This window comes from Salminus brasiliensis, chromosome 4 (genome assembly GCF_030463535.1).
Source record: "Salminus brasiliensis chromosome 4, fSalBra1.hap2, whole genome shotgun sequence".
Taxonomy (NCBI): domain Eukaryota; kingdom Metazoa; phylum Chordata; class Actinopteri; order Characiformes; family Bryconidae; genus Salminus; species Salminus brasiliensis.
In genome coordinates, this window is record NC_132881.1 from 2,764,233 (window position 1) to 2,908,411 (window position 144,179).

The 144,179-nt window shown below is 44.1% G+C and overlaps 6 protein-coding genes and 1 long non-coding RNA gene across 12 annotated transcripts; all 7 read right to left on the reverse strand.

The window, feature by feature from the left end:
- Window positions 1–2,490: 2,490 nt before the first annotated feature.
- wdr89 (WD repeat domain 89) lies at window positions 2,491–8,108 on the reverse strand. Its single transcript, XM_072676759.1, has 3 exons — window positions 7,994–8,108; window positions 3,354–4,058; window positions 2,491–3,176 (listed from the first exon to the last, which is right to left on the reverse strand). Exons 2-3 carry the CDS (start codon window positions 4,033–4,035, stop codon window positions 2,680–2,682), a joined length of 1,179 nt encoding a protein of 392 aa, XP_072532860.1. The 5' UTR covers window positions 4,036–4,058; window positions 7,994–8,108; the 3' UTR covers window positions 2,491–2,679.
- Window positions 8,109–8,757: 649 nt separating this feature from the next.
- On the reverse strand, window positions 8,758–31,053 carry sgpp1b (sphingosine-1-phosphate phosphatase 1b). The gene is made up of 3 exons (XM_072677334.1): window positions 30,069–31,053; window positions 20,394–20,483; window positions 8,758–13,770 (listed from the first exon to the last, which is right to left on the reverse strand). Exons 1-3 carry the CDS (start codon window positions 30,732–30,734, stop codon window positions 13,219–13,221), a joined length of 1,308 nt encoding a protein of 435 aa, XP_072533435.1. The 5' UTR covers window positions 30,735–31,053; the 3' UTR covers window positions 8,758–13,218.
- Window positions 31,054–31,963: 910 nt separating this feature from the next.
- On the reverse strand, window positions 31,964–38,587 carry LOC140554394 (uncharacterized). The gene is made up of 5 exons (XR_011979608.1): window positions 38,566–38,587; window positions 38,123–38,455; window positions 35,899–35,994; window positions 34,126–34,241; window positions 31,964–33,853 (listed from the first exon to the last, which is right to left on the reverse strand). It is a non-coding gene; the product is annotated as an uncharacterized lncRNA (long non-coding RNA).
- A 1,368-nt stretch (window positions 38,588–39,955) lies between these two features.
- Window positions 39,956–72,586, reverse strand: syt16 (synaptotagmin XVI). Of its 6 annotated transcripts, none has more exons than XM_072677341.1 (7): window positions 72,353–72,586; window positions 58,884–59,081; window positions 52,211–52,423; window positions 49,148–49,470; window positions 47,173–47,631; window positions 46,345–46,528; window positions 39,956–46,262 (listed from the first exon to the last, which is right to left on the reverse strand). In XM_072677341.1, the coding sequence occupies exons 1-7, from the start codon at window positions 72,363–72,365 to the stop codon at window positions 45,949–45,951; spliced, it is 1,704 nt and encodes a 567-aa protein (XP_072533442.1). In that variant the 5' UTR covers window positions 72,366–72,586; the 3' UTR covers window positions 39,956–45,948. The 6 variants fall into 6 exon arrangements, with proteins under 6 accessions (XP_072533442.1, XP_072533440.1, XP_072533441.1 ...); XM_072677339.1 differs by having other exon boundaries at window positions 58,884–59,126; XM_072677340.1 differs by having other exon boundaries at window positions 58,905–59,138.
- Window positions 72,587–73,527: 941 nt separating this feature from the next.
- Window positions 73,528–79,164, reverse strand: snapc1b (small nuclear RNA activating complex, polypeptide 1b). Its single transcript, XM_072676760.1, has 10 exons — window positions 78,896–79,164; window positions 78,230–78,389; window positions 77,954–78,094; window positions 77,409–77,516; window positions 77,139–77,291; window positions 75,918–75,983; window positions 75,780–75,842; window positions 74,585–74,723; window positions 74,427–74,501; window positions 73,528–74,342 (listed from the first exon to the last, which is right to left on the reverse strand). The coding sequence occupies exons 1-10, from the start codon at window positions 79,024–79,026 to the stop codon at window positions 74,287–74,289; spliced, it is 1,092 nt and encodes a 363-aa protein (XP_072532861.1). The 5' UTR covers window positions 79,027–79,164; the 3' UTR covers window positions 73,528–74,286.
- Window positions 79,165–101,432: 22,268 nt separating this feature from the next.
- On the reverse strand, window positions 101,433–102,956 carry LOC140554396 (interferon alpha-inducible protein 27, mitochondrial-like). The gene is made up of 4 exons (XM_072677342.1): window positions 102,867–102,956; window positions 102,699–102,734; window positions 101,916–102,077; window positions 101,433–101,739 (listed from the first exon to the last, which is right to left on the reverse strand). Exons 1-4 carry the CDS (start codon window positions 102,871–102,873, stop codon window positions 101,624–101,626), a joined length of 321 nt encoding a protein of 106 aa, XP_072533443.1. The 5' UTR covers window positions 102,874–102,956; the 3' UTR covers window positions 101,433–101,623.
- Window positions 102,957–106,922: 3,966 nt separating this feature from the next.
- marcksl1a (MARCKS-like 1a) lies at window positions 106,923–110,714 on the reverse strand. The gene is made up of 2 exons (XM_072677344.1): window positions 110,436–110,714; window positions 106,923–108,560 (listed from the first exon to the last, which is right to left on the reverse strand). Exons 1-2 carry the CDS (start codon window positions 110,493–110,495, stop codon window positions 107,967–107,969), a joined length of 654 nt encoding a protein of 217 aa, XP_072533445.1. The 5' UTR covers window positions 110,496–110,714; the 3' UTR covers window positions 106,923–107,966.
- Between the last annotated feature and the right edge of the window lie 33,465 nt (window positions 110,715–144,179).

A 144,179-nucleotide genomic window follows, 5' to 3' on the forward strand; every position in this document is an offset into this window, starting at 1 on the left:
GATTGGCTGAGAGCGGCTGGCGTCCCGCGAAGGGATTGGCTAGGAGCTCATACTTAAACGCAGACCGCCAATCACGGGGAAATGTCGGAATATGGGTTGAAATAAAAAATAACGCGTGGAATGAAGTTCGACCTGTACAAGCCAAGCCCATCGCCGGACTGCTGGAAGTGCTTTAATGCCTGGAAAAGTGTGAAAAGGGCGAAGCAGCTGTTCGCAGATCTGTTTGTGCTGTTAGAGGACCAAAGTCACACCTGGGCAATCCTCTGGCCTTGTGGCTTTGAGATTGTTTTGGTTTTATTTACAAACTTATGCTTCATTATATTATTATTTTTATTATTATTATATATACCAGTATTATATAACCTTATATAATAAATGCATCTGTTTCCCTGCATAATTCAGTGGCTGAGACGTAACCAGTCATTCCTAGAGGTTTACTGAAGAGCAACTGGTGGTGAATGGGACCAGGGGGTCACCATGGTGACACCAACACAAATATAGCCATTTTAATTACCATACAAACCCACAAACTGGTGAAGTCACGTCTTCTGAGTTTCATATGGGATGTTAAAGATGGAAAATATTTTTAAAATAATAATTAAAAAATAATTCTAATAAATGAAACCTTTCCTAAATGACCTCAATGTACCCCTCCACCATTAACTGACCTTAAGATTTTAAGTTTAACTTATAGACTCAGCTTTATTTACATTAAAATACAATACAAATATAGACATTTTATTTACTGTCTAAATCCAACAGGGACCCTGCATGTCTTCCAAGTTTCATATGGGATGTTGATGACAATAAAAATAAATAAATAATAAATAAAAACAACAAAGGGGGAAAAATAAATAGGACTATTTTTCCTCACTGATCTCAACATATCCCTCCACGTAACCACGTATTATCACTGTGAAGACTCAAATCAATTGATCAACACTAAACATTAGTCCTAATGTTTTGGCTCATATGAATATGCAAAACAATTTCCAGTATATGCAACTACTGCGCAGAGCCGGCAGAGGGTCTATTACAGTGGTCCTGCAAAAAAAAAAAAACATACTGTGGTCCTGATCAGGGCCCAGTTTCCCAAAAGCATCTTAATGCCGAGGTCTTCTTGGCGGTTGGGACGCTGTGGGAAGACTCAACCCTGATCCTTTTGGGCTAAGCTACAGATCACTGTGCCAAGCAGTAGTTTGTGTCTGTGATGCTGATTCATGTATTTGGAGGCAGCGTAATGGCATGCTGGTTACAATGGCCACAGTGTTAGCACTGGAATGGGGGTCTGGAAATGAGTCCAGACAGTGCAGTCATGCCTTCGGACACGATGGAGGCCCAGACCTGCTGCAGACCTGATAAAGTGTATTTTGTCATTGGGGAGGTTCATTAGCTAAAGCGGTTCATCAGCTGAAGCGGGACGAATAAGCTGCACACTGTACTGCTGCTTCATGAATCATCTGTTCCCCATCATGAACAGAGATGTCCCGATGTTCCCAGTGGAAGCAGCTGGGAGCTGATTGGTCAGGGAGGAGTTAGATTGGATTATAAGATATTAAACAGTCATTTTAAGAAAAGTCTCTACCAAACTAAATCAGTCAGTCCAGAATGTTTCATTATAGAAACGATATAGAAGCGCCTGCACAAGAATGAGGGGCTTGAAATACCTGCAGGGTGTGCAATGGTACTCGGGCTTTGAGAATAGCTGACACAGGACAGTGAGGGTCTCATTGGATGTGTAGAAAATGGGTCGCAAAGCAAATGTTAATGATTGGCTAAAAGAAGTGATTGCATTTGGGCATGTTTGCCACTGCTGGTAGACCCGTATGACCGTACGCTTCCATACACCCGCAGATTCAGCTGCTTCCTTCACACTCTGGTCTTTAACACGACCAACTGCAATCCCTCCTTTTAGCCAATCATTAACATCTGCTTTGTGACCCATTTTCTATACATCCATCGAGACCCTCACTGTACCACCTGTACCACCTCTTCTCAAAGTATAAGAGTCCCGTCCTACGCCCATGCAGCGCCATCTGCGGGAGCCTGAAGTTACTACCATCTTAAACCTATAATGTGTTTTAGATTTTAGTGTGAAAAAACAGAATAACTACTCATATGCTGCTACGACAGGCGAATCACAGCTCCCCTTTCACTCCCGAGAACCTGCAGGAAGGTCAGTCAAAATTTGGTCATTTGGCAAAATGTGAACAAATGAAGTCTTGAACAGGTGCAGGTAAGAAAGGCAAATCACACCCCATACAGGGGACCTGCAGGAAGGCCTAGCTGAGTCAAAAGGGGGGTTTGTGCACTGTTCTACTGTATATTCGTAAAGGAGGAGTCAAAAGAAGGAAAGCTTACCTGCGACCTCGTCGCAAAACTCGACTTCAGCCTGTTGACCACAGCTGGAGACAGATACTGTGGACACTGAGCATGTCGGTGATTAGATCATTTGATAGTAGAAATAGAATAAAGTAGCGATGATGCGAATTCTGTTAGAGAATTTTATTTTTTAGGTTGATACTCGTTCAGAAACTCCGACAAGTATTCCACGGCTGTAAAATTTCAATCGGGCCAGACGTGAGGTGCCCCATAACTTACACAGTAAAACGTTAAATGACAGTTTTTCAATTAAAACGCACCAGGGTTCTAGATAAGAGCCTCGGCACGTACCGTGCTTCACGCACTCTGTTTCTTGTCTCTTTTGGTGGTGTGCTTCCTGTGGGCTTTCGTTTTGAGCTGCATGGACGAGATGCTTTTAAGCGTGCCTTTCTTTCCCACGCTAATTTCCTCCCCTCCTGCTTTCCACTGCAAAAGTTCGCCGTCCTCCCCGCCGGTCAGCAGAGCTCCCCCCACAGGATCCCACTGAAAACACCTCAACGTCGCCGAATGCCCTCCTCGCAGCGACGTCATCGTCTTCAGGCCACTCTCGCTGCACTCCAGGAGGTGGAGCTCTCCGCTGTGAGACCCGCCCGCCACAAGCAGATGGCCCGCCTCTTCTAGCCAAGCTCCCCCCACAAAGTAGTCCAGCGTCGAGCCTTCGGGGAGTGACGCAAGGGCCCGTGCGTCGTCAGAACTCAGGAGGGTCAGCGGGTCATCGCTGTCCAGCCGGGATAAGTCCCACAGCCGGAGGCCTTCATCGTGACTCAAGCACAGAAGCTGGTCCAGATTTTTACCTGTCAGTCAAGAAAAGGAAAGCAACAGAGTTTAGAAAACCTACCGGATGCAGTTCTGGAGTGACGTACATACAGAACCATCTACAGTTCTACAGTAGAACCTTTTGGAGAACCCTGAAGACTGAATGCTGTTAAGCACTTACTGTAGCAGCTAGAGAATGAATCCGAACTGCCTACCTGACCAGCAGAGGGCGCTAGCAGACGATTCGCAGTTACAGGTTGTGATGAGGGCGTCGTCCTCCTCCCCCAGACTCAAATCGAACACGTTCACCAGGCCATCCGTCGCCCCCGTCGCCAGCCTGTCCGCCTGGGACGGGTGGAAGCACACGGCCGTGACGTCATCGCTGTGTGTTTCGGAGTACACCCCCAGCAACCGGTTTTGCTTGCCTTCAGCCTCGCTCCCTCCGTCGCCCACCACCCGCGAGTCCCAGAACACCAGGAAGCTGTCCTCGCCCACCTGCTCCGTCCCGGCACAAAGCACCCTGCCGTTACAGCTCACGTCGAAGGAGCAGTAGGAGTGCTCCGGATCACTCCGGAACGTCTGAACCGCAGAGGAACCAGGGCGTCGGACGTCCCAGCATCGGAGTGTCCCATCGGCAGACCCAGCGTACAGAAGATCGGGGGAGGACGCGGAGAACCGGACCCCGAAGACGGCCCCCGTGTGGCCCTGGTACTCGCCCCACAGGCGGAGCGTCTCCCTGCTGTGCAGTCGGACAGTGTGGTTCGAGTGGCTTGCGGCTAACAGGTCGGTCCGCCCGGACGTGGGCGGCAACGCCAGGTCCAGGATGTACGACGGCTCGTCTGGCTGCAGGCGCCTGGCGATCGAGAGGCCTTTGAAGGTGTCTTCAAGGGAATCCATCGGACCGGACAACTACCTGCACCCTAGTGACGACATCATCCTACAGTCAGATTATAGCGCACTGATTAAACCCATATACTCACTACATGTCCAAAAGTATATGGACACCAGCTCTTTCAGCGTTTCTTCTGACATCAAGGGAATTAATAGGAAGTTTACCCCCCTTTGCTGCAGCAGTAACATCAAACCTCTACTCCTCTGAGAAAGCTTTACTCTACATGTTAGAACATTGCTGTGAGGAGGATTTGATTGCATTCAGCTTCATGAAGGCAAAGCAGAGAAGCCTTAAACTCATGTGCAACCGCTCCAGAGCATCCGGTCCCACTGATCAGTGCCTTTCTATGGACATTATACAAGCTATGACGGGGCAATTAAACCCGGTGTCAGCAACAGATGAGCTAAAGTAGCTGAATGCACTAATTAGAAGGGGTGTCTGGAAACTTTTGGACATATAGAGTAAATTGCATATTGGTTTTAGTGTAGTTATTGAATAATTAGGGTTAGAATGATTAACTGAATGATACACCGCTGATTCAAGGCTGATGATGCTCCTTAACATCTTTAAGATTTACCTCAAATATATTTTTAAAAGAATTTTCTTTAAAAGTTCAGAAAATTGGGTTTTCATTTAAGTTCTCACACAAAAGATTATTTTCAGAGATTTTAGACTATTATAATAAAACGTGTTGAATTTTCTCAGATCATGGTTTACACTGTTTTGCTGAAGTCGAGACTGTAATCCTACCCACTTTTCATGCTCTCAACGGAAGATAATTTCACATATTTCCACTCCTTCTTCTTCTTATTATTATTATTACAAACTGACTCTTAAAGGAAGGAAAACAGGGTTTTTTATGGTTAAAACGATGCTTTACTTTGCTTAAAACTTACCAATTTATTGAAGGAATTATATGCAAATATAACAAGCTAATAAGCTAATCATTCATTTTAGTGTGGATTCATCTGCTAATTATTTTCCTTAATTAATTGACTGACTGTTTGCTTTAAAAACTTTGAAAATAGAAAGAATGTGGAGGGATTCAGTTCCAGTATTAAGCAAATGTTATTTACAGTGTAATAACCACCAATTTACATAACGAGACGTAGCGTGGTATACCTTACGACTCTAATACCATCTGACGGATTTTATATCGCAGGCGGGTTTTAGCGCTTTAATAAGCGTGCAGGTGCAGGCGGTGGAAACGGAAATGAAAGGAAGTGTTTTGAAAGTGTCCATAAACATTTTCCCCCTCACACAAAAAAATAGCATCTATAAATACCGACTCTAAACCCTCCGCTTTTTTCATGCTCTCAAAACAAACAAACGCTGCTATTATCAGAGAGAATCGCTGGTTCGAATTCCGGGTCGAGCTGCTTGCCATCAGCAGCCAGACTCAGAGGGAGCACAGTCTATGATGGGTGTATGCACCTTGTAAAGCATAATTACTGTTCATTTGCTTAATTTAATACGAAATACAAAAATAATAAATAAATAAAGTGTGCAAAAGTAACAGCACAGTTACGTTATGTTTTTTTAAAGATTACATTTGTTTAAATTAGTAAATATTTGGAAAATGTGTCATTTGACCAGGGAAGCCCACGTCATAGCGTAAGACTTTAAAGACTTAAAACTTTGCTTCTCTATTTTCGGTATTTTTCACTTTTGTTCTTTAATAAAATTTGAACAATGTGCAAAAGTTCATATAAAAATAAAAAAGACCAAAAACAACAAAAATATTTATTAATTCTGTGTTCCGCGAAAAAAAAAGAATCTGTTTTATTAAGTTTTTTAAAAACAATTTTTAAACCTAACCTAAGAATAAAATGATTATTTAATCAAAGATATTTAGAGAAAGACAGAGGAAATCTCATCATTTTAAAGATAATTCGACATGAAGCCACTGAGCGCAAAACGCTTCCATAATTCGTGCAAACCAAGTTTATTATTGATGTGTTTTAATTAAGAAACCATTTAATTGTAGGTCATGATGTGGGAAATGTCTAAACTGTAAAATAATAATAATAATAATAATAATAATAATAATAATAAGCTGTTGGTTGTTGGTGTTGCTGAAAGTTTACAGACTGGATTTTACCTCAGAAACAGCTCCTAAACCGAGGAGCTCTGAACAGGTTAAACTACAACCTACAGGCTGGACTTCACTCAGGAAACTAATCATTTAACCAAGCCTGGGTCAGAAAGTCTCCCTGTGTCTGAAAGTGGTTATTTAAACCCAGTTAAACTCAGTTAAACCCAGTTAAACCCAGATAAACTCAGTTAAACTCGGTTAAACCCAGTTAAACTTGGTTAAACCCAGATAAACTCGGTTAAACCCAGATAAACTCGGTTAAACCCAGATAAACCCAGATAAACTCAGTTAAACTCGGTTAAACCCAGATAAACTTGGTTAAACCCAGATAAACTCGGTAAAACCCAGATAAACCCGGTAAAACCCAGTTAAACTCAGTTAAACCCAGATAAACCCGAATAAACTCAGTTAAACTTAGTTAAACTAAGATAAACCCGGATAAACCCGGTTAAACTCAGTTAAACCCAGTTAAACTCAGTTAAACCCAGTTAAACTCGGTTGAACCCAGATAAACTCGGTTAAACCCAGATAAACTCGGTTAAACCCAGATAAACTCAGTTAAACTCGGTTAAACCCAGATAAACTCGGTTAAACTCGGTTAAACACAGATAAACTCGGTTAAACTCGGTTAAACTTGGTTAAACCGAGATAAACTCAGTTTAACTCAGTTAAACTAAGATAAACCCGGTTAAACCCAGATAAACCCAGATAAACTCAGTTAAACTAAGATAAACCCGGATAAACTCAGTTAAACCCAGTTAAACTCGGTAAAATCCGGTTAAACTCAGTTAAACCCAGATAAACTCAGATAAACCCAGTTAAACTTAGTTAAACCCAGTTAAACACAAATAAACCCAGTTAAACTCAGTTAAACTAAGATAAACCCGGTTAAACCCAGTTAAACCTAGATAAACACAAATAAACCCAGTTAAACTTAGTTAAACCCAGTTAAACCCGGTTAAACTAAGATAAACCCGGTTAAACCCAGTTAAACACAAATAAACCCAGTTAAACTTAGTTAAACCCAGTTAAACCCGGTTAAACTAAGATAAACCCGGTTAAACCCAGTTAAACTCAGTTAAACACAAATAAACCCAGTTAAACTCAGTTAAACACAAATAAACCCAGTTAAACTTAGTTAAACCCAGTTAAACCCGGTTAAACTAAGATAAACCCGGTTAAACCCAGTTAAACACAAATAAACCCAGTTAAACTTAGTTAAACCCAGTTAAACCCGGTTAAACTAAGATAAACCCGGTTAAACCCAGTTAAACTCAGTTAAACACAAATAAACCCAGTTAAACCCAGTTAAACACAAATAAACCCAGTTAAACTTAGTTAAACCCAGTTAAACCCGGTTAAACTAAGATAAACCCGGTTAAACCCAGTTAAACTCAGTTAAACACAAATAAACCCAGTTAAACTTAGTTAAACTCAGTTAAACTTAGATGAACTCGGGTAAACTCGGTTAAATCCGGGTAAACCCAGATAAATTCAGTTAAACCCGGTTAAACCCAGTTAAACCCGGTTAAACTCGGTTAAACTCAGTTAAACTAAGATAAACCCGGTTAAACCCAGTTAAACCCGGTTAAACTCGGTTAAACTCAGTTAAACTAAGATAAACCCGGTTAAACTTAGATGAACCCGGGTAAACCTGGTTAAACCCGGGTAAACCTGGTTAAACCCGGGTAAACCTGGTTAAACCCGGGTAAACAGTAAAGGTCCTGATCGGCCTCGGCGTGGAAACGCCTCGCTCAGGAGGCGGCTAGGCTAGCGGAGCTGCCTGCGTTGGATAGCTTAGCTTAGCTAGCTAACGTCCCGTAAAGAGTTTTAACGACGGAAAATAAAGCAAAATAAAGCAAACTCACATTTAGAAAACCTGCCTGGCTGAAATATGACGGGAGGAAACTGGTGGAAATGGACGTTTCTTCACCGCTCAGCTGTTTGCTCACATCTGTCTAACTTAGCCTGCTAGCTTAGCACGCTTCTGCAGCGGGTGCCACACCATAAGCCGCCCGACGGGAAACGTGTAACTTGTTCGCTGCCAAAGTTTTTTTCCGCCGCTAACAGATTAAAAACACAGACGTGGATACATATATTTATATTTATTAGATTAATAAATATATAGTTTGAGGCAACTAAGCACATTATTTCCAACTATTCCTCTCAGCAGTGAGAGAGTTTTACTGCAGAAGCTCCAGATCTGATCAGAACAGATAAAGCAGCTGAACATGAATCCAGTAAAAAGGAGAAACAAGAGCTTCTCATTCTGAAGAGAGAAAGTAGTGAGATCTTGTCGGTGAGCTAGTCTGAAGAACAGAGCTCGGTTCCTCCAGGGTTCTCCTGGACGCCCCCCAGTCCAGCCAGCACAGCGTGGAGGATGTGTTCAATCAACTCCATCAGCATCAGCATCAGCATCAGCATCAGCAGCAGCATCAGCATCAGCATCAGCAGCTCACCTGATTCACCATCATTAAGCCCTGATTTGGGGGAGGACTCTCTTACTGCCAAATTTGAGCTCAAATTGTCCAGTAATTGTCCAGGAGCCTAAGAGGTTTAACTTTTGCAGAGTACTGTATGCACAGCACATCTGATCTTGCAGAAATATGATGCAGAAAAATGTGAAACAAGGTTTGCTGGAAGCATTTTTATTATTTTTTTTGCAACTTCAAAAATAGACAAACGCACAGAGTTTCTGCATCTGAGGAAATTATGCAAACATCACAATCTAGAAAAACACAAAACGCTCATCAGATTAACAGTTTAAAGCATTTGGACTAAAGGCCTTGTTTCCACCACCAGTAAACCAAGGCGGTGCTGTTCTGCACGATGGCCAGCAGGAGGCGCCTTCGCCTATATCTGCAATTCAGGACATGCATAAAGGTACCAAACCTTGGTACTGAAAATATCACCGGAGTAAAAGCAGGAATACTCCACAGTGGCAACTCTACTCGAGTGGGCCGGTGCTGCTGCAGACACTCTGCAGGGCCTGGTTCCCTGAAAGCATCTTAGGATGAAGGTGGTTCCGAAATGAAGGGGCGAGCGAGTGAGTGAGCATCACACTGAGCACACACTCCCTCTCTCTCTGCCAGTTAGGACCACCTTATCACCAAGCCCTCAGGCAGCTGGGCCGTTTAGTAAAACACAATCCAACGACTCTCAGTACTCTTACTTTCCTTACTTAAAGGTCCCATGATCCCAGAAACACACTGAGTTTGTGATGTCACAAAAACCAGCATATTTATTTACTGGCCTGTTCAGCCTGTTCAGCCCCTCAGATTCACTCGGACCCCCAAAAAAGGGATTCAGTCTGGGCTGTTTTTTTTGTTTTTGTTTGTTTTTGAATGAGCCAGAGCAATAATACATGGCAGCCAATCAGAACAGACCTCATTTACATACATCAGTGTTAAAGGGGTAGCCGTTTAATGAATTCTGAAGGGGGGTACTTTAAAATTGAGGGATTTTTGCAGATGTCTACTGTTTTTTATTTTTTTTTAAAGGTCTCCGTACTGTGTCCACTCCAGAAAACGCCCCCCTACTGTCTCCAACACCGGAGCAATTAGTAGAAGATCTAGCTGTTAGAAGATCTGGTACTGAAAGAAGCAGATTCTCACACATCAACAGCGCTACAACAGCAGAACCTTGTTCCCCTCTCACACACAACCCTGTTCTAGACACATTTGGTACAGCAGCCCAGCCCAGCCCAGCCCAGCCCAGCCCAGCCCACGAGGGGGCTTTAGCAGACGGGTGCGGGGTCCGTCAGCAAGTGCTGGACTGGATCTTACGAACTTTTCTGCATAGAGAAAAAACACACAGGGCTCTGAGCTACTGTTCTCGCCTACGGTTCAGACAGCACACACACACACACAGACACACACAAGGCAAACATCAAATACAAATGTGATCAAATCAATGGTTCTCTTCCTCTCCAGAATCAGCCAGAACATTAAAACCCCTGACAGCGTGGGCTCTACGTATCAGGCAGCAAGTCGGTTCTTAAAGGTGATGGACGTTTTGAAGCCGGACAAATAGCCGAGCGTAAGAATCTGAGACACTTCGCCAGGAACCAAACTGTGCTGTTCTAGACAGCTGGGTCAGAACATCTGAACTTGTGGGAAGTTCACGGTCTGCAGTGGGCAGAACCTACCAAAAAAGTGCAACATGAGAGGCTCAGAGAGGCTCACAGATGCTCATGAAGGCCCCACTTGACAACGTGCAGGACTGCTGCAGGGATCTGCTTAAGGGAATGTCTTTGGACACTGTGGAGTCCCTGCCTCGACGGGTCGGGTCAGGTCTCATTTGGTGGCATAAGGGGAACCTAGATATTATTAATTATCTATCTGGTGAATTTTCAGAGAAAGAGAAGCCGTGTGTGTATAATAGAGTATTAGCAGATATTCTTTTGCATCTGTGTGAATGTATGACTAGTGCAAAGCAGAGTTACGTTATTGCTTATTTCTCATCACTGACGAGTAAGAGCGCAGAACAGAGCGAATAAGAGAGCACGCATGAAGTCACTCTGCTGTGGAAGAGCAGATCTAGAGCCGGACTCTGATAATCTCCATCACAACCAGAGACTGCAGGAAAGGCACGGAGGAATTCTACACTGAGCAGTATTTCACACCAGAGAGTCTCCAGAACACTAGATCAAGCAGAGCGGTTCTGACCACGGCCTTAAATCAGCCACAAAGGAACAGAAAGGAGTCTCTAAGGGCGTATACTCCTAAAAGAAAGGCCTCTTGGCTTGGATGAACGGTTCTAAGACAGACTGATACACAACCGAGGTTCAGGGCGTTCCGTATTTGGGTTCTAGGTGGATCTGCTCTCTCTCCTGAGTTCAATAATTCTGCATAGTCAAAAGGTGAGTGGTCAGACTGGTACACTGTGGTGTAATGAGAGAACGTCTGAATAAACGTGGAATGATCAAAAAGTTGTTTTAGTCGAGTTCCGACAATAAAATACAAACAAACCAAATATATAAAGCTACTTCTTATGGGCTTAGAGAGTAAATAATCAATTTAACTGCCTACGAATCACACGCAGGCATATAATCACTGTACGTCTCCAATAGTGTGCAAAGAAAATTAGCAACGAGGCTGTAGATTAGCCAAACTTATCCAAAAAAAGACCACAGAGAAAGTCAGGCCTCCTGAATTTATGCCTGACCCAGTTACCGCCTGGCCCATTGTAGAGAAGACAATAGCGGCCGTGCTTTATCTCACCTAACCATATCCTCCTTATCTCTGAATCTGACGGCGAAGCTTTGTGCTGCCAATAACTGGGACGTACAGCTTGCAACGCTTCACGCCTGCTGAAAGCCCACCTTACAGCCAGGGAAGAGTTGCTCTATTTCAGTGCTGACGGATCTGTTTTCATCATCCCCCCAACAAAACATCCTGTTTACAGAAGGTGAAGGCTCAGGAAAGCTCAGGAGCCTTCCTTTATAGCTTTCACACACTGGGCCAGAGGACTGAGGAAGACTAAAGAAAGGATAGGCCTCCCTCTGCTCAAGCCTGATCAGCTACATCAATAACAAGGGCACAGAACGGCACCTGTCAGAGCAGTGCATTCGGGAAACAGTGCATTAAAAAAAACAACAACAACAACAACAAAACAGTACCTCAATCATGTTTAGACCTCAGCCTAAAACAAAAAGACTACAATTAAGACTACTATCCTAACACTGAATTAACAGCTATGTAAACCGATTTAACGAGCTTAGAACAGACGTGAGCTCTTTGCTGAAAAGCCCTAAAGCACTATACCGTCCTATAAAAGCTTAGATTACAACGTCAAAGCATATCAAAATCATAACAGACATCCTGTCGAAACCATAGTGGTTAGAAATGATTGTCTAAAGGAGACATCGACGAGCTATAGTTGGCATCAACAAAGCCTCTCTCACCCTACGGATCCTACTGAAGATGGTAAGCAGCCCCTAACATTCTTCCGTCCTGGTCAGTAGTCTATCTGTTCACTCAACACTACCACCTCACGCAAATAGTGCTGCAGTGATGCAGTAATATGGTGTTCAAACAGCAGCTCACCTTGGTCATTTCAAGGGGATATAAAAGATTCAGACTGATCCTGGTGCAACAGGTGTTTTTAAGAGATTCGGCATTAATGAAATGAAATGCTGGTGCTTAAATAAAACAACCAGCTGACCAACGTAAATGAAGACAGATAGAGATAAAAAAAAAAGCCTAATTGGCTAGTCTGCTCAGTCTGCTAGAACCATCTTCGGCATTGGTTTCCAGACTTTAGACAGCTTTAAAGCACTTGTTTTAGGTCACAGACAAGCATGAGCCCGACTGTGAAATAAGTAATAGATGACCATCAACGCCAGAAATAACCCAACAAATAATCCAGGTCGTCTTCTTTCCATAGCTGAAGGCTGCTGAGGTTTTACTGTTAATTTGGTCGGATTTAGCATCAGTCAGTCAATCAAGTCAGTCAATTAATCAATCATAGCCCTTCCATTAACTGCACAAATAGTTCAGTCAAAGAAATCAATACACATCTACAGTAAATCAGTCAAGGTTCAAACATCCGCTGTTTACAGAAACACACACAGTCCTCGTTAACGTCACAATCCCAAGTAATGGGATAACTTTTTTGGGAAAGTCTTGAAGCATCCAAGGTGCTACTCAAACCTAAAAAGTTCTATAAGGTGCGGCCACAGAGTACGACCGCAGACCTGTAGAAAATATGTGCCAGTTCACAACGCGAATTCGAAAAAGCAAGATGGTGCCTTCAGAGTCCAGCCGTTCAGTACAAACAAACCCTTCCATTACCTACTAACTGTGCTGAGAAATTAGAAAAGCAAAAGCTACAGAACTTGAAAACAATCAGAACAATCACAGGGCAGAATGAAATAAAAGAACAATAACAGAGAGCCATAAATGTAAAATATAGACTTTTAAAGGTCTTATTATGAATAACGTGCTAATCTGCTAAATGCTGAGCGAATGTTATACAGTAGGTAACGTTAGGGGGGAATCATTTCTTTTTGCAGTGCTGAAAGGCTGGCATCGGCTCCACCCATCCATCCATCCATCTGCAGCCTTGAGCGATACCTCTGCCTGGAGCCAGATCAGGACAAGCCGATGAAAACAAAGAGGGAAGGCACGAGGAAGAACGCGCTGAATCCCACTGTCCAGTAAACGATGTACCGGTATGGTAGCTCCACCTGCATATTCTGTCTGGCTTTACGGACATCTCCGCCTGGAATCCCGACAAACCAGCACACGAGTGGGATCGTTAGAGCCTTCATCACGGCTCTTGTTACAAAAAGCACCAGCACTCCCAGGACGAATCGGAGCAGGCACAGTCCCACCAGGCCGAAGCTGAGGGTCGGTGGCGGCAACGGAAGCATGGAGGCTGGAGGATCTGCAATCACGGCCAGTTGGTAGTTGGCATGAGTCGCCACCGCTATTCCAGCCCCGGTGCCCAGGATCTGAGCGGTGTCGCCCCGAGAGGTGCTCCACGTGTCCAGAGTGAAGGAGAAGAGTCCCATGGCTGCGTGGAGGGAGACGATGAGGATGGGAGAGTAGCGGAAGGAGAGGTTGAACGTGTCGATGACTTCGAGGGCAGGGCTGAAGACGAGCAGGATCAGAAGGCTGTAGAGGCAACCAACGATGACGTCCTGTAGAAATAAAACAAAGCGGTAATATTAGGAGAGCGAATAGTGGGCTTTAAGATCAGAACACACTCATGCAATGATCTCCAGGAAACCTGAAGGCTGGGCTGGTGTGTTTTTGCTGGGGAGTCACTAGAACAGCTCAACTCCAGCCTAAAAACTGCTCTGGCGTTAAAAGAAACCTCGCCTACGATGTTCTACCTTCTTTAATGCTGGCCTTGTAAGTCCTAAAGACCGCTCTAACACTAATAACTACTACAGAACATGTAACCATATTCTAATGCTGTCCCCCTATTCACCCTGACCCAATCACACTGTGCAACAACAATGTTCTCCACCAATGTTTGCTAATTTTTATTATTACAGTCCATACTATTATAAGCTGCCAAAATCGGTGTGCCATGGCCCTGGTGCAGTAAACAGCGGTCAGTATTTCTGCTTGATTGATACTGAATTTGAGCTCCACTGCATAAAAAAAAAAACACCACCACCCTAAACACACGCTCACAAAACTAAGAAATGAGTACCAGATATTGATTTGTTGACCTGATTCTCCCAGAGCGATGGACAAGCACATACAACTGCCTCAACGTTCACCTTTGCTCTCATTCTCATGTAGGAGCTGGACTTTGATATGAAAGACATTTTCCAGCAACTGATTTCTGGGAACCACAACTTTTACACTCCCCCCTAGACCCTTTGCACTGTCCTAGGATGTTCCTTGACTTACGCAGCGCTTCACTGTCCACTCAGAAAATACCCAACGTCCAAAAGATCCCTCTAAGCTTAGATCATACCAAATACAGACGTCAGTGTGGAGACCAAAATACTCAACACCACATTACTAGCTTGGGGAGGATGATGGTGAATGCAGAATTTCAGCAATACCAGCTTAATACATTACTTAATTACATTCCTTTACACTAACGTTTCATTCGTGAACAGTTTATTTCCCCTTTTCCGTACTGTGCTAGACGTTTGACCGAACACGCAATCACAGGATAAGGTAATATGATGCCAACATTGCATCAACACAACAAGTCAGCTGGTGAAATGTCCTCCCTCCTAGATCTTCCTCCATCAGCTGTGAGTGGTATTATTATTATTATTCAACAGTGAAAGCGTTTGGGAGAGCAGCTCAGCTCAGTTACAGCAGAGCTCCAGACCTGCTGCTGTTAGAGCTGCAAAGGGGGACCGGCTCCATATTAATGACTATGGGTTTAAAATGGCAGGTCATAAAAGCTCAGGTTGGTGTACTGTGCAGATGTCCAAATACTTTTGTCCAAATAGTTTATGTGAAATGTTCAAATATTTAAATGCCGCAGGTTTGACTGGCATGGTTCAGTTTACCACAGGATGTCCATAAGAGATTCACACCCCAAAAAAATATCAAATAAAGGCCCTGTAAAGTCACTGTAATCTTTACAAAGTATGCATTTACTGATACGGTGGGTTCAGACAGGACTTAAACCCTTAAATTCTCTGTTAATAATTACATAACAGTCCTACCCATGCAAAACTAATCTTGTACAAGTAGACATCTTACTTTAAGACCCACAGCAATCCTCTGTAAGCACTTTTTTTTTTTTTGCTGAACTGCTGGATTACCTCAACGCCTCCTCACATGGTTCAAAGTCTCCACCACTGCTGAGAAAAATCAGCTGCCTCGGCATCCCGCATTACTCCACTGTTATCAGCACCCTGATAAACGCAAGTCTACACAGTTCTGCAAAGTGGGTCGAGAACCGCGTGCACTGCAAACACAGTGTTCTCAATGACCTGCCTCATCATCAGAGATGTGCAGTAAGGCAGTAGAACTTCTTCACTACTGTACTTAAGTACTAAAATACTGTATCTGTATCTACTGGAGGAGTATCCCAGTAGATCTCCTCCTTCCACTTTTACTTCACTGCATATGCTTGGATGAGTTTAATCCTTTTACTCTGTTACGTTGTTGATGTGCTGCATCGTTACTCAATACAATTCTAAAAACGCCAGAGCGCTAGATGGCGCCGTCACCGGGTTCGATGAAGCCGCCTCAACATTGAGCAGAACAGGCGATCGAGCCGTGAGCTCCGCTGCTGCAGTGAGGCTGCAGAGCTAGAGCTCTGTTAGTTTCTCTCCAGATGGAAGAAGAAGAACCACCAGAAGAACCACCTCCATCATCTTCACCTCCTGCAAATACTCGTATGTGTCCGAATGGCTCTTGAATGAGCTCTTTCAGGTGTAGTTGAGTTTACAGAGAGTGAAGCTCAGGGTTTGAGCTGCTCTCCTCACTGGTTTTACAGATGAAGCTCTTGTATGTGGTCAGATCTGAGTTTAGAGAGTGATCTGAAGACTCATGAAGTTCTTCTACAGTCCTGTCCTTCTACTACAGCCAGAGGAACTGAGACTGTCCTTAAGTCTGAGCATCTGAACTAATATAAACACTGATGCCCAAACCTTTGACTGCTTCTGTAAGAACTACAGAATACAGTACTGTACTTTTACTTTCAGTACTTAAGTAGTACTTTTTAGAATAAACTACTTGCAGTACTTAAGTACAGATAATACTGAATACTTTAGTACTTCTACTTAAGTCTAGAGCTTAAAGACACTTCTACTACTAAAGTCACTTTTCTGAGAGAGCTCCTGTACTTTTACTCAAGTCTGGGTCTCTAGTACTGTATACACGTCTGCTCCTTATTACCCGTGATTAGATTGAGAACGGCAGTTTTAGGCTTGAGTTGATTGAAGAAGTTTTACTGATTGAAATAATATTTATATAAATGTTCAGATTTGAACCTTTATGCTCTGTGTGCTACTTGCTAACAGAGCTTGGATACATCATTTGTCGTCATCTTACTTGTATGCAAAAAAAACAACATCTGCAGTCGACAGATAATTGGTGTGTAAAATAATCTACAATCTACCGTTTGATAGTCTTATTAAAATGTGGTCTGTTGCTACACACCTCGTAAGACAGTGTGATTAGAAGTAGAGCCCTCTCTGTCATTTGATTCTCTGCTGGAATATCACTCCAGCATGGTGTTTTTCCTTCCCCCAAAAAGGGAGTGTCTCACTGCATTGTGTGGATGTCACATGTCCGGGGAAAGAACAGGCTAGCCAGCCAGCCAGCTGTTCAAACATGTAAGCAAATTCAAAGCTCTGCTTAGTGTCTGTTCAAACAGGAGTTCAGCTAAGAACTTGGTTGCACTCCCTTTTAATGACGGCGTGGAAAATGTTCACGGAACGACACCCCGGTTCAAAATAATTAAAAAAGCACAAAGTACATCACAGGTAATAATGACCTACAGAGAGCAGGGTTAATAATTCATAAATGAGGCTAGAATTACTTATCAAAACACGCTAAACCACCTTTGAACATTTTAGACACTCTCACTGACCACTGACCATGTTTATTTGAGTTTATCCTAATGTTATATAGAGTTAATTACAGGTAGACACTCTCACTGACCACTGACTATGTTTATTAGGGTTTATTCTAATGTTATATAGAGTTAATTACAGGTAGACACTCTCACTGACCACTGCCTTTATGTTTATTTGGGTTTATTCTAATGTTATATAGAGTTAATTACAGGTAGACGCTCTCACTGACCACTGACTTTTTCCTAAATCCAACCGCTGGGTTGTTTTTTCCTACATTAATGTTGGTTTGGGTTTATTTCCTGAGATGGTTAGTTTTGGTGTAGCCCAGCTACTGGATTACTGACTACATTATGATGTTATGAGTTTTACAGATATACACTATTACTAACCACTGACTTTATGTATTTGGGTTTCTTTAGATTTCTCTAGATTTATTTATTATTTTTACTTTCAGAAATACAAATATTGCAGAGGGAAATAGGTCTGAATAGTCTTATAGATCTTTTTTGTTCCTCAGACGTTTGGACAGCACTGTACATTTCCAAAAACATTACAGGACATCTGATATAAAAAATAAAGTCTAACGAAAAATTGCTGGTTGAAACATTATGCATCAAAAATAAATACTACAACTAATAATAATTATTTCAGAAATGGTCTTACACTGTCTATTTTCTGAACACGATATCAGAGACATTGTCATTGTCAAAACCAAACAACTTCTTTTTTTATGCCACAGCGTAAAAAAGAAATGATATTTTAAGAAAAGATTACTAGGTTTTGAAACAGTACCGGGATAACACTGTTGTACACGAACATGGATTCAGGAAAATGAAATTCAGTGAAATTACATGGTTAAGCAGCCTGAAACAAAAATAAGCCAAGTGTGGGGAAACTGCTTTTCTCCTTCCCTTTGTGCTTTTCTGTGAATGACTCGTCTACAATCATACATACGTCTGTGTAAATCCAACCAAAACAAAAACTGCCTTGTTTCAAAAGACCAAACTACTAAACATCCCTAAATGCCCTAAATCAAGCTGCGCGATGCACAGGTGACAGCTCGCCAAAAGATAGCTAAAATAGGACCCACAATGTTAAACGAAAATGTAATTCATTTGTAGAGAAAACAATACATTAAAAAAAAGGATCTGAGAGCGTTGTCCAAAATAACCATTTGTTTGGGTAACGATTATGGTCCAGCCTGACCATCAATGCTTGGTCAGTGTGTGGTTTGTTGACCCAGCGCTGGATGGTGGAAATGACCTAAACTGGGTTACTTTGAACACAAAGTAGGACATTTAGGACATTATAATAACGGAAGATCTCATCCTCTGCTATTACAGTAAATCTGTAAAATTACCTCACTGCCACAAAAACATACGCAGTCACTCTGGAAAATCTGCACATCTGGTGAAACAAATATGAGGAAAACTTGTTTCGAAATCTTGAATGACTGATCTAAAGCTGCAGAGAGCAGGAACTAATGGGCGGTAACCAGAAACCGAGGAGCTCGTGTGAACGGACTTCGACAGACACTCAATCAATTTTAACCCTGACACACAATATGGCCGTAACCATGGAAACGGTCTCCACTCAGCACCCCAACACGGCAACCAGACACATGAGGTCAGCCTAGGGATGACATTACCACTTCGAGCGAATCAGAGAAAGACGAGCGACACACTTCTCCCGCACACACACGCGCCGACCAAATCCATTAGATCACCAGGTTCAGTGGAAATGACCTCCTGAAGGGAAAACCTCCACACACAGACAGCCCCATCTGTGCTACGCCTCAAAGGGGAGGACAGGACAGGTCAATAGGAAACTGAGGTCGGATCATAGTACACTTACATCTTTTTTGTAGCCTTAATAAAAAGTATAATTGCTTCCATACACGCAGATGAACCCACAGCTTCTAAATATCGGCGCATTTTATCAATATTTATTCATATACACCGATCAGGTCCAGCTGAGATTCTCACTGCATACTAAAATGTGTGTCCTGATGAGTATAAATTTGTATCCCGATACAAATACCACTATGCGAGTCTCAGACATTATTGACACATTTAATTAACTGCAATCAGACGCATAACATCAACATATATCTACAAAAAAAAAATACTTGACTTTAAAATATATATATATAAATATAAATATAAAAGGCCTTTGGTGGTTGTATGGTTTCTCTGTGAAGGCATCCTTTCATCAACACCACATGAGTGGCCTGTGGGTGAGTGTTTAGGGGTGCAATCGACCACCCCACATGCTCGTTTCCCTTCCCATAGTGATACAGGCAGTTACAGTGGGGCAGAGGCGCTGCAAGCAGTGTCGCTGCCTCAGGACATGAGCCACAGCACCCTGACCTCGCCTTTGAAACCGTAATAGAGGCCTACAGGGATGACGCGTGTTCCCAACATTCAGACCACACACAGACACTTCACAACTGACTGCAATTATCCACTCCAGAAAAGAAACGCTAGAGCAGGTTTTCCCATGATGCAGTTCTCTCTGCAGTACATACAAACGCACAAGATCTGAAGAAATGAGAAATTACAGACAGTCTTAATATTAAATCTATTGAAGCCCTTCAAGCTTCAAGTACGGCTCGGCTCGACCCGCCATCCCTCAAAATCCACGGAAGACAGGCGTCGAGGCTCTTTTCTGTCCTGCACCAAAGTGGTGGAACGAGCTTCTCCTGGGTGTCCGGATGGCAGAGTCGCTCGCAGTCTTCAAACGCAGACTGAAGACCCACCTCTTCAGAGAGTACTTGTGCGAATAGCAGAGCGGTCACCTTACAGACTTCTGTGTCTAGTAGTGTCTTAACTTGGAGGTATCTTTGAATTTTAGTCTATTTAAACTAGCTGAGGTTTTTAACCTGTAAGTAAATAGCAAAGCACTTTTGTAAGTCGCTCTGGAGAAGAGCGTCTGCTAAATGCCTTAAATGTAAATGTAAAGTTAATATTTTAATATCAAACCACTAATAGCACTTTACACTTACTATTACAGCATAATAAACAAGAAGCTGAACCGGTCACCAATATTTGCTGTAATTCCAATCTTATGGCCCTATTTTAGCGATCTTTTGGAAATCCGCATAGCTTGATTTAGGGCGTGTTAGTTTGTCTTTGTCATGGTAACGACGGGAAAAGTTTGCTTTCCACTGCTCAATGATGTGATGTAGCATTATTTTTCAAATCGCCCGGCCCTAGTTAAAATGTCGAGAGTGTGTGTGTATGTAATTCAGGGCTTACCAAGACAGAATGCATGCCCATGTAGATGCGACTCGCACACACCAGTATGCACCAGCTGAAAGCCAGAGCGACTCCAAGCAGGAACGGATACTGCGGAGAAAGAAACAAAAGATAGATCAACTGAGACCTTGTTTAGAGCTCATTATGCTGAATGGGTTCTACTTTGGTGAACTGATGTAACTTTAGCAGGTGGGTACAACCTTACTGTACGTTAACATACACTAGACCCAAGTGGGCTGCTACCATATTGAGCACAACAGACGTAACCCCACCGCAGAATACAGAATACAGAATGGAAATCTAATGTCAATGCTAATTATTAGTCTGTTATTAATTATGTAATTACATTTCAGTAAAATACAACCCATAACAATTCAAGACTTCTAAAGGCTGTTGTACATGCGCTCACTCTCTGATCTGAAGAGCAATCAGAATAGAAAACACAGGCAAATAGGAGTGTGCATACATGTTCACACATATACACACGTTCCCAGCTAATTGTTGTTTCTCACGCTTGTTACTTCTCAAATGACACCACATCCCTCTAGGCTAGTTCATTCAAGGAAACTCTACATACACAAGACATGAAAAAAGAACCAGGGTTCATGAACATGTGGAGCCCACTGGCAGGGAGCCTTAATTGTGTTGACAAAACAGCCAGTTCCAGTTTTAGGTGGTGTGTGTTGGGTCTTGTGAATGATGACTAACCAAATGGTGATGCTTCAAAGGTGCTGATCGCCTACTGTGACACTGTGAATGTGGAATATCTGAAACGTAATATTAAGAATGAATATGTTTCTCAGTAAGCAAGTCGCTTCAATGAATATTTCAGAATATTTATCTGAACTAACTAATCAAACTAATCCGCTGGCACATCGTTCACTGATGAGAAAACATCTGTCATGTTCCTCTAGGGATGTCACGATCCGATCAAGTGACTCTGGATCAGGGACAGATCCAGGCATTTGTTAGTGGATCGGGTATCTGCTTTTAAGGTACCCATCTGGGAGCTGAATGGTCAGGTAGGTCAGTCAGACTCGACTGTAAGATATTAAACACTATAGAGTTTAAAATGGTCATTTAAAGTTGGTCCATACAAAGCAAATCAGATTAGAATTTAGCCTCATTTTAGAAACTGGTACTAATATAGTGACTTAACTTCTGTTTACTGTTGTAGATTAGCGCATCTTTCCTATGTTTGAGGGCTGTATTATTTAAAGAAACACAAAGACTGGATCGGTATCGGCCGACAGTCAGCATTAAGGGACTCAAATCGGCTTAAGGTAAAGACCTTGATTGGGACATCCATATATTCCTCATTTGCATCCAAGGTTTTAACTATAAGCTGTAATTTTATCTTAAGAGGCTCCTCCTACTTACCCAGCACTACTGATACTCATTTATCTGAGCTATTTTTCAGACATCGCCCCAAAAAACAAAACAAAACAACAAACAACTGCTGACACTACTGCGGCCCAGACCTCGATGTTCTCACAGCTAGTTACTGTCATGTTTATACCAAACGCCTGATCACCACAACGACCACAAGCAGCTTTTACTTCCTTTAAATGTGCACCGATTGTTTTGCCCATCCAGCAACAAAGCTGAGCGCCAGTAGCTAGTCTGAATGACTTTCGGCTTTAAACGAGGATGGACTGCATGCCAAGTACACACATACGTCTGAAAACAGTGTGTTTGTGTTTTTAGCAGATGCCGGTATCAACATCGAGTTACGATGGCAGAATAGTGCTGTGTGGAGTCGTGCAAACTGTTTGTATTGGGAATTCATGCTAGCATGTTCATATTTCAATGTGTCCATATAGTAAATATCAGTAAATACAGTAAATCCTAGAAACTATACATAAATCAACATCATTTTCTTTACACACTGCAGTATTATTGCACATAATTAACATTCTATTCATTCCCCATTGTTTTACTACTGACATGCAGCAGAAGAGGCGGCCATCGCTGGGGTGAAGGTCACATGACTGCAATAATAATATTGTTACAATATGACTGCACTGAAGAAACACAGAGAACAAAATAACAGACCTGACAAAGCCAGAATGGCTGGATCCTGACCTGGGTGACCGGAAAGACTAATGTTTTCACTAAAAAACATACAAAAAAAAAAAGAAGAGGAAGAGGAAATAGGAAACGTGCACTTATGTGTCGAAATAGTTCGAATTTATCATCAAATTGAACAGGAAGGGAAGAATAACTGAACATGTTTACAAGTATCAAATCCTAACATTCAAAACACCAGGCCTGACTACTTTGTGGATACTTCAGTGAGCCAAACACCACAGTAGACCTACAGCACACAGAAACAACTGCTTGACTGCATTTATTGATTGCCCTGTGTTATAGCTGTAGTCACGCATCAGCAAATGAAATTAAACACTGTTGGATTTTACGGTTAAGTCCAAAATCCAAGGAATATGCGAATATGCTTCAACAATAGAAGCACTGAAACTCCATCGGTATGATGCTTCTCCATAAACAGACTGTACTCGTAACCCAATACATCCCAGCTACTGAACCGATAATGGCCTACTCCAAAAGCACACAGCGTACTGTAACTCTACCTTCTTCTTTACCAGAGAGTACAAAATGCAATTTTACAGCACGTAGTTGCACAAAGCTGCTTTGCAACCATGGATGACGTAGCCGAGCAGGTTCCCACTTTGCATAAAAAATAGCTCCGCAAAAAATACTGTTAACTGCACCACCCAAATACGAAGCTACTGGTTTCACTCAGTAGATTCACATAATCACTTGGTTGTGTTCGAGTCTGAATCAGTACGGATCTTGTTTTATGTAATTCTCCTTGCATATTAAAAATGGGACAGTTGTAGGGCAGCCATTGCCTAATGGATAGCGAAGCAGCATTGAGTCCAGAAGGTCACCAGTTCAATCGGGACTGATAGTAATTGGGGGTTGGGGGTGGGGTGGAGCAACAGCGATGTCTTCTTCTTCAGTGACATTCAAAGCTGAAATGTACTTGTGTGCAATGTACCTGAACTTTTGGGTGCGAGGGGTTTACGTTACTCCCATCCCGTCTTTACTGCTGAATTACGTCTGGTTAGAAAGCAAACTATCGCTGAAATGCTCTGTTCTACCGAGGTGGAGGAGGCTAATGCACAGACATGAACAGTCAGGTAGGTCAGTCAGACTGGTTGAAGGTCACCAGTTCGATCGGGACTGACAGTGAGTGGGGGTTGAGGGGAGGGACGCAACAGCAATTTCTTATTTCCTTCGTCTTCTTCAACAACATTCATAGCCAAGACGTTCATAGGCACCCGACCCCAACTGCTCTTTGGACGCGAGGTGGCTGTCCACCACTTTGGATGTGTGCTCACACGAACGAATGGGTTCATTTCTGTTGTACTGCTCTGCAACGGCCATCATAAAGAACGATCCTAATCTTGCTAGGTTTTCTCTAGTGCCATTAAGTACTTCTGTTCCAGTACAACTGGTTATTGCCATTTACAGTAGGGGGGGGGAAAGGGGTCAAGTTACACAGTCCAAATTTTCAATCTATAGTGGCTGAGGTCAGCTTTCTTGTACAGTAGGTAGGCTGTCCTGTGTGTATCTCCTGCATCTGCTGCATATCTAATAAAATAAAGTGGTAAAATAAGCTCCTGGAAGAAAGCTGAGTGCGCTGCTCTTCACTGCATGATTCAGCAAGACTTCACTGCTTCACATGAACGGACTTTGAGGAAAATCTGTTCTTGGCGGCACCTCAAGCCATGGGCAGGAGCCCTGAACACCAAAGCTTTTCCTTCTGGAGGGAAAGGGGAAAAAAACAACAACATGTGGTTCCAAAGCGCCTAACTATCCTGACCACTCCTTATGCCCTTAGACCACATGACAGAGGCACGGGGCCACATGCTAAACTCTCCTGCAGAAAACAAGTACGTCTCGAGAGGCAAACCTCCCCTTTATTCCTGCACAGGCTCTTACGCTCACCACGGCTAACCTCATATGGTAAAACATCTGCCGCAGATTACAGGGGAGTGTGTATGTGCAGGCTTCATCTTGAGAAATCGCAGCGGTGGTGTGTGTCTGTTTGACTGTTATGTGAATGTGCAGTCAGAAAAAAAAAAATTTCAGTTGCCAATTATCAATGCAAGTGAACAGCCACCTATGTGCATTGTGTAAAATGGTCGATGGTCCTTTGGTTAGCAGCAAGGAAAAAGCCTGGTTGTGGTTTCTGCAAAGCAGAGGAGCAAGCAACAGCAAAGCTTCAACCCAACTAGATATTCAGTCGTTGAGAACCAGGGCTTTTGCAGAACCAGGGATGTTGCACACTTCGGAGCCAAGAAACAGCAGCGTCCCGTCTCGAAGACATTTCACCAACACTGCAATTAACGAGACCAGAAACTCTAAATTATTGTTTAGCTGTTAAATGACTCTTATGGTCAACATAACTGCACATTGTCTCAAAACCAATCCTAACCAGAGCACTGAAGACAGAGCTGCTGTAGAGTGTAGCAGATGAACGGCAGATCACTAAGGAAGAATTAGCATTAGTTACTGAGAACGTGCCAACAATGCTTTCGCCCACAGGCTAAACCTGGCCTCTCAGCCAGGACTTGCAGTACTGCGTTTTTCTCTACACCGCAGCCTCACTGGAAAACCTTCCAGAGGGCTTGCCACCTCACTTCTCTTTGTTTTATTCATAAAACATATGAAAAAACGATTCACTGTGGATCATTACAAACAGTTTACTTTAAAAGTATAGTAAAAACAGATGCACTGCAGCCCACAGAATCGTAATCGAATAGTGAGGTGCTTAGAGATTCCCCACCCTGCTTAAAACTAAGCTATGATATGCTGGTTCTGCTGGTTCTTCACCTACCACAAGCCAACCAGTAAACGCAGAGCTTAGTGCTTCCGTCTCAGGCAAAACAACAGGGATTTTAATGGACTTGTTAAACAACATATGAGCATTTTTTATTGTCCCAACCAAAGTCTTAAACCTACTATTTATACTTTAAAGAACAACCTATGATACTCAATAAACACTTTTTTTCTTTGGCAGTTTTAAAGATTATTGCCACTGAAAGACCTCTATAAAGTTGTGACAACTGTGGCACGTTTTACAGCGCGGAGGAAAAAAAAAAAAAAGACTGAATGGGTGAATTTTCAGGCCACAACAACGACACTGAATCCTGTTTATGGCTCAGTTAGGACTTTGAAAGAGTGAGCATGCATCTGCAGGATCATTTAACTGCATGCACAGACCGAGGCTGAAAGATTAGAAACTTAATTAGCCACTGAGATTGTTTAGTGTTGCAGGGAGGAGTGTGTGTGTGTGTGTGTGTGTGTGTGTGTGTGTGTTTGTGTGTGTGTGTTTGTGTGTCTGTGGTGTGTTGGAGTATTGTTCCTCATTCTGAATTCCTACTCTGCTGGAGCAAGACAGCACAGGCAAGCACCAGAAGGCCACAAAACACAAGTTCAATAAGCAGAACTCCACCCTTCCTTGCTTTTTGCACGAGCTTACACACAGAATTAGGCAGAGGACTTTTGGATGGGGGGGAAAGTAGTGCTGGCTGAATACTGAACACACTGTGCTCAGTATTAATTACTGGTAATTAAACCTATATAAATGTAGCCATACATGTACTGTCCCTCTTTTGCTAAGCTCACTACACTGCATGCAGTGAGCCTTCCCATCACAGTGCTATCCATGCTGAGAGAGTAAGGGTTAGCCTTGTCGTCCTCCAAGTCACATAAAGCCAACCAACTGCTTCATGAATCCTATCAAACTGCTACAGCTGAACACGCTAGGCATCTGTTAGGGGTTACATCAACTAACACCCACCCATGCAGGCCACAATCATGCTGAGGGAAGAGGGAGGGAGGGAGGGACTTCCTACCCACCCAGAAAAACATGAGGTCGGTTATGCCCTTTTGGACTCCTGACCACGGATAGCTGCGTGATGGCATTTTAAAAATCTCATATTTATAAAAATAAGCTCTGTGAAGTAGTAGTGAAGTACTGCAATATTATATTAACAGCATTTCGCCCAGCTCAACTGCATAATACAGATGGCACTAACAGAACTGCCAGATATCAATAATAATAATAATAAAAAAAACACACATCTGAGCTGATTCAGTCATTAATGTAGCCTGAAATGTCCCAGAATGGTTTAAACACAACATTAAGATAAAAGTAAAGTAGATTATGAGATGAGCATGTAGGCTAATTTATTACTCACATTTGCATCGTAAATAGAAACTGTGTGGCTTCTAGTTACTACAAGTTTTGTCTTGTAGAATGGTTGAAGCTCAGCGATGTTAGTTATGATACTTCAGATGTCTTTGTCAGTTCTTGGGAAAAATTAAATAAAATAAATAAATAAATAAATAAAAGTTGTACCCTTCCAGAAAAGCACTGTGAAGCATTTTGTCTACAGTGGGTCTGAGTAAGGATGTAGCTGCTGAACAATGTGTGCTGTGTTCAGGCTGTAACAGGGCTGCTCAACAGTGTCCACGATATACTAATTGCTGCAACTATTAAATTCAGGTGGCTGAATGCTATCAATTTCTCACAGTCACAGCAATGCTCTAGCATCTACCGTAAAGTCTGTTATTGCAGAGAAAAGGTCAAACACCCGTTGATTTTAAAGAGGATCAGACATTTGGACAAACAACATAAACACTAGTGAATTTTGGATCACGTATGCTTTTGCGGTTACCTCAACTATTATTATTATTAATAATAATTCATCTGAAGTAAGAACCAGTCCCACTACTTCCAGGTGTGTGTGGTAGGCAAACATGGCCTTGCCTGATTTACTACACAATTAAAATTGTGTCAGTATATTATCTTACAAAAGATAACACGTCACACAACCTTCAGCGGTCGCCTGCTGACTGTACACGCTACAGCTGACCTTCATTTTTACGTGCAGCTTAGCTCTATATCAGAGTAAACAAAGAAGAAGGAGGTAGGAAAGAAGCACTTTATCTGTGCTTTCACTGACGAAACTGATTCACAGCTCATTATTGTCAGGTACGTATGCTGTGGCCTATATTACTATCTTCGCTAATTCCATTAAAGGCAAAAAAAAAAGCACGCTGAGCTCTATCAAAGATTTCTTCCTACATTTGATATGGTTTAAATTAGAGCTGGGCAATATGACGACATTTTTTGTGATAAATTTTGCTATGGTGATAACAATATGCTTTTCTAAGCATATGGAGGAGACTGTTGGTGCTTAATAAACACTGATCAGCTGCAGGTTTCATTACAGACAGTGTAATTAGACTGGTTTAATTAGATGAAGAGCTGCAGATGTTGAATAAAAATCACTGGAGATTATCTAAACAGTGTTTTTTAAGAATCTGTCGCCACTGATGTATTTAGTATTTTAGTGATTACATGTGATAAATATTGCGCATCGTGATAAGTCTTTAAATATTCTGGTACAGAATTTTTACCATATCGCCCAGCCCTAGCTTAAAAACACTGACAGTCAAAAGGAACCACTTATATGTTTACTGAAATGTGCACTGTGGGCCCCAAGACAATACATTATTGTGTATATATCTGCCAATAAAATGAAGTACTGGGACTAAGCATTACAGAGATATGTAAGATTTACACCGCCTGCCAAATATAGTATAGGTTCTCCTCGTGTCAAAATACACAAGGCGTTTGGTCATATTCTCACATTTTCTGGAAATCATCTAAATAAACCCCTTCCCACGTTCCTCACTGTTGTACACACACACCTTTCCAGATTTTAATCAGGTGATTGCACTGGCCATGACATCACCTGAACTTCCTCGCCAACCAACCCAACTCAAGCAGCCCCTAATAGGTCAAATGTCAGGTCCTTCGTAAGATTGAGATGTGTGCAGTGGGTCAGGGAGAAACTACAAAACTGTGCACTACAGGAGATCATCAGGAGCAGGACTGGCAAGCGCAGACCACACCTGGTCCTGGAGGTCCGGCTTAGTAGTTTAGTCGTCAACAACCAGGTTCAACTTTGGTGCGATGGTTTAGGGAATTTACCAACATTTGGCTGGTATTTGACCAGATGCCTGCCAAAAGCCAATTTTAGTTTAATACTAAATCTGCCTGCCTGCCAAATGTGACTGTATGGATTTGATGTGTACAACTCAAAATCAAGGGCGTGAAACTGCGGTCCTGGAGGGCCACAGCATGGCAGGGTTTAACATACATGGCAGTGCAAATTCACTGATGGGGTTAACTGCTCTCTAAGGGCACTTGTGTTGTGCTGGACTTCAGCACTGAAGACTGCGAATGCCAACTTATCTGCACTGTTCAGTGCACCTTATAAACATGTCGTTCTTGTATCGTAACTGCGGCTCAGACAAGTATGAGTTCCTCTTTTGAGGCTCAGTTCCTCCAAATGATTCTTCATTGCGGTCTTAAGGAGTTTGTGTTGTTAAGGGGAATAAATTGCTGTAAAAGCTGCACCAGGGCAGGGTCCGAATAAAGCATCAGACATTTCAGTCTGAGGGTCAAGGGTTCAAGTCCCTGTGCAGGCGACCAAGGGAAATGGCAGTGGTTCAGTGCTCAGAGACCTGGGTCATTGGATCACAGGGTTGCGAGGTTGATACCCAAGCTGCCACTGTTTGGCCCTTCAGGTCCAGGGGGCACCACAGCATGGCTGACCCCACGCTCCGGCTCTGGTATCGATATGTTTAGAGATAATTTAGCTGTACTGTACAAGTGTAGAAGAAGGTACTTAACTAACGCAGCCAGCCTTTTGTAGGAGGTAAGAACTAGACCCTATATAGATGTGACCAGAAATTAGACACCAAAAACTAGGGATGCACCGATACCAGATTTTTTCAAGTACCTGCCGATACAGAGTACCGACACTGATTCCAACTCAGATTTAACTACTGGATAGACGGCTCTAGATCCTGAAACTCGTAGTGTTCCACTTTTTATAGGTCCTGAATAATAAGAACAGCTTTTACTGGTTGAAAATTCACATTTCAGAGCAGTGAAAAATGCCAGTTTAGAAACAAAACAGTGCTTCTGCAGCAATTTCACATTCAGGTCCACGTCTCTGTGCGAAAAGCTGCTGAACCTCTCTCTGAAACTTCTGGTTTCTAAAACCAAACAAATCCAAACAAAAAAGAAACACCACATGGAAAGAAAAGGGGCTAAAAGTTCAATTAAATGTCTGTTTAAGGGTAATAACTATTGATGACTGTGTTTTACTGGTAGTTTAAACGTTTGATTTGCAAACAAAAGCTTCTTGGTATCGATGCTCTCTGGCCTGATACCGATACTGAGTCGGTATCGGTGCAACACTACCTACCAAAAACATAAACATCACTGAATCAGACACATCTGATCCGTTTATTGGGTTAAAATATGGATGAGGAAGGGTTGTTAGAGCAGAAAACACTAAAGTGAAATATTAAGGGGCTATAAAGTGCAAAAAAACACTAAAAAACAAACAGTAATCCTGAACTGAATCAAACTCCTGATTCATTTAACCGATTCATTACCAAATCCTTCATTGCAAGAAAGTGAACTGGACCCTGGATTTTTTATGTTATAAGTTAAAACATATGAAATAGAGATGAAAGCAGTGCAGATGTGCAGTGTGCAGGGTTCTCCAGGAGCAGAACCAGAACCAGGGAACAGCCCCAGCCCCGCTACCCTCTCACCTCCCAGCGGTCTTGTGTGAGCAGAAGCATCGCCAGCGGCACGGCGGTCCCAGACATGGCGTGGGTGGAGGGCATGCTGTACTCGGAGTTGTAGAAAACCTCCACCTTGACCACGGGCGGCGAGGCTGGCCGGGGCCAGCGGAACACGTCCTTGGTGCACTGGCCGACGTACATGACCCAGACCCAGATCACGATGAGGCGGCGCGCCACTACCGCGTCCACGTTCCACACGAGGAAGGGGAAGAAGCTGATGTAGAAGAGCTCGTTGCCCAGCTCTGTGCCGCAGGTGAACAGGTAGTAGAGGAGCCGGTTGTCGATGTGGAACTCGTGGCCAGTGTCGCCAGTCAGAGAGTTCCTGCGGAGGGGCTTGACAGTCACCGGCTCTCCGGCGGCAGCCAGCGCCGTCCCGTTCGCCACGCCGTTGTTGTTACAGCGGTCTCTCTTCTTCTCCTTGCCGCCCGGGTCCGCTGCTCTCTGCCGGACATGCCCGGCTCGCTCCCCGGCTCGCTCCCCGGCTCGCTCCCCGGCGCTCCCGCCGTTTACCTCGGCTTCGCTCTTGGCGAACGTCCCCCTCACACCGCAGAACTGCTGGAAACGGGCTACAAGGTGCGGGTCCTGCAGATAACACAGCAGCCGAGACACCCTTGCTTTTAAACCGGCGCTCATGTTTTGCTTTTCCGGACAATTTTCCCTCAGAAATCCAGAATCTGACCCAGCTAGTGTCCCCAGTCTCCCGCTCGGTCGTTAGTTAGCTCGCTAGCTAGCTTGTTTAGCTAGCCGGCGCTGCTAGTTCGCTACAGGCAGGGGAAACAGGTACAGCGCGCCTTATTCCATGGCGGGAAAGTCGCCCAAGCTGTCGTTTATAGTCTGTTTTTAGTGGAAAATGTAAAAAAAATCCGCCACTCTAACTCTAAAAATGGGGTTAAGAGCCGAGGTGACCGTCCGCTGCGCCGCTGCGCCGCTGCCCCACACCGCAACCGCTCAGCTCAACTGACAGGAACGGCCGAGCGCGCACGCGCACGCGCAAGACTGAGAGCGGGCACGTGCGCGCGCTCACGACACGCGAAAGTGAAAGCGCGCTCACAAGCGTTCTAAGACTATTGCGGAACCCTTTTATAGGTTTATCTGCAAAGCTGGAAAACACTACACGATGATATGGTGGTCGGTTTATTAAGGGGTGGCCACAAGATAATATGTGGAGGCCATGAGATAATATGTGGAGGCCACAATATATATTGGGGCTATAAAAAAAATATCATCTTGTGGCCACAAAATAAAACATTGAGAACACAGTGTAATGTATATGGACAAAAGTATTGGGACACATGCTAATTCAGTGCTTCTTCTGAAATAAAGGGTGTTAAAATAAGAGCGTCTCTAGATTTGGAGGATGGAGCACTGCTGTGAGGATTTGTTTGCATTCAGAGTGTTAGTGAGGTCAGAATGTTGGACGATCACCATCCTACCTCATCTATCCCCCATTCATCCCAAAAGTACTGGACGGAGCATCAACCACCATCATTCCAGAGAGTACAGCCCAATGCTGGGGGGGTTTATACCCCTCTATAGCCTACGCCTGGCTGGCATTACCTACTCCATCTAATCTACATGTTTATCTACTCCAGAGAGTCCTATTATATTGGCAATACTACATTTGGACACATATAGTGTATATGGTGGGCACATGATAATATACTGAGACCATGAGATCTGATAGCCAAGGCCACTTAATAGTGAATTGATTCCACAAGATCATTTATTGAGGTCACAGACTACGTTTGTCGTGCAAATGCTTTAGAGAGCAAAAACTAAAATATTATCAAAACCTATATTAAAATAATTCATCCAAAAGGGCCTATAACAGAGAAATAAAAAGACTGAGACGCAATGAAGCGAAACATTAACTCGTACTTTTATTTGATTGCGATACCTGAAAAATAGACAGATCTCTGCTGCTACTCGTAAGTCTTTTTGGCAAAATATGGTGAACGTCTGTGTAGAACAGGCTATTTTCTTAACAAAAATAAAGACGTTGAAAATAAACCATATGTTCGTGTAAATCTCAAGATTTCAAATTCAGTCGTCAGTTTTACATTCGGATATTGAAACAGAGACAAGACCAACATCACCATTCAAACGTACACGGATACAAACAAACGGAAAAAAGAGCATGTTTAAAGGTAATAGTTGACATTGCATGGCATATTAAAATACAGGCTATGTTTGTACCATTGCTTTGCTTGTTTTGCGTGAGAATCTAGCTGACATTTGCTGCAAAGTATGCGAGCGTCACACATCCTTGTATTTTTGCAGTTGGTCTACGTTTGTGGTGCCGCTAACTGACAACGAAGGGAACAAAAAGTCGCTATCTGTTAGTCAGTAAGTGTGATAAGCTGGATTAGAAATGACTGTGAGTTCAGAATTCCAGACAACCTAAACAATCCCAGTTTTTCTGTTTTTCCAAACAGAATTTCAGCTTTCAGTAATAAAAAAAACTGTTGCAACAATTGACAAAATATATTCCACTGCCAGGATTAAAACTCGCCTGCAAAACAGAACCAGAATAGACAACAATCAAAAAAGCCATGAAGTGGGCCCTGCTCTTACTGAAAATCCACACTAGAGGGCGATAAAGTTCCATCTAGTCTAGTCTGGAAACCTGTAAACCAATACAATAAGTACCGTCCAGGTTTTTCCTCACATAAGCATATTTTATACAGCCCTCATATGATATGCCAGCGCAGATTTCCATATATAATATCTTTGTTTGGAATCTGTGACTCGCAAAGCGAAACCACTGCCACTTTTCCATTTAGTGAAGCAACACTTGACAGTTTTTATGTTTGTTTGTTTGTTTGTTTATTTACATAGACACAAAGTGCATGGCTTATTTTTTTGTCTTTCTTTCCCTGAAAAATGCTCAGATAGGTTATAGATCGTTTAAGCTTAAAAAAAAAGAAAGAAAAGCAAAATAAAAGTCCTAAAGGTCTTGTGTTTAAAATTCAGAGAGGCAGTTAGGCTTTTTTTTCCTATAAGAAAAGAAAGCAGACCCTGATTCACCAACAGTTAGTGCAGTTCTAACCTCAGCTCAGCGAGGCTTGCGGTTTCTGAGCTCGTTTTCTAAAGCTACAGAAGTGCACAGAGACGCCCAACCAGAACCAACCTTCTTCTCTCCAACATTGAGGCTTCTGCCACTGTTTGGCAGCTGTAAACAAACTGCCCCCTGAATCAAAGAGCTTCGATACTGCTCTACCAGCTCAACGACAACTGATGCTCTCCCAGTCCGTTTAAGCACAAGATTAACGTCTAAGAACGCGATGTCGTTCAACCCACGCTAAAACACTCATCTCCGGCTTTGACGGACTGGGACATCATCAGTTGTCGCTGAGCTGGTAGAGCAGTATTGGAGGTCCGTGGTCAGGAGGAGGCAACGCGGGGCAGCCTGCCAGGCCGCAGGGGCACAAGGCCGGGGAGGTGGTGTACTGCAGCAGCCTGTAAGGCTGGAGGTCCTGGAGGCCGAAAGGTTGCGAGCAGCATTCAGCCACCACCACCTTCAGTTTTTTGCGGCCTGTGTAGAACAATCTCTGCGAGGCCAGGCCCTTCTCCTCCACCTCTTCATTCCTCTGCCTGTCTCGCTCGCGCTGGCCCTCGTCCAGGTGGATCTTGCGCAGCAGGTTGTTGATGAGGACGGAGCGGCGCAGGTAGGCCTCGGGGTCGTCCAGGAAACGCAGTTTCTGCAGCGAGAGACGCAGGATGCAGCTGCGCTCCTCACGCAAGATCAGGTGCTGCCGAGAGAGGGACACAAAAGAGAGACACAAAAGGTTTATTAAATATTGAGAAATTTCTCTGCAGGTGACCAGCAAGTTTGTTTCTTTAGTTTTGCTCTGGAGCTACAAGCTAATGGAGCTGTGTGTGTGACACTGATATGTATAAAACTGGACTAATTATCTCGGCTGCTGCAAAGCCTGCAGACAACAAACTTTTGAAGGGCTAAGTGGAAGTACTTAGAAGTACTGGGTTTGCAGGATCAACAAATGAGGGAGACGTGAGCTCTTACTTTTTGTAAATATCCATGTAGGCCTCCCTGGACATCCTCCTCTTCCGCATACTTCCTCTTAAAGTAGGCGACTTTCGACGTTGTTGACTGATTAGGGCGCACTCAGCGGGAAGACCCTAAAGGAAAGGGTTTTAGTTTGACGAGTCTAACATACACGTTCAAAGCGACTGATTTCAGAAGACGTCCCCAGCTTCCTGGGGATTAAACTCCTTTAGATGAAATGAGTTTAAGGCTGGTTTGGCTCAGGACAAGAATAAACACAAACAATCACAACCCCTAAAAGTGTCTTCAGAAAACAAGCCCATCATTTAGCTCCTGTCCCCTCTCCCTGCCCACCCAACATGCTGCACTTAGATGCTTAGTTGTCATTATATTTGCATATTTGCACATATTTGCCTCATTGCAATCATTCTAGTTTTAATTTATCAATGGAAAAAGTTAAAGACTAACCCAGCCAGCACAGTGGAGACAGGGAATTGGAACGAGGAGGTTAAAAAAAGAATATTGCCAGATCTATTCAGATCTAACAGAGAGACAGGTCCAGAAAAGGCTGCAGTCGCTCTCAGTGAAAAGTTCTTAAACAGCTCAGAGAGACGGCATCTCTCGTCTAATGGCTCTGACGGAAAAACATCAAATCAAATGAATAGAAGGCCTCGATCAGTAGATTAGGGAGACGTCAGGGAAAACCACAAGGCAGAATTAACCACTTACGAGAACAGAGATGGAAACACGTCAAACACATATGCTAAGACTTGCAATAACACACTTTTGTGGAAAATGAGTATGATGGAAAGTCATGCACAAGTCAATGGAAATATGGCTATTGTATATATGGAAACAATCTAGTTGCAGTTTTAATGTTAGTGGTGTTAGTAGTAGGCAACATCACAGGTTCTAAATCTTCAGTAGAAAGCAAGGGAGTAGGAAAGAGGTTTGAGGCACCTAAGCACATTATTTCCAACTATTCCTCTCAGCAGTGAGAGAGTTTTACTGCAGAAGCTCCAGATCTGATCAGAACAGATAAAGCAGGTGAACATAAATCCAGTAAAATGGAGAAACAAGAGCTTCTCATTCTGAAGAAAGAAAGTAGTGAGATCTTGTCTGTGAGCTAGTCTGAAGAACAGAGCTCGGTTCCTCCAGGGTTCTCCTGGACGCCCCCCAGTCCAGCCAGCACAGCGTGGAGGATGTGTTCAATCAACTCCATCAGCAGCAGCATCAGCAGCAGCAGCAGCTCACCTGATTTACCATCATTAAGCCCTGATTTACCACCAAACCAGGTGTTGATCTGAGGAGAACTCTAAATAACACTAGACTCCATGAGAGAGGAGAACTTTGGAGATGTCCTAATGATGAACACAGTGATGGAGAACCTCCACCACTTTCTGTAGGAGTGTTATTATTAGTGTTTATTCTAATATCAGTGTTTTACTGAAGAACTAAACACTTAATGGTCAGCACCTTTTTCACAGGGGACTAAATGTTTAGAGTTGGTAATTATTGAGAAAAATATTAATTATTCATTATCAGTATAGTCCAATTATAGTCCGAATTTAATAACTACATAAATACAAAATAAGCCATTTCATAAAAATGTTATATTATTATATAAAAATAGTTATATATTAATATATAAACTTCTGAATGTGGTGAATCTGCTCAGTCCTGCAGAAAGGATAACAATCTAGGGGATTAACCTACGATCTGCGTGTTATGCAACAACTAAGGAGATCTTTTCTGTGTGTGTGTGTGTGTGTGTGTGTGTGTGTTATTTACCTGAGGGCTGCAGCACATAAGCGAGCACACACACCTTTCCAATGACTGCTCTCTTCACCTGAGCATTGCTCCTCTCTCTAACACACATGTCCTCCACTGTAAGAGAGAGATGATACATGCAAGGTTTTGGCAAACGATCCTGAGATTTCCATGAGATGTCCATGGCCTTACATGCCTTTAAAATACCACATTTTCTAACCGTTTATTACTTAATTATATGCATAATGATGCTAATGACCAGTAGTGCCTACAGTTCCTGTTACGAAGTGGTGCAATAACAAAGCCATGTCATCCTTTTAAAGCCTAAACCACCGAATACTGACCAGAAAAGTCTAATTCTTAGAAATCGGAGTGTTTCTGACCCTCTGACCATCAGTTATTTAAAAAAAAATGAAATAACACCTCTAATACATGACTTTTACATAATCTTTGTATCATATTTGATAAATAAACTAAAACAGGACATAAAATTGTTCAAAACTGTAAATGTTTTACTCAAGTCATCTCAAACTTAGCTAGAAATTGCAATGTATTGATCTGGTGCATGCAATGCACAAAACATCCACCAGAGGAGCACCTAACATGTATCTGGTGTTATTTTCTCATTTACATTAATTATGATTTCTATTTATATTAATTATTATTATTTAATGTAACTTATTTGCATTATTTAAATATTATTTAATGGCTAATTATTTAAGATTATCACAAAGCAGATATGACAGCTACACTTGGCTTTAGGTTGGCATGTCTAGGTAGCTAGCCTAGGTAAGTACATAGACAGATAGACAGACCTAGGGATAGACAGACCGATAGCTAGACAGACAGACAGATGTACAGGAAGACAGACAGACAGATAGCTAGATAGACAGACAGATATACAGGAAGACAGACAGACAGATAGCTAGATAGACAGATATACATACAGCTAGATAAACAGACAGACAGACAGACCTAGGGATAGATAGACCAATAGCTAGATAGACAAACAGATAGATAGATCGATAGACAGAAAGTTTGATAGATAGATAGACAGACAGACAGATAGACAGACAGATAGATAGATAGACAGACAGACCTAGGCATAGATAGATAGACAGATAGACAGACAGACAGATAGATAGACAGACAGATATATAGACAGATAGACAGACAGATAGATAGACAGACAGATAGACAGATAGATAGACAGACAGATAGATAGACAGACCTAGGGATAGATAGACAGATAGATAAATATATAGACAGACAGACAGATAGACAGACAGATAGACAGACAGACAGATAGACAGACAGATAGATAGACAGACCTAGGCATAGATAGAAAGACAGATAGATAGACAGACAGATAGATAGACAGACAGATAGATAGACAGACAGATAGATAAACATACAGACAGATAGACAGACAGACAGATAGAAAGACAGACAGATAGATAGACAGACAGATAGATAGACAGACCTAGGCATAGATAGAAAGACAGATAGATAGACAGACAGATAGACAGACAGATAGAGAGACAGACAGATAGAAAGACAGACAGATAGATAGACAGACAGACCTAGGGATAGATAGACAGACAGATAGATAAATAGATAGACAGACAGATAGACAGATAGATAGACAGACAGATAGATAAATAGATAGACAGACAGATAGACAGATAGATAGACAGACAGATAGACAGATAGATAGACAGACAGATAGATAGACAGACAGATAGATAAATAGATAGACAGACAGATAGACAGATAGATAGACAGACAGATAGATAAATAGATAGACAGACAGATAGACAGATAGATAGACAGACATATAGATAGACAGACAGACAGACAGTTAACTAAACTAACTAACTAACTAATTAACTAATGATCCTGAACCGTCGATCTTGGCCTGTTATTAAAGAGGTGTAGGCTATATAACAGCTCACCTCTTACCCCTCAAAGCAGGCCTCTGTAAACAGTCTGCTGCTGTGGTAAAGGGGTGTAAACACTGCAGCCCGGCGCTAAACGCGGAGCTTCAGCAGCGGAGCTTCAGCAGCGGAGCTTCAGCGGCGAAGCGTCCAACGGAATTTTGCCCTTCGTTGCTTTTAACGGTTTTCGAACCTCAGCGCGCGCTCACTTTCAAATTTCAAATTCAAACCCGACTTCAAACGCCGCCGGCAGACACACGAGCGCGCGCGAGGCTGTGAACCCGCCACGGGGCTTCTGTGAAGTCTACCTTGTCCAAATCAGTAGTCCCGTCACGCTGCTCGCCTGCGGGGCGGCCGGCTCAGCGTTTCATAATTTCCGCAGGTCCCGAAAGCAGCCTCGGAGGCACGGCACGGCACGGCACGGCACAGCACGGCGGAGCTGCTGGTTCCTGCCGCTGGTTCGGTCGCTCTGGATCCCTGAAGAATACTGAGCTCTTAAAATATCACCTTCGCAACGGCGAGCAATAACACGCGCCTCGCCGCCTCCTGATTGGCCCCCGGCGAAACAGATGTTGCCTGTTGCTAGGCGACTCGCTAGGTAACGGTGACGCTGCGCCAGGCTCCATTCTTCTCGCGTCGTTCTTAAAACACACACACACACACACACACACTCACAATCTCTCCTTTTCTCTCTCACCTACTCACGCGCACATCCACCCACACACACACACACACATATAAGAGTGTATACCTGTATTTGTGGGGTCTTCCCATGTCCTTCTGTAGGAGGTAAACAAAATCGCCCTGGCTGCTCTGAATAGTTCCCAGTGGTGCTGAATGGAACCATACCTCTGAAACTCACATCAAATGTTACACCAAATAGTTATGAATTCATTTATAAGAGCCATAAATCATCTTCAGTTTTGAGGAGATTTTGGTGTAAAATGTATTTATAATAATCCCATTCATGGTGGAGGGATACACACAGGCGTTCTAAGGCAAAACAGTCTCCAAAAACACACACCTTCTTCAGATCTGCCTGCTTTTCACCACCATCACTCCATATAAAACTCATTGGACGCGTCTAGGTTCGCTGATGGGTTTGGGTAATGATTAATTATGATTTATTAAAATTACTAATCAATTATCTGTGTATATTTGCACCGCACAGTGAACCATTTCGCACCCAACCCCACTCCAAATGCCTCTGTTTACATCCCTAACCACTGAATCCGGCCTACATCTGTGCAGTTCCCGAATAGGTCCCCACAAATCCCTAAATACACAAACAGATTCACACACTCTACTTTATTGTGACCATTCGTATTGTTTCACTGGACCACTACTGACACAAACTGCCCGCAGGGGGTCTATTTCAAGGAAGGGGTCGGTGAACAGCACAATTTCACACTCATCCCAGATGTAGTCGATCAACCAAGACATGCTGAGCGTCTACATTTGGCTTCTTCGTTAGCTGTGCACTGGAGTTACGAGGCTAATACAGCTAGCTGGTTTTGCTAGTGTCCATAGCTCAGAGCACTCATGCTGACCCCTAAACCACACTAACCAGTCTGCACCACCTAAATGAAGATCTGGATGTGGTTTGAATGGGATGGTTGAAGTTTGTGTGTGTGTGTGTGTGTGTGTGTGTGTGTGTGTATTTACGCAAAGGATTTGAGTGACTTCTAGTGTTTGTTAGCAGCATAAGCTCCAGCGCTACACTGAGGAAGCAAAATCTGGACAGCAGACATGTCTTAGGTGGTCAACTACATCTGGGATAGGTCGCCCATAAGATCCCGTAAACCTTTTCGAGACTGTTTATAATCTCAAAACTGCAGATATAGACAAATCTAGCATTTCCCCGGACTACGCTAGGTGTGTATCAGGGTGCAGCAGTGCTGCTGGGGGGTTTGCACACATCGGTAGGTTGAGAACAGGTCCATCAAGACTGGCTCTGAGGTTGAAAACTGTGCACCAACAGATGATCTACAGTCCTTAACTGAACACCAGCAAGGTGGAGCAAATAAAGAGGCGTTTCCAATAAACTGGCACTCTGAAACCTTTGCTCCTGGGCCTCAACGCTCCAGTTCATGCTCTAAGCTGAAGATAAAGAAGCGAAAAATGACCATGAGCACACTTGATTGACAAAAATAGATATTTTTTAATCTACAAAACCACTGGAACAGCACATAACCCCATGCAGTCTGCAGTACAGGCAGTGTTGAGTGTAGAGTCAACTGTAAAATGCTGAGATCCATGCAGTTCTGGACAATTCCATACATTTCATGCTGACCTACACTGACCAGCCATAACAGGAAAACCACATCCCTCATATTTCAACAGCTCTGATCTTTGAGACTTGGACTCCACCAGTCCTATGAAGGTGTGCTGGGGTATCTGGCGTGAAGACTAACCAGCATTAGCAGCAGATCCTTTAGGTCCTATAAGCTTGGAGGTGAGGCCTCCATTAGCATCAACCCATCAGCCCACAAGTGCCAAGATCCAAGAAAACGTCCTTCATTGGAGTACCTTTGGTAGATACTGACCACTGCATACCGGGAACACCCCACAAGACCTGCCTGATGTTTTGGAGATGTTCTGACCCAGCCTGACTTGTCTAGAACATCACACTCTGGTTCTTTTGGCTCAGATTCTTTAGCTTAAGCTTGCCCATTATTTGTCCTGCTTCAACACCTCCAACATCACCTTCCAGAACTGACTGTTCACCTGCTGCCTAATATATCCAGCCCTGGTCAAGCGCCATTGGAAGCACCTGGCAGTGATTTTAACGTTATGGCTGATCGGTGTATGTTATAAACACAGTCCGATTCATACGTATATGCTCTAGAATACTGAACAGGCACTTCATATGCATGTGCAATCCTAACATGCTGTACACATCTAGATTTTTTTCAGACATGTGGACACCTTTTGTGAGTATGTGAGTTGATATATACACGGTACAATATGTAGAAAGCGCCGGGCGTGCATAAGAACATGACATAGTGGTGTACAATGTTATAAGAACAAGGAATAGGAAGCCATTTTCCCGGATACACTTATGATTTGTGAAAAACAGCGAAGCCTCAGTTCGTGTTAACCTCATGTACAGACACATGGAATAGAGTTACAGGACAACACTGATTTGACGTCCTTATATACGGTGCTGTGGAAGAGTATTTGCTCCCTTCCTAACTTCCCTTAATTAACCTTATTATCGCCCATGTAAAAAATGACCTGATCTACAGTCTCTAACTGACACCAGCAAGGTGGAGCAATGAAAGCACTGCTTGTGCCACCCTTGGCAGTAACATCTGCAATTAGACATTTGCAAAACCTCACGATGCGTCTTTTACATCGCTGTGAAGGAACTGTAGCCCAATCTTCTTCCAAGATTATGTTTTAATTTGGCAATACTGGACAGTTTTCCAGCAGGAACTGCCCGTTTCAGGTCTTGCCACAGCATCTCAATAGGAATTTGGGTATCAGGAATGAATGGTGACCGCAAACCAGGCAGACTTGCTTGTGCGTTTCGGATCATCGTCCTGCTGCAGAACCCAACTTCAGCGCTTGAGCTTTAGATCACAAACTGACAGGTACACATTCTCCTTCAGGATTTTCTGAAGAACTCATGGTTCTATCAATCATGACAAGAGCCAAGTTCCAAGTCTTGCAAGCTGTGCAAGACCTTCTACACTGTCGCCATCTTTGCTGTCATCAAAAGCGTTTGACTCTAAACTGTCCTCTAGTGGATGTACTGCTAAGCATCCATGACAACGTAAAGCACGCACTGAAGTGAGAGTGCAGCAACGGTTACAACGTTCCAAACAGATGTATTCATTTTCATATTTAAAGGCAGATGCGCTATACGGGGGGAGAAATGACTGAAAGAGGCCATAGACTTAATCTATTAATTAAATCTATGGGCAGAATTGTTAAAAGTTATGGGGCCCACTGTAATATCACATACCTGGCAGCACCCCTGCGTAAGGGGAGTATAGATGAGCCTTTAGAGTCAGAAGCAAAGCAGCCACATGGCGTCACACTCCAATCACCATGTTTAATATGTAAAAATAGAAGCATTTCTGAAATATATGCCTCAAGGTTTGCTCAGGTTAAATGGCCTGACATCGGCAGCCAGAGCCCGAGAGAGCACAATTGGCCTTATTCTCTCCAGGTGGGTAGATGGCTTTCTCTCTCTACTCACATCACTTTAGATTGGCATCTGCTAGGCTGCTATGTACCCTTGGTGGTCCTCCGAGCGTGCTGATAGCCTGGTGATGTTCGGAAAGAGGCGATGGCTATAGTATAGTATAGCGGTACTAAAATTATATTACTTAAATGTGTAAAATAGAAGAAAATACTTTTTCACAGCACTGTATGTGGCCTTCAAATAAAAAAGTATCATCTGACTGTGACAGATCACAGATTACAAACAGAGTTAAAGCTACAACATTTCGTCTACGAGGCGTTGAAAATGTGCAATTTTCTTCAAGACCAAGACCAAAGCAGCTTAACCACAGATGAAAGTGCACGTGAATGGCCGTATGAACTCAGATTTGAACTCTAAAGAGTGGTCAAGTCAAACCAATTTTCCCCCCACCGCAGTGCCGGTCTCCTTACCAAGCTCCACGGCAACAAGACATGGGTTCAGAAGAGCTTCTAAGCCTGGGGTGAAAGAGTCAGAGCTAATCACAGATCGGCAATTAGGCCTCCATTCATTCATGCAATCACCAGGCGGCGGCCACCGCTGGCCCAGCAACAATGAGTGATTGGTCGGGTGCAGCGGAGAGCACTCCAACATTAAACGGGTGAGCCGGCTCTACGGTGTGATGTCACGTCCTGGAGACGAGATAAGAGGACGCAATAAAAGCTGCTCTAAGTGAAGGACAGCTGGAGCTGTAAAAGCAATCACAATAAGTCCCTTCCTATACGCGTCTATTGTTTTACAACAGTGGTGTCCCTCCCTCCTGCTGGAGATCCCGTCCTGCCAAGTTCAGCTTGTGAAAAGCACTGGCGGGTTGGAGCAGGTGTGGCTGATTAAGGCTGGAACTAAACTGCCATTGGGATGCGTCTGGTAAACAGTAGCATTCATGAGCTTATACATATCTCTTATTCATCATCATCATCATCATCATCATATCGTGGCTTCTCATCTGCTTTTGCATGCAGATTTATCATGCATGTGTTTTCCAGAGTCTTTGTTATTTGAGAAGAGCCTTTGAGAAGACGACGTCCCACAAAACTGAGAAACCCTTACGCAAGAGAACGCTCCAAAAGCAAAGGAAAGGAAGTGGCAGCATGGCCAAAGCAGAGGTTCCTCACCATAGTAGCTCTCTGTAAACCTCTGTAGCATTTCAATACAAGCTAGCGTACTCCCAACGGTCCCGAAAGGGTCACGTAGAGGCTCATTTATGCTCAGCGCTAAATACGGATATGGATACAGACCCTTCGGAGCACTATCATTCAAAATCGTGGGGTGGGGATTTTCTGAAGAGAGGCTGTGCGACATAGGTCACCTAGGAATTTCATTATCACGGCCTTCTCACAGCCCTCTAGTGGATGTACTGCTTAACATCCATGACAACATAAAGGCCGGTGCGCTGCACGGGGGGAAAAATGACCGAAACAGGCCCTGAAAAATGTATTAATTGAGTATTTGGGCAGAATTGTTAAGAGTTGTGGGGCACACTGTAAAATCCCTGGCAGCGCCCCTGCGTAAAGGGAGTACAAATGAGCCTTAAGAGTCCTCCAGTACTGCAGGTGGCGCTATGACTTTTGATGGTCATTTCCGTGACTACTGGAAGAGGACTTTACTGCATGCCTCTTCAGCACCAATGCTGAGTCTGAGTCTGTTTACCTGCCGTGTGAACAGTTATGTCCGGTTATGTCCACAAGAAGTACACCGAGGCCTTAAGGATGAGCCTGACCACCACACCCACGCTCCTTCAGCTCAGCCTGCTTTCTTTTACGCATTTCTACAATCCAGAACGGAGAAGAAAGCTACAGCAGAGTCTTGATTTACACTGGAAGTCATATCCTCGAGCAGTCCTACAGTGCAAGGGCACCGGGCTGCCGAGAAGCTACGGGTGCGATGTGATGTCACTGATAGCACATTCGTCCACCGAAAACCATCTTTTTCGAGAGATCATTTTCGACAGTGGTTGTTATCAACAGTATGTCGGCCCGATATTAAAGGAGCACTATGTAGATTTGTGGTTTGGAGCCACCTTGGGTGGAAATGTGTCATTGCAAGCGACAATAAAGCAGAATGTCAACAAAAAGAAAATAGCTTAAGTAAAGCAGCCCTGCATATGTTTGGGGATTTGGAGCCCCCTCTGGTGAACATATGCCATTACAAGTGACTGTTAGTAGACAGCACTAACAGTTCTACCGGCTAAAATGAACAGGATGGTAAAAATAGACGGGTTAAAGCAGCAATATTCAAGTTTGGAGGCTTGGAGCTCACTGTAAGAGACTTGGTAGTCGTAAGCAATGGTTTACAAACAGGTTTAGCAGCCTAATATAAAGCAGGGTGGTGAAAATAGGCTAGTTAAAGCAGCAGTGCATGAAACTGGAGTTTGGAAAAATGTTACTGCTTGCAACATGGTGGTTATCATCAATGATTTAGAACAGTTTATCAGCCTAAAGCAGCACTGCATATCCCTGGTGTTCGGGGAACCCCCTCTGGCGGAATATTTTTAACTGCAATACAATATACTTCTTGGTACAGCAATGACGTTGATGCTTGGGCAAGGAACCAAACCTTCAGAGAGCTGCTGTGCCGTCACTACACTGCACCACTCGTGGCACTTCAGCATCCAGCCAACCTTCTTTTGAGCCCAGAACTGTGAGGTCAGTCCTTAAAATGATCGCCAGAGCCTTGAAAACATCCGGCAAATCCGTCCCGACAGGTGTTGACGAGGTTTGTTTCTGAAGTTTGTTTCTTTGATTTTACGCTGGAGCTACGAGGCTAATGGAGCTAACAGGTAGGGATGGACTCGTCACTGGGAGACCTGAATGACAACAGCTGGGAAAGGTAAACCTTGAAGGCTAGAGAAGGAAGGATTGGTGGAGTTGCTGTAGGACTGGTCTAGACCAGTGACTGGACTGTAGAAAACATGGACAGCAGAACCTCTCTCAAAAGTGAAACCACTAGCGCTTCTGGTTGCTGTATGATGTGTAGCTCCACCCTCCCCCATATGTTTCAGTTATGAACCCCCGCCCATTTTCCCATCTCATTTTCCTACAGCAGTTTTTTTCCTTCTGCTGATATCGGCCCATATGTTGTTTTCCCCCTGAAATCGTTTTTTAACCCTCAACCCTCTAGTGTAAGAAGGCGGGGCTACACTTGGAATGGGGTGATTGACAGCCTTGGTTAGAAGAGACCAGCCATCTACAGGGCCTGTATGGTGCTCCTTCTGTTTATTACATGGAGAAGCTGGAGAGCTGCACTTTTACTGTTGGAGCGTCCTCTTACCGGACAAACTGGGAATCCAGGGGGAAGCTCAATGAAGGCGGTCTGAGACACTAAGGCTTGGTCTGGGTGAAGGGGGCGGGTCTACCAAATGAGCAAGCGATGCTGGCTCCACCTCTGGCTCCGTCTCTGGCTGCAAATTTGGCGGACAACATAGCGGATAGTTTTGGATTCATTTTTACAGAAAGGAAGGGAATGGGACCAGGGCATCCATGTCTTCTACAGTCATTGGTCTGGACAATCTGGACAATTTAGCTACCAGTCTAGCTTAGCTAACAAGTAATAGAAGCATATACCCCACCAATTAGCATTGTGTGCTGTGTAGGATTTTGCCAATATTTTACAGATTAGCCTTATGGAACAGCTAACACTCCAACAATTAGCATGATGCTAACTGCATGCCAGGTTGTTCAGTAATCTCTAACAAACTGTATGACTGGAAAGCATTAGCATCCATAGTCTTGAGCCTCCAGCACAAAGCAGATATAGCTTCAGACACCAAACCCGTCTTAGCTGGGATACCAGGAACTGCTTTAAGTAAACCACCCATGTCCAGATGTTCCTTATAGGCCATCAGGAACATCTGGAAATTGCAGATTACGTATTCAGTCCGACCATCTTTTCACCCATCCATCACACATCTCCGACCTCTGTCCGCTAAGCCTCCAGGAGCATGTGCCAGCGGCAGACCTGCTGGTTGCCGCTCTCCTTCATGTCCTGCCAGTGCAGCGCCTCCTCCTCGCCGCTGCTGTTCTGGCCCAGTGCCAGCCAGCCGATCATCTCCTTGCGCTTCATGTTGCGGCGGTTGTAGACGGCCACCATGAGGGTGACGTCGGAGAGCTGGAAGAGCGCCACCTGGAAGACGAAGGTCTCCTTGAAGACGGGGTTGGGCTGCCCGCGCCGCACCGACGTCTTGCAGCGAGAGATCTCCTGACCCATGGAGTTCAGCAGGGTCAGCTTGCCGTACGTGTCTGAGAGGTGCGAGAGGACAGAGAATCAGGGCATGCTGCTGACGAGAACATACAAGGCCTACCTGTGAACCGTGCTAATTACCTGGCGGCCGGTTGAGTGCTAGGTTGCGAAAGTGGCTTCCTTTAATAACCTCCACAGACAGGCGGCCAGTAGTGGCGTTGTAGGCCAAACCCAACAGCAGCTCAGGAACTCCACCGTGAGACAGAGACTGACTGGAGGAAGCGCTGTCACTCTGAGCACTCAGAGACACCTGAGAGTCTATAGCCTAGAGAGAGAGAAAGAGAGAGAGAGAGGGGGTTTCTAATAAAGTGACCAGAGAGTGGAAGCACAAGATAGGGGTTTCTAATAAAGTGGCCAGTGAGTGGAGGCACAAGGGAGGGGGTTCTAATAAAGTGACCAGTGCTTCTACTCACAAGGTTGGTGTTTCTAATAAAGTGGCCAGATAGTGGATTCACAAGGTAGAGGTTTCCAATAAAGTGTCCAGTGAGTGGAAGCACAATGTGTTTCTAATAAAGTGGCCAGTGAGTGGAAGCACAAGGCAGGGGTTTCTATTAAAAGTGGCCAGTGCTTCTACTCACAAGGTAGGGGTTTCCAATAAAGTGGCCAGTAAGTAAAAACACAATGTAGGGGTTTCTAATAAAGTGGCCAGAGAGTAGGCATACAAGCCAGGGGGTTCCAAAATAGTGGCCAGAGAGTGGAAGCACCAAGTAGGGTTTTCCAATAAAGTGGCCAGTAAGTAGAAGCAAAAGGCAGGTGTTCTAATAAGGTGGCAAAAAGTACAAAGTAGGGGTTTCAAATAATGTGGCCATTGAGTAGAGATTTCTAATAAATTGGCCAATTTTGTTAATTTAACATGTTAATTTTCCTAATGACGTAGGTATTTCTGATAAAGTGGACGCCTCCTCATACCTTCAGATTGCTGCGAGGTTCTAGCACCAGCGTTGCCTCCATCTGTCCTGCGTCAGTGCTGAGTTTGCTGAGCCTGTAGATGGTCTCACCCATCATTCTCTCTCTGTTCATCTTGCCCAGAGCGTACAGACGGAAGCGCAGAGCTGATGACCCGAGCTCCGCCGGCTCCAGCCGTGAGAACCGGAACGTCTCCCCGAACCGAGGCGCCGAGCCTTTTTGCACCGCCGTCTTGTAGCGCTGCCGTTTCCCTGGCAACAGAGCCACGTGCACCTGCCACGAGTCCATGCCGCTCCGCCCCTTGTCGGGAATTCCCTGGGCCATTACCACTGTTACTAGGAGTTTGAAGGTCTCGGGCCGGTAGTCGAGGACGATGATTAGGTCGCCGCATTTGGAGATGGGGAGGCGGGGCGAGGCGCTGGCGGGGCGGGACAGAGAACTTCTGCTACCTGCACGTTCCTGCTGATTTTCAAACATACACACAGAGGACAACTCATAAATATTCATGGCAATTTAATGCAAAGCAGCTATACAGTATAACACTGATAAACGCTTTCCAAAAGTATCCAGACACCTTCTCTTCCAAAGTTTCTCCAAATGGCAGAAGATTCTCCTGCAAGCCTAGCAAGTTCCTCTACCCTCCTATGGTGTTCTATCACCCTCAACCCATCCCAAAGATGGAGCTTCATCCTTTTTACTCATCCCAAACATTTTTACTGGAGCTTCATTCCTTCCACTAATCCCAAAGATGTTAAATCTATGATGCTCTGGTACCCTTTTTTCATCCCTAAGGTGTTCCATAGAGCTTTGTCCTTTCAACTCATCCCAAAGTTTTTTTAGTGGAGTTCAACTCATCCCATAGGTGTTCAATTGAGTTTTATGATTCCAACTTATCCCCAAGGTGTTCAATGGAGTTCCTTCGCACCAACTGATACCAAAGAGGTTCAGCTTTGTCATTTCAACTCATCCCAAAGATGTTCAGTGGAGATTAATCACTTCTACCTATCCCGAAATGTATATTTATTCAATGTTGCTGTATCACCCCTACTCATCCCACAAGTGTTCAAAGGAATTCCATCGCACCAACTCATCCCAAAGAAGTTCAGTGGAGCTTCATCCTTTCAGCGCACTCCACAGATGTTTAAAAGAGCTTTGTCTTTTCAACTCATCCCAAAGATTTTCAGCAGAGTTTCATCAGTTCAACTTATCCCAAAACATATTCATATCACTCCTACTCATCCCACACGGGTTTAATGGAGTTCCATCGCACCAACTGACCCCAAAGACGTTCAGCTTCGTCATTTCAACTCATCCCCAAGCTTTTCAGGGGAGTTTCATCACTTCAACTCATCCCACAAGTGTTTAATTGAGTTTCATGATTCCAACTTATCCCCAAAGTGTTCAATGGAGTCCCATGACTCCACTCATCCCAAAGATGTTTAGTGGAGATTAATCACTTCTACATATCCCAAAGCTTATTCATTCAATGGTGCTACATCACCCCTACTCATCCCACAAGTGTTCAACTGAGTTCCATCAAACCAACTCAGCCCAAAGAGGTTCAGCTTTGTTCTTTCAACTCCTCCCAAAGATTTTCAGGGGAGTTCAATCACTTCAACTCATCCCATAGATGTTCAATTTAGTTTATTGATTCCAACTTATCCCCAAGGTGTTCAATTGAGTTACATGACTCCACTCACTCCAGAGTTGTTCATTGGAGCGTCATCCTTTCTACTCATCCCAAAGATGTTAAGCGGAGCTTAATCACTTTGACTTATTCGAAAACGCATTCATTTAATGGTGCTGTGTCACCCCTACTCATCCCACAAGTGTTCCATCACTACTGCAACTTATCCCAAAGATGTTAAGTGGAGCTTCACCCCCACCCCTAGCCTTCAGTAGGTGTAGTACATGCTTGCAAATGCGTGCACACACACACACATACACACACAACCCACACACACACACACTTCAGTACCTCAGGGCTCCAAGTAGAGGAGCTGTCTGTGGCCTCATTGTCATAACCTTGGTTATCCAGCGCCATGTCCATCTCCAGACTAGGCAGGGGAGTCTGCTGCCTCTCCTCTCTATAAAGGGCGTCCGACCCATCCCCTGTGTCCTGTGAGCCCATGGAGGCCGTGTCCCCTCTCACGGACAGAGGGTCACTCAGAGGATCAGTGGGAGCTGAGTGTCGCTGGATGAGTGTCCGGGACAGGGGGTCCCTCTCCTTTTGCTGAGACCCTTCACGACTTCGGCAGGACAGAGGGTCCTGGAAGCTCTGTCTGCTCACCCGGTCAGCTTCTGTGAGAAGACATGGGTCAGATATATGCTTGAAATTACTCTTATATGATGCTAAGTGTCCAAAAGTATTCAGACATCACTTCTAATGAGGGAATGTAGCTACTTTTATGTGTAGCCCTCTCAGTTGCCTCTCAGTCTGACTGATGGAAACGTAGCACACATTCTTCTACAGTGAGTTTCTTCCTGTTTAGACACAGATGGAGATCGGAAACGGAACTGCGCTGCACAACAAATGTATTCCAGTCAATTCTATTCTTCAAGGCGGCCTTGGCAAACTGCTTGCACAAACATTTTTTTGTGTTACCAGTCCACCTCATGCAACATGCTCCCTGCTCTCTTCCCCAGATTTCTGTTGCTGGCCTACAGAGCCAAAAAATAGGCCAGCCCCCCACTACCTGATGGCTATGGTCACTATCTGATCCGTACCAAAGAGCCCTTAAAGCTTTGAGTGTGGCTTGGCTGGACTCACCATCCTTCGAGACGTATAGAAGACAAGCAAGCATCTCCACTTTCCATTTACTATATGGACAAAAGTATTGGGACACCCTTATTTTTATTGAGTTCATCTTTTTTTGGAGCTTTTGTTGGAGTAACTGTCTCTACTATCCAGCGAAGAAGGCTTTTTACTAGATGTTGGAGGAGCATTTCTGTGAGGATTTGATTGCACAAGTGTTGGGATGGAGCACCACCATCATTTCAGAGAACATAGTTCTCCACTACTCAATAGCTTGAGGCTCTTGGGCAACATGGTGCCAATAGGTTCATGTTTATCTGCTCCAGAGAGTCCTATTCTATTGGCAGTATTTAATTTGCACATCTGTGTCAGCAACGGCTGCCACCTACAGCGGAAGATTGCATTCATTAGAAGGGTTGTCCACAAAAGGGTTGCTATTCACACCAGCTAGGGATATCTTCTGAGCGAACAGTGAAGCACCTTTGGATAAGAGCGTCCGATAAATGGCACAAACGTAAACGTGAACGTAAATACGCAGCCCACGCCTCCTCAGCAGCATTATGGATTATTGTGAGCTGGATTCTGTGACCATTGTGGGCTGAAGTGACACTTCTTGAACCTTAAGCAGGTCCACGAGTAAACTGGCTGAATGGAAGCCGCTGGCAAGGCTGCATTTTCTATGAATGGAAGCTCCATTAAGGAATAAAATGTTCCATTTCTTCCATTTCATCATCGTGGAACTACTCTGTTGCCATGACAACCCAAGGTGAAGATAAGTTCCGCCATGGTAACAGAACATGGCAACAGTCTCCAAAATAAAATTCTCATAATATCGGGCTGCCTTTCAAATCAATCTTCCTGTTTTCTGTAGGAAAGGAACTGGGGAGTCAGCTGTTGTTTTGCTGGAGGGGGGGGGGGGGGTCTCAAAATACAGGGGACATATAGACCACTAGGGCATCCCAGAATGCCTTGCAAAGCAAATCAGCAATTGCAAATTTACTGGTGGAATTCACTGGCTGGGTACTTTATTAGAAACACGACGACTAACACTTGGTGGGGTCTCCCAAATCTTTATGGCATGGATTCCACAAGATATTCTGGTCCATGCTAGCATGATCCATGCGTCCCACAATTCCTGCAGATGCTGGGAATCTCTGATTCTACCACATTCCGAAGATGTTCTACTGCTCTACGTATGCTGGAGAGATGATGGTAAAGATGCTAAACTGTGGTCGTGAAGGGATGCACATGGTCAGTAACAATATTCAACTAGGCTGTGGCATTTAAGCGATGAATGGCTTGTATAGGAGGTCACAAAAAGGCCAACAATCACTTTTGAGGAGCTGCAGAGTTCAGTGACCAAGACTGGATTGAAGGTGCACCAGTCAACAATATCAAAAGCTCTGCACACAACTGGCCTGCATGGTGCAAAGCTAACACTGCCCATTCCTCAACAACCAGCATCCAGAAATATGGTGGGGAACGACGACCCAGGCAAGTGTGTACAGAGCAATCGATGCTGCAGCTGACCTCTACAATAAACACCTTCCATCACCTAATACTGCTGTCCAACGCCCAGATCTGATTCTGACTTTGAAGGGGGTTGAATACTTTAGGGCTTTAGACTGCATAAGTCAACCACAAATACGCCCACAGATTGCTTTACCTCCAGGACGGATTTTCCAAATGACTCAAGGTTCTTGGACATTGCCAGACATCTGGGACTGTGCTGAAAGGTTTCGTCCCTCGCTCAGAGCACTTTTTTTTTGCAGACTCATGGTTTTTCTTTGAGGCCAGAGGAGTCTTCCTTCCTCTTGTAGACCACATCTGAGTAATCTCAGAGGATCTCAGGGTTCTCAGAGAGGTCTATGAGCATTTTGGGGGGGTTTGCTCGTGGGCTGAAATTGGCGATCGGTTTAAAAGATGATGGAGCTATGGTAACTGTTTCTCCTGCTGTGGACATCTAAATTTAGATTAGCTCTTCGTAAATTGCTTGATACATGCCAGAGACATCGGCACATGTTCTCCTGAAGTCCTCGGAGAACTCTGAGGATCTGTTACCTCTCACATGCTTATAACCCATCTACTCATTTTAATGTGAAACTGGCCCTTTCACTGGCTCACATTGGCTTGCACCTGGTTGTGGTGTGGCTGGTGCTCATCATCATCATCATTATCATCTGCAGAAAATAATAAAGCTGTGGAAAAAGGTGCTGTCCTGTAATGGCACAAAAACAAATCTGTGTGTGTGTGTGTGTGTGTATGCATGCATGTATATGTGTGTACCTTCGCAGTCTGAAGGCTCAGTGCTGCCCTCCTCCTGGTCCGGCAGGAGTCGCTTGAACTTGTGGTGTCGACTGGGTGCGCTCTGGGCCTCGACCTCCGCAACCCCGGAGCGGAAGCTTTGCGAGCGAGAGACGGAGATTTCGAAGCGCTTCGCGATCTCGTCCTCGCTGTCCGAGGAGCTGGTCACCTCACCATCATCTCCGTAACTGTTCACTAAACACACACCCACACACACACAGACAGGAAACGTTGGGGAAGAGGCCAAAACAGAGGGATTTGAGGTCATTCAGGTACGTTTACATGGAAAAGAGGCAATGGGCTGATAAGGGTGGAGAAGAGGTGGAGGAGATCGAGCAAGAGACAGAGAGAGAAATATTAATAGATATAAATAACTTTAAATAATATGAATAATATATATACATATAACATTATAATAAAATATGAATAAAAAGAAAGCATTATATATACATATATATATATATAACAATCAATTTCTGCATTCATTTCCTTTACTCTTCTTTAACCATCATTTGATAGAACCACTTGTGTGCTTAGGGTCATTGTCTTGCTGCATGGCCCATGCTCTTCAGAGATTCAGCTCACGGACAGATATCCTGACGTTGTCCTGGCTGGTAAAATTCATAATTAAAAATAATTCATTGTTCCATCAACGATGGCACAAAGCCGTCCTGGCCCAGATGCAGCAAAACAGGCTCAAACCATGATAATACCACCACCATGTTTCACAGATGGGATGAGGCTTTTTAGGCTGGAATGCCGTGTTCTTACCTATTACTTCAGGGTTTTTTTTTGTGACCTTGTGGACTATTACACACTCGCTCTTGGCGTGATATTTGTTGGTCGAACACTCCATTTGTACACAACCTTTCTGACTGTGGATTGCTGGAGGTCCATCCCTGTTCTTTCAATCAAACAGGCCACCCTCTCACACCTAATGATCGCCCCATTGATGGATTCAAACACCTGACTCTAATTTCACATTCTTCGAATGATCTGCTTATCCTAAAAGTCCACATACTTTTGCCACTCGTTGTTCTGCCTGTAATCATGGATCATTTTCCTCGATTAATTAAAAAGCATGTCTAATATTTATGTCTCATTTGTTTGATTTGGTTCTTCTCAGATACTTTTAGGACTTGTGGGTCAAACTTATGCAGAAATGTAGAAGATTCTAAAGGATTCACAAAGTTTCAAGAACCATACAGCACAAGCTCTCTCTATATATATATATACTGGATATGTTATGTGGGACTGATGTACATAACTGAAGGACTTCGAGGAAGGATCCTCCACAGTTTACAAGTATACAAATATATTTATATTATATTTATATATTTTTTTTTATTTTTTTGTTTTTCATGCTGTATTGTCACTTCACCTTCTATACATGCACACACATACCCACCCACCAAACAAACCGAATACACCCAAGTGGCTCTGCATTGAGCAGCAGCGGTCACCATGGTTACCTGTTCCTCACACTCAAGTGTTTTTTTGCCTGCGTCCTTCTCTTTTTACCGCGCAAATGTTCGGTTGCCGCGGCAACCCTTCCCCTGCGCCCACTGGCTGAGTGGCCGCTGACTGATTGGTGAAAGCACCACCTTCATCTTCCTTTGACCGGCTTCCTCAAGAGCCTTTTAAAACAAGCGCTGCTATAAGCCTTGCACTCCAGCCCAGGCTTCTTAGCATGTACAGAAACGAGGAGGGAGTGTGTGTGTGTGTGTGTGTGTGTGTTGCTGGCACAGTGCTTCTGGACACACTCCCTTTAATAGAGGACACACTGTAAACATGCAGCTTCAGCAAAACCTGACCACAGAACCCATGGACAGCGCAACGTCTCTCAAAAGTGGAGCACCCACCCCTCTAGCGCCTCTGCTGGCCGGTTGCAGGTTTCATGTGTAGGGGGTAGGCGGGCCTAGCAATTGAGTAGGCGAGTCTGGTAGCAAATTTGACCACAATTGCGGACAGCTTTGGCTCTCTTGGGGATCCCAAGTGGTATCCCTTGTGATGCCACAGCCGTCCAGCGAGCACCATTCATAACTATGTGCATAGAGGTCCTCCCTCTCCCCCCTACCCCCAATTCTGGCCCTACCCTCAACACTCCTCCGATACATGGACACCAGCCGATGAACACCAGCTAACAGAGTGACGAGGAGAGAGAGCGCCACCTGGTGAGAGAGAAAGAGAGAGAGAGCACGGCCAGTTGTGCTCTCTTAGACTTTGGCTGCTGATGGCAACGCGGCACCCCTCGCCATAGCATCAGCACATCAGACCGCTGAGCCTACCTTGTCCTCCATCTGTAATAAAGCAGAGTGGTGGATGTGGTGGATGACCAATGGCGAGCTTTGAAAACAGGGCTGGCTGTTTTTATTGCCCGGCTGATAAAGATATTGATTACTGAACCCAATCAGCTCACCCAGGAAGCTGTGTGATGTGTTTGTGTGTGTATCCACGATTCCCGAGAGCTGTGCTGTGTGTTGTTCCATGCTGGAGTGCTGCTCCCTTTCGAGCCCTGACTCTTCACGACAAGGAGGAAAGTGCTTATTTTGAGTCCTCAGCACCTTAAAAGAGAGCTGGACGCGGTCTGAGCCGGCTGAGGGAGGTATGTGGAGGTGTATTTATGACTACTGAGTGTTTGTTAGCTACCTTAGCCTGGTAGCTCCAGCGCTAAACTGAAGGAGCCAAAATTTGGATGAAATTTGGAGAAATATAGGTGTTACAGCAAGTAGCTGAGCACGTAGCCCAGATTCATACTGGTTTAACTGTATGTTTAACTCTGGTTTAACTTTTTTTACTAACAGACTGTACATACTACCCACACTGCTAATTCATACTGGAGTAAACTCACTAGACAGATGTTACGATCAGATTGTACAAACTGCAAGCTTAGCGCAGATTCATACTGGATTCAAATCAGTCCACAGTTATTGCTATCAGGCTGTAGAACTTACATGCACTGTAAATTCATACTGGATTAAATGTACACCACAGTTATAGCTATCAGGCTGTACAACGCCTGCACATAGTCCAGATTCATACTGGGTTAAAATCACTCCACAATTATTGCTGGGAGACTCTAAGAAATACACACACTGTAAATTCATACTGAACTACAATCACTCCACAGATAGTACTTTCAAGCTGTAAGACTACACACACAGTGCAGATTCATACTGGATTAAAATCACTCCACAATTATTGCTATGAGACTGCAAACAGTACACACAATGTAAATTCATACTGGATTAAACATACTCCACAATTATTGCTACGAGACTGTAAGAAATATACACACTGTAAATTCATACTGGGTTAAAATCACTCCACAGTTAGTACTATTAGGGTGTAAGACCACATGCACTGTAAATTCATGCTGGATTGGCCGCACTTCAAAGTTATGGCTATGAGACTGTAAAAAGTATGCACATAATCCAGATTCATACTGGGTTAAAATCACTCCACAGTTATTAGTATTAGGCTGTAAAACTACATGCACTGTAAATTCATACTGGATGAAACATACACTACAGTAACTGCTATCAGGCTGTAGAAAGTATGCACATAGTCCAGACTGTAAAATGCACAGATTCATACTGGAGTAATCACACCCTCACTAAAAACTCTGCAGAAGGACATGTGGACACACTGACATACATACGAATGAAAGAACTGACAGCGAGTGATACGAGTGTGTGTGTGTGTGTGTGTGTGTGTGTGTGTGTGTGTGTGTGTGTGTAAATAAAGGCTGTTCTTTGATTACTGAGAGAGATGAGATGTTCCGTTTGTGTGTGTGAAGGCTTTAGGGATGTGTGTCAGAGGGGACGGTGTGTGGTGAGTGTGTGTGTGTATGTGTGTGTACACTGAGCCGGCTGTTTGTTTTGCAGGGGTGGGAGTTCTCTCTGCATATCAGTTTACTTATTATAACCAAACACACCAGAAAGTAAACACACACACACACACACACATGCAGTTAAACCCTCCACACTTACTCATTCACACACACACACACACAAACACACACACACCACAGAGATTGATACTGAACTGTAAAAACTATCCACTGCAAATCCATACTGGATTAAACTCACTGATCTCATGAACAATCACATACACTATATAGACAAAAGTATTGGGACACCTGCTCCTTCATTGTTTCTTCTGAAATCAAGAGTATTAAAAAGAGCAGATCCTGCTGGCCACTTTTTGTTGACCAATATGACCAGCAAGATCAGCATGGTCACTTTTGTTGACCAGAATGACCAGCATAACCAAACTGTTTGACCAGCATGACCACCACAGACCAAGTTGGTTGACCAACATGGCCACTCTGGCTGACCAGCATGGCCAAGCAGGACCAAAATTAAATGGAACATACACTATGCTGGCCAAGAGCTGGTTGACCAGCCTATGTACCCTGTATACCCTTTATGTTTTCACTTAGACGACCAGCTTTTCAACCACCTTGACCATCAAACCCATGGGTGGGTTCTCACCAGTGCTGCTGCAGGGCGAACCAGAACCGCCTCTTTTACTCTCCAGCTCCTCTGCCTCTTCATTTATGGGCGTCAGGCGCTCCAAAGGACCGGGTTCAGACCCACTACCCAGGCCTCGCAGTGCCAGCTGGTCCTTCAGAGCCCAGAGCCTCTCCTCAGGATCCATAGATGCGGTATCGAGGTGAGATCCGCCCTCTGCTGTGACCTCGGCATGGTCCGACTTGGGGATAGAGGCCGGTTTGGGCCCAAGACTTAGAAAAGAGTCTTTTATGGCGTCGGAGAACTGAGAGAACCAGGCGGAGATCGCTGCAGCTCCTGATGGAGAGGAGTCGGTCATCTTGGGCAATTCTCAGTGACCAAAACCTGAGCTGTGTCCCAAATCAAGCACTTCTGTAGCGCACTAGCTACTTCTGTACTGAGCGATTCTTGCGGTGTGAGGATTTTTACAACCAGGCAAAGTTAAGGCTAGCTTTAGCTAGCTAATATGAGCTAACGGAGAGCCTGAAAGAATCCTGGGGTGCGTCCCAATTGCATGCTAATCACTAATAACAACTAAGTAGTATAAATACAATTGCCCAAGTGGAGTACACTTAAATATCCAAGATGCTCAGAACTGGTCCGTTTTTGAGTGTGGCTACGATGGACACTGTTCTCCCACAATGCAATGTGCAACGGAAAGTGAGGAGCTACGCACATCTAGAAACGGCATTCGGAAAAAATGGCGGCTAGCAATGAAGCGCCTGTCGGACGGCGGCTGGAGAACTTGCAGTGACGTATGTTGGCATAGCGACGCTTCATCGTTTCCTGTTGGTAGTAAATAGGTCGGGACGTTACTATTCTGTGTGCTAACCCTCTAAACCTGCACTGTTTAAGATTAGTACATAGTCCATACCTTATAGTATTAGTGTGTAGTATGCAATTGGGACGCAGCCCAGGTCTTCCACACTGCTGTACACTCCCCCTAGCAGTTGTTAGCGATACCTAGCGATAACTAGTGATGACCACCTCCGTCCATGGCTGTAATCACACCAGTCCCTAGGTTTCGTGAAGCTGAAGCTGGGAGATGACGCTCGTAAGGTGTTCCGGAGAGAGTGATGGATGTATTCCAGACGCTGGCTAACGCACTAACTACCTGACTGACTGACGGGCTGGATGACTGACTGGGTGCTATTTGCTAAGGGAGGTGCACAGGCTAGAAATACCACAGCAGGGCACTTCCCTCTCTTTACACAGAATGTGTGTGTGTGTGTGTGTGTGTGTGTGTGTCGCACTACGTAACCCGTGACAGAGTTTCAGGTTTCAACACTGTGTGAGTTTGCGTCTGACATGGCAATCAAGCTGGCAATGTCCAGCTGTAAGAGCTCAAAGCAGGACACCCGTACCTTTAATAATGACTGGATGATGTGGTTTCTGCCACTGCGGGACAGAAGTACGTTAGCATAGCGCTGCTTTAGCTTAGCGTTAGCTCAGAGCTAGCAACGGCAGACGGCTCCCAGAGCAGCAGGTAAAGAGTGAGCCAAGGGTGCACGTATTTGTGTCCTCCGCATTTTACCCATCTGTGGTAGTGAACACACACACACACACTAGTGAACAGGGGGAAAGTGAGCACACACACACACACACCCAGAACGGTGGGAGGGTGAGCAGAGAGGGTGAAGGGCCTTGCTCAAGAGTGCCCAACAGTGGCAGCTTGCTGAGCCCGGGTATCGAACCCACACCCCTCTGACATCAACAGCCCGGAGCTCGAAACCGCTGAGCCTACTTGAAGCCACCCCTTCCCCAGACACAACATCCTAACCTCGGGAGACGTCCTAAGAGTGTGTCCTAAAAGGTCTAACTCACCCATTTCCTCCCCAATTTGGGCCGTCAATTACCCAACCTGCATATCAATGATTGCTAATGGAAATAACAGATAAATAAAAATGTAAAAATGAATGAAAATAAAAATAAATAAATAAAGTAACTTAATAAAATAAATTAAAATAATAATAATGAAAAGGCTGATTTGGGTCAGGGATTTTAAAATATGAGAGGTGATCACGCTGAAATACATAAAACATTAATGATTAATTAAATTTCGGCGAGGTCATGCTCGCGATCTCTCACATGATCTTTTGCACTTATTATAAACCGCACGGCCAGGCTTCAACTGCACATACAGGACAGGCAGGCCAGCTCACCCAGGCCCTGGTGGACGCCGGCCCGGTCTTTGCGCTTGCGTCGGCCGGAATGCTCGAAGCAGGGCAGCCCCCCCACGCGGGCGAAACACAGCTTCTTGTTGATGAAGAGGAAGAGGATGGCCAGCAGCACCACGAAGACGCCGACGGCAGAGAGGAAGCCGATGGCCTCGGGCGTGACTGCGGGGGAGAGAGGACACACAGAGACACACGGATCAGACCACGCTGCCATGCAACCTCAACACACACACACACACACGCACACACACATAGACACATAGACACATAGACAGATACACACACAAACAGAGCGAGCAGGACTTTAGTAAATAAAGCAGCTCATTTTATTAGGAAATACGAAGAAATAAGAAATGCTAATATATGCTAATTCAGGCCATTTTTATTGGTCTGTTTGCGTTGAAGATTCAGACAAACAAACAAACAAACAAACAAAAAGGATATACAAGGTTTTTGATCGTATATATATATATATATATATATATATATATATATATATATACACAAGATATACCACAGAATAAGCATTTCGTCTCTGTCCAATGAAAAACTGGTATCTCCAAAATGCTGAATTTACAGGACAGGGGAAAACCTGGTAACTGTCAATGGAAAACGATTTCATTCGGGAGGATTTCTATTGGTCCATTGGAGATACGGCCCCTGAGTGGTCCAGCAGAATAAGGCCCTGTCACTATGACCATAGGACCACCGGTTGTATTTAATGTTATATTTAATATACACTTTTTTTTAATCCAGTTTAATCAGAGTTAGTTAGCTAGCTAGCTAAATGCTCTAAAAAGGTCAGATGCTCAGGTCTGTGAGTGTCAAATCGCATCAAAACTGCAACGTAAAACCCCGAACCCCCCCGTAAACCCCCCGTAAACCCCACCCAAGTCAGTAACAGTGCCGGTGAGGTACTGCGTACTTCCATCCTACGGCCTCGTACGTAGTTCCAGCAATATTCCGCTAGTTGGACACAATTTTAAAACATTTCAGGTGTTTGACCGTCCGTTACTTTAGCGTTTTACTCCGAATCTAACCAAGATATGTCCCCCTTTTTCCCTCCCAGGTTAACATTAGCATTGTTAGCATTGCCCCAGGCTAACACTGTTAGCAAAACCAGTTGGTAACTACGCCTCCAAACCATAGAAACACGTCCACAGACAGGCTCTGGACAGTGCCGTGGGTACGACTGACCTAATGAGACCCAGCCAGAGCGAAGTGCTGATAAGTGCTGTGTTATTCTGAGGGCAGCACTAGCATGCACAACGCTAACAGCAGGCAAAATTAGCGTCAGCGCTGGAAAAACAGCAACATCTGAGGTAAAGTTTTAGTTGAGGTAACTTTTTTTAGTGTAGCACGGCACGCTAAAGGCTAAAGCAGCCTAGTAAAGTCAACCGCTTGTTTTTCTTCATGAATACATGCTAATAATCTCTCTAGCCCTGGAGCTCCAGCGCTAAACGGCAAAAGAAGCACAACTCGGACAGGAAACGCGCCTTGGCCGATCAAATACATCTCGGGAAACCTAAAATCATGTGAATTTCATTTCATTTCTCCCTTCAGGCCAAACTGCAGTGAGCGTCAGCTGGGAACGCAGCAGGGCTGAATGCTATTAGCAGTGAATGGGTGCTGGAGAGCCGGGCTAATACAGCCTTATGCAAGAGCACAGTGAAGGGCCCTTCAAGCGCCATTTCTACTCAACCACCCCCACCTCCACACACACAGAGCTCCTTACGTGGACACGTTGTGTGTGTGTGGGTGCTGATCTCACCTAGGCCTCTCCTCATACATACAGTATTAGCGGTAATAGCGTGCATGTGTGTTTGTGTGCCAGGGACACGGCGGGGGAGGAAAGCTGACGTGAATGCGTTTAGATCATAAAGAGACGGCGAGAAGGAGTCCTGGAGCGCTGACAGGTCCTCCTGTGTGCGTCTCAGCGGCGCATTGATCTAGAGCCTGTGTAGGTGTGCGTTAGTGAGAGTGGGAGGGAAGAACAAGGCCCGAATCATCCCACGCGCCTCTACGAGCCTCAGGCTCCGGGTTCCCGCGAGAGAATCCAGCGTAAGGGACTGAATCCCCTTTCAGCGGCCCCGCTTGACCCTGTGAAATCACCCCGGGGTGAGACGGACGGTCCTCGGAACCCTCGGAACCCTCGGAACCCACCGGAACTGGTCGCGAACTCGGCCCGGGCCTGCTGTCTGAAACGCAAACGTGCATCTATTAAAGAAGTGTGCAGGCTGTAAACACACGGATCGACCTGCTTACCCAGGCGTGCGCTGGCCCACAGAGCTCCTCTAGAACCGGTCAATACGAGCCCGAGCACAAACACACAGGCCCGAGTCCGAACACGGCCCGCTCAGGTACACGTGAAGACGTGTAGGAAGGGCAGCGATGTTTACACTGGTGTGTTTGTTCAGATATATATAATTTCACATATATATATATATATTTTATTAATTATAATTTATGCTATATAGACACATAATTTATTTATATATATACACACACTACATGTCCAAAAGTTTGTGGACACCCCTTCTAAGGAATGCATTCAGCTACTTGAGAATCTGCTACTAGTTGCACCCATTGCACACACAGATGTACGAATGCACACGCAAACACACGCAAACACACACACACACACACACACAGCTTGTCTAGTCCCTGTGAAGAAGTACTGCCAATAAAATAGGACTGATAAACGGAGCAGATAAACTACATGAACCTATTGGCACCATGCTGCCTAATGCCATAGAGGGGTATAAAGCCCCCCAGCATTGAGCTGTGGAGCAGTGGAAGAACTGTGTTCTCTGGACTGATGGATGGTGGAGCTACATCCAATAATTTTATATATGTTACTATTATTATATTATTTACAAGCTCTTGTATATTTCCAAATAGATGTTAGCACATGTTGGTACATGGGTACCTATAGAAAACGTATGCATGACCAGACATTGGCACTGGCAATACAGAGAAAAGTGTATGTGTGTGTGTGTGTGTGTGTGTGTGTGTGTGTGTGTGTGTGTGCTGGAGTCCACAGGCTAATTGTTTGGGACCCCGAGTACAGTACTGTCCATTCTGCCCAACATTAATTACTACATTAATTTCTAACCAGTGGAAGCTGACATTAAAGTAAACAAGTAAACAAGATGGTCTTAATTACTTTGTCATCGCCCACATTAACACACAGATTCAAAATAACACACACACACACACACACACACACACACACACACATCTCTGCAAAGCACATGAAGTACTCAGTTTCCTTGGAAACAGCTCGACGTTTTTGTAAGAGCTGATGTATGCCTTCATCCATGTTAAACGCACGCACGCACGTACACACACACACACACTCTCTCTCTCTAAAGGTCTCATGTTGCCATGGTAGCATAGCTCTTTAATAACTGGACATCGATCTGCATGTTTATCATTACTTTTCAGAGGTCTCCTACACACAGACAGAAACACACACACACACACACACACACACACACACACAGATTTAAACTCTACTGAAGAAGGTGCTTGAAATGTGTTCATTTCCACATAAATAACATAACAGAATATTACTATAGTTTATTATGTAATATTATAACTATGTATATAATAAAACTCGCTACTTGCGTATATTATTATTTCTATTTCTGTTGTTTTGTATCTGAGCCTGTTTAAATGTTCAGAGTAACTGGAACAGTAGTAGTAGCACTAATAACAGGAGTAGTAGTAGTAATAACAGGAGTAGTAATAACAGTAGTAGTAGCACTAATAACAGTAGTACTAGTAGTAATAACAGTAGTAGTAGCATTAATAACAGTAGTAGTAGCAGCACTAATTACAGGAGTAGTAATAACAGTAGTAGTAGCACTAATAACAGGAGTAGTAATAACAGTAGTAGTAATAACAGTAGTAGTAGCACTAATAACATAAGTAGTAATAACAGTAGTAGTAGCACTAATTACAGTAGTAGTAATAACAGTAGTAGTAGCACTAATAACACAAGTTGCAATAACAGTAGTAGTAGCACTAATTACAGTAGTAGTAGTAGCACTAATAACAAGTAGTAATAACAGTAGTAGTAGCACTAATTACAGTAGTAGTAGTAGCACTAATAACAAGTAGTAATAACAGTAGTAGTAGCACTAATTACAGTAGTAGTAGTAGCACTAATGACAGTAGTTTTAATAGCACTAATAACAAGTAGTAATAACAGTAGTAGTAGCACTAATGACAGTAGTTTTAATAGCACTAATAACAAGTAGTAATAACAGTAGTAGTAGCACTAATGACAGTAGTAGTAATAGCACTAATAACATAAGTTGCAATAACAGTAGTAGTAGCAGCACTAATAACAGTATTAGTAATAACAGTAGTAGTAGTAGCACTAATAACAGTATTAGTAATAACAGTTGTAGTAGTAGCACTAATAACAGTATTAGTAATAACAGTTGTAGTAATGATAGTAGTAGCAGCAGTACTAATAACAGTAACAGTAGTAGCACTAATAGTTGTGGTAATAACAGTAGTAATAGCAGCACTAATAACAGTAGTAGTAATAACAGTAGTAGTAGCACTAATTACAGTAGTAATAATAACAGTAGTAGTAGCAGCAGCAGTAATGTCAGCGTTAGCAGTAATGTCAGCAGTAGCAGTAATGTCAGCAGTAGCAGCAGCAGTAATGTCAGCAGTAGCAGTAATGTCAGCAGTAGCAGTAATGTCAGCAGTAATGTCAGCAGTAGCAGCAGCAGTAATGTTAGCAGTAGCAGTAATGTCAGCAGTAGCAGTAGCAGTAATGTCAGCAGTAGCAGTAATGTCAGCAGTAGCAGTAATGTCAGCAGTAGCAGCAGCAGTAATGTCAGCAGTAGCAGCAGCAGTAATGTCAGCAGTAGCAGTAATGTCAGCAGTAGCAGTAATGTCAGCAGTAATGTCAGCAGTAGCAGCAGCAGTAATGTCAGCAGTAGCAGTAATGTCAGCAGTAATGTCAGCAGTAGCAGTAATGTCAGCAGTAGCAGTAATGTCAGCAGTAATGTCAGCAGTAGCAGTAGCAGTAATGTCAGCAGTAGCAGTAATGTCAGCAGTAGCAGTAATGTCAGCAGTAATGTCAGCAGTAGCAGCAGCAGTAATGTCAGCAGCAGCAGTAATGTCAGCAGTAATGTCAGCAGTAGCAGTAATGTCAGCAGTAGCAGTAGCAGTAATGTCAGCAGTAGCAGCAGCAGTAATGTCAGCAGTAGCAGTAGCAGTAATGTCAGCAGTAGCAGTAGCAGTAATGTCAGCAGCAGCAGTAATGTCAGCAGTAATGTCAGCAGTAGCAGTAGCAGTAATGTCAGCAGTAGCAGTAGCAGTAATGTCAGCAGCAGCAGTAATGTCAGCAGTAGCAGTAGCAGTAATGTCAGCAGTAGCAGCAGCAGTAATGTCAGCAGTAGCAGTAATGTTAGCAGTAGCAGTAGCAGTAATGTTAGCAGTAGCAGTAATGTCAGCAGTAGCAGCAGCAGTAATGTCAGCAGTAGCAGCAGCAGTAATGTCAGCAGTAGCAGTAATGTCAGCAGTAATGTCAGCAGTAGCAGTAATGTCAGCAGTAGCAGTAATGTCAGCAGTAATGTCAGCAGTAGCAGTAATGTCAGCAGTAGCAGTAATGTCAGCAGTAATGTCAGCAGTAGCAGCAGCAGTAATGTCAGCAGTAGCAGCAGCAGTAATGTCAGCAGTAGCAGTAGCAGTAATGTCAGCAGTAGCAGTAATGTCAGCAGTAATGTCAGCAGTAGCAGTAGCAGTAATGTCAGCAGTAGCAGTAGCAGTAATGTCAGCAGTAGCAGTAATGTCAGCAGTAGCAGTAGCAGTAATGTCAGCAGTAGCAGTAATGTCAGCAGTAGCAGTAGCAGTAGCAGTAATGTCAGCAGTAGCAGTAGCAGTAGCAGTAATGTCAGCAGTAGCAGTAGCAGTAATGTCAGCAGTAGCAGTAATGTCAGCAGTAGCAGTAGCAGTAGCAGTAATGTCAGCAGTAGCAGTAGCAGTAGCAGTAATGTCAGCAGTAGCAGTAGCAGTAGCAGTAATGTCAGCAGTAGCAGTAGCAGTGGCAGTGGTGGTAGGATTTGATCAGAAAGCTGATTCTACAAAGGAAACAAGTCTCCACACTTCTGCAGTCTGAGGAAAGACTCCTTCCAGATTAGAGCAACGGCTCCACCTACTGACGGCTCCTTACCCAAGCGCTCTACTGCTCAGCAGATGGCCTACCAACAGTACTGCCGGAGACCCGGCTATCATACACTTGCCCCTTGGCAGCAGAAGAAGCACAAGTTCTATTTACTGCATTTATAATATAGGAGAAATGTCAAAATTACTTGTGTGTGAATGCAATCAAATTCTGACAGCTATTTTCCAACTTCTAGTGCCTTCTAAAGCCTTCCCTGAAGAGTCGAAGCTGTTACCACTGCCAAAGGGGAAAAAACTGCCTACAAAAAAAAGAAGCAGACGTCTACAAACTTTTAGACAGCGAAACCAATTAAACTTGAGAGAAGTATTCCAGAAGGCTTACGGGTTCTGCTGGGAGTGGACACGGACGGCTCCTTCCTCGACCCAGGCAGACCACACTGATCCATTCGATATCTCCTTGCCATAATCTCCAGAACCCGATGACCCAAGATCCAGCGCCCCAAACTCTTCAGTAGAAGACGTTCTCCTGCCTTTGCCCGCCGTCTTTAAGGTTCTAGCTGGTCAAGCTGGTTTGTTACTCTGCTCGTCTACGGAGCCTCACCCTCTGAGCCAGAGCAGCACTCTGCCGTCCCTCCTTTTCCCAGAGCTTCTTAATGAAAGCATGAGTCAACTTTCTCGCTCCCGTCTGAGGGGACATCCTGTTTAGCTTGCTCAGGGGCCACACCCTTGCTCAGGAGTCCTCACACTTTTGCCCTAAGGCCCAAACACCCCTCTGACTGAGGAAGGTTCCTATCCTGCTTCTCCTCACCTTCTCTGTCTTGTGGTGTCTCAAAGGTTATCCGGCTTCTCATCCTAGTGGACCAGCTCGGCCATGCTGGTTGTCCAGTGAGGTGAGGCTGGTCAGTCTGGTCAGACTTGGTCTTGCCGGTTGACTAGTGTAGTTACACCAGTCAAGATGTTGGTCATGCTGGTGGACCAGGATGAACAGCATGGTCATGCTATGTCTGACGTGTGGTCATGTTGGTCATGACGATCACGCTAGTCAAATACCTTGGTCATGCCGTTCTCTACCATCATGCAGGTCAACCAGCATGGTAATATTGGTCATGATGGCCATGCTGCTCAATCAGCTTGGGGTTGCTGGTTGACCGTCTTGGTCATAATGGTCATGATGGCCATGCTGGTCAAGCACTTTGGTCATGGTAGTCAACCAAGCACGGTCATGCTGTTCAGGACGACAAGCTGGTCAACTACTTTGGTCATGCTGGTCAACCAGCATGGTCAAATTGGTCATGAACCTTGGTCATGAAAGTCAACCAGCGTAGTCATACTGGTCATGATGGTCATGCTGATCAACCAGCTTGGGGTTGCTGGATGACCGTCTAGGTCATAATGGGCATGGTGACCACGCTGGTCATGGTGATCTACCAGGGTGGTTATATTGGTCATCATGGTCATGCTGATCAACCAGCGTAGTCATTCTGGTCAGGATGATCATGCTGGTCAACTACCTTGTTCATGCAGGTCAATCAGCATGGTCATAATGGTCATGAAGGTCATGCTGGTCAACCACCTTGGGATTGCTGGTTGACAGTCTTGGTCATATTGGTCATGATGGCCATGCTGGTCAAGCTCCATGGTGATCCACCAGCTTGGTGTTACTGGCTGACCAGTGTGAGATCATAATGGTCATGCTGGTCCAGCACCTTCGATATTCAGCTAGATGATCTCTCACTGGGTTCTCGGGTGAACCCGCTTACGGAGACTATGAGCACTACCGGTGGAGGTAATGGCCCCGTAATGGCCCCGTAATGGCCCCGTAATGGCCCCACACTTCCTTTCTCCAACACTGGCTGTAACAGACTTCCACAGCACAAACTCCAGTGACGGGCCGTGTCATCACTCGCGGTGGGTTTCCCCCGCTCCGGCCTAATCACAGCGCACTGCTGTTGTTCTAATCAGACTCTCTGCAGAGGAAGGAAGAGAGGGAGGGAGAACCGTAACGAGGTGCTGACGGACCGGCTCTGAAAGCCATGAGACTGCGGCACGCGATGCGGTTTGCTCGGGTCTGGACCGACAAAAGAGCTCCCGTTTCCCAACAGCAGCAGATCATCAGTCTGAGCACATGATGATTCTTAAATGGTCGAGCGAGCATCACACTGAACTCTCTCTCTCTCTCTCTCTCTCTCTCTCGTTTTCTGTTTACCAGCTCAAATATATACTAACAATATATACTATATGTCCAAATGTTTGTGGACACCCCTTCCAATGACACCCATTGGGCACACACAGCTTGTCTAGTCCCAGCAGAGAAGTACTGCCAATAGAATAGGACTCTCAGGAGCAGAGAAGCATGAATATTGGCACCATGCCTCCTAATGCCAGGCGTGGTCTAGAGGGGAATAAGGTCCCCCAGCATTGTATGATGTGTGTAGAAAGCCTTCAGACTAGATTTTGAAGGAGCATTGCTGTCAGGATTTGATTGCATTCAGCAACAAGAGCGAAAATGAGGTCAGGATGTTGGATGATCACCACCACCACCACCCCATCTCATCATCTCCAAATCCCCAAATCAATGCTCAGTGTTTCTCTACAGGGAATAGACATGTGTGTATATGTGTGTGTGTGTGTGTGTGTGTGTGTGTGTGTAGGCATTTACATATCAGCAACGGTCAGTAACGTGTGCAACTCACTGAATGCATTCATTAGAAGGGGTGTCCACAAACATTTGGACGTACAGTGTAACTCACTCAAGGAATCTCCACAAGAGGGCCTTTTGGTGCTTCACATCAGTGACACTGCGTGTCCTACTTCATATGACATAGACACTCCATATGAAGCTCAGACGACTCGTGCAGGGTCACCGGTGGGTTGTGCTGTAGTCATGGTGACTACACCCAGGTAACCCTAACCCTAACCCTCATCCCCCCCAAAATTGTAAAGAACTCTGACTCTTATGAATGTGTTCATTTTTAAAAAAAAACACGATATTCCCGATTGGTCGTGCCATGGCCTACATACAGATCTGACCCCCAACCCCCCCCCCCCCCTCCACCCCAGTCAGAACCTATTAAACATGGATGAGAATCCAGGATTGAGAGAAATGGCAGAGAGAACGCAAGAGCGCGAGTGCAGCAAGTCCAAAAACCTAGTCACAGCCAAACACTGAGACCATTAGACGTCCATTAGAGCAAAGCTCATACTGCATCATGTCTAGCTGGGCTGAGATGTTTCCAGGTCATCTTCTCCCATCTACTCGTCTACTGTGCTTACAGAACACCCCTGCACTCAGTACCACAGAGCTAGACCACAGAGGCTCTCCCAGCACCACCCCCTCTGAGAAAGTCTGTGGACACCTCTGGGGGCTCCTCAGGGGGCTTCTTCTTCTGAAATCAGGAGCCCTAATAGGGAGTTACAGTGAGTTTATTTACTTTACTGTGGCAACAACCTCTTCTACTAGGAAGGCCTTGCACTAGATGTTGGAACATTGCTGCCAGGAGGATTTGATTGCATTCAGCTCAACATTGCTCCACTGCTCTAGAGCACAAATTGCTGGGGGGCTCTACAGATGCAGGGCCTTTGATATGAAAATCCACTTGTATAATCGTCACTGCTGCGCAGGGCGGCAACACACACATACACACACACACACACACACACACACACACACACACACACACTGCACACTTTGGCTTCAGAGAGAAGCATCCATTAATTACACATAGGCCTGAAAATAGGCCAGACTTCCCTGGAAACAGCAACACTCGGAACACTCTTCAGCCCCGATTCAGCCAAATTCATTATCCAGAAAGCTGCACACACACACACACACACACACACACACACACACACACACACACCGTATCATCACCCACAGGCTGATGAAGCAGTCCAGCTTTATTAAATGGAGCCAGGCCAGACTTCAGCTGACCTTCAGGAGATGGCATTGGAGAGGTCCTGCATGGCGTATTTTTTGCAGGTCTACCGAGCTAAACTGCCTAGCTTAGCTCTTGCCTAGCATCTTGACCAAGCTTGACCACACTGGTCACTCAGTTTGGACTGGTTGGCAGATGCAGGTAAAGCAGCTAATCCTCACAAACCAAGCATGTTGTACTCAGACAACGCTTAGACGACGCACTGCAGACAGCGAAAACAGCATGCCCTGATGCAACCTACCATGAGCAATGTTCCTACAGCTCTTCTATTGTGGACCAATACCCTAACCCAAGTCTGGCCAGTTCTGGACAGTTTAGCTGGACTACCGGCATGACCAACCTGACCAAACTAGCCTGAGCACAATGGTCTACCAGTATGACCAGCTTGACTAAAGTAGTCAACCAGTTTGAGGGGTTTGGTGACCAGCTTGGTCAAGTTGGGGTATGCCTTCAGCTGGATAACCATCTGAAGAGCTACACTATTTGTCCAAATGTTTGCGGACACCCCTTCTAATGAAAGCATTCAGCTACTTTTGGTTGCACCTGTTGCTGACACAGATGTGCAAATGCACACACACTCACACACACACAGCATGTCTAGTGCATGTAGGACTTTCTGGAGCAGACAAATATTAACCTGTTGGCACCATCCTGGCTAACGGCAGGCGTGGGCTAGAGGGGTATGAAGCCCCCCAGCAGCATTGAGCCGTGGAGGAGTGGAGGAACTGTGTTCTCTGGAACAACTGATGGATGGTGGTGCTCCATTCAGTACTTTTGGGATGAGTTGGGGATGATAAGGTGAGATGGTGACCATCCAAAATCCTAACCCTCCCTACCATGCTCGTCGCTGAATGCAATCAAATCCTCACAGCTCCTCCAAAATCTAGTAGAAAGCTTCTACTTCTTTCCTGGACAGTAGAGACAGTTACGCCAAGAAAATCAGGATCAACACTTTTTTAATTCGCTTGATGTCAGAAGAAGCAATGAAGGAGCTGGTGTCCCAATACTTTTGTCAATAGCGTGTAGCTGGTTTATGGTTTAGATTTCTCAGTATCAGCATCAGAACCTACTCTGGACAGTGGTACTGGTACACGTTTAGACTTGTTAAGAGCCTAAGTGGCTTCATCCCAGCCTTTTCTTGCAGAGCTCCATTAGCGCTTCACTAACCGGGCTTGAGAGCAACGTTAACGTGCTGTGACAGGGCAGCCTACCGCTCGCATCACATCATTCATTATAAATGGACCATGATTACTCTCGTTTCAGCAGTGAGGGGAAATGAGTTCAGAAATCTCAGGCCCATTAAAGAGCAAGGGAAGAGAGGTGGCCCCACACTCACAGTTCCTCCGCTGCTCCACAGCTCAATTCCTGGGGGGCTTTATAGCTCTCTATAGACGCCTGTCATTAGGCAGCATGATGCCTGTAGGTTCATGTAGTTTATCTGCTCCAGAGGGTCCTATTCTATTGGCAGTACTTCTCTGAAAGGACTAGACATGCAGTGTGTGAGTGTGTGTGCATTTGCACGTCTGTGTCAGCAACGGGTGCCACTTAAGCAGCTGAATGCTTTCATTAGAAGGGGTGTCCGCAAACATTTGGACGTATAGTGCAGTAAGTGTGTGACGAGCCGTTTTACCACCCTGTTATTTTACCTCACGCCGTTTCCCCCGTTTATAAACGTAGCTCTGATTGGCTGGTTGATGGCACTGTGGCAACTCACAGGAGCTACGTAGCGTAGCATAGACTAGCCTAGCACCCACTCGCCTCACCGCTTCCCTCAGAACCCTCAATGGAGCGCCCACTAGCCGGCCCTTCCCTGAACGACGCTTCGCCCAGATGACTAGCTTTTAGCCTTTTTAGCCTCCACATGACTAGCTTTAGCTTTTAGCCTTTTTAGCCTCCACATGACTAGCTTTAGCTTTTAGCCTCTTTAGCCTCCTGATGACTAACTTTAGCTTTTAGCCTTTTTAGCCTCCTGATGACTAACTTTAGCTTTTAGCCTTTTTAGCCTCCACATGACTAGCTTTAGCTTTTAGCCTCTTTAGCCTCCTGATGACTAACTTTAGCTTTTAGCCTTTTTAGCCTCCAGATGACTAGCTTTAGCTTTTAGCCTCTTTAGCCTCCTGATGACTAACTTTAGCTTTTAGCCTCTTTAGCCTCCTGATGACTAACTTTAGCTTTTAGCCTCTTTAGCCTCCTGATGACTAGCTTTAGCTTTTAGCCTCTTTAGCCTCCTGATGACTAACTTTAGCTTTTAGCCTTTTTAGCATTCTTAGCCTCCAGATAACGAGCTTTCAGCCTTTTTAGCCTTCAAATGACTAACTTTTAGCCTCCAAATGGCTAGCTTTTAGCCTTTATAGCCTCCAAATGGGTAGCTTTTAGCCTTTTTAGCCTCCAAATGGCTAGCTTTTAGCCTTTTTTAGCCTCCAAATGGCTAGCTTTTAGCCTTTATAGCCTCCAAATGGGTAGCTTTTAGCCTTTTTAGCCTCCAAATGGCTAGCTTTTAGCCTTTTTAGCCTCCAAATGACTAGCTTTTAGCCTTTTTAGCTTCCAAATTGCTAGCTTTTAGCCTTTTTAGCTTCCAAATTGCTAGCTTTTAGCCTTTTAGCCTTCAAATGGCTAGCTTTTAGCCTTTTTAGCTTCCAAATTGCTAACTTTTAGCCTTTTTAGCCTCCAAATGGCTAGCTTTTAGCCTTTTAGCCTCCAAATGGCTAGCTTTTAGCCTTTTTAGCTTCCAAATTGCTAACTTTTAGCCTTTTTAGCCTCCAAATGGCTAGCTTTTAGCCTTTTAGCTTCCAGAAGTAGCCCTTGCATTTAGCACTGGAAGTGGGCGTGTTCTAGTGGGCGTGGTTTATGTACATTTGGGGGCGTGGAGAAGGTGGAGAGAGAGAGAGAGAGAGAGAGAGAGTCCAGCGACCTCTTCCGACCGAACTGCAAATATACACTGTTGTGCAGTTAAAGTATCTTAAGAATGCAACACACACACACACACACACACACACACACACACACACACACACACACACTAGTTAAGACACCATTACTGACTGACGGTGCAGAGCTAAGGGGGGCAGTGCCTCGTGCGCTCGAGCTAAACACAGTCGCACTGTTTGTGCACAGATGTGCTGAAAAAACACACACACACACACACACACACACACACACACACACATATATATAACACACTCCCTCCTGCTGCTGTCATGATGCACCGCATTAGGCTGTCCGGCACACGATCCAATCAGAAGCTGATAATTACACCCCGCCCATCATTTCTGCCAAGTCATGCAGATCATCAGAGCCCTGTGTTAATAAGGTGATGCTGGTGATGCTGGTGATGCTGGTGGTACTCACTGTCAGAGGCCATCGCTCAGACTGGTTTGATCCGGTGGACTGGACCGGACTCCGCTCCCCGGCTGTACAGCTCCTGTGTTAGGGGTGCTTGCTGGTCAGGAGGCCGGTGGGGACTGGATGTTCTGGTCCCGCATGCTCTCCGGCTCCAGGCTGTTGTTCTGACTGCGGTAGAACCCAGCAGGGTCCTCTCCTCTCCTCCAGCCCCTCACTGAACCACAGCGGCGAGCACAGCCCCGCCCTCTCCGGCGAGAGCGACCACAGAACCGTTCAGCCGCAACTTTACATACTCATTTGCATGTGGAGCTGCGATTGGACGCTACGCGACGCTCATTTGCATTTTGGCTTGTGATTGGATGTTATGGATGGAGCCGGTTAGGGTTATTCGTAGTGGTTTTTTTCATTTTCATTTTGCCTCACGATTGGATGATATGAGATCCTCATTTGCATTGCAATTCGGGATTGGATATTATGGGATGCTAATTTGCATATGGCCTTACCACTAGGTGCACTGTGATGCTTATTGGCATTCTGCCTTACGATTGGATGCTACACTAAGAGCATGCCAACTCATTTGCATCCAGGTTTGCTGTTGTTGTTTTTTTTTTGCCCTCTGATTGGACGAGATTGGGCCTTGTGGATGTTACACAGTCCAGGTTCTGACCCAAACCCTTCCACAGTACAGCATGTAACCTTTTGCCTTTTGACACCAACCAGCCATAACATTAAAACCACTAACAGCTGAAGCGGCATCCGTCAAGTGGTGGGATCGATGTATTGGAATGAACGGTCAGTCAGTGGTCATCCGGCGGGTCTTGTGGGGTGTTTCCTTGTATGCAGTGGTCAGTACCTATCGAAAGTGCCCAGAGGAAGGACAGACAGACAACCTGTGGCCTGGTGAGTGGGTCATGGGTGCCATAGGCTCAGCGATGCCATCCTTGAAGGCCCTACCATGGCTTGGTAAAGAAAAAATAAATAAAACAGCGGACCACCCCTTCTATATGTTCCTTGTGAGTGGGCGGGGCTTTACTAATCTTTTACTAACCTCACATATGGTCTGTATGGTATGTTTAGACAGATGCAGCTCCCCCCATACCTAATCAACGTCTCATTTGGGTGTTAGTGAGGATGGACACAATGAGGTCCAATAGCAGAGCAGCACAGACGGAGACCAAGAACCAAGACAAATGTGTTTTATCTTCAAAACTTATTATTAAACATCATCTTGCCATGCAAACAATAACCGTAAACTAAAATAATAATTAAAAAAATAATAAAAGAATTAAACAGTTAAAAGTTATAGTCCTGACAGCAGTGTAAAATATAGAACGACTGTTCCCTGAAATAAAAAATAAAAAAATAATAAAAGTTACATTAAAAAAAGTTATATAAACCCCCATTCTGTGTGAATTATTTTATCATATCATTTTTTTTATTATATCATACAGAACTGATCAGAGCAAGTCTGTAAAAGTCTTGTATTTCTATTCATTTCTATGTATTTATATGAGGCCACATTCTGCTGAGGGTGTCAATCAACAGGCAGGTATACAGCAGGTACAACTGGACCAATTGGGCTTGCTGGAATAACGCAGGTAAAGTCCAATTGGGCTCGACCTGACAAGCTTGTCCAATCAGGACGAACGTCACTGCTCTAACAGCGTCGCGGCAGCAGGAGCATGTTTCTATTCATTTCTATGTATTTATATGAGGCCGCGATCTGCTGAGGGGGCCGACCAGCAAGTACGGAGCCTGTGATCGTTTACCATCAGCACCTGCCCACTAGCAAGTCCACAAGGAAGCCCCTGAGAACACCACATTCACGTATTCCTTTAAACCCCCAAACAACAGCAAGGGAATCCAGCCCCCCACTGTTACCTCCACTTGCTCGGACCAGGGCTGCCCAATCAGGCTTCTCCTCTTACAAGCTCATCCAATTAGGCCTCGTCACCCTCTCTCTCCGAGCTCCACCTGAACCTTCGTCTCTTGGTCTCTGAAAAACAGAAGCGCCGTCAGGACCAAAGACGTACAGCTGGAAGGTGCCAGATCAAGCCAGGCTGGGCTCCGACTGGTTTACCTTCAGTCTTCTCGTGCTCCGCTGCGGACAGCCGCCATATCCGGGTCACGCCCGCCAGCTCGTCCTTCTGGTCTCCTATTGGACAGAAGAAGAAGCTGACGGTCAGCAGGACCGGATCATTGGTACAGGTGGGAGGTTAAAAGGTGGGCGGGGCTTGCCTTGGTTTGGGAAGCGGAGTTTCGTGCGCTCCTTGAGGGACAGGACTTTACTCTTGTAGGTGGAGGATCTCAGCGCGGGCTCCGGTTCTGTGGCTGCTGAGGTCACTTCCACTTGCCTGTGACGGCGGGACCTAGAAGCCTGACACACAAGTACAGGTCAAGTCAGGAGAACCTGACTTCCTACGTAGGATTTAAGAGATTAGGGAGCCACTTACATTTTTCTATAATAGTGTTCTAGATAGTGCTCCAGGGTAGGCAATAGTGATGAGGGGACCATCTGCTTTTCTCCATGTAACAGTGTTCTAGATAGTGCTCCAATGTAGGGAATAGTGATTAAAGGGCCTTTTCCTTTTCCCTATAATAATGTTCTAGATAGTGCTCCAATGTAGGGAATAGTGATTAAAGGGCCTTTTCCTTTTCCCTATAATAATGTTCTAGATAGTGCTCCAATGTAGGGAATAGTGATTAAAGGGCCTTTTCCTTTTCCCTATAATGATGTTCTAGATAGTGCTTCAATGAAGGGAATAGTGATTAGAGAGCCTTTTACTTTTCCCTATAATAGTGTTCTAGATAGTGTTCCAATATAGACAAGAGTGATTAGGGGACCATTTGCTTTTCCCCATGTAATGGTGTTCTAGATAGTGCTTTAATATAGGCAATAGTGTTCAGGGTACTATTTACTTTTCCATAGAATAGTATTCTAGATAGTGCTCCAATGTAGGAACCAGTGATTAGGCAACCATTTACTTTTCCCTATTATAGTGTTCTAGATAGAGAGAACGCTCCAATGCAGGAATAGGTGATTAGTGGACTTTTTGCTTTTCCCTACTTAGAACGATATTATAGGGAAAAGCACATAGTCCTCTAATCACCTATTCCTGCATTTGAGCACTATCTAGAACACTACTGTAGGCAATAGTGTTATAGTGCTTAGGGGACGATTTGCTCTTCCCTTTAAGTGTTCTAGATAGTGCTCAGGAACCAGTGATTAGGGAATCATATACTGATACTGAAACTATCCACTGGACCTAATTAGGAGATACTGAGGAGATACAAGGGTTCTCCACGACCCTGCATGCGATGTTGTTATTTTGACCCTCAGCACAGTAAGCAGACGAGGGCGGAACCCTGGCATGTATAAGGCCTAGATAGCAGAATTCACTGCAGTGTTTAGAGCTGCCATGACGTGACTTACCTCCACAGCCTGTCCATAAGAGCGGGATTTGATGGATTCCAGGAGCCGAGCTCGGCGGGAACTCTGGATGGCAGAAACACTCAGAGTTACACACACACACACACACACACACAAACTTAAGTGTTTAACAAATCCCACCTCCTCCTGACTTGAGGTTCCTTCTCCTGCAGCTCGGTCACTCTCAGCACTCTGACTGTCAAACTCCTGCAGAGAAAGAGACACACACACGGACAAACACATGAGACAGTGACCCCCAGAGCCGTTCATATTAGCCCCACCAATCACTATTCCCTACATATGAGCATTATCTAGAACACTATTATAAGGAAAAGATAACTGTCCACTAATCACATTTCCTTCATTGGATAACTATCTAGAACACTTTTATTTATATATATATATAGCAAAACTACTCTACATTGGAACACTATCTAGAACATCATCATATAGAAAGAGCAAAGAGTTCCATAATCACTACTAACTATATTGGAGCAATATCTGGAACAATATTACAGGATAAAGTAAATGGCTTCCTAATCATTCATTCCTACATTTCAGCACTATCTAGAACACTATTATATAAAAAAATGGCTAATAAATTGTTATTACCTGCATTTGGAATAATATCTAGAACACCATCACCAAGAAAAGCTAATACATTACCTACATAGAAGCACTATCTAGAATGCTATTATAGCAAAATGCAAATGTCCAACTAAATCACTACTCTACACTGGAACACTATCTAGAACATTAATAAAGGGTGAGAAAAAAAAACATTGCCCTAAATCACTATTCCGTTCAATGAAGCACTATCTAGAACATCATTATACCTGGAACAATATTATAAGGAAAAGTAAATGGCTTCCAAATCACTCATTCCTACATTTGAACACCATCTAGAACACTATTATACCAAATTAAAAATTGCCAGCATTTTTGCTAGCAACAATGTCTAGAACACCCATTCCAGGAAAAGCGAACAGTCCCCTAATCATATTACCTACATAGAAAACTATAATAGAGGGAAAAATAGTCCCCTAATCACTACTACCTAGATAGGAGCACTATCTAGAACACTATTGTAGGGAAAAGCAATTAGTCCCCTAATCACTATTCCCTACATTGGAGCACTATCTAGAACACTAAACCAGAAAAAAAGCAAATATTTCCCTAATGACTATATTCCTGACATTGGAGCCCTATCTAGAACACTGTTATAGCAAAAAGCAAATGGCCTCTTAAATCACTATTTCCTACATTGTAGCACTAGCTAGAACACTGTTGTATGGAACTCCTTTTCTCTATTGCCTATAATGGAGCACTATCTAGAACACTGTCATAGGGAAAGGCACTTACAGAGTGGTTCTGCTGCCAGTTGTAGTACGAGACCACAGCGCCACGCAGTTTGGGCACCAGGTTCTGTTTGAGGAGGCTGAGGTCAGGCTGATCTGGCGGAGCTGAAACCGCTCGCTTCAACTTCTCATAGTGCTCGTGCACGTTAGCCACCTCCTGGAGGTCCACACACACACACACACACACACACACACACACACACACAGTTAGAAAACCATCACCTGAAAATCTCTGAAAGCAGTCCTGACCTGGCGAGCTGTGTAAGCGTCCCACCTCCAGCATGTCCGTGCTAATGAGCTCCTGAGGACGGGACGGCCGGTCCACGAACATTTCACTCAGCCTCTGACCATCCTTCTGTTTCCTCTTTGCACTGAAGGACAGCTGCACCCAAAACACACACACACACACACACACACACACACTCTGAGCACATAACAAGACTCCCATCAACACCATTATTTTTGGTGGATCACATCCCGGTCATGCTGCAGCAAGCCATCAGCACTAGGGGCCCCAGAGAGAGCACCAATTGGCCTCGCTCTCTTTTGGGTGGGTAGACGGCTCATTCTCCCAACATCACTCCAGGGCAATGCTGGCCGGCACTGGCGGCTGCTGCCCGAGGCATCCTATCCGGGCACACGGCGCTTTCCTCTGAGCGCGTCGGTTGAGGAGGAGGCGTGTGTTGCTCTTCACCCTCCCAGTGTCGGGAGCATTGCACGTGATGGGGGTGAATCTGTATGGCTTGGGTAATTAAATGAGGTATAGTGTGCAGTGTGTGTCTGCGTCCATCAAAAATCAGAAACGGAGAATGGACCTACTGGGTTGGGCATGGCGGCGAAGTAGAACGCTTTCTCCGACAGGAGTTTCTTCAGGATATACACCACGTCATAGTGCTGGGCACTGACTGCATCCTGCTGAAACCTCCTCAAGTCATCCCAGTCCTTCAGAGCCAAGTGAATCTACACAAGAGACAAACCAGAGACAGAAGCATCCAGTGAAAGCCGGCGTCGCTCCAAATCCTGGCTACGACAACTTTCCAAGAGACATTAGGTAAGGCGTGTAAGTGAGGCGTGTCTTTGGGAGGATGCGGTTACCTTCTCTTTCGGAGTGACGAGCTGGGAGTTGTAGAGGCCGTGAAGAAGGTAAAGGCCTCCAACCCGGATCTGGAAGGTGTACGGTGGGAGGAGGTACGGAGACGCAACAGACAGAGCCAAACGTGTGAAGACTCTCCTCTCGCTGAGCTGGGAAAGACCACTGGAAAGACACGATTAGGGTTTGTTCAAGTCATAAAAGTCTGGCAGTTTTACACTTCTTCACTTCTCTGTGTTCAGCAGAACATCTCCAGAGTTCTCCTCATGGAGCCTAGTGTTATTTAGAGTTCTCCTGGGTTGGTAAATCCAGCAGAAACCTGGAGGAACCAAGCTTAGGTCCTCAGACTAGACTGGATTTCTAATAACCTTCTGTGAGGAAGACGAGGAAGCAGGTTTCTCTACAAATGGGCCTCTGCTCTGTGATGAAGATGGGAGGAGAAGGAGGAGGAGGAGGAGGTGGAGGAGGAGGAGGAGGAGGAGGAGGGGGAGGAGAAGGAGGAGGAGAAGGAGGAGGAGGAGGAGGAGGAGGAGAAGGAGGAGGAGAAGGAGGGGGAGGAGGAGGAGGAGGAGGAGAAGGAGGAGGGGAGGAGCTAGCGCTAGTTATTATGTATATTAGGTTAGATAACAGTTTTCCAGCAGTGTAATGGTGAGTGTGAGGAGTCCTCTTACTGGAATACGCTGGAGAAGTTCGTCTGTCTCCAGAGTTTGCAGAATTCCTCATAGCGAACCGAGTTCGTGGCCTGAAAGTCGCCCAGGATCTGCTCACAGTCAGTCCGCAAGGGTCGTCTGTAGGCCTCCATCCCCGATAAAACGTCTAGAAAACTCTAAAAACGCTTAAAATCTTCGCTGCTAAATAATAAACACGGGCTCCTGCCTGCGCCAGCATGCTGTTTACGCTGCTGTTCCTTCGGCTGAGAGCCGTGGGAACTCTGAGGCGGTTCCAATGATGCAGCGCCACCTGCTGTCCCGGGGGTACGGACGCCCATCACGGCCGTCTACGCGGCATCGCGATACGACGCGCTTTTGCTTTTTTTGCTTTTTTTTTTTTTTTAAGTAATATTTGTTATGATTTCGTCTGTTTTAATTATTATAATGTAATTTGTTTTTTGAAAAATGTAATAAATAAATTATTAAATTATTAATAATATTACATGAATATTTGGACATGTTTTCCAATAAGAAGCAACAGCAAGAGATACTTTCAAATAATTAATATTATATATATATATATATATATAGTGATATTCACAACAGCCTATAAGCAGCATTTCTCCAGCCTGGGGATTGGTCGATTAGATGGCACTCAAAAACTGGTGTGGATTTGTGGGCGGGGCATCTTCTACCTGTATTTCCCCTCTAACAGCAGCCATGCTTATTACTGCACCTTCACAACCAGCCTGTAAAGAACTGCTCAGGAACACAGCTATCATCACCTCCACCTTCAAGTCTGTTTACACCAGTGATCTAAACCGGATTAGAGGAGCAGCAGCAGATCTCAGAACATCGTCTTAGAAGAACAGCTCCAGAGGAAGATCAGCAGTGAAACCAGGTGAGTTCCTATCAAAACTCTGCTCTTCTCATCACACTGATTTAGAGAAGGATGTGATGTGTGCTCTCCTCTTACAGAAAACTACCAACCATGGCAGGCAAACCCCAAATCTACCTGCTTTAGCTCCAGATATCAGTGTGTTGATCCTCCTGCTGAAGAGTCTTTCAGCCACTGCTTTCATTCATTTAGAGGAGATCAGCTTCAGCTGTGAGACTGGAGCTCCACTCGTCTTCAGTCTGCACCAGTGTTGTTCTAGGACTGTCCTCCAGCTGCTGGACACCTGGTGGCCGGTGCTGGTAGTGCAGATGGAGTTGACTGGTATCTTCTCAGGCTGAGGCTGTGTGTGCTGCTGTTGGTGTTGCTCCACCTGCTTCATTGGACGTATCTCCTCTGTAGAAGTGCTGTCAGGCTTGTTTTGGGTTGGTTCAGGAAGAACAAGGTTGGGCTTATTGTGAGTTCAGTAATGGACTAAGCGAGCTAGCTTAATCAGACAGTGGTCCAGAGACCCTGTCCGGAAAGGAAGGTCCTGGACAAGTGGTCAGACACTACTTTACAGGGTGAAGTTTTTAGCCGTTTAGCTCCATTCACCCCCAGTCATTGAGGACTGGCTCGCGGGCTCCCCCTGGCGTTCTGCAGCCATCTGCTGTCTTCATACAGTCGGACTATGAAGTCTCTCAGAACAAGCAGAGTCTGATTATTACAGTGTTTACTATTTTGCTGAACTTGGCCAAAAAGGAAGCCATCAATTAAAGCATAAAATGTAAATTTAAAAATAATCTGAATATTGATATTAAACTTTATATAAACACTTTATTAAAATGTTAAATATATCGAGAAAGAGGGGAATGTAATCTTAACTGTCAACAGAACGGAAAAAGATTAATATAGACATTTTGTAATTTCATTCCGTTATCTGTGACCTTTTTGACCATATTCAGAAAAAATATTCAGATCATAAAAAAATTAAAATATATACAATAAATATTACAAATATATAAAGCTAATAATTATCTTTTAAGGGAACTCAGTCTAAAAAAATGAGTATATCATGGCAATTTTAATTTAAGGTAAAGAACAAGTGTAACAACTTGTACAACAGTGATGATATGCAAAGATAAAAATATATATATATATGTATAATATAACTAACATGGTGGTCACTATCAAATCAAGCATAATTTTGTCAGATCACCTGAGACCTGAAACAAGACAGAATGAATAAAAAATAAAAATCTAAGTAAAAATGTTACCGAACCCTCATTAATAAAAACAAATAAATAAATAAATAAACAGTGTATTATTATTATTATTATTATTATTATTATTATTATGTCATTTTTATCGTAACTTTCAATTTTGGGGCATTTGTATTGGTTTATCTATCATGACAATATTGATTCTGTGTAAAGAACAAGTGCCAGATTCAAGGTTTTTGCGCAACAGCTATGATAAAGTGCTGAGATATATATATATATATATAATATTATTTTTTTTAAGGAAACAAGGCTATCTAACAGATATTTGGGAAATTTATAAATGGAAGTGTTCAGCTGGTGTGCACTGTAACAGATGAGGATATGGCTATGAGAGAGTGTAAAATGCAGCTGTGGCTCAGCGCTTAGAGCGCTGGGATATCGATAACAGGGTTGTGGGTTCGATTCCTGGGCTCGGGAAACTGCCACTGTTGGGCCCTTGAGCAAGGCCCTTTACCCTCTCTGCTCCCCGGGCGCTGGACTTGACTGCCCACCGCTCTGGGTGTGTGTGTGTACTCACTGCCCCTAACACGTGTGTGTGTGTGAGTGTGTGTTCACTACCAGATGGGTTAAATGCGGAGGACACATTTCACTGTACAGTCCACACTGTACAGTGACGAATACGTGCACCTTTATCCTTTATCCTTATCCTATTCATAAATAATAATAATAATAAATAAAAATGATTAGCATAGAACATAGAAAGTCCAGTGTATATATATATAAATATATATAAATGCGCCCTTGATTGGATCACTAAGGTTCTTCGCTCTCTTCCTCACAGAATGAAGTCCCGTAGGTGTCTGGGGTGGTAGAGGCGCTGACAGGCCTTCTTTGCCAGGATGTTGATGTGGCAGGGGCATGACAGATCCTGCGAGACTCCAAGGTAGGCCTACCTGATAATTACATTAGCACATTCAAACAATACATGGACACGACCTCATTATTGCTCTTGATAAAGCCTCTGAGCGGCCAGGGACGTATTCTCCTAATAGACTGTAGGGGCTGCAGTCGAGGGTCTTGACCACCAGAGGTCTCCACAGAAAGTCAGCCCATGTGATCTTAGAGTTCCCACGTTGTTTCTACCAGGGCTAATGCTACCATATGAGCTAATTTCACTTCATTCCCCAGCATAGAGTCTCACACACACACACACAGCTAGATACCTACAGTCCCTTCTGACATATTAATTAAAGTGTGGTCAAGTCCGTTCATCGTTTGTCTGATCTCTGTTTTAAAAGTCTGAATGTTTTCTCTCCTAAACTGTTTCAGGTCGTGACCCCGAGCTGACGATGTCCAGAGAACCACATCACGCTTCCTTCAGTCCACTGAGACCCTGCAGTGGAACCAGTGTCCAAACCAACAGACCACCTTTCCCACACCGTCCTGACCGACCCTCTGCTTTCTGGACTCTCCTTGGTCCCTTCCTGCAGTGTGTGGGTCAGTGCTGAAGATGCAGAGACTGAAAGACTGTAGAGAAAGTGTGTGTGTGACTGAACTGCTGATCTAACAGCTCAGAGTGGGAGAGTCCTCCTTTCAGCTTTCCAGTCCTCCTAAAGTGTGGAGAGCAGCTGGAGGTGGACTTTCAGCTCTCAGCCTGTGAGTCCTCCAGTCAGGAGCATCTCCACCGCAGATCCGGTGATGAGCTGCTGAGCCTCAGCTCTCCTCCATCTGACACTGCTTTTACTGAGAGAGGAGGGAGGAGGAGGAGGAGGAGGAGGGGTAGAGAGATTTGTTAACAGATTCCCAGAAGTCCTAGAGTGCTAATTTGCATATTTATATGTAATTAACCAATCAGGAGCAGCCAAGGTCAATGAGGCTTTAAATACCCTGCGATGTGACTAGTGTTCTCGATGATGGTGAGGACCAAAAATAAGGGTTTTCTCCACCGCGGACGAGAAGACTAGTTCAGCAGAATAAGTAAAAATCAGCAGGTTGAGATCAGCTTGGAATAAACTGCAGATTTTTTTTACATTCTATTTATTCTTTTTTATTTTGAAACTCACTTGTCTGATTCTGCTCTTGGAGCACTGACTCCTGTCTCTCTCAGAGAGCTTCAGGTGAAGCCTTTGCTTTCTCAGTCAGGTCTGGACTGTGTCTGGAGCCACACTGGACCAGCACTGCTTCCAGCCTTCACCCACACTGGGTAGATACTGAGAAAGGGTAAATCTGGACAGGTTAGCTATTACAGCCAAAGCCAGATTTATAACAGAGCACTGTTCTGCAGCTGTAAGTATGTAAGAGCTAGTTTTCTGGTTCATGGTGGATTCTTTAGCTCTAATTACTGAAGCTCCTCCCACTCCACCATGAAACTGAAGGTCTGGTTAAACAGCCAATAGAAGCTGAGTTCTGGGTCTTTTACTGTTTTCACTTATTTCTGTGAAAAAGAGGCTGAACAGCCAAAACACCAAAGTCAGATGCTTCTAACAGCTGGTTTCTGATCAGACTTCCAACAAAGTCCAGCCTGAAACATCTGCAACAAGCAGTTTTGGTCAGATAAGGGTCAGACTTTGCAGCAGTAAGTATAATAGCACTACTGTTTTAATGAAGGGTAGCTTCGTTATCCAACACCTGGAGCACAGTTAAGGATCCGCCTCCCACCTCCACCATTAATGTGAAGAACAGAACACAGTCTAGAACACTGGGAGCAGAACCTCCAGCTCCGGTTATTTATTTATTATTTGTTTATTATATTTAATATACATCTTCTCTTTATTTTATGTTCATGAAGCACAGCTTCTCACTAAGGACGGCTCCAGCATTGTCCGGTTGTGGTCATTGAGCTTGGAGCAGGACGTCTGTCGCTAGGCTTTGCATTGATGGTTTGTGGTTGGTGGGTGAACTCAGGTCTTTCCAGAAGTTCAGGGTTCTGTGAATGTGGTCGTGAGCAGCTAAATGAAGGAAGTCAGTGATACAGGCAGCAGCGTTTAACCCAGTCTGATCCTGTGGGCAGTTCAGCCTTGTTGAGTTCAGCCATGTTTCCCATTGGCTCCTGGTGCTAGGTATTTGCATATTGGGTGTGGCTTCATTTCTGACCTACCGTCACTGTGTTAACGTTCCTCCCAGGCTACCTTCTGTTGGGTTTAGGCAGCTGTTTGTCTGTGCTTTTGTGTATATGATGGGGTGTATACATTTTTTTGGATTTTTATGAGCTGAGTTAGTGTGAGTTTTTTTTATAATGTGAATAGTTTCATTTTTAATGGTTTATTTATAGTCTGCTTAGTTAGGTGAAACCCTGCTTTAGAAGCATTAATAGCTGACCTAAGTTCTCATTAAGTAACTGTTTTTGGATCACAAGCAGAAAACATGTAACTCTTGAAAGACTTCTTCTACAATAAACACCATCAGTACAATCAGACCACACATCCATAAAATCAGAGAACCCAACAAGAACCAGCAAAAACCTCCAAAACTAACAACCGTCCAAGAGAAGCTAGGCTGAGAGTGCTTGTCTACACGCTGACGGTAAGTAAGGCCTGTGAGACACACCCAGTATGCAAATATGTGCTGCAAGGAGCCAATAGTATCAGTACAGTGAAGCCTTAGTTTGCTGCTGCAGCAACGCTCCTTTACAGTCTCTTTTGAGGGTCGCTATGTCCCCCCCTCACTGCTGGTCTCTCCTGGCTACATGAATTGTTAAAGACAGTTTCTAAATGTGTTCTTATTGGTCCCTGTTTGCACCAGCTAGCTAATGTTTACTTCACCTTGAGTTCACAGCTCTGTCCGTCTCTCTGTGTATTTCACTCTCTGCTGTGATACACTTTCAAACTAGATCCAAAATCCCACCTCCTGACCTGTCGATTGACCTGATGTGCTTTTTGAAACTCTGCCTTCACAAAGCTGGTGAGTAGAGCTCCTCATGTAGGGGGCAGTATAGCTCTTATTGGTCTGCGTGAGTCCGGGAAAGGAGCTGAAGCCGGACAGCTTGTTGAATCCTGATTTTCTATGATAGACAGCCACAATAAACTCGACTGGGTTTCGTTACTTCACAGTTTGTGGGTTGGTATTAGAAGGCGCTCCAGAACTCACATCGTTCCTATTGGCTCCTGGTAGGACTAGTATTTGCATACTGGGCGTGTACTTGCCATTTGCTCTTAGTGCTGCAAACCCTCCCAGACTGGCCTTATTGGGCTTAGGCTTGCAGCTCAAATATTGAACTGAATAGTGTGATCTACTGGTCAGGCCTGGGCCGATCCTCCAGGTCACACACCGATAGGTAGATCAGAGGTGTTACCGTCAATGCTAAGCCTAGTGATCGAGAGTTCTTAAAGGTGGTCCTATGTGCTGTAGCTTTTCTGCTGAGCTGTTTGTCATGCCTTGTGTGTTGGTTGTGTGTTCGGTATCTGCTGTTTAGAGAGTGTGTGTAGCGGAGTTTGTAAATAAAGCATCAGCAGAAGGTGGAGTTTGATTATTTTCTGAACTCCAGGGGGCGCTGTAGGTGTTGGGTAATGAACCTACCATGAATGATGAAACTAGTTCTGTCAGAGTCACTGATTTAGACCAGAAAGCTTGCTCAAACCTGTCTGGGGTTTTCCAACTGTTTTGCTGTTAGTTAGTCTTATGGGTTCATCAATAGCTCTAAAGCCTAGAAACAGCACCTGGATTCCCCAGAAGAAATCTGGGTCAGGTGGAACAGTAGATACAACACAGTGGAAACATGGGCTGGCTGAATATGTTGACCTTTATTAGACTACAGTAGGACTGAGTTCTGTCACGCGATTGATGCCAAACAAGCAGACCTAAATGATGCATTGCTCCTATATAACACAGTGCTCTAGGCTTCACATTGACGGTGGGTTGGGAGGAGGAGCTGTACAGTTCAGTTCAGTTCAGTTCAGGCGTCGGTTCTGATCTACCATCAATGATGAAACTAGTCCTAACATACTGACAGCTGCAGAACACAGGGCTGTTATAAATTTGGGCTCAGTTTTGCTGCCCAAATTTACCTCTTCCTGTTCTCCGCCCTGTGTGGGTGCAGGCTCAGGCCTTGGGAGTCACTGAGCTTATGTTGTCTCTGTGATCCATCAGGCCTGGCTGAGAACGAGGTGGCTTCATCTAAAAGGCCTGCAAGATGAGGCAGGAGATGGAGGTGAGGCTGTGCAGATGTGAAGGGTAAAAGACAGATGTGGGCTCGGCACTGACCAAAAAAATAAACCGAAATTTATGAGCAGAAAAAAAACCCCCAAAAACTCCCACACTGATTTTTACTTATTCTGCTGAACTAGTCTTCTCGTCCGCGGTGGAGAAAACCCTTATTTTTGGTCCTCACCATCATCGAGAACACTAGTCACATCGCAGGGTATTTAAAGGCTCATTGACCTTGGCTGCTCCTGATTGGTTAATTACTTATAAATATGCAAATAACCACACTGGGACTTCTGGGAATTTCTTAACATATCTCTCTACCCCCCTCTCCCTCTCCACCCCCACCCCTCCCTCCTCTCTCAGTAAAAGCAGTGTCAGATGGAGGAGAGCTGAGGCTCAGCAGCTCATCACCGGATCTGCGGTGGAGATGCTCCTGACTGGAGGACTCACAGGCTGAGAGCTGAAAGTCCACCTCCAGCTGCTCTCCACACTTTAGGAGGACTGGAAAGCTGAAAGGAGGACTCTCCCACTCTGAGGTGTTAGAGCAGCAGTTCAGTCACACACACACTTTCACTACAGTCTTTCAGTCTCTGCATCTTCAGCACTGACCCACACACTGCAGGAAGGGACCAAGGAGAGTCCAGAAAGCAGAGGGTCGGTCAGGACGGTGTGGGAAAGGTGGTCTGTTGGTTTGGACACTGGTTCCACTTCAGGGTTTCAGTGGACTGAAGGAAGCGTGATGTGGTTCTCTGGACATCGTCAGCTCGGGGTCACGACCTGAAACAGTTTAGGAGAGAAAACATTCAGACTTTTAAAACAGAGATCAGACACATGATGAACGGACTTGACCACAGCTTCATTAATATGTCAGAAGGGACTGTAGGTATCTAGCTGTGTGTGTGTGTGTATGAGACTCTATGCTGGGGAATTAAGTGACATTAGCTCATATGGTAGCATTAACCCTGGTAGAAACAACATGGGCTGACTTTCTGTGGAGACCTCTGCGGGTCAAGACCCTCGACTGCAGCCCCTACAGTCCATTAGGAGAATACGTCCCTGGCCGCTCAGAGGCTTTACCAAGAGCAATGAAGCCAAGCATCTACTGACGGCGTCCTGATAATCAGTCCCAGTCAGAGCCGGCCCAAGGCATACTCGACTTACACGGCTGCTTAGGGCCCCAGCGCCACCAGAGGCCCCCCAAGAGCACTAAGATATGATAAAAAATATAAAATTTCTAAATAACATTGAATTATAAACTAAATGATATTACACAGGTAAAAGATTTTATAGATTTTTATATTAATTAATTTTTTAAATAGTTGTCACACTAATACTAGCTTATTTAATTTCTGCTGTTGGCTGCTGCCACTGTTGGGCAAATGCAGAAATGAGCCGCTTGAGAGGTTGATAAAGGCCCGGGCGCTTCAGCGTAGTGCACAGTCTCTCTCTGTGGGCAAGTGGCTCTAAGATAATTAAAATAAAAAGCCAGCTCCAGCTTTCTTTTTCTGGCCCAGGGAGAAAGGGAATTGTGTTACTCTATTACCAAGAGCAATAATGAGGTTGTGTCCATGTATTGTTTGAATGTGCTAATGTAATTATCATGACAGGCCTACCTTGGAGTCTTGCAGGATCTGTCATGCCCCTGCCACATCAACATCCTGGCAAAGAAGGCCTGTCAGCACCTCTACCACCCCCGACACCTACGGGACTTCATTCTGTAAGGAAGAGAGCGAAGAACCTCAGTGATCCAATCAAGGGCGCATTTATATATATTTATATATATATACACTGGACTTTCTATGTTCTATGCTAATCATTTTTATTTATTATTATTATTTATGAATAGGATAAGGATAAAGGATAAAGGTGCACGTATTTGTCACTGTACAGTGTGGACTGTACAGCGAAATGTGTCCTCCGCATTTAACCCATCTGGTAGTGAACACACACTCACACACACATGTGTTAGGGGCAGTGAGTACACACACACACCCAGAGCGGTGGGCAGCCAACTCCAGAGCCCGGGAATCGAACCCACAACCCTGTTATCGATATCCCGGCACTCTAAGCGCTGAGCCACCACTGCCTGAGTTAGGGGACCTGTCGATAATAGGTGCCTTCCTCACACTTCTGCACATCTGTTCAAAATGTAAGAAAATGATGTTAAAACATCCCTCTGTATTTAAAAGGGAAAATTCATTTTTGAAATCCCATTTTTATTTAAATCATATTATTTATATAACTTTATTTATGATCCTTTCTAATAATTTATTATATATATATATATATATATTCACTAAATGGACAGAATTGTCTGCATGTGCTGCTCTGTGCAGTACTGGGGGAGTGTAGTAGTCAACATCATATCTAAAAGGGGTCAGCTGACCCATTCCCCCAATTTCCGCTCCTTCTCTCCATTCCTCCATTCCTCCACCTTCTTCCGAGGTAGAAGAGGACCAGTACTGAAGGAGGAGCAGGGGCAGTAGTTTCTGGACGCAGTGTACGCCGGTGTGTAGCCCATGGAACGATGAAGCAGCTGGTGCTGAGGTGGTGGTATATGAGGGGCCCCCAAATGAAGGTCTGCTTAGGACCACATAATGGCCTGGCCTGGCCCTGGTCCCCACCTTCCCCCTTAAAGAGAATCTCTACTGTTACTAAAACATGTCTGACATGTTGAGAGCACTTCTACAGGGGAAGCTGATCTACTGAGGCAGGTGGAGCAACACCAACAGCAGCTCCTCCAGCTCCTAACGCTGTGTTCAGGCGGACGAGGGGGAGCCAGTAAACGGTCGGAAGTCCCGCCCCCTAACCGAGCTTTCAAATGCATGTTTATTTATTTATTTTATATTTATTTATTTATTTGAACTAAAACACACAACGAATGTTGTTTTAAACGACGTTAATATTAGAATTACTGTAAATGATTAATTTATAAATTATACATTTTACCGTTGAAGAACTGTTCGGCCATGTGGAGCTTTTTTTATTTGATAAAATAAATATATCAATAATATATCAATACGACTTCGCTGGCTGTTCAAAGGGGTAATTTAGCTCTACAGCTGCTGGGACAAATGGTATTTCCCAGTTTCCAACTCCACTCGAAGGCCATCTGCACTACCAGCATCAACCAGCAGGGGCCCCACAGCACTACCTCCGTTCACTACCATGAAGACTGTATTTTCTACAACAACGTTTTTACCACCTCTAAAGTTCATTTCAGAAGGTTCTCATAACATTAGTGTAGTAAAAATACAGCAGATTATTAATGAAGAACCACACAGCAGCTCCAACCTGAGCTCCAACCTGAGCTCCAGCTCTCAGTTCAGTGTGGAGCTCCAGTCTCACAGCTGAAGCTGATCTTCTCTAAATGAATGAAAGCAGTGGCTGAAAGACTCTTCAGCAGGAGGATCAACACACTGATATTTGGAGCTAAAGCAGGTAAATTTGGGGTTTGCCTGCCATGGTTGGTAGTTTTCTGTAAGAGGAGAGCACACATCACATCCTTCTCTAAATCAGTGTGATGAGAAGAGCAGTGTTTTGGTGGGAACTCACCTGGTTTCACTGCTGATCTTCCTCTGGAGCTGTTCTTCTAAGACGATGTTCTGAGATCTGCTGCTGCTCCTCTAATCCGGTTTAGATCACTGGTGTAAACAGACTTGAAGGTGGAGGTGATGATAGCTGTGTTCCTGAGCAGTTCTTTACAGGCTGGTTGTGAAGGTGCAGTAATAAGCATGGCTGCTGTTAGAGGGGAAATACAGGTAGAAGATGCCCCGCCCACAAATCTACTCCAGTCTGTTGATGGACCTCTAATGGTGCCTTAATGTTCTATCAGAATTATGATGTTCTCATATCTTCTGTTCCTCTGTAGTCCAGTTGGGTACCAGGTGAGGGAAACTGTATATATGGACAAAAGTATTGGGACACTTGCTCATTCATTGTTTCAGCTGAGACTAAGGGTATTGAAAAGAGTTGATCCTGCTTTTGTTGGAGTTACTGTCTCTTCCGTCCAGGGAAAAAGACTTTCTACTAGATTTGTGAGGAGCACTGCTGTGAGGACTTGATTGAATGCATTCAGCCTCAAGAGCGTTAGTGAGGTCAGGATCCCCACCTTATCATCTCCAACTCCCCAGCTCATCCTACTAGTACAGACAGGGTGGAGCACCATCCATCATTTTAGAGTACACACTTCTTCCACTGCTCCACAGCTCAATGCCTGGGGGGCTTTACACCCCTCTAGCCCACGCCTGGCATTAGGCAGCATGGTGCCAATAGCTTCATGTTGTTTATCTGCTCCAGAGAGTCCTATTCTATTGGCAGTACTTCTTCTCTACAGGGACTAGACAAGCTGTCTGTGTCAGCAGTGGGTGCAACTTAAACTAGACTGTAGCCTATCTGCTTCTCTGTGTACTTTCTGCCTCCTTTCACCCTGTTCTTCTATGGTCAGAGAACCAGATGGACTGCAGTCTGGGATTACAGCACTGCACAGGGCTTCTATATGGTCATGAACAATGGGTGTAGATGCAAGGATGGATGGTGGTGGTTTTAATGTTATGGCTGATTGGTGTACATACTCACAAAAATCAGCACTGAAACACTTTGCCCCGACTTGTACGACGGTGGCATTTTCTGGGAAGCTGGACCACCAGCAAATTCAGCAGCTGGATGAATCTGTTGACCTGGTCCAAGTTTCCCAAAATTGTCTTAGTGTGGACATCTTTTTACTGTTCGGACAGTCTGCTCAGATCTCCTTCAGAGAGAAGATGCTCCTGGGGAGCCCCAGCCCCATCTTGCCCAAGCTGATAGACCAGTTAGCTGGTTCAGCAGCATAGCCTATGTCCACATTTTTGTCTATTCCTTCTGTAGAAGTACTGCCAATAGAATAGGACTCTCTGGAGCAGATAAACACAAGCCAGGCGTGGACTAGAGGGGTATAAAGCCCCCCAGAATTGAGCTGTGGAGCAGTGGAATGATGGATGTCGCTCCATTCAATACTCGCTGAATGAAGTCAATCAAATCCTTACAGCAATCCTCCTCCAAAATCCAAAAAAGCTTTCTTCCCTGGACTGTAGAGACAGTTATTCCAACAAAAGCTGGATCAACTCTATTTAAAACCCTTGATTTCAGAAGAAACAATGAAGGGGCAGGTGTCCCAATACTTTTGTCATTACAGTGTTGATTACCAGCTTGAAGGACTGTTGTGTCCCCTCTCCCCAGTTGCAAGTGGGGTTCCTCCACTTGATCCAGGTGGGAGAGGAGCAGAAGATCTTAGAACAAGATGGCAGAAGAACAGCTCCAGATGAAGATCAGCAGTGAAACCAGGTGAGATCCCAACAGACCTCTGCTCTTCTCATCAGGCTGGTTTAGAGAAGGACGTGTCTTTCTAAGCGAACTTTGGAAAAGCTTGTAGATGAGCCTCAGAATCAGCTTGTTTTAGCTCTAAGCGCGGCTGTGTTGATCTTCCTGCTGAAGACAGTCGTTAGCCAGGAGGAGCTTCAGCTGTGAGACGGGAGCTCCACACTGAGCTGAGAGCAGGAGGGTGAAGCTCAGGTTGGAGGGCGTTCATCCCCCAAACCTCCTGACGTGAAGCTGAGAGTCCTTACAAAGTCTGAAATCTTCCCCAGTCTGCTTCTAGGCCTGTTCTTCAGCTGCTGGTAGTGCAGATGGAGTTGACTGATATCTTCTCAGGCTGAGGCTGTGTGTGCTGCTGTTGGTGTCGCTCCACCTGCTTCATTAGACATATCTCCTCTGTAGAAGAGCTGGGTCTGTTCAGGAAGAGCACAAGGTTCTAAAGGTTCTTGTAGGTGAGGTTCTCCTGAGGCCGATTGTTCATAGAATAGTTACTTTTCTCTGTTTGTGGTTTTTGGTGATGAGACAGTGCCAGCAGGGAGGTGTTGACTCCATGGGCTTAAAGGCTGTAGCTAAGAGACCTGACCACCAAGGGTCCCCACAGGGTCAGTGTGAATGGAAGCCGTAGGAAAGGAAAGGATGGAAAGTCCTGAAGGTTAAGGTGCTGAGTGTAAATCACAGGCTGCTGAGCTGGTGTCCAGATGGGTGTGTAGGAGTGGACGTTAAGCTAATATAGTAGCCTGACCACTGATCTTTTCTTTGTGGTGTGTGTGTGTGTGTGTGTGTGTGTGTGTGTGTGTGTTCAGTAATTCTCTCTGTTCATCGTGTGTCTGATTTTAAAAGTCTGAATGTTTTCTCTCCTAAACTGTTTCAGGTCGTGACCCCGAGCTGACGATGTCCAGAGAACCACATCACGCTTCCTTCAGTCCACTGAAACCCTGAAGTGGAACCAGTGTCCAAACCAACAGACCACCTTTCCCACACCGTCCTGACCGACCCTCTGCTTTCTGGACTCTCCTTGGTCCCTTCCTGCAGTGTGTGGGTCAGTGCTGAAGATGCAGAGACTGAAAGACTGTAGAGAAAGTGTGTGTGTGACTGAACTGCTGATCTAACAGCTCAGAGTGGGAGAGTCCTCCTTTCAGCTTTCCAGTCCTCCTAAAGTGTGGAGAGCAGCTGGAGGTGGACTTTCAGCTCTCAGCCTGTGAGTCCTCCAGTCAGGAGCATCTCCACTGCAGATCCGGTGATGAGCTGCTGAGCCTCAGCTCTCCTCCATCTGACACTGCTTTTACTGAGAGAGGAGGAGGAGGAGGAGGGGGTGGAGAGAGAGGGGGAGGAGGAGGAGGAGGAGGGGGGGTAGAGAGATTTGTTAACAGATTCCCAGAAGTCCCAGAGTGCTAATTTGCATATTTATATGTAATTAACCAATCAGGAGCAGCCAAGGTCAATGAGTCTTTAAATACCCTGCGATGTGACTAGTGTTCTCGATGATGGTGAGGACCAAAAATAAGGGTTTTCTTCACCGCGGACGAGAAGACTAGTTCAGCAGAATAAATAAAAACCAGCAGGTTGAGATCAGCTTGGAATAAACTGCCGATTTTTTTTAATTTTCATTTTTTTGGAAAGTCATTCGTCTGATTCTGCTCTTGGAGCACTGACTCCCGTCTCTTCTCCTGCAGCTGCTGCTGCCGGAGTCTCAGAGAGCTTCAGACTGGACCAGCACTGCTTCCAGCCTTCACCCACACTGGGCAGATACTGAGAGAGGGTAAACCTGGACAGGTTAGCTTTTACAGCTAAAGCCAGATTTATAACAGAGGACTGTTCTGCAGCTGTAAGTATGTAAGAGCTAGTTTTCTGGTTCATGGTGGATTCTTTAGCTCTAATTATTGAAGCTCCTCCCACTCCACCATGAAACTGAAGGCCTGGTTAAACAGCCAATAGAAGCTGAGTTCTGGTTCTCTTGCTGTTTTCATGTATTTCTGTGAAAATGAGACTGAACAGCCAAAACACCAAAGTCAGATGTTTCTAACATCTGGTTTCTGATCAGACTTCCAACAAAGTCCAGCCAGAAACTTTGGTCAGATAAGGGTCAGACTTTGCAGCAGTAAGTATAATAGCACTACTGTTTTAATGAAGGGTAGCTTCGTTATCCAACACCTGGAGCACAGTTAAGGATCCGCCTCCCAACTCCACCATTAATGTGAAGAACAGAACACAGTCTAGAACACTGGGAGCAGAACCTCCAGCTCCGGTTATTTATTTATTATTTGTTTATTATATTTAATATACATCTTCTCTTTATTTCATGTTCATGAAGCACAGCTTCTCACTAAGGACGGCTCCAGCTCGGTCCGGTTGTGGTCATTGAGCTTGGAGCAGGACGTCTGTCGCTAGGCTTTGTATTGATGGTTTGTGGTTGGTGGGTGAACTCAGGTCTTTCCAGAAGTTCAGGGTTCTGTGAATGTGGTCGTGAGCAGCTAAATGAAGGAAGTCAGTGATACAGGCAGCAGCGTTTAACCCAGTCTGATCCTGTGGGCAGTTCAGCCTTGTTGAGTAACACCCACATGTTTCCCATTGGCTCCTGGTGCTAGGTATTTGCATATTGGGCGTGACTTCATTTCTGACCTACCGTCACTGTGTTAACGTTCCTCCCAGGCTACCTTCTGTTGGGTTTAGGCAGCTGTTTATCTGTGTTTTTGCATCTATGATGGGGTGTATACATTTTTTGGGGTTTTCAAGAGTTAGTGTTAGGTTTTTTTATAATGCCTATAGTTTCTTTTTTAATGGTTTATTTATAGTCTGCTTAGTTAGGTGAAACTCTGGTTTAGAAGCATTAATAGCTGATGTTAGTTCTCATTAAGTAACTGTTTTTGGATCACAAGCAGAAAACATGTAACTCTTGAAAGACTTCTTCTGCAATAAACACCATCAGTACAATCAGACCACACAACCATAAAATCAGAGAACCCAACAAGAACCAGCAAACACCTCCAAAACTAGCAACCGTCCAAGAGAAGCTAGTCTGAGGGTGCTTGTCTACACGCTGACGGTAAGTAAGGCCTGTGAGACACACCCAGTATGCAAATATGTGCTGCAAGGAGCCAATAGTATCAGTACAGTGAAGCCTTAGTTTGCTGCTGCAGCAACGCTCCTTTACAGCCTCTTTTGAGAGTCGCTGTGTCTCCGCCCACTCTCCACCCACTGCCCAAAGACACTCCCCCCACTGCTGGTCTCTCCTGGCTACATGAATTCTTATAGACAGTTTCTAAATGTGTTCTTATTGGTCCCTGTTTGCACCAGCTAGCTAATGTTTACTTCACCTTGAGTTCACAGCTCTGTCCGTCTCTCTGTGTACTTCACTCTCTGCTGTGATACACTTTCAAATTAGACCCAAAATCCCACCTCTTGACCTGTCGATTGACCTGATGTGCTTTTTGAAACTCTGCCTTCACAAAGCTGGTGAGTGGAGTTCCCCATGTAGGGGGCAGTATAGCTCTTATTGGTCTGCGTGAGTCCTGCGTGGGTTTCGTTACTTCACAGTTTGAGGGTTGGTATTAGAAGGCGCTCCAGAACTCACATCGTTCCTATTGGCTCCTGGTAGTGCTAGTATTTGCATACTAGGTGTGTGTACTTGCCACCTGCACCTACCGTCAGCTTGTTGCAAGGCCTCCCAGACTGGCCTTATTGGGCTTAGGCTTGCAGCTCATGGTTGGTCTGTAAATCAGGGTTGTTTTTGTGGTTTGTATCTTTTTTTATGTTAGTTTTGGTGCTGAATCCGTATCAGTAGGTTAACACAAGCTGAAAAGCTCGGACACTGCTTTGAGTAGGGGGAGTTACAAGGAGTTTAGAAAATAAAGCTACCGTAATGGATAAAACTAGTTCTGATAGGCATACGGCTTCATAAAAGGTCAGCGTTGTGTGTTGGGGGTTAGCTTTCAGCTTGAAAGGTGCATGCTGTGGGCGTTTCTGGCTCAGTGTGGTTAAATGAGAAGCTTTCTTTGAATGCATAGCTATACTACACCACTGTTAGACACACTCACTTAAGTGTTCATTAAAAATTATATTTAAGCTACGCTATTTCTTACTTCAGCATAGTATATTTACTGATTCTCACTTAGCCTGCTGAGCTAGTCTTCTCAACCCTGGCAAATAAAGCTTAGCTATCCCATCTCCACCACTCTCATAGAGAACACCAGTCATATCTTAAAGCATTTAAATGATCATTGACTCTGACTGTTTATGATTGGTTGACAAGTTGGTGTGTAACATGCAAATAAGTATGCTGGATCATAGTAAGGTGTCATGGCCCTCTCTCTCTCTCTCTCTCTCTCTCTCTCTCTCAGCCTGAAAGAAGAAAGTCCACACGTATCCACAGTCTTATAGTGTCTTTATTTTTTATTTTTTTATTGTCAGTTGACTGAAGGAACCGTCTCTGGGAATCATCAGCTCGGGGTCATGACCTGAAACAGTGCAGGAGAATTTTAAAGAGATCAGACAAACGATGGACGAAGAGTGGAGAACTGAGTCTTACTGAACACACTTATCACCAGCCTATAATGTGTATATATATATATATATATATATATATATAATATTAGTGCTGTTAATCTATTAAAAGCACGTCTGTGAAATTTTGGGCGAGAGAAGAAATAAATGTGTGGCGTGTCTAGAAGAAGGAGAGAGAGAGAGAGAGAGAGAGAGAGAGAGAGAGATTAGGGAGAGAGAGATGAGGGACGGAGAAAGAGAGAGATGAGGGAGAGAGAACCTTTAGAAATTTATGTTCTACTGAACTCAAGAAGATCCTCAACCCAAAACACACCTGATGTTCTAATGATGTCTAATGAAGCAGGTGGAACTCCATCTGCACTACCAGCACCGACCACTAGGTGTCCAGCAGCTGAAGGACAGAAATTTTGGGCGGGAGAAGAAATAAATGTGTGGCGTGTCTAGAAGAAGAACAACACTGGTGTTGTCCTAGAACAACACTGGTGCAGACTGAAGACAGCTCGAGCTCCAGTCTCACAGCTGAAGCTGATCTTCTCTAACTGAATGAAAGCAGTGGGTGAAAGACTCTTCAGCAGGAGGATCAGCATCAGCTCCCACAATCAGAGCTGAAACAGCTCAGTCAGAGCTTCACCTGCTACCTGTGAGAAGAGCAGAGTTTTGTTGGGAACTCACCTGGTTTCTCTGCTGATCTTCCTCTGGAGCTGTTCTTCTGTCATCTTGTTCTCCAAGGCGATGTTCTTCCATCTTCTGCTCTTCTCTACTCTGGATCAGGTGGAGATTTAGATCACTGGTGTAAACAGACTTGAAGGTGGAGGTGATGATAGCTGTGTTCCTGAGCAGTTCTTTACAGGCTGGTTGTGAAGGTGCAGTAATAAGCATGGCTGCTGTTAGAGGGTGAATACGTGAAGAAGATGCCCCGCCCACAAATCTACCCCAGTCTGAGTGACATCTAACTGCAGACCTGGAGACTAGACTAAAGCATCAGCTTTTCTACTAGCATGCTGGTCATACTGGTCCTGGTGGTCTACGTTGGTGAGGGTTCCCCCGTCTTTCGGAGTAGGGAATACCAGTTGAAATGTCCTACTTAGAACTCAGGAATCCCGACATCCGAAACTGACATGAATGAAAATGGGCGGAGTCAACAACCAGTACCCAATAATAAGCTTTTTTTTGACACTGCAGGCACGTCATCTCCACCCCTTCCTGTAGCTGTCAATGTTAGGACCTATCTTACACTGGTGTTCTGAACCTCACAGCTCTTCCTACCATAGAACTACGTCATTCCAAGAAGCCCATTCAGCGAAATGCTCAGACCAGCTGTGTTAAGCTTTTTGACCATAGAAACGCAGAGAAACCATCTCAAATCTGAAAAAAAGCTACAAGCAAAAGCTAAAAATTGTGGAAAGTTGGAAGGAAACCCCCTTCCTGCTAGTACGTAATTTCTATGATATTGCTAGCTGGTTGCTATGGTATCCCAGGTGGTTCCTTTGGTTTTGCAAAGTTCTTGCAAGGTGACTGCAACAGTTTCAGTTAAGGCAGCTGCTGTTTTGTTATTCAGTGGTTGCTAGGCAGTTGCTATGGTTGCCCAGATGGTTTCTATGGTGACTTATTAAGGTGGTTATCAAGTGGCTGATATGGTGCCCCGTGGTTGGTCGGGTAGGCGTTACTAGTGTATTTGTGTCATTGTGCCATTCGAAAGGGTGCCAAAACTTTTGCATGCCAGTTTTTCCTATGGGGGAAGAAACCCTGTGTCCGATCAAAGCGAACAAAGTGAATTTGAATACGAGCCTGAATCCCACTGATCGGTGAATTCCTGCAGCTCTTTAGACGCGTTGTTCTTATTTCCTGTTTATATGAAGTGAATTAGAGACCTTGTTTTTTATTATTCATATTTTATTTGTAGGGTGATCAGGTGACCACATTTTTTCCTATATGTCATTAAAAGTTAAGCTTTGTTAGCTCTTCCAGTTAGCATGTTAGCATCGGGGAATCCACGTCCTCGCGATGAAACCATGTTGCTGTGGAAGCAAAAAGAGGAAACTGGGAAACTGAGATCATGAAAATATGAACACATAGGACATCCATTATCATCCAGAGTTACAGTACTGTACTGAACGGCTCAAGGTTCTTACTGAAAGGAAGAGCTTGTATAGGCCCTAAAATAGAACCCTGTGGCACTCCGCAAAATCTGAAACTAAATGGCTACACTATAGGGCTAAAAACAGATTCAATAACCAGGGGGTTAAAGGCATTGTCCAGCATGAGAGGAGGTTCTATAATAATAATAATAATTATTATTATTATATATTATTATTATTAAAAAAATAAGACGTTATTATTGGGCTGTGTGTTTCAATCATGGTTCGATAATGTGGGGCAACTGAAAGAGATGGAGATGTGAGCATTTAACCATTATGATCACAATACATACGTAGAAGGTGCCTTTACGCCAGGGCATCTGCGATGGCTCCGCCTACAGTCGCTCCTATGGCGCCCGCGACTGTTGTCGCGGTACTAGACAAGCCGGCGGCACCTAAACAACATAGAAAATTAAACAACATCAAAAATTCCCACGGCCATTAAAGATGACACCAGAGGCTCTCTGCTTTTCACACTCTACAGGTATTACAAATTGTAGGCCAACCTCTAATTCAATCCCACAATACCCCTGAGGCCCACTTATCCTCTAGACATACACCACAGGGCACTTTATTAGGAACACCTGTACATTCCTCATTCATGCATCATTCATGTAATTATCTTTTCAGCCAAACTTGCAACGCAGGTTCAGCTATAGCTAAAGTTCACCTCGACCATCGGAATGAGGAAAAGGCACCAACAGTCATATGATTTACGTCAAACAATCAACAATCATCTCAGAACAGCAAAAGAGCACGTCTTAAACGTCTGGTTTCACGAACTGGACAGCGAGCTTGACGTTCTTCTGTGGCCTTCCCCGTCTATCAGAACGCCTTCGGGATGAAGGTCCTGAACGCTCATGTCAACATCAACCAGGAATGCTTCCAAAAGCTTGAGGAATTGAATCCGTTAAGGATTAAGGCGATTTCCAGAGTAACGAAAGGCCCTGCCTACACAGATCAGCCATAACATTAACACCACTGACAGGTGACGGATTATCCTCATCTGAACAGTCAGGTTTTGAACAATGAGCGAGCATAAGAGTCACTCTGATACAGGCATGTCTCGAGGGGTCAGCATTCCCAGTATGCAGTGATCAGTACCTACCAAAAGTGCTAACGGCAACAGGATCATGGTCACTGTTATGGCTGATCATGATTAAGACATGATTTCTGTCTACGGATTGCAGTACGGTACGCCGACGTCTGAGAAAAGCCCTTCCTGTGTTCCAGACCTTTCCGACGTCTTACCCACAGACTGCAGGACGGCAACGATGCTCCCAGCCGCCACCCCTCCGCCATTAGCCACGGCTGCGCTGGACATCATCCAGGAGGCGACGGATCCTGCTGCTATGCCGCCAGCAGTGAAACCCGCGGCCGACACCACGACTGGGGTTAGCACCACAGCTCCAGCTGAAAGACGACAGGCAGAGGAATGCTGTTTAGCCTAGGGATGCTAATTTAGCTTCAACCACGCACCCATTAACAACCTTATAAAGAGCTTGGTTATCTATACTCAATTCTTTTTTTCGATTACATTTTCAATTACATTTTCAATTACATTTTCACCCAATTATGTGTATCTACTCCTTACATTTTAAAAATAGCCTCGTTACTCCTATTTCATTCCAGCTTGCCATTAAACCCCACCCAGAGTCTGATTGTGGTTGGATGAGAAGTATAAACAGACACCATTCTGATTCCCTATTGAGAGGAGAAATGTGTTTTTAGGGGGGGGGGTAGTGCACTATAGACCCCTATGGCGCGGCCTAAGCTTTTGGTCTTTGTTTTCCTTCCATTACTTTTACTTTTCTACTTGAAGTCGTTCTGAAACCAGTACTTTTACACTTTTACTGGAGTAAAAAGCTTCAGTTGATACTTCAGCTTCTATAGAAGTCTTTTAAACCCTCGTATCTCCACTCACTTCTACCTGAGGAATGAAGCAGGTGACTACTCAACAGAACACAGCCTAATGAGTAGAAATGTAGCCTACCTGCTCCGGCAGCCACACCTGCGATTGTTGCTGTTCATGAGAAGGTATAAAAAGAAAATGTATACACTAAATATCTCTCTTACACACACACACACACACACACACACATATATATATATATATTTAATCAATCAAGATATACACAAAAAAACCTCTGTACTCACCCCAGTCCATCGTTTCTACTGATGCCCAAAACCTGTCTGCCCTCCTATTTAACTAAGGTGGCCACTCTTCTACAGAAATGAAACTGAGTAGTCGGGTTCAGCTCCTCCCCCTAGTTTGGATCCCAGGAGGACAATGTTCACTCCAGTAGTAAGGGGAACTGGGGGGGTCCCACCATAGTCACATAGTCAAATATCACAGAGAGAAAGACAGACATGCAGGGTGATATTTCTGTCTGGTGGGAGGAGTAATTAAAACTGATTAATAATTTATAATATTAATAATTAAAATAGTACGTCTGCTCTTCTGACAAACAAGTATCCAAATCAGGAAGTCGGTCAAAACTATAAAGCTATCTGCATATCCTGAAACCTGTTTTAGTGAGTGTGTGACGACTTGACTTAGGAGGTTAGGAGTTGACTCCAATCCTAATGTTTGCTCTATTGTAAACAGAGCTGCATAGGCATATAGTGGTTCAGTCACTGCACGGTTGTGTGGACGGTCGCGAAAGGCACATTAAGCCATACACGTCATTCCACAACTTGCTTGATACAACATATATCAACCAGAGACAGATGATATCTGCCAGTGTCGTTTACTGCCTCCAATCCTGGATAGATTGAGTGCATTATTTTAATAATCGCGACATGTTGGATCACTGACTTCTGGAGGAATGTGGTGTGGTGAAAATCCCTGTATTTCTTAATATCGTAATTAATATTGCAAAAAAAACACAAAAAAAAACAAAAGTATCAGTTAATTAAAAGTATAACAAGACAATCCATTTCCTCCATCCTCAAAACTTACCCAATGTCACATGATGCCCCACTCTCCTCTACTTCAGCTGTAGAAAATTAACCACTGTGGTGGACGTGATGGTCCCCAGATCTAAGACGGACTAAATGCCTACATTACATTTAAAGCAGCAGTCCTTAAGATTTTTTGGGGGTTAACTGAAAGCAGGAGTAGTGTTCCTGAGTGGACAGGGGGCACTATTCCAATAAATAGTATCAATGTGCTGTGTGACCACACCAGCAAAGCCCAATACATTCATTCTAAAAGAGTGGTCTGGTAGGTTTGGGCCACGTCGCACGTGTAGAAGATCTACTGACGCTTTACTGACGGAGATGCAAGACGCAACAGCGTAAAAGGAAATGTTCCACCAGGTCCTTCGTAACGGGTTTGTCAGAATTGATTTATTTATTTATTTTTTACTGATCAATTACAAATTACAGAAATGTTCCGTTGCGTGTCCCCGCCCGCCACGTCCGCCCTGAAGGAGGGTGATTTGAAGGTCTACCTTCTCTTCTCCACTGGACAAAGATCCAGGCTGGTGGTTTCATTCTATGGTTTGGGGGGGGGGGGTTACGGCTTTTTACGAAATCCAGCTAGTCGTCCACCTAGCCATCCAGCAACCCCGCCTATCACCCCACCTGTGGAGGCAACCGCTGTCGCCATACCAGTAGACAATCCCGCGGCACCTGGGAAGGAGAGTGAATTCGATAAGCTGTCAATTACAATTTTTTTAACCATCAATTACAATTACAATTACGTAAACTATAGGGGAGCCGTGCTTTCCTCCGAACGCTCGTTCCCATCACAACCATGCGGATTATCTGACCGATCAATGGAGTGATTGACCGGCGGAGCCGCCTACCTGCTGACTGAAGGGCGGCCACCAGACTGCCAGCAGCAATTCCACCCCCATTGGCTATGGCGGCTGATGACATCATGCCGGCTGCTGCGGAACTTGCGGCGATCCCAGCCGAGGTGAAGCCTATGGCTGCGATAGCCAAAGGAGCCGCAATCACAGCAGACACTGCAAGACAATGACCGTTAGAGCATCAGACACTACCTCAGTGCGTATGGATTCAGCTTCTGCGCCGCTTTATGACTGCTCATGCTATTAATGGCCAAGTTTAATATGCGGCTGTCCCACTTTAATATAGGGCTGGCCAATATGATAAAAACACTGTATCACAATAACAATGCTCATCAGGACAGACAGGATCGCAGGCAAAATGCATCAGTAATGATGGATTTTTAAAAACTACCTTCCAAACACTGTCCCATATTTAGCACAGTGATAATTACACAGTTTGTAATGAAACATGCAGCCGATCTGTGTTATTTAAGCACTGACCGTATCCCTGATTTCCTCAAAAAAGCAGATGGCAAATTTATCACGCTCTGCCTCAATACCAATCACACATGACACATGCCGGACATCTACACTTCTACAGAAATAGGCACTATATGTCAAAAGTATCCAGACACCAGGCATTACTGCATTCAGTTATTGTACTTTCCAGTGCACCTCTTCCTGACACAGGCCTTCACACATCTTATACAGTCTCCATAGCTCTGGAGCAGCAACCCAGGAGTCTATTGCCCTTTGGGTAGAGGGGGAGAGGGGGATCAGGGGGATCTAAACACTTACCTGCGCCTGTAGCAACCCCGGCAATGACGAAGCTCTCTAAAATTAAAAAGCAGATAAAGATGGTTATAGAAATGATCAATAATATTGATGTTATGAGTGGATGGGTTAATAATAATAATAATAATAATAATAATAATAATAAGAGGTTCGATCGATTGATCGACTTACTCTTCATGTTCTCACTTCACCCCTATAATAAACACGTAAACACCAAACCCAGCTGCAACACAGTTGAGGAAGTGCAAGCCATGTGCTTCTCAACGTCACCATTTGGAAATTTTATATTTAAAAAATAGATAAATTAATTAAAAATAAACAAACAAAATAATAATAAGAATAAGAATGAGAATAAAAAATAAAAAAAACTCAAATTTGTAAATTTGTAAAACGCTCACTCTCGTACAACAGCGGAATCTTTGCTGAACCGTTTAATCGAGGAAAACGCGAATAAACTACAACTCCCAGACTCGGCGCCGGCGCCGCTCTGTCCAATATACAGGCGATGACGTCATCGAGGCGACATATTTTGTAGTCCGTTTAAGAGAAACGGGCTCAAAAACTGTAGAAAAACGGATGCACTTACTTTACACATGAAAAGGGTGTGTTACACCAAGAGTCTTTCAGTCTGCGTACGTCTGGTGAAGGTGCTGTTTGTGTAATCGATTAGATTCAGATGAACATTTTACAGATTTTATCTCACGGCGTCATTTTTCTGTCGGTACTGCCGATAAGAAGTGGATTTAATTCCAGGATCACAAAAATAAACTTGTAAAACTTGTCAAATTGACGACAAAAAGGTCAATTCTATACGTTTTAATGGTCACACTACCGCATACATGTACTTATAATGCCATATTTACTGTATATCGTAGTTTTAGCCAACACTGGCCGCTTTCTATAGGTTATTGTGAAAATAATAATAATAATAATAATAATAATAATAATAATAATAAACGCAAATGAACTACAACTCCCAGACTCGGCACCGGCGCCGCTCCGTCTAATATAAGGCAGGTGACGTCATCGGGGCGACATATTTTGTAGTCCGTTTAAGAGAAACGGGCTCAAAATCGGTAGTTCTCTTTTTAAAAAATAAATCCCATGATGTTTTGCATCGCAGACGCAGTGGCGAATGTAGCGGCGACTCTAGACGACGTGTAAAACTCCCACAAAGCGCATCGGCTCCAGTTCATTGATTACCTGCGACTAACGCAGACAGCAGGTGGCGTCGTTATCGGATCGGCAGAATTCCAGTCGCGCTCCGCCCTCTGGTGGCTAAAGTCTGCTATTGCAGTGCGTAGCATAGATCCAGACCGTTTCGACTTGTATTACAACAAAAGAGGCCTTAATCTAGATGTCTGAACATTTCAGTGAGGATTTGATTGCTTTTTTTTTTAGATCCCAAACGCATTGGATGGAGCTTCATTACTCTAAAGTCTACTTGCGGACATAAGAGGCTTATAATACTCAGTAGATGCTCGGCCCTGAGGCACGGTGACCCGAACTGCACTTTCAGTTGCCAGTGTTTATTTAAATGGAGATTAGCTGAATTCACTTCATTTGGACACACACCAATCAGCCAGGTGTCTGCTGTGAATGTAGAGATGTCAGACACCACAGGACACCTTCGGAAGGGGTCAGCACAAGGGGGGCCTACACAATATCAGGAAGGTGGTTTTAATGTTATGGTTGATCGGGGTACGCATCTTACAGTATTTACATCTTATATTATTAGCTCAACCTTATGCTCTTCTGCAGCACCCACTACCCTGCCTGTACTGAGGATGGTCACCACCCAAATTAATAACCCAAACAGGTCAGCACTGGTCATCCTATGGTGGTTTTGGGGTGCAGCAGCACATGCATCTCCAAAAAGGTGGCTGCCCACAACCCTGCAGATCACACGCACTGGCCAACACCTACCTTCATGTTGACTTGTTAACTAACTAAGGAGCAGGAGGTGCGGAAACATGAAGACCAGAACCAGTCTCATCACACCTCCACCCTATATACACACACGCACACACACACACACACACACACTGCACCCGGCACTTACTTACTTACTGGAACATGTTGTGTGTATGTGTGTATATATATATATATATATATATATATATATATATATATATATACACACTCACATATATGTAACCGTCAATTGATAGGCCTTGATTTAAGGCCTACAAAGCATAAAGCTGTAGCCTCCAGGCATGTCTATTTCATAATTTCTTATATAGAGCAATATATATATATATATATATATACATACATATATATATAACACACACACACACACACACATATACATATATTAATATCGCTGCTGTCCAATATAAAAAAACATTCTGGACTCATAGACCAATAGAAATTCTTTAAATGAATTGGAATAGGCTCTTATTTGACATTGACTTCCATTCAGAATTAAGACTATTTTTGCCTTCCCCTGTAAAGTCACTATTTTGGAGATTTTCATTGGACAGTGACAATATATATATATATATATATATATATATATATATATATATATATATATATATACATATATATATATACATACACACACACACACACACACACACACACACACACACACACACTGTATATCATTGCTGTATATGAAGATTATATGTAAATGGACATGCCTGAAGTCTACAGCTTTGTAGGCCTCAGATCAGTGGTTTGAAGGGCAGGAGCTTATAGGATGTCTGGAAGTAGAAGCAGAGAGCGGTGGGCTTCTCCATTGCGACAGTCGTGCTGCGCCGTGGCTCTCCGGCAGAACTTGCAGTTGTTAGACCTGCAGATGAAGCTCACACTGAAAACTGGACGCCCTGAAAGTACACATGAACAAGGAGTCCGGCGTGCGTCAGGTGAAGGTGCTGTTTATGTATCAGATTAGAGTCGTATGTCACTGCTGCTGGTAATTAGTTGATTTAATTCCAGGAACTTGTAGAACTTGTAGAATTGATGCTTAAAAGGTCAACTCTAGACGTTTTAATGATCCATATACTTGCTCCTATGCTGCCATATTTACTGAACATCACAGTTTTAGCCAATACTGACTGTTTTCCACTGGTTACTGTTTGGTCGTTTTTAATCTCCAGCTACGAGACAAACCTTCTGAGGCTGGTGTGAGCAGTTTGAGGTCCTCTTAGACCCTGAGTGTGATCAGTATCGTCTCACATACTTGTATCTGACCGAAACAGCTGTGATTCATTTTCCCGGACAGTTTTTCTCTTGCAATTAAACATCAAACTGCATATAAGACTAAGATCTATGCAAATGTGCTCTGTTCTGATTGGTCGTCCCACAGTAGTCCTTATTCGAGAAGCGAGTGGGCATTTAGAGAGAGAGACGTCCTCCGAGTCTCTAATGCAGGGGTGCTCAAGGGCTCGTCCTGGTGTGGTGTAGTGTAGTGTGGTGTAGTTGCCTGGTGGGGGAATCAAAACCTAGCTTGCTGACTGGGAGATGGTGGTGTTCTCCACTACCTACACCAACCTGAACAGAGGGGTCAGTGCAGGTCGATTGCTACTGTACATAATCAGGCTACATTAAAGGAGCTACATTAAAGGGTTGTTTTGCGCAAGGTCATGAAGAACCCTTTTTTAACCCCGTAAACAGACTACGGTCCGCCGGTGGGCCGAAAGTGCTGTTACAAACTTCGATTAGCAGAGAATAGCCCCAGCTGTCTGTACAGATGTCCCTGTAGTTACTGAGTAATACACCTTAGTGTGTAATAGGGGGTTAATTGGGGACTTTAACGGTTCTATACATCTCTTTTCCGAATATGGTGCTTGAGGTAAGATTAGAACTTGCAGAACTGATGCTTAAAAGGTCAGTTCTAGAATAGTCCCACCTCCACATATATGCCCCTGAAATGCCATATTTACTGTACATCGCCGTTTTAGCCAACACTGGCCGTTTTCCATTGGTTACTGTAAACTCCTAATGTGTAATAAGGGGTTAATTTGGGGGGAAACCTTTATGAACCTCTAAAAGGTTCGTCACGTGTCACATGTCCTCTCCAAACCGTTCTTTGCCGGATGGCAAGGCTCAAACACCCCTTTCGTAGCCCCTTCATTTTAAAGTAACTACTTCGTTTTTCCCAACGACGCAAGCCCCTGAGAAGCTGCCGGGCCGCCGGGCTCTCCAGGGGACGCTTCCTCCTGAAAGGAGAAACACAAGCACAACAGACAGAAACGAATCTAAAAGGCGAAGAGCGAATGAGGATCCAACATTTATTTGCCCTTGATCTTACAATAAAACCATTAACATTTGAAAATGTTAGCAAAATAAAGACGAAAATTATATACAGAGACGAACAAACAAGAAGAAGAAGAAGAAGAAGAAGAAGCTGATAAAAGCAGTGTTTTTTTTCTCTTTCTCTTTTGTACACCCCTACGTCATACGTACTCGGAGATGTGGACACGGGAGAGCGCTGGCGTGCTTTCGACTGGAGAAAAGAATCAACAACAAGAAAAAAAAAAGAAAACAGCTGTTAAAAACCAGACTAAACCTAAAACCCAGCTGCTCTCCGAAGTCTCGGACTCTGGCTCTTCACGGCACTACGTACTGCGTTTGTCTTCAGGGGTAAAAAACTGAGGAATGTTTAGCTTTTGAAAACGAAGAGAGAAAAGCTAGTTTAAGAGGCTTCACATTGTCCATTGACCGCCATCTATTCACAATGACGGTTCGTCAACTTGCTCGTCTGCCACCAGTATCCAAAGATGCTGAGATCGAGGTGGGGCGGGTGGGTTGGGTGGGTAGAAAAAAAAAAAATAATACAAGAGCGTTTAAGGAAAAAACGAACGAGACTCCTGGGAACCCGTCCCCGATCCATTCATCCGACAACATCCGCCGCATCTTTGTTTCCTCCCCTTCTCCTCCCGCCTCCCCTTCTTACTGCAGTCCTGATGTGTACGTCAAAAGAAAGGGAAGAGAGTGGCATCCGAGCCCGACGCCCACCTGACGCCCGCCCGACGCCCGGCGGCGGAGCTCTGGGGAGGGCAGCTCTGCCGAAGGCCGGAGGAACGAGGAAGCAGGCAGTGAACTTAGTGGCTGTACGGCGAACATGGAGCTTTCTTTACGGTTGGCTCATCTTCTCTGTAGTAACTGTTGTAACTTCAAACGTGGCACAAGTCTCATATATATATTTTTATATATTTCAATCTTAAAAAAAAAGAAGAAAAAAAAAGTAAAGGAACCAAAAACAAACAAAAAAAATTAGAAAGAAAAGGAGAACAGTCCGGTGGCGGCAGGGAAGCGAGGTCACTCCGCGGCTGGCTCCTCGGTTGTGGCGGGTGCAGGCTCAGCTGGGGTCTCCTCAGACTTGGCGCTCTCTTCTGTGGGTGCGGCTTCAGCTGCAGGGGCGGACTCCTCCGCCTTAGGCTCGGCCTCTGGTTCTGGAGCTGCCTCCACTGCTGCCGCCGCCACCTCCTCCTCCTCCGCTGGTGCCGGTGCTGGTGCCGGCGCCTCCTCGTTGGTCTCTGTGGCCGTCTCGGCGGCCGGCTCCTCCTCTTTGGTGTCCTTGGCGGCGTGGCCGTTCTCCTCTGGGGCGGGCGATGCGGCCCCTTCCGCCGCGTCCTCGCTGCCCTTCTTGCTCTTCTTCAGCGAGATGCCCTTGAACTTGAAAGAGTTCTTCAGCGAGAACTTCTTCTTCTTCTTGGTGGCCGCCTCCTTGGCCGCCTCACCGTCAGCCTTGGGGGTCTCTCCCTCCGTGGCGGCGGGTGCGGCCTCGATGGCATCTCCGGCCTCTGCCGTCTCCTTGGTGACCTCGGCCGTCCCGTTGCCGTCGGCTGCTACCGCCGCCTCCCCCTCGGGCTTGGCCGACACGTCTCCGTTCGTTTTGACATGGCCGTTCTCCTGAAGACAGAAAAACATGAGACGTGAGGTCAGGCAGGGCATGTTCGGCAGTACGTCCAATGATGTAAAGCCCCTAGAAGTGCCGGGACCCCCTCACTGGGTCCAGATGGCCATTATTTCTTGTTCTCATAACTACCTTATAGCTTCATACCGCTGCATATGGCCAAAAACAGCCTGGTCTGCCTTGAAGAAAGACTCCTTTGACTGAAACGAAGGACTGTCCCACAGCCAGTCTGCCACTGTCCTCATCAGAACTGCACTAACCGCCAAACACCACTACACCCCTACTACAGTGTCTGGCCATTCGCAGCCTGGAACACGTTACAGCCGTACGGTTCAGATAGGCAACAGGTTTACAACAGCTACAACCGCCAGGTACCTGTGATGTCAGGCTAGACAGCAGTCCAAGCGTTACCTGATAAACCCAAAATAGACACCAAACCACGTATCTCCAAGCATCTTTTTTCATAGTCCAGGTTAGTTTGGGCCATTTCTATTGGTTCACTCACTCTGACAGCAACTGTATGCAGGCATTCCAATAAACACCTCTCATAAAATATCAAAGTTATTCATTTGCATTCAAATATAATATAATAATAATATAATTTTCTTTGTTTGCTTAATTTTTTTTTCATTTTAAGGGACCGTTTGTGCTGAGCATAAGGCACAGAAGAGAGCTTTCAAGAATGTACTGTGTCATACGATGTTTTTTTTATTTAGCTTATAGAAGACAATATCATTTTGGAATCAAGCTCATCTGTAACCCCTGGTCAAACTGAATGAACGAAAATAAGTGAACAAATCCTTTTTTAAATTTTGCGTGTTTTAAAGCAGCTATTTTTCTGAACTCAACGCATTACAAGAATCTGCATAACGTTTTTAATTTTTTGGCACATTTTCTGCAGTAGATTAACTTCCCTGGAGTTTACTTGCACCTGTAATTTGACCAGCCGTGCCCAAACTTTTGCCTTTGTAATGAGGCTTGCAGTTCCAGCGCTGGCCGCGGGTGTCGCCATTTCTCAACATTCCCATCAGCGCTGCGATCGCGCTGTCTGAGCAGGAGGGGTCGCTGTTGATCCGCGCAGATTCGCGACGGGGTGAAACAAAGACAACGACGACGACGACGGGTCCCATTACCGGCCAGCGTGCAACCGAACCCACCGAACCCACCGAACCCTCGGCCAAAAAAAAGGCGTGGTGGGATTTCGTGGGGGGTTTGGTCGGAGCTGAAGCTCTTAATGAGATTTTATTTTTATTTTTTATTTAATTTTCAGAAAAAATACTAATTGCATGTGCACGTCCACAGCACGCCCCCCTCCTCTCACTCACACACACACACACACACTCTGTATATAAATGTGTGTGATCAGTGCAATTCACACCCACATTACCCCCCAAAACGACTGCAAGCACTGCCATGCAAACTCCTTTAACAAAGCCTGGCATACAATGCTGTAGCTTTGTGTGTGTGTGTGAGTGTGTGTGTGTGTGTACGTGCCCCTCCGCAGCCCCTTCATTTGCATGCTTTGCGCCCTTTTGTTCCAAAGGCTTGCCAGTTCCAGCGCCAATCCAACCACGATGGTAGTAATCTAATGCCACCCCATCAATTCATACGAGAAAAGGTCCAGAGCTGAAAACCACACGAATCTGAATTCAGATTCACCCCCTTAAAAAGGGAGGGGGGCTTCAACGAAGTGAAGACCCCACCAGACAATAAGCCACGATATTGAGATCAGACACAATGGGATGAGTGAGATCAGACTGGCTTCAATGAGAGCCAACGGACTTAAGACCCCTAAAAAATTACAAATAAATAAATAAAATAATAAAATTATTATTAATATTATTAATAATAATAATTATAATATTTCTTACCTGGCCGTTGGCTTTAGCTGCTGCAGTCTCAGCCTCGCCCTTAGACAACTGAGCACCCATCTTCAATCAAGCCTTCCTTAATAAACCCCCAAACTCAGGTAACAAAAAAAAGGAAACAGGACCACCGCCACAAAATGAAGCCCCCCCAAAAAAAGCAGTGTGTCCGGAGTCACGCAGGTTGGGTTTTTCCTCCCTCGAGTGTAAGGAGTGAGATCTGCTGGAGAAGAGCTGTGTTATCACATCCACGCGTCTCCACGGCCAGAGCAGTGTGAGGGTTCAGGAGATGTTGCTGTGTGTATTTGTGAAGCTCCAGGCCCCGCCCACTCGCGATTGCAAGGCACGCCTCGCGCGCTGGGGTGGAGGTGGGGGGAGGTGTTAGATGGGTGTGAGTCCTGTTCTAGGGTTGGCTTGTAGTTTTTCACAGTTTTTCCACTCAAACTACGCCCCGCCTAATGCGAGGGGCGGGGCTTGAATGAATTACCATCCAATCTTAGCCTAGAAGTGAGGAGTTGTTCATACTACAAAAGAACTCCACCCAAAACTGGAGGCGGGGCTTGAATTTATTAGTGGCTAATCCTAGGTTGGTGGGTGGAGCTTGAATGAATTACCATCCAATCTTAGCCTAGAAGTGAGGAGTTGTTCATACTACAAAAGAACTCCACCCAAAACTGGAGGCGGGGCTTGAATGAATTAGCGGCTAATCCTAGGTTGGTGGGTGGGGCTTGAATGAATTACCATCCAATCTTAGCCTAGAAGTGAGGAGTTGTTCATGCTACAAAAGCACTCCACCCAAAACTGGAGGCGGGGCTTGAATGAATTAGCGGCTAATCCTAGGTTGGTGGGTGGGGCTTGAATGAATTACCATCCAATCTTAGCCTAGAAGTGAGGAGTTGTTCATACTACAAAAGAACTCCACCCAAAACTGGAGGCGGGGCTTGAATGAATTAGCGGCTAATCCTAGGTTGGTGGGTGGGGCTTGAATGAATTACCATCCAATCTTAGCCTAGAAGTGAGGAGTTGTTCATGCTACAAAAGCACTCCACCCAAAACTGGAGGCGGGTCTTGAATAAATTAGCGGCTAATCCTGAATGAATTACCATCCAATCCTAGCCTTGTTTGTTTGTACTCAGTCTACAAATTGGGACTTGAATGAACTGGCATCCAATCCAACCTCAGTGGGCGGGGCTGGAATGAACTGCCAACCAGTTCTTGCTGAGTGGGCGGGGCTGGAATGAATTGTCATCCAATCCTGTCCTAGACTTGTTAGTCTTATTTTAAAAACACTCAACCTAAGACTGGAGGTGGGACTTGAATTAATTAGCATCTAATCCTAGGTTGGTGAGTGGGCGGGACTTGAACAAATTACCATACAATCTTAGTCTTGTGACTAAGTGTTAGTTTGAACTCAAAAAGGTATACAGCCTACAAGTTGAGGCTTGAATGAATTAGCTTCCAATCCAAGCTCAGTGGGCGGGGCTTGGATGAACCGACAAGCAGTTATTGTTGAGTGGGCATGGCTTGAAGTAATCATCATCCAATCCTGAATAAGACTTGTTCATCATACTCAACCTAATAAGCACTCCACCTGCTACTGGGGGAGGCGGGGCTTGAATGAACTGCCATCCAGTTTTTGCTCTGTGGGCGGGGCCTGAAGGATTTGCATCCAATTCTCGCTTGTGGGTGGGCTTTAATGAAGTGTCATCCCATTCTAGCCTAATAATGACACACTGCCAACTGGAGGCGGGGCTTAAAGGAATTGTATCTAGCCATCGATTGGTGGGCGGGGCTTGAAGGAATCACAGTTTAATCCTACCTTGGCGAGCGGGTGGTCCTAAACAAATAACCATCCAAACTCAACTTGGGATTGGTTTGTGGTTCATACTACTTGGTTCGAGGGGTGGACCTTTCTGCTCACAGTCTCCATCAACACCTTAGCATTTATGCTTGTGTAGCCAATAGCTGATTAGCAGTACAAGCTAAGGGCTAAGACTGCACCTACAGGTCGGTCCATCGGGATGGTTGGTCAAATACTTACAACATACTGTCCATTGCAATGCCATTTACCGCTGTATGTACATATAATATTTATAAGGCTACATACCACCTACATAAGCCCTTTATGACGCCTGACATAACCCCTAATTAGAGTCTAATAAAGAGGTAAGACGAAGTACATCACTGTTGACATTAGCATTCGCTACGACACCTGCCACTGGCTTCAATGAGCCCTTATGAATGTCTATGTAGGCTCATGCCAGTTATAATGGAAGACTTATGCTTGTGCCATGTAGCCTAATGAGCCTCAAATGAAGCTGAACCAGTTGTGTGTGTCATTACGTCGACACGAAAACGTCCCTGATCGGATTCCGAAAAATGCCGCCAGCCACTACGAAATTCCGTGGCTCCGTGGACGGAGGATTTTCTGAGGTAGCACAGTTATTCCCCAGGTACGGAGGTCAGGGAATCCTATTCTATGGTAGGTGTGGGTAGCATCAGGTCAGGTCAGGTCAAGTAATTTGGTCATTATCTGGATTCTCTGGACTCCGTGCCATCTATGCCGGTCTTCAAATGATGGCAATCGGAAACGGCCCGGGCTGGAACGCCTCCGATAAAAAGATGGGCAGGTCTCTACATGCCGCTGGTGTCCTTAGCCACTGTATTTTGATCCAAGCGCCCAATAAGAAGTCACGAAACCTCGGCCAGGAAGCCGCGCTCTTTGTGCTCCATGTCTTCTATAGAAGCTTTCTGAATGGACTTCTAAAGTTTCACACACACACACACACACACACCTTGTAATAATAATCCCCATTGAAAAGCACTGGTAAAAGAACGGGACGCCCTGGAGCAGCTGCACAGGAGCTCGAGGTCTCCAAGCCCAGTGCCAAGTGTCGCCTGGAGAGCTACAAAGCTCTGCAGTGGACCTGGAAAAGTGGGAGGTCCAGAACTGATCAGCACCTGACCTCACCGACGGTCACTTGTGAGGTTGAACGCAATCAAATCCTTACAGCAATGTTCCAAAATCTAAAGAGTAGAGGCTGCTGAAGTTGTATATGATGCATATAAAAACACTACATGTCCAGAAGTTTGTGGACGCCCCTTCCAAAGAATGCGTTCAAGTTGCACTCATTATGGATGCACAAGCACACACACACACACACACACACACACACAGCTAGTCCCTGAGATGTATGAGCCAAGTATTTGCCAATAGAATAGGACTCTCTGGAGATGATAAACATAAGCTCATCGGCACCATGCTGCCTAAAGCCAGGCGTGGGCTAGAGAGGTGTAAAGCCCCCCAGCATTGAGAATAGCATCTCATACCATTGGGAAGAGCTGAACTGATCATCCTGACCTCACTGGCGGTCTCTTGTGAGGTTGAATGCAATCAAATCCTTACAGCAATGTTCCAAAATCTAAAGTTTTATGCATCATGAAGTTTTGCATGTACGCTATATGTCCAAATACTTGTGGACACCTCTTCTAATGAATGCGTTCAGGTTGCTACTTTCAGTTGCACCCTATGCCGACACTAATGTGCAAATGCGCACACACACACACACACACACACACACACACACACACACACAGCTTGTCTAGTCCCTGTAGAGAAGCATTGCCAATAGAATAGGACTCTCTGGAGAAGATAAACATGAGCCCATTGGCTCCATGCTGCCTAATGCCAGGAGTGGGCTAGAGGGGTATAAAGCCCCCCAGCATTGAGCTGTGGAGCAGTGGAAGAACTGTGCTCTCTGGAATGATGGGTCTGGACTGATCCCCTGGGTTCTCTTAGCTTCAGCACTCAGCACAGTTGGTATGAGGAGCAGGAACCTTCTGGAAGATCTGGGAGGAAAGGAAATTGCGAACCCCATTCCCGAACTGCTGTGTGTTCTCAAACTTTTGATGCGAGCACAGCAGGGAACAAAAGTTCCCGCTAGTCTCGAGGCACGTTGGGGACAGAATTCCACAAGTACACATGTCGACCACAAGCATCAGAACGCCACACACCCATATAACGCCTCTCCCACCCCCCTTTCCCAGCCCCAACCCAAAATGCAGCCCCTCTCTCTGATGATTGCTGTGGAATGCGTGGAATGTTTTAGCCACCCAGTGGTCTCTGTTTCCTCTCAGCTGTCCCAGTGATCCCCCCGCAGAGGGGCGAGCCCCGGGCCCATTTGATTCCTCTTGGTGGAGGGTGGGGGGGTGGGGGGGGGGGGGGGAAGGATGGACGGGTGTGAATGGAGGGAGGGGGAAAATGCATATTTCTGAACCGACTCAACATTCTTCAACAAACAACTGCATGTTCTCCTGCACACCAACACGACGGTCTGCAACACACCAACCCAACATTCCTCAACACACCAACCCAACATTCCTCAACACACCAACCCAACATTCTCCAACTCACCAACCCAACATTCTCCAACTCACCAACCCAACTTTCTCCAACTCATCAACCCAACTTTCTCCAACTCACCAACCCAACATTCTCCAACTCATCAACCCAACATTCCTCAAAACACCAACCCAACTTTCTCCAACTCACCAACCCAACATTCTCCAACTCATCAACCCAACATTCCTCAAAACACCAACCCAACATCCTCCAACTCACCAACCCAACATCCTCCAACTCACCAACCCAACATCCTCCAACTCACCAACCCAACATCCTCCAACACACCAACCCAACATTCTCCAACTCACCAACCCAACATTTTCCAACTCATCAACCCAACTTTCCTCAACACATCAAAACCAACATTCTCCAACTCACCAACCCAACTTTCTCCAACTCACCAACCCAACTTTCTCCAACTCACCAACCCAACATCCTCCAACACACCAACCCAACATTCTCCAACTCATCAACCCAACATCCTCCAACTCACCAACCCAACATCCTCCAACTCACCAACCCAACTTTCTCCAACTCATCAACCCAACATCCTCCAACACACCAACCCAACTTTCTCCAACTCATCAACCCAACTTTCTCCAACTCACCAACCCAACATTCTCCAACTCATCAACCCAACATCCTCCAACTCACCAACCCAACTTTCCTCAACACGTCAAAACCAACATTCTCCAACTCACCAACCCAACATTCTCCAACTCATCAACCCAACATCCTCCAACACACCAACCCAACATTCTCCAACACACCAACCCAACATTCTCCAACACACCAACCCAACATTCTCCAACTCACCAACCCAACATTCTCCAACTCATCAACCCAACATCCTCCAACTCACCAACCCAACTTTCCTCAACACGTCAAAACCAACATTCTCCAACTCACCAACCCAACCATCATTCTCCAACACACCAACCCAACCTTCTCCAACTCACCATCCACATTGTTCTGACTCCATTGTTCCAGAATGTTCTTTCCATTCCCATTTGTTATTTTAGCTTGTTGGTTTTTCAAAAACAGTATAAAACCAACAGCCAGTGCTGAATCGATGTGCCATCATCTGAAAAGAGAGCTAAGGATGACGTTTAGAAGATGAGGATAGTGGTTACAAATCTGCATTTTTCAGGTTGTAGGATCCTGATGGTAAGATCGAGATGTAATGACTGAGAATGTGCAGAGCTTTACAGGAACATTCATAAGAAAGTTCAGGATTGCAGCTTTTATGATTTATGAGCTAATCACTCTTACTCGCCGCAAATTACTGGGATTTCTCAACGAGATCAAGTTGGATAAATAAATGTTGTGGCATTCCTTTCACAAAGGCACACAGGCGATACGTCATACAGGCCTCTCTCTGATTCCAAACTTCATACAAACGGAGAAACCACATAAAACAGACCACATTCAAATCCTCTGATGATAAAAGCAGCAGCAGAGGAAAACTGGATGGGCTTGTTCAGTGCACTCCTTCAAAAGACCAAAGAGATCCAAAGACTTTCAGCACTGAGAGCCAGTCACTCATGTTGCTGAATGTGCTAAACTTCTAACGTCATTTCTGTACGATAACTGTACACCTATAGGCAAGTGTTTCTAATAAAGTGGCCAGAGAGTTGAAGCACAAGGCAGGGGTTTCTAATAAAGTGGCCAGTGAGTGAAAGCACAAGGTAGGTGTTTCTAATAAAGTGGCCAGAGAATGGAAGCACAAGGTGGGGGTTTCTAATAAAGTGGCCAGTGAGTGGATGCACAAGGTTAGCTATGTTAGCTATGTTAGCATGTTTGCTCTCTGTTTATCCTCCCTCTACCTACTAGTGATTACTGAACACCTCCCCATGGTTTGGAGCAGGTGTGTGATGACTGAACAGTTAGCGTGATGCTAATCGCTGCACATAAGCTTCCATTATTTGTTAGCTACATTAGCCTTGCAGCTAGCTAAGACTCGGCCATGCTCTTGACTGACGCTCTGGCTATTTGGTTAATAAAGGGTGGGAATCTGGGGCCGTGCACGTTTGAATGTTCATCAAACTGTCGCTTTAAGGCCAAATGCCTTTCAGTTCATGTAAATACTGTCGAGAATTACACCTGGGATTCAAATCCATGTGGGTGTGTGAGAGCGCGAGAGCGTGTGAGAGTGTGAGTGAGTGTAGCAGTGTGGAACTGCAGTGTTAGTGGGTCAGTGTGCCAGCAGCAGCTCCTCATCAGCACAGTCACGTACTACACCTCTCTCTCTCACTCACTCACTCCCCATACACACACCACCCCCCTACCCCACCCCCCAGCTCTCTCACACTTCCACACACCCTCTCAGACAGATGGGGAAGGGAGGCTCTGTTATGCAGTCAATAGACTGGAATTGGGCTCTAATGGGTTTAGTGCATGAGGGCTTGTGTGCATGTGTGTGTGTGTGTGTGTGTGTGTATATGTGTGTGTGTTTTCACATTTTCTGGAGAACAAAAGCCCCTTAATAAAGCTTATGTTCTAAAACCAGCCTTTTGGTTCCTGCAGTTAAGAGCAGGGTCTCCAAAAACTACCTGTACAGGAGAAGCTAAAACGTCTCCAAGTTACTTTAAATCCATGTTACTGTAACAATATTTACAGATTTCTACTGGTCCGTTCATCATGAGATTTTGGGATTGTGTACAGGGCAGCTTGAAAAAAATGTTTTGTTTCGGACACATACAGAATCGCGCCGTCATAAAACATTTTCTATATATTTTCTATATAAGGAAAATATAACAATGTCTATATCAGCATTTCTACTTAAACATTTTCTATATAAGGAAAATATAATGTCTATATAAGCATTTCTACTTAAACATTTTCTATATAAGGAAAATATAATGTCTATATAAGCATTTCTACTTAAACATTTTCTATATAAGGGAAATATAATGTCTATATAAGCATTTCTACTTAAACATTTTCTATATAAGGGAAATATAATGTCTATATAAGCATTTCTAAATAAACATTTTCTATATATTTTCTATATAAGGAAAATATAATGTCTATATAGGCATTTCTAAATAAACATTTTCTATATAAGGGAAAAATAATGTCTATATAAGCATTTCTAAATAAACATTTTCTATATATTTTCTATATAAGGGAAATATAATGTCTATATAAGCATTTCTAAATAAACATTTTCTATATAAGGGAAATATAATGTCTATATAAGCATTTCTAAATAAACATTTTCTATATATTTTCTATATAAGGAAAATATAATGTCTATATAGGCATTTCTAAATAAACATTTTCAAAATATTTTCTATGTAAGGAAAATATAACAATGTACTGTATATATAAGCATTTCTACTTAAACTTTTTTTTATGTATTTTCTATATAAGGAAAATATAAATATATATATAGTACTATGGTTTAGGAACATCTGGTGCTTGGACCCCTCATACTTGCGCTCTTTTGCCCTTACAAAATACAATAGAAACCATCTCTATTTAAAATATCGAAATACTTTCAATCCAAGTTAAAGTAAAATATTTACATTTCAGTAATTGTGGACCATTTCTATTGGTCTGTTCACCATTGATTTTTTTCAGACAGCATACAAAGCAGCTCAAAAAAAAGTTTCAAGGTTTTTTTCTGACATTAATGATCTATTTAGAATCGTGCTGTCATATAAACTTAATATTACTACAGTTTCAGAACATCTGGTGCTTGGACCCCTCATACTTGTGTTCTTTTGCCCTTAAAAATACAATACAAAATATCTCTATACCACAACATCACAGTATAAACTATCTCTGTTCAAAATAGAGATACTTTCAACACTAAGTTACTGTACAAATATTTAAACTTAAGTCCTTTTGGAGCATTTCTATTGGTCCGTTCACCATGGAGTTATATAGTTCTAATATACACAACATATTACTATGGTCTCAGCACATCTGGTGCAGGGGCCGCTAATACATGTGTTATTTTGTCATAGTAAAAAGAGGGCCCTTTGGATCATTTCTATTTGTCTCTTCGTCATGAATTTGGCAGGGTCATAAATCTTAAGGTTCTATATCTTACTATGGTTTCAGAATATCTGGTGCTTGGAGCCCTCATACGTGTGTATTTTGCCGTGTTTTTTTTTAATGCACAATTTTTAATTATGTAAAAAAAAATTCACAAAGAGATAAATATGTCTATTTAAAATAAAGATACTTTCAATCCACGTTAATGTAAATATATTTTAATTTAAGTCCTTTTGGACCATTTCTATTGGTCTGTTCACCCCTAATACATGTGTTTTTATTTTTGTAAAAAAAACAAATAAAAATAAAAATAAATAAACAAGTTAAACACAAACAAACATTATTTCACAAACAAACAAATATTATGTAAATATTAAATATTAAACAAATATTATATTAACTTTTTAAAAATAATTATTTTTGATACTTATATTTTTATAGCGCTTTTTACAACTGAGATACTCACAAAGCAGCTTTAGAGGGGTTCAGCAATAGACAAGCAAGTGATTCAATGTATTCACACACACACACACACACACACACACACACACACACACACACACACACAAATTACATCCTAAGAGTGTATAAAAACAAACCTGTATGAGTGGGAGAGGTGGACTGCCTCTGTCTGTCTGTCTGTCTGTCTGTCTGTCTGTCACTCTCTCTCTCTCTCACACATGCATACACAGTTTGTCCTTGTAAGGGGAAGAGAAAGAGTAGACAGAAGGCAACAGATAGAACACACACACAAACACACACACACACACACACACACACACACACTCAGACTGAAACAGGCCGAGAGAGCAGGACTGAGTATTTTCGTCTCGTGATTTTGTTCCAGTTGCAGTTTTACCCATCTGCCATCTCAGACAGGTTGCCATGGTGTTATGTAGCTAGCGCTATCTGTGTAGCATGCATATGTGTGTGTGTGTGTGTGTGTGTGTGTGTGTGTTTGACCCAGTTTTAACCCCCCCCCCCTTCCCTCCATCCCTCCCTCTGTTTCTTTTGGCCTCGTTACCCCTCCCCCCTTCCCTTTACAATAACAGGCAGGGATGGAAGGGAAAAGCTTCACATGGAGCATCAATTCAGGTCCAGTCTTTAAAAAGAGGAGACATGCGAGTGAGCAGACAGAGAGAGAAACGCACCAATTTACCATCAACCTAAAGATGAAAATAATAATAATAATAATAATAATAAACTTTTTATAATAAATATTTGATATTGATAAAGCACAATTTACCAGGGTTAGAAACTTTAAAAGAACGTTACAAAAACACTGGAAAGCTGAATCACTGCTGTTTATGGGAAAAGTATTTATTTTATATATATTATATTATATTATTATTTTTTATTTTAGCTTGTTTTTTTGTTTTTGTCTGGTTCCTTAAATAAAGTAAGCAAATTAAAACCTAAAAGTAGTTTAATTAAAAATGATATATACCAACTGAAGCATCGCCAAGCATCGACCCCTAATACATGTGTTTGTCTTTTTATTTTAAACAAAGCTAGCAAATGCAAACCTACCTACTAAATCCTATATAACTACATATGTAACAATTCTAGCCTATTTCATGCTTGGACCCCTAATACATGCGTTTCTGCTTTTCTTAAATAAATAAAATAAAAAAAGTCATAATATATATATATATATATATATATATATATATATATATATATATATATATATATATATATATATAAATCAGTGTAGTTCTAGTCTGTTCGGTGCGTGGCCCCCTAACACACGTAACTAATGTACGCAAATGCAAACCCAAAATATCCTACAGTAAAAAGTTTTAATGGTCAAAATGCCAGTATGGCATGGATGGTAAATCATATATTACAGTGTGGTTGTAGCTTATTTAGTGCTTGGACCCCGAATACATGTTTATATAGTATGCAAATGCAAACCTAAAATATTGTACAGCAAAAAGTACAAATACATGGTCAAAATACCAGTATGGTTCCACAATAATGATATTGGACCCCTAATAAATGTGTAGTTGTCTTTATTAAAATGAATTAGGCAACTCTAACACCAAGCAATATTTATAGTTTTTAAAAATACATAACAATATGGTCCACAGTTATTTAATGCTTGGACTCATTTAGAATTTTCTTTAAAATAAAAAAATAAACAAAGCAAATACTCACCTAAGAAATCCTTCATGGTTAATAAAATTCATATCTTCAATCATATTTATCAGTGTAGTTCTAGTCTGTTTGATGCTTGGACCCCTAATACATACATGCGGATATAAAGCATGCAAATGCAAACCTAAAATATCCTACAGTAAAAAGTTTTAATGGCCAAAATGCCAGTATGGTTAAACAATATATGCTGCTTGGAGCCCTAAAACATGTGTAGTTCCCTTTATTAAAATAAATAAAGCAAATATATCCCCCAGAAATATTTATAGTTATTAAACTATAAAAACATATATAACAGTATGTTCTCAGCTTGTTTAGTGCTTAGTCCCCTTAATACATGTTTATAAAGTAAGCAAATGCAAACCTAAAAGATCCTACAGCAAAAAGTACAAATACATGGTCAAAATGCCAGTCTGGTTTCACAATATATGATGCTTGGACCCCTAATAGATGTGTAGTTGTCTTTTTAAAAACAGATTAAGCAAATATAACTACCCAGAAATATTTATAGTTATTCCAAAAAACATTATGGTCCCAGATTATTTAGTGCTTGGACGCTTGGACATGCGTTTTAGTCTTTTCATGGATGAAACTCAGATCAGATTCTGTGTTTCCATGTTCAGAGATTAGTGGATTAGTGAATAATGAAGCACAGCTTTAACTTTATAGTGAATGTTTACATTTTGTACTTGATTCACACCTTAATTGGAAATGTATCTTTATATTTTTTTATTTAAATTAATTTTCTTTAAACAGGTAATGAAACAAACTGAGGCCATGAAGATTGAATTGCATTATTAGCCACGTCGATGCCTGTCCTTCTAAAATACCATTATGCCTCTACCTCGTTAGCTAATCGGCTGTGGATCACTGGGAGCCGAAGCGCTTCAGTTTAGAATAGATGCCCCAGGCCGGCCTAATGGGAGCTGTCCTTTAGGTGATTGGCTGTTTGGGATTGATTAGGCATTGATTAGGCAGAAGGGCTGTATTTATCGCTCTTCCTTCATGCGAGTGGACACGACTTAGCCTTTAATTGATGACCGCCGCCCCAGCGGCTTCCTCTCACGCAGATCGGGGGGCCTGGGTTTTAAAGAGAACAGATAAAAGAGACGGAGCGAAATCCGCTCACGGATGGACAGTGAGTGGAGGTGAGGTGGAGGAAGGAATGGCCAGGAGGCCGTAAGTAAGGGTAGTGATAAGAAATAGCTATGAATGCTGGCGGTTAATCAATAGCAAGTTGTCTGGATAAAGGACTTTAGAGACTAGCGGAGAACGAGTGCAGTGGACGCTAGGGTGGCTAAATGCTGAGGGTACCTTTCCAGTAGAAAATGCCCAGTAGTAAAGTTACAGCGGATACCGAAGATATACCCCTGAGGTTACCACCCCATGACATGCGTTCCAATGGGGGCGGGGGGGACTTTGACAAGAACCAAACTGTAATGTTCTAGACGAGTCGGGCTGGGTCAGAACCTCTCCAGAACATCAGGCAGGTCTTGTGGGGTGTTCCTGGTATGCAGTGGTCAGCACCTACCAAAAGTCCTTGAGTAATGGTCGCCGCCCAAGGCTCACAGATGCCCTGCAAGGCTTAAAGGATCCCCTGCTTATGCTGAAATCTTGGTGCCACATACCCACAGGACACTTTCAGAGGTCTTGTGGAGTCCATGCCCAGCTGTTTTGGTGGAGCGAGGCGTAGGCGTGGCCCACACACTACAAGGCCAGGCTGATTCTTCCTAGGAGCTGCTCTGTGGACTGTGGGGCAACCCTGGCCTACTGTTTAGAGGAGTGTGTAAGGGGCTGTGAACCGAATCCTACCAGATTTTTAATGCAAATGTTGGGGGAGGTAAGTGTGGAGGATGCGCATGACCTTATGACCTTGGTGTGTGCATGAGTGTAAGGTAATCTGATTGGTTGGGGGGAAATCACTCTAGGAATGGCTTATAAATCAAAATGCCATGAAATAGCATGTGGAGAGGTTTTACTCTGGACATCACTGTATTATAGATTTATGGATTACATGCACGCGTGAGTAGGTGCATGAATATGTATGGAGACACACACACACACACACACACACACACACACACATATATATATATAGGTTATGACTTAATCTGGCATAATCTGTGTTCGCTCAGTCGGCCTGATATTAAAGTTGAGACAATAGTGAAGTGATGGAGGGATGAAAGGGGGAAAGAAGGGCAGGAGATTGGATTGAATGGTGGTGGTGGGGGTGGGGGGGGGGGTGGGGGGTGGAGGTTGGTGAAGCGGGGTCTGGCAGGGCTTCAGAAGTCAAGCTTGCGTGGTCTCTTTTCTAACTGCTCTGAGATCTTTTTAACCCCCTTCCCAGACTCCTCTGCATCTGCCACCATCTTCCTGAAGGCCCCAGAGAGCTCTTTGGATCTGACCAGAGGTTTAAATAATGTCTGAGGTTTAAATAAGACAGGCTTCTCCATCCAGAATCAATGACCGGGTGTCCCAATACTTTTGCCAATATAATGTGTTTTTGGTATCTGACGTGTGCTTCTGTAGTTTACAACAGGGGATGCTAGGCTAATGTTGCTAACAAACACTGGACTTCATAATTTCGGTGAATGCACGCCTATATAAGACTCGGAGGTGGTTCAGAACCTGGTGGGACGTTTTAGGTACAGTTATTCTCAGAGCTGAATGTTTATCTGCAGTTGGACCCAATCATGGACATCTGCTGACTCACTAACACAGCACTAAGCGGGTTTGCTGTTCGCTAAGCGTGCTCAGCTGCTCTACGATGTAGTGTGAAACGAGGCAGTGGCTTCACACCTCTTATAGGCTTTAAAGTATAAAAAACCCCGAGCTCACACCCTCAGACACGCAGCTGTACGGTGGAGGAGCAGCAGGTGGCAAATCGCAATGCTGAGGAGATCATTTTGGAATTGACGAGAAAAGAAATGAAAGAAACAAAAGAAATTCATATTCATATTCATATTCATTCCCATTTACCCTATTAACTACTACTATAGTACATATTGGATCATTTACTGTAGATACTAAATGATTCATAGTGGATACTGAAACATTTATGGCAGTTATTAAACAAGGTATAGTATTTGCTGAATAATTCATAGTGAGTAATGAATACATTATAGTGGATATTGCACAATTCATAGTGGATACTGAAGCATTCCTAGTGCATGACATTTAATTCATAGTGGGTCCGAATTAAGTCAGACTGGATACTGAATAATTCATAGAGGATATTGCACAATTCATAGTGGATACTGAATATTTCATAGCAGACATGGAATAATTCATAGTGGATACTGAATATTTCATAGCAGACACAGAATAAATCATAGTGGATACTGAATATTTCATTGCAGACAGAATAAGTCATAGTGGATACTGAATATTTCATAGTAGACAGAATAATTCACAGTAGACATTGAATAACTCACAGTTATTGCTGAGAAATTCATAGTGGATACTGAGAAATTCAGAGTGGATGATGAATACATCACATAGTGGATATTGCATAATTCATAGTGAATACTGAAACATTCCTAGTGCTTGGCAATTAATTCATAGTGGATACTGAATAAAACACTGAATAATTCATAGTGGATACTGAATCGTTTAAACTAGATACTGAATAATTTGTAGTAGACACTGAATAATTCATAGTGGATACTAAATCATTTAAACTATATACTGAATCACTTGTAGTAGACACTGAATAATTCATAGTGGGTATATATTCATGTAATAAAAAGAAATCATTGAACAAAGCATAGTGTATACTATATAATCTGATAATATCTGTGGGTACTTGATACTAAAGAATTCATAGTGGCTACTGAAACAAATCATAGAGGAGACTAAATAATTCATAGTGGATATGTGATACGGAATAATTTCTACAAGACAATGAATAATTCAAAGTAGACACTGAATAATTCACACCGGATACTAACTAACTACCAACTCTCTGTAGTTGCTGACACATTCATACTGGATACTGCAAATACCATTCTAAAAATATCCACTATGAATTAATCCTTGAAGTAGACACTGAATACTTCATACTGGATACTGAATGATTCATATTAGTAACTATTCATCAACAATTCATCATATATATTGAAAAGTAGATAGAAATACATAGTGGAAACTGGTGAATTCATAGTGGATACTGAATATATGTGAAGGTAAAGGTGCACATATCGGTGTGTATTTGACCCAGTGAACACACACACAAACACACTAGTGAACTAGGGCCAGTGAGCACATACACACCCAGAGCGGTGGGCAGCTAACTCCAGCGCCCGGGGAGCAGAGAGGGTGAAGGGCCTTGCTCAAGGGGCCCAGCAGCTTGCTGAGCCCGGGTTTCAAACCCACAACCCCCCGTCATCAACAGCCCGGAGCTCTAACCACTGAGGCTCCACTGTCCCACTGACCAGAAAACAAACTGTACACACACACACACACAGGTGGAGGTGCAGAGTGATGGAGAGGTATGCAGAGCCACACAGATGTGTCTTCTGGCCTGGGCAAAAGTATTGGGACACCTTTTGTGGTGGAACAGGGGTTCTGAACCTGAGAACACTTCTTCCAGTATCTTCTGTTTGCCAGCGCCTTTTGCCCCCTTCACCCTAAGCCACCCCCCCATTCTAGCCACACTCAAACACACATACAGAAATGCATGCACACACGCACACACACACACACAGCCTCCTCAAACTTCATCACTTCGCCAGTGCAAATGGATTTATCTTGTAGTTACGAGTCATCAGAGTGAAAGCAGAACTCCAGCAAGGGTCAAATGTGGTGTGTGTGTGTGTGTGTGTGTGTGTGTGTTGGGGGTGAGTGTATGAAAGCATGATGGAGCAGAAACTGAGAACCCGCAAACTGAAAACCTAATGAGAAAGGTGGAGGAATGATGATGATGAGGAGAATGGAACAGTTGGCTACTGCTATTGTGTGTGAGTGTGTGTGTGTGTGTGTGTGTGTGTGTGGTCTATCCCTGCATTGGGAGTATTCCCATTGCAGGAGCTCCAAAAATAGCAATATGCACATTAATAAAACATCATCTTGCTGTACCCCCTCTCTCTCTCTCTCTCTCTCTCTCTTTAGCAGGTGTTGGTAAATAGAGCTGTGGGTGTTACTATAGTGGCCACTTTATCAGAAACCAGTTTCCACCTTGTAGCACACAGACTACCACACCAGTCTTTCTTCTGTGGCCAGTGAGTGGAAGCACAAGGTAGGGGTTTCTAATAAAGTGGCCAGTGAACAAAAGCACAAGGTTGGGATTTCTAATAAAGTGGCCAGTGAGAGGAAGCACAAGGTAGGGGTTTCTAATAAAGTGGCCAATGAGAGGAAGCACAAGGTTGGGGTTTCTAATAAAGTGGGCGGTCCAAAAATTTCTACTAGTTTTTCATGCTTGCTCCCAAGTTTGTTGGGCAGTGATGAGGATGATGAGGATCTCACTGGTTGCCATGTCAACACCATGACAACAGTGATGGAATCTTGATAAGAATAGTAGTTGTGAGACTGTGGAGCTAACACACACACACACACACACACACACACACACACACACACACACACACACACTGCATTGAAGGTGGGAGATTTTGGTGGATAAACCATGCGGGAGGTAGAAAGAGAGAGAGAGAGAGGCTTCTTTAGTCTGGATCCCCCATATAAACAAACAGTAGGTGTGTAAAGTTGATCCGAAAAAGGAGTCGATTCAGCGGAATCAGTTCTGAACAGTTGGAGTCAAAGGTGACTCTTTACTGGTGAGTAGCAATCCTAAGAATCGACACACACACTCACTCCACCCTTCAGTAAATGACTCCTGACTTCAGTTAGACTCCTCAATTCAGTGTTTTAAAGTGATTCTGATTCACTTCAGAAGAATCGACTCATGTTACTGAATCATCCTTAATGAACTGGGTGTCTGGGTTCAGTACTGTGGGCAGTGGTGGGCTTCTGAATGACACAGGGTGGTCTTGACAGGCTAAACACACACACACACACATACACACATTTCCTTTTGCGTAGGAATGCCAGCCCACACACACACACAAACACACACACACACCAAGTGAATTGCATGCTAGCATAGCCAGCTGCTGCTTATTAACCACAGTGTTGCAGGATTTAGCTTAGCCAGTTAGAGGATCAGTCTGTGTGTGTGTGTGTGTGTGTGTGTGTAGTAATATTACAGCTGTGGCTCAGCACTCAAAGTGCTTGTTTTCTAATAGAGCACTCATTTTCCTGCGACCTGCTTTTTAACACACACACACACACACACACACATACACACACACACACAGCTCAGTCTGCTGCTGTTCTCTAAGCAGATTACCCCAACCACCATCAGCACATCAGGAGCTTTACAGGCCGACCAACATTACAACTCTATCTCTATCTCTCTCTCTCTCTCTCTCTCTCTCTCTCTCTCTCTCTCTCTGTGTCAGTGTCTCTTGAAGCCATTTCTAAACAACTGCAGATTTTAAGATCTCCAGTTTAGACCTATTGTGGGAGGTGTAGCCATGTGCCAAGATCTGGAAGAAGACCCAAACTGTCCCCCTCAGCCGAGAGGATGAGTCGGATGGTCAGGAAGCACAGGCCCGACATAAACTGGCTCTGGAAGCCCATGAGAGACTGCAGCTCCACGAAAGAGACCCTGCCCCCAAAATCCAAAACCTTTGAGCTCGACTAAAGTTTGAACCACAAGAACACCAACAGTACCGACTGTTAAGCATGGTGGTGGTAGATTCAGCATAACCTCAAACCCTCTAGACCATTGGTTCTCAATCCTGGTCCTGAAGGCACCCTGTCCTGCAGATTTTAGTTTTAACACACCCTCTGCCATTCTGAAAGGGCTTTGTTAATCAGCTGATTTGTGGACTGTGCTTGGAAAACCACCAAATTCTGTCCAGAAGTCAGTGTGGTTGACGCTGCCACTCACACCTGGCTCTGTGGTCCCCCCCCCCAAACCCCTTCTGTTAATACCCTTAAAGATTTAAAGCCCATCTTTTCCTCATCCTGCCTTTTACGCCCCTTCCCCTGGCCTGATTCCTCTCTCTTCCTTCCTCCAGAAGCGAGGGAGACTTACTAAAACAAAAGATAGGAAACAGGCATGTGGACTCAAACGCTAGCAGACTAGCCAGAGCTCTGCAGACAGAAGGAGCCAGAAGAGCAGGTGCTGCGGTCATAAAAACAAACAACAACCAAGACCCAGAAGAAGACCGTAACACCAGGCTTGGGCTAGAGGGATAAAAATACAACCCCCCCCCCCCCCAAAGCATTCTCTGGAATGATGATGGTGCTCCATCCTGGACTTTTGGGATGTTGAGGTGGGGTTGTGATCATCATCCAACATCCTGACCTCACTAACTGTATCTCGTGTCACTGAATGCAATTAAATCCTCACAGCAATGCTCCTACAAAATCTCATAGAACGTTTTCTTCCCTGGACAGTAGAGACAGTTACTCCGGCAAAAGCAGGATCAGCTCTTTTTAATACCCTTGATTGCAGAAGCAACAGTGACTGAGCAGGTGTCCCAAAACTTTTGTCCAAATGGTGTAGATCAGGCAGCAAGTGAACAGTCAGTTTTTGAACATCTCCAAAACATCAGGCAGGGTGTTCCCAGGATGCAGAGGTCAGTAGCTGGCAGGTAGCTCAGTGGGCACCTTTGGTAGGGCGACAGGGTCACAGGTGTCCAGCGCTCAATAGGACTTGAACAGGACACCTCCCTGTCTTTGGGTTGTGAGTTCCCAAATGATCCACTTTCCTGCCGTACACATCCACTTTCCAACCCCCCCCCCCCACCACCCCCATCGGCCCCCCAACACACTAATCTTTATCCGTGGTAACAGGCTAACAGGGTGAGGATCTAATCTCATTAGCGGTTGAGCTTGAATACTAATGGTGAAGGGTCTCTTTTTTTAAGTGGTGAACCGCCAACCTGACCGATCCCACGGCTCTTAATGAGCGAACAGAAGAAGCTGAAGAGATCTAGCCGACTTCTGAAGAAGGGCTGGTTTGAGGCTCAATATGTTTATATGTCCGAGACTGAACTGACCTCTCCAGACTCTGCCTATGAGCGTGTTCCTTCGTAGTTCCTAGTGCTGCTAGGTTTGACAACCTCTATAAAATGCTGCAGGACAGTTAGGACAGGCATAGTGAAACAGGAAGATCTCCATCTCCAATCTCAACCATGTGGTTGTGTTTGTTTTTCTGTCTTAAACTCTCCCCAAGCAGGATACAGTCATCTGCACAGAGGCATCCTGGGCCTTCACGGGGTAATGCAGGCCCAGGATATCCCCCCTCCCCCCAGGCCCAGGGCAGTACTGTCAGCTGTGTGGGAAACTGCTCAAGTGTACTGGGAGCCATTCCCAATTTGCTGCCATTTTCCTGAAGCACACTTTAGCTTAGCTTCCCACGTCCAAACGAGACGGAGTCAGGAGTCAAGAGCGAGTTCAAATAACAAGAGCAAGTCAGGAGCGAGTCTACAAGACAGCGAGTCCAATGTCTAAATGAGAGAATGATTGAGGCAAGGCTCAAGTGAGTCCACGTGAGAGTGAGACCAAAGTGAGTCCAAATGAACCAAAGCGAGGCAGAGTCAAGGCCGAGTCCAAATAAGAGCGAGCCGAGTCAGGCCAGAGTCCCAATGGGAGTGAGACTCCACCACTCCACAAAATACAGTTGGAGGGCTTTATAAACACCTTAGCTAGAGTTCAAATGAGACTGAGGCAGGAACGGGTCCAAGAATGAGTCCAAATGAGAATGAAAGAGTAAGACAGAGTGAAGAATGATTCCAAATAAGAGTGAGATTGAATCAAAAAGAGCGAGGCCGAGTCAGGCCAGAGTCCCAATGGGAGTGAGACTCGTTCACTCCACAGCATTCAGTTGAAGGGCTTTATAAACTCCTTAGCTAGAATTTAAATGAGACGGAGGCAGGAATGAGTCCAAGAATGAGTCCAAATGAGAGTGGGGGAGTGAGACAGAGTCAAGAATGAGTCAAGATGAAAGAAAGATCATGGCTGATTCCATGATTCTAAGGCCGAGTGCCAATAAGAGTGAGACTGAGTCCAATACAAGTGCAAGAGCGAGGCAGAGTCAAGAATGAGTCCAAATGAAAGAAAGATTATCCCAATGAGAGTGAGACCAATTTCAAATAGAAGTCCAGTCCAAATAAGAGCAAGTGCAAGACTTAGTCAACGCAGAGGCTGAGTCCCAACGAGAGTGAGACAAGTCGATGAGTCCAAATAAGTGTGAGATTGAGTCAAGAACAAGTTCGATGAGAACAAGATTGAGTCAAGGCTGAGTCTCAGAGGGAGTGAGACCACATCCAAATGAAGGCGAGACAAAGTCAAGATCGAGTCCAAAAGAGAGTAAGACCAAGACCAAGTTTAAGAATAAACACAGTTCCCCTGCTCCACAGCCCAAAGCCTGGAGGGCTTCATAGCCCCCTTTAGCTGATGCATGTTATTAGATAAAGTGACCTTAGGTTGAAGTGTGGCTCCTCCAGAGCGTCTAATTCTCTAGGAAGTCATTTCCTATAGAGATTAAATCTGCGGAGTGGCCACGACTGAACGCCTGACGTACAATCTAGCTGGGCATCTGGATACTTCTCATGCACGAGTTGATGAAAACTACGATTGAACGGTTCGAGCTGAAAGATTAATCAACACACGCTCAAAACGCCACATATCCCCTAATAGTGTGTCGGTACACAGTGGCTGTGTGAGGCTACTGTTCGGCTGTGCTCCAAAAGCACATAAACGCCAGATAAAGGCAAAGACACGAGGCACGCACTGATCTGCTGGAATGCTATTTACAATGCCTCAGTTTGCTTTAAGCTCAGCAGATGAATTTGCTCGGGCAGTTGAAAGAATGTAATCCATATTTGACCCAGGAGTGTTACGTATGTAAGGTCGGGGGAATGTGCGCAAGGAATCTTAAAAATGACAAAATCTCGCCGATGTCCCAATGAGTCAAGACTGAATCCGAATTAGCGCAAGATTGATTCAAGGCCCAGTTCAAATGAGAACAAGGCAGAATCAAAACCCAGTCCAACTGAAAGTAAGGCACAATCAGGACTTGGTCCAAAGAAGAATGAGGCAGAATCAATATCCAGTCCACAATTAAGACCTAGTCCACATTAAAACAAGGCAGAATCAAGACCCAGTCCAACTGAATATGAGGCACAATCAGGACTTGGTCCAAACAAGAATGAGGCACAATCAGGACCTAGTCCACATTAAAACAAGGCAGAATCAAGACCCAGTCCAAATTAGAACAAGGCAGAATCAAAACCCAGTCCAAATTAGAATGAGACAAAATCAGGCACAATCAGGACTCAGAATATGGCACAACCAAGGAGTTCAAAGGAGAATGCGACATAATCAAGACCCAGTTCAAATGAGAATGAGGCAGGATTAAGACCAAAGTCCAAAAGAGAATGAGACACAACCAAGGAATCAAGACTCAGTCCAACTGAGAACAAGGCAGAATGAACAAGAATGAGGCAGAATCAAGATCCAGCCCAAATGAGAATGAGGCACAACCAATACCTAGTCTAACTGGTAAAGAGGCACAACTAAGACCCAGTCCAAATAAGGCATAATCAGTCAAAATCAGAATCAGAACACCCAGTCCAAATGGCATCAAGGTCACGTCCAAGTCACAGTTGACAGAAAGGCAGAGACTGAGAGAACGCCTCAAGTGACAGCAAGACTGAGTTGAGACCGAGTCAGGACCAAGTCTAAAAAAGGGCAAGACTGAGACAAAGCCGAGCTTAAATGAGAGCGAAAGCGAGTCAAGGCCGAGTCTCAGTGTAAGTCAGTGAGAGAGAAAGGGGGGGGGGGTTGTTTATAAATGAGGTCTGCTGAAGGAATTTCAAAAATGACATCAATGACGAAGTTTGCAACGTGCAAGCAGTTCAACACACCCTCACACACACACACACACACACACACACACACACACACACACACACACACACAGCCGTATTATCCTATATGCAGTGTTTATGTTTGTTCAGTATGAGACAGCATTTCCTGTCCCAGTCTTTGTTTAGTGTGTCCCACTTTTGCTCGGTTTCAGTGAAATTCATGGCGATTCATTAGAGAGACGTCCTCTAATGACTTTTCTCATGTTCTCTGCTCTGCATAAATGAAACAGGCACCCGGGAAGCCTCAGAAGAAGCAGCACCCAGGCCTCAGAAGCTCCTTTCACATATACACTTCCATCTGGGAACGCAGCAGTAATTATTAAAAGGGCTTCTTGGCAAGTGGCAAGGTAAATTCACCTGCATGGCTCATGTTGTAAATAGAAGCCATTGCATACCTGGATTTGCGGTTGTTGCACCGAAAAAAGAGAGGCCTCTGATGATCAAATTTCATAGACCAAGGAAAGTCCTTTTACTGCCTTCATACTCACACACTCCTGCAGTACAACCAAATGTCCCAGCTGCGGAAGCCAAGATCTGAGCACAGGGTCAGCCATGCTACTGCACCCCTGGAACAGATGGGAAAAGGTTCTTGCTCAAAACCCCAACAGTGGCGGCTTGGTGGACCCAGGTATCGAACCCACAACATTGAGATCAATAGCCCAGTCCTCGAACCACTGACCCTACCAGCCACTTCCACTGTTAGCAAGTGTATTTTTGCATGAGATTCAGATCTCAGAAAAGGAACTGGGCAATAACGTTCCTGGCATAGCTTTACTGGTCCTTTTTTTGGACTTTGTTGTTCACCCAGGCAGCTTTGTCCAGGGTCCCAAATCGTCCCTACAATGACCATCTGGGACATCTTGAGGGCTAGTTTGATAAACACCACCTGAAACTCTTTTCGGACACAGAACCTTGTACGTTCCTGGCATAGCTTTACTGGTCCTTTTATTTGGACTTTGTCGTTCACCCAGGCAGCTTTGTCCAGGGTCCCAAATCGTCCCTATAATAACCATTTGGGGCATCTCGAGGGCTAGTTTGAGAAACACCACCGGAAACCCTTTTCAAACTCCTGGTATGTTCCTGTCCACGGTTTACTGGTACCTCTATTGTTTTTGGGTCGTTCACTCAGACAGTGCTGTCCCAGCTCCCAACTTGTCCCTATGATGGACCAACCAAACTATGGACCACCTGGTGGGGCCTGAGGACTAGTATGCGAAACATTGCCTGAAACGCTTTTCAGACTTCTGGTCAGAACCTCACTGGTACTTCTATCTAGGTTTGTGTCGTTCACCCAGGCAGCTCCATCCCAGCTCCCAACTCGTATCCATGTTGGACCTACCAAACTGTGGACCATCTAGGGGGGCTTAAGGACCAGTCTGAGAAACACTGCTCCTAGGAACCACACTCCAGCTTTAGCATTTGCCAGAATACAAGCATCTACCTGACCAGATACTTGTCCTGTTCTTGCCGTTTCCTGACTCTGCCTTTCAGAGAGCTCTCCCCGGGTCACAGGAAGTGCTGTCGAGCGATGACTCATCACACAGGAAACAGGAAGTGCCCTCACATGCCTGCTTCATGCCTCAGCGTCACCTCAGCCACCCTGATGATAACAAGGGGTTATGCTCCGGGTGTGTGCAGTAATCTCCTGAGGGTATTTGCATGTATGAGTCGGTGTGTGTGTGTGTGTGTGTGTGTGTGTGCGTGTGTACATACAGGTATTACCATTCAAAGGAGTTGCTCTTAGCATACATTCTCATATTAATATTTATCAACCAGTCATTTAAAGCGTTGTGCTGCTTTGGAACACCTAAAGTATGCACATTAAATGGCCAAAAGTATTGAGACACTTATCCATTACACCTACAGGAGATTCTATGACCCCCCTTTCTGGATAGGGGCCCTTTTTGCAGCTCTAACAGCAGCAGGTTTGGAGCTCTGCAGTTACTGAGTCAGCAGCAGAGCGTTGGCGACTTTTCTGCACTATGCTCTGAGCTCAGCACTCTGCCCTGACCCCGCTCTGTACTTTGACGTGGTCAGACACTCTGTGGCTGAGCTGCTCTCTGTGGTTCCTCCTAAATGCTTCCACTGATCTAAGAGGGAAAAAATTGAGAGAAGACATTGGAGAGAGCACGGCCAATTGTGCCTCCTCTGACTCCGGCTGCTGATGGCAAAGCGCCATGGCCCGGCATTCGCACTCATGACCCCCCCTGGCCATTGTGGTAGCGTATTGGACCATCCAGTCTTGTAGAAGCTCTGAAATTGCTACGCAATGATCTCCTGGGGGTGTCTGAGGGTGCGTATGTGTCTGCTGAGAAGAATGTGGGGATTTGTATGCGAATGCAGGCTGTGTGTGACTGTACACTGAAACGTCAGTCAGTGAAGCCCTCAGGAATGTCTTACTAAGCTTGCATCTCCAAATCAGCAGAAACACAAACACACGCTCCAGACGAATGAGTCAGTTCACGTGAGTCAGTGATATCAGGGATGAAGAGGATAAATTGAGGCATGAGCTGAATTCCATTCAGATTCAGCAGTTCAGCATAATTCACCATTACCCCCCCTCCCCACATCAAGCCTCAAATTCCAAGAACATAAGCACACAAACACACACTGATATCATCAGGATGGCCTGTTCAAAAGTTCGGACAGTCTGAGCATCGCGAGCCCTCAGATTTCTCCGACCAGGATTAGCAAATCAGGCCTGAGGTACATTCTCGGAATCTGCACCGCTTGAACCTGACAAACTTCAGTCAAACTTCTGACTTCTTCTAAGCAACTGTCTTAAGATCTGAAAGGGAAAGTCATCGATACCCACAGGGAAGGCTATTAGAAGAGTCTACGGCAGCTTTTTACGATGCGGAATGTCATCGGGAAATGTTCGTTCAGGGGAACTGTGGAGGTCAAGTGAGATCTGGAGGCTAGATTAGATGCTGTGTACTGAGGAGGTCAGCATAGATCTTTTCGGCCACAATTGTTACAAAGGAACATTTGTAAAGAACAATTTGTAAAAGGAACATTTGGAGGGGGGGAAAAAGAGGGAACTGCACTTGATGGAAAGAATACCCTGCCAACTGTGAAGCATGGGGTTGTGTGGCTGCCAGTGGCATTGGCTGTATTGCACAGGGCTTCAATGTGAAGACTGGATTCCACAAAATACCAGCAAATCCTGGATGCAAATATCAAGCCATCTATAAAAAGACCAAAGCTATGAAGAGGATGTCTTCTGTTCCATTGTCCAAAGCGTCCTCAAGTCCAACATGGACTACCTGAAGAGACACAAAAACGGAAACGGCAGCAAGACAACCCAAGAACATCTCAGGACTAGAGGCCATCTAGAGGAACGTTTGGAACACATACTATATGCGAGTGTCTCTGATTTTACTACAACTGCACACACACACGCAAACACACACACACACACACACACAAAACCTCTGGGGTGTAAGTGCAGATGTCTCAGCCACCCAGCATTAGCGCTCTCCTGACACACGACAGTTATGTGGGAGCCAGGCAGTAATCTCAGGCGTTAATCACACTCTGTGTGTGTGTGCGCGCTGGTGCGTGTGTGTGTGTGTGTGTGTCTGGTGTCCAGACTCTGCCAGTTAACTCCCCCACAGGAGAGATCAGAGGGGACAGTTTAAACAGCCCCAGCCTGGCTGCCCCCAAGGCACACACACACATATGCCCACACACACAGTGTGGGTGTTCTGGAGGACAAAAGAGTTGAATAAAAAACATGGTGGTGGTGGTGGGGTGGGGTGAGGGGGTATTTAGTCAAAGTGGTCAAGAAATGGTCAACCTATAGAGTACGACAGTCGTGTGGAAGAAGAGAGGAGGCCGGGGGTAAAGGTGGGTTTTTGGGACAGACACAGGGGGGATACAATATCATGACGACATCTTCATAGCTATGGGCTGAGGGGAACATGCATACACCCCCCACCACACATACACACACACATCTGGGATCTCTGGCTTATCTGTGGGATCTTTTGGAATGTGAGGAGTGAGTCTGAGGGGTACCCGGGTCACAGGTCAACGGTCAGATGTTAATTTAGCGTCTGGATTCCACGGCCTGGGAGAGTTAACATTCATTAATTACGATATTAAAGGGTCGGTGCTGCTCGCACGCTCACTCTCTCCCTCACTCGCTCGCTCATTCCTATCATACCTGAGGGTGTAGATGACAGGCCTGGATAACAGCTCATGTGGAGGGAGTTTAAATGGCTGCAGAGTTTAAAGTGTCCGTGTGTGTGTGTGCGCACTAAGGTGTGTATGTACATGTAATAATAATGAAATAATATTATGTGTATATAAAAAGCATATATATAAGTATATATACACACATATTTCTATATGTAATAATATACAGTTTGCATTATATATATTTGTTGCTACATGTATTAGATATATATCATATCCCATATATATTACATGAAAGTCTCTATAGTTAACTATTCATGCTGTATATATTATACAAGTATCTATAGGCGATACTACATCCAATATGTATTGTACCTCCTATATACATGTGTATATATTTCTTTAATAATATATCAAAAGTAATAAATCCCATATGTATTATATGTATCTATAGGTAATTATATATGCAATAAAATTACATCCCATATGTATTGCATTGTCTATATGTGATACTACATCCAGCATGTATAATATAATACACTATACTATAATATAATATAATAGAATAGAATATCCTATAATATAATGATAAGAAGTAATATATCCCATATTATGTAGTATATGTATCTACAGGTTATATATGTATGTATACACACACATATGCAATAATATTACATCCCATATGTATTGTATTAATAATACAAAAGTAATATAGTAATAATGCATCCTATATGTATTACATATGACCATGTCCACATGTAATAATAGTACTAATACATCCTTATTATCTATATGCAATAAAATGACATCCCATATGTATTGCATTGTCTATATGTGATACTACATCCAGTATGTATATAATATAATATAATATAATATAATATAATATAATATAATATAATATAATATAATTATAAGAATATATCCCATGCATTTCTGCAATAATATTACATATGTAATATAGTAATATAGTAATCATGCATCCTATATGTATTACATGTGACATATGTAATAATAATACTAATACATCCTTTAGGTGTTATATAAGCATCTACATGCGATAACACATGCCATATGTATTGTAAATATGTCCTTAAGTTTGTTATAATATATGATTATGTATATTCATTAATATGTCGTATTTGTTTTAGATATTGTTGCTGTTGGTACAAAACCTGTTTTTGGCTGCTGTTGAAATTCTGTGGTAGTTCCAAAGCAGTTGACATAAACACAGCTTGGTATGAGTTGTAGCGTTGGCATAGAAACATCACTTCTTCACTTCCTGTTAGTGCAAAACAGTGCAGTACATCGACTAACTCGGTCAACCAGCCACAGTAGCTCACAGGATTACGAGTTTGACGGCAGTGTACAGTATATCCTCTATACATGCATAAACATGGCCACGTGTATACATCGCACTGTACAGAACCACAGAGTGAACCCTGCTCAGGGTCCCGAGGGCGGTTCTTGTTGACATTAGTGTGTCGCTTCTGTGCTGTGAGCAAAACGATGTAGTTTCCTTTAACAGGAAATGACACGGAACACAAACCCCACAAAACGGAAATGTCACCCACTCAGCCTTACTTCATTCAGAACATAATTAGTCATGTACTCATGACCCATCCTCACACAGATACCCAGGAATAGCCCCGCCCTGGTACACTATTCATATGTCAGTACATAACTAACTTCAGTTATTACTCAGCTATTACTGATAGTGCCATCTTATTCCATTGTACTTATACTCCCTAATGAAACACAAGCTGAAAGTGCACACTCTGGAGTAATCAGATGACCACGGCATCACCATGGTAAGGGCCAGGGTTAATAAGGGCTATATAAGTCTTTAATGACGTCAGACATAGCCCTACATCAACCTTTATAAAGGCTTATTTCAACAAAGGACATCAAAACTGGCCAAAGCCCCCTGTACGCTAACGGATGTTTCTCAAAATAAGCCTTTGAGTGGTTGACCACGTGGAAGACTGGGGTTCAATTCCTTGTCTGGGTGACTATGCTGTGCTACACCAATAAGAGTCCTTGGGCCAGACTCCTAACACTACATTGGCCCACCTCTGTATTATGAGTAAGTGGCTCTGGATAAATGCCATGAATGTTTATCTGCTCCACAGAGTCCTATTCTTTTGGCAGTACTTCAAACATTTGGACATGTAGTGCATATCCACCACTGACGCTACAACAGTTTAGCCACCCCTCCACTCGCTGGCCACTTTATTAGAAACACTCTACCTCCGCGCTTCCACTCGCTGGCCACTTTATTGGAAACCCCTACCTTGTGCTCCCACTCGCTGGCCACTTTATCAGAAACACCCATCACAGCATGTTTACTCGCTGGCCACTTTATTAGAAACACTGTACCATGGACTCCCACTCGCTGGCCACTTTATCAGAAACACCCATCACAGCACGTTCACTCGCTGGCCACTTTATTAGGAACCCCTACCTTGTGCTTGGACTACCTTGGTATGATAACTGGCACAACTAGAGGATTTAACATGTATAATACACACACCCACCCACACACACCTACACACACACACTTAGATGGGTGTCTAAGAGCAGGAGCAGGAAGGATGATGTCGCTTGACAGATGACACATTTTCCATGGGATCACAAGGGAATGACAGAGAAAGAGAAACCTGCCTCAGCCTGCAGAGGTGTTACTCAACCGCTGAGCAACGTGACTGCCTTCCAGTTCATCCCCTACGCTGACAGACAGAGGAACAACTGGTGACAAAAGAGGAAGTAGGAGCATGTACAGGACAGGACATGACCATGAGCACGCCTTCTCACACACACACACACACACACACACAGCAAAACACTACGCATTGATTTGTTTTGTCATTTTCCTGCTTTTGTCCTTCCACTCACTGGCCACTTTATTAGAAACACCCCACCTCGCACCTCCTGTAGCTGACCACTTTATCAGAAACACCTGTCTTGCACTTCAACTTGCTGGCCACTTTATCAGAAACACCCTACGTTGTACAGTTACTAATCCTCATTACTTTTGCAACACACACACACACACACACACACACATATTCTGCTCCTGACCCTTTAACACCTGACCCCTGCTGGACAGGCATGCTCTTCCTGCTTCCTATTTGGAGCAGGAAATGTCGGCTGCTACGGAAACAAGCCCGGCAGGAAGGAAGTGACCTCACAGCACCTGCATGGAAGCTGGAGAACGCACTCACACACACACACACACACACACTCTGTGACTTCCTACTGCTCACAGCTGCATGGGAAATACACCTCTGTGTATGTATGTGTGTGTGTGTGTGTGTGTGTGAACTTCACGGCTCATTTTAAAGGTTTTAAGTTCTAAACCACCCCAGTGCTGTTTTCCAGATAACTCGCCCACCCACACACACACTGCTACAGAAGTAATAAGAGTGCACACACTCTGGAAGGTGGGCAGAGTGAGGGGTGAGGCTGATGGTACGGCGCTGGTTCGCCGCAGGAGCTGTGGTTTGGTGTACAGTGCAGTTCAGGGCTTCAGGGTTGCTTTGTTGCGTCACGGCTCGAGCTCCGTCTTTAAAGCTGAGTGTTTACTGTGGTTGACTATTATTCATTTCCTGGAAAGGCTCTGCTCGTCTCCGTGACGACATAGATCCCCACACACACAGACTCAATAGGCTTGTTTTGGTTCTTGTCTGTTCGGTTCTTCTGTTACAGTGGAAACCGGACCTCTTGCCCCCCCCATGCCTTTTCCACCCTGGCAACAAAATCATATTCTACATATTTTACAATTCACAAGGAGCTCCTGTCCACTGGTGGCGCGGTTTTGCCAAATACACACAACCCAGCCTGTCATGTCCTTGAAGAAGAATTGAGAAAACAGCAGAGCAGAGCCACAGCGTCCAGCGTTTCTCCATTATGGAACTTCTAAAAAATGAATTAATTAATAGACCTGAGGGAGATTCTTTGTTCAGGTAAAGGTGAAGCATTCAACCCCAAGAACACTGTACCAGCTATTAAGCATGGTGGTGGCAGCATCAGGCTCTAGGGCTGAACATGTACATTCCACTAGTGGAATAATAAAGAAGCAGGACTACCTCAGAATTTCCCTGCATGACCTCAAACTCCACTGTTCAACTGTGGAGGTGCTTTGAGGAACTTTCAAAAAGTAGTTCACTGAAGGTTCCTCAAAGCACCTCATGAGGCCCCTCAACAGTTACGAATGGAAGAAGGTTAAATGGTTGGGCTAGATGGTTGAAACCACAATTGGGTTCTGCAACAGGACAATGACCCCAAACACACATCAGAGGTGGTGGTGAATGGATGAAGCAAGCTTTTGGAATGGCCTTTCCAAAGTTGTGACCTCAACCCTATTCTAATTTGAATATGTGGACTGTGCTGAAAAGCTGGGCCTGTCCTGGAAAACCAACATTAAAACCAATTATTATTATTATTATTATGATTATTATTAACAACAATAACAACAGCACTACTACTAGTACTACTATGTTTTATTATTTTATGATTAGTAGTGGTATTATTGTTATTATCATAACTATTTGTATTATTGATATTAGTAAAATTATTGTTATTATTATTAATGTACTACTACTACTACTACTAATATTTTTATTTATATATAAAATATACTTATTTTTATAATAATAATAATAATGCCACAGATTGGATCTCAATCTTTAATTATCTTCATTGAGTGTGTGACCCGAGTGTGTGAGTGAGAGTGTGTCCAGTTATGCGAGCATCCTGTCCTATATTCTCCTGCTGGCGAAGCTCCAAGCAGATTATGATCATATTCATCCAAACTGCTTTTAATATCCAGGCCTGAAATGCCAAGGTCATATTGATCAGCAGGACACTGACGGAATTAAAATGTATGGACTGAATTACGGCCATAGTGTCCACTGAGACGGTCAGGCTCGCACTCACGGTCACTCACACTGAGGTTCTGCTGTATAAGCAAAGTGAATAATCATGTCTGATGGCTGAGAAACAGAAGATATGCAAAAAATATTCAGTACACACTCATGTTTAAGCGCGCGCGCACACACGCACACACACACACACACACACACACACACACACACACAGTGATGTGGGTGTGTCTTGGCAGAGTGTACACTGTAAGGCAGTTTTGCTGAGGCTACACAGATATCTGGGCCACAAGGACAGCCTACTGACACACATTCTATCCACACACACACACACACACACACAAAATGTTAAAGAAAAAAATAAATATTAATTTTAATAATAATAAATAATATTTTTGTCAGTTACAGTTTTAGTCACCACTTATATTCTACTACACCACATCAGATACAGATTACAGATGACATTTTTTGGTGATTCATTTAAAACAATAAATCTATTACAACTTCATTTTGCATAGATTTTACATTTGAGTGTTTTTAACATTTTAACTCTATTCCAGACTCAAGTTAGAATGTCCAGATATCAGTTTCTTAATTCTGGATACTAATGTTATTAAAACGTATTATATGTATATATAAACATTTACGATATAAAATTTCTCTAGAATGAAATGATTGGATAATTTTATTTACTTAATTTTAACTCAACTTCATTTTCCAATCATTTATCTTACTTCATTCTGCACATTAATTTTATTAAAACACATTTTCATTAGAACTTTATTCTGGACATGAATGTTATTAAAGCTTCATTTTGGATATTGATCTTAAATAGTAAAATATCTGGTATCAGATGTATTAGAATTTCATGTTGGATATTAATCAAAACCAAAGTTTATTTTAGGTAATAATTTTATTAGAATGGATACTCTTTTTATTACAGCTTCATTCTTGGAGACTAATTTTAGTAAAATATCTGGTATCAGTTGTATTAGAATCTTTGAATTATTAGTCTATTCAAACTAGCTGAAGTTTTCTTAAGTGAATAGCAAAACACTTTTGTAAGTCGCTCTGGATAAGAGCATCTGCTAAATACCGTAAATGTAAATGTAAATTAGAATTTCATGCTGAATATTGACATAAACCAAACTTTATTCAAGGTATAAATTTTATAAGAACTTTTCTGAATATTCTAAATATTAATGTTGTTAGAGCATCTTTGCAAATATTATATTAAATATTATATTTTATTATATATTAAAATTTTTTGGAATCTATTTCCTAAAATTTATTTAGCTTTTTATTAATGTATTTAATTAATTTAGTTCATTTATTATTCATTCTAGAAAATTATTTTAGATGGATGGAACTCACATATTACATATATGTATTATAACTGATATTTATATTTGCTTATATGTTTACTAATTATATGTACATATATTTTTCTATTTACCAACCAGAATATATGTATGAAGCATGCACTACATATGCAATATTTATACATATATTCTAAAATCGAATGGCGCATATTTAGTTTCTGTATGGCTGGAAAAATCCGTAACCATGGCACATATAAACAGATCTGATTGGGTGGCGCTCACCTCTTTTTTGCATAATGTTTGAGCGGAGGCATAATCACATGCTCAAAACTTGATCACCCCGACTCGAACCATCGTCCCACATCCGTGCCATAAAAGGACAGGCTTGTCCGAACATGCTAATGTGCCCAGCAGTGAATGGTGGATAGCGAGGACTCAAACAGATTCCAGACTAGGAAAACATTTCCGCCTGTGTGTAAACAGAGCATAAATATGACTGTGCTGTTTTCATAACCCCAAGCAGAGCGCTGAGAGAGTGGACGGAGGTGGTGGAGTAAACACACACGTTCAGGCCTTCTGCTTCTCTTTTAGTGCAGCAGGTTAACTCCCACACTCTACGCTGACAGGACATCGTGGGTGCACACACACACACACACACACTTCTGCACGCTGCATCTACTGCTTTTCTTAGGTGGCGTTTCCGTGTTCTTTTGCAGGAGCATGTCAATCCTTTGAGATGAGAGACTCCGACTTACTTAGCGACGTCAGTTTTCCTTTCATCACAGAAAAGCCTTCAGTCTGACAGCCAGAGCGAAGTGCTACCTACAATAACTGCTGTGTATGCTAGTTTCCACAATACTTGCTTTAGCTGCAGTTACAGAGATCACATTCCCTTAAAACGTAATAAACGTTTATTAGCTATTATGCTATGGAATAGCCATATTCCCGCTACACTCGCTACAGGCTAATCGCTCAGCTCAAATAGCACCGTATTTACTGTGTGTAGCACAACAGACTTCACTCCGACCTGGCGACTAAGACACTGACGACTCATGACTAAAACTTGCACCCTGGAGACTCAAAACTCGAAATCTCACCTTGCGCCCCAGAGACTGACAGGTATTGAGTCTTGACGGGTACTTGCAGCCAAGAGACTCAATTCGGGTCTCACACCTTTAGTTGAGAGAGTTGAGACTGGACTTGGAATCATATCCCAGAAGCTCAAATTTCAATGTTAGACTCGCTCCCCAGAGCCTCAAGACTTGACTCGACTTGGACTTGTACCCCACAACTAGAGACTGGCACCCTAAAGACTCAACTTGGTCTTCCATATCAGGGACTTGAGACTAAATGCCATATCGCACCCCAAAACCTCAAGACTCGACTCAGACTCCCAATCCAGAGATTTGACTCTGCTTCAGAGACTTGAGACTTGGACTTTGGACCCCAGAGAGATTGAAGACATGACTCCAGACATTTGACTTGCATTCCAGCGACTCAACTCGCCCCTCCCCCCAGAGGCTTGAGACATCGGAGTACACTCGAACTCCAGAGACTTGAGACTTGACTCAGACGGTCACTGCAGAGACTCAAGATACCTTCAAGACACATCATCAGAAGGGAAGGGGGCTGCTTCAGCACCACTGGTCCAGTGCAAAACCAAAGACGTAACACTGTCTATGGAGATTGTGTGTCCAACTGTCCCTTTAAAGCTGCTGATCTGATCCTTGTGTTGTTCTCCAGTGAAGGCTCTTGGTCTTCCCTCTCTCCGTTTCTGTCTCAGTTGGCTGTCTGCCAGGCTTGATTTCGCAGTGACCATATCTCCCGGCCTGGACCGACGCGCTGCTTTGGAATGCGGGGAAATACTTGTCAGTCTGTTTCTTTTCCCCCCCCAG

Coding starts and splice junctions, on each gene's coding strand:
- LOC140554396 (XM_072677342.1), bottom strand. Junction 102,078..102,698: donor CGGGGTTGCTACAGGCGCAG/GTAAGTGTTTAG, acceptor ATTGTCTTGCAG/TGTCTGCTGTGATTGCGGCT. Junction 101,740..101,915: donor GGCCGCCCTTCAGTCAGCAG/GTAGGCGGCTCC, acceptor TCTCCTTCCCAG/GTGCCGCGGGATTGTCTACT.
- wdr89 (XM_072676759.1), bottom strand. CDS start 4,035: ATGGATTCCCTTGAAGACACCTTCAAAGGCCTCTCGATCGCCAGGCGC. Junction 3,177..3,353: donor TAGCGCCCTCTGCTGGTCAG/GTAGGCAGTTCG, acceptor CTTGACTGACAG/GTAAAAATCTGGACCAGCTT.
- syt16 (XM_072677336.1), bottom strand. CDS start 57,061: ATGACCGACTCCTCTCCATCAGGAGCTGCAGCGATCTCCGCCTGGTTC. Junction 47,632..49,147: donor CCTCTACTTGGAGCCCTGAG/GTACTGAAGTGT, acceptor TTTGAAAATCAG/CAGGAACGTGCAGGTAGCAG. Junction 46,529..47,172: donor AACCTCGCAGCAATCTGAAG/GTATGAGGAGGC, acceptor CTCTCTCTCTAG/GCTATAGACTCTCAGGTGTC.
- snapc1b (XM_072676760.1), bottom strand. CDS start 79,026: ATGGAGGCCTACAGACGACCCTTGCGGACTGACTGTGAGCAGATCCTG. Junction 78,390..78,895: donor AACTTCTCCAGCGTATTCCA/GTAAGAGGACTC, acceptor GTGTCTTTCCAG/TGGTCTTTCCCAGCTCAGCG. Junction 75,843..75,917: donor GAACCTCAAGTCAGGAGGAG/GTGGGATTTGTT, acceptor TCTGCCATCCAG/AGTTCCCGCCGAGCTCGGCT.
- marcksl1a (XM_072677344.1), bottom strand. CDS start 110,495: ATGGGTGCTCAGTTGTCTAAGGGCGAGGCTGAGACTGCAGCAGCTAAA. Junction 108,561..110,435: donor CAGCTAAAGCCAACGGCCAG/GTAAGAAATATT, acceptor TTCTGTCTTCAG/GAGAACGGCCATGTCAAAAC.
- sgpp1b (XM_072677334.1), bottom strand. CDS start 30,734: ATGAGCGCCGGTTTAAAAGCAAGGGTGTCTCGGCTGCTGTGTTATCTG. Junction 20,484..30,068: donor TCACACAAGACCGCTGGGAG/GTGAGAGGGTAG, acceptor CTTTCTCCGCAG/TATCCGTTCCTGCTTGGAGT. Junction 13,771..20,393: donor TGGGCATGCATTCTGTCTTG/GTAAGCCCTGAA, acceptor TTATTTCTACAG/GACGTCATCGTTGGTTGCCT.